Raw genomic sequence first — 104,933 nt, 5'->3', positions numbered from 1 at the left:
AAGTGCCAGGTAAGTCAAGGCCTAAGCAAGAGAACGGTTCACAGGGAAGTTCAACTGGATGGAGTCATCCGACAGGTGCTAGGGGAGGTTTCTTCCAGCACTGACACAATTCGTAAGTTGCAACATAACAGTGCACAAAGCAGTAGAGACCTGGCCAGAAGAACCGGCATTGTACATGATTGTATGTATGCAAAACTTCAAGGTGTCCCACCGTTGGTGCATCGTGAAGTTGTTCAAGAGCAACAGATTGCAGATGATGAGCACGGCGAAGGAGCAAGTCAGGGCCATCAGCATTCATATTGCGGTGGTAGAGGATGCCGTTGCGCAGCAAGAACATGCGGCATGTGCCGTCAGTGCTGTCGGAGTGATTGCACTCCGGCAATGATGGACTGTAAGGACTCGTAGCGTTGTTGTTCGGTGCGCATGTCAGTCATGTCAGTGAAAGCCATCACGCAGGTCACCGGATCATGCACAGAAGGATCAAGTGGATCCACGGGGTGACGAGAGGCAGTTAGTGTGTTTGTGGAGGCATCCAGTCTTGTAATTGACAATAAATGAAAATTCCTGGAGCCACAAAGCCCAGCCACCAAGCCGTCTTGTCGGGTCCCAAAGGGAAGACAGCCGGCAGAGTGCGTGGTGGTCTGTAACGACCAAAAATGTACGGCCGTACAAATATGACCGGAACTTGACGACAGCCCAAACTAAAGCGAAGCACTCCCACTCGGTGATGGGGTAATTTCTCTCGGCAGGTGACAGCAGGCGGCTGGCGTAAGCTATCACACACTCCGTACCATTCTGTTGTTGATCGAGAACAGCGCCGATGCCATGTCCGCTTGCGCCAGTGTGGACTTCGGTCGGTGCAGATGAATCAAAGTGGGCAAGTATGGGAAGGGTGGTCAGAAACCTGATGAGAGCGGCAAACGCATGAGCCTGCTCCGGGCCCCATGAGAATGACGTGTTCTTCTTTTTGATCTGTCAAAGGCCGAGCAATGTTGGCAAGGTTTTTGATGAAACGATGAAAGTAAGAACACAGGCCGAAGAAGCAGCGCACGTCAGAAGCAGAATGTGGCACAGGGAAACTGCGTATGGCACGAACTTTTTCCGAATCTGGTTGGACACCGGATGCGTCAATGAGGTGCCCCAACACGGTAATCTGACGGCGCCCAAATTGACACTTTGTGGAATTGGAGGCCAGCTTTTCAGAAGACCGCAATAATGGCAGAGTCGGGTAAGGCAGCTGCCCAACATGGGAGAAAAAACAGCTTCGGCAAGGTAACAAAGACAGGTAGTCCATTTGTAGCATCGCAGAAGAGAGTCCATCACAAGTTCAAATGTCGCAGGAGCATCGCATAGGCAAAAGGGCATGACTTTGAATTGATATAAGCCATCCAGTGTGATGAAGGCTGCCTTCTCCAACCATTTCATCAACCGAAATCTGCCAGTAGCTGGATCGAAGATCGATGGACGATAAGTATTTAGCTCTGTGCAAGCAGTCCAAGGCGTCATCGATGCATGGTAGTGGGTAGACGTCTTTTCGCGTGATCTCATTTAAGTGGCAATAATCGACGAAAATATGCCACGCACCATCTTTCTTTTTTCACACGGATGACAGGCGTAGGGCTGGCTGATGGCTCGATGACCCCTTTGCGGAGCGTTTTGCCCACCTCTGATTGGATGACTCGACGTTCAGCATGCGATGTACGATAGGGACGCTGACAAATAGGATTTGTGTCTCCAGTGTTTATATGGTAGTGAACAACAGATGTTCAGCCTAAAGGCCTGTTGCCAAAATCAAAGTTTCCACTGTACGATTCAAGCAGGAGACGTATGTGCCTGGCCTGTACAGAGGTAAGGTTAAGTGCAGTCATTTTCACAAAGTCGTCCATTAAGGAACCAGAGCTGGGCACTGCGATTGGCACTAATAAACCACTCTCAGAATTCAGACTCTCAATATCAAATTCAGAACCACTAGAAACGCTGTCCAAGAACATGCTAGCCGGAATCACTTGAGGGCACAGGCTGAAATTCAGAAGAAGTAAAACAATGTCATTATTAGTAACCGTGACCTGTTGGCGTTGCCGTTGCAGCAGTAGTGGGAAGTCTGGCGAATGGTTGCAAGACGCATCAGTTTTTGGCGTGCTGGAATTGTCGGCACTCTTTAAAGATAACATCAACTGTATAGGAGCTTTTGCACATGAGCAGATTAAAGGCGTCGTCAGCAATCCTTAAGCACATGCCCGACCTTCTCAGCTTCTGTCATGTCGTGATCGGGTTTGCTTTACGACAAAGTGCCAGCATGTCTTGGATGTACAAGAGATAGGACTCCATGGGGGATTGGGCACAGGAGGCCTGTTCCTGTTTTGCGTCAATTTTACAGCCAGCTGGTTTGCCAAACAAATCTGTCAACTTCTCTTTGCATTGGTCCCAGCTGGTTAGCTCCTCTTCGTGGTTTTCATACCACACATTTGCCGTGCCTCTTAGGTAGAACAACAGGTTAAATAGCACAAGCGTGGGGTCCCATCTGTTGATTCCACTCACACGTTCGTACATAGCCACCCACTTTTCAACATCGGTGCCATTGGTCCCACAGAAAGTTCCAGGATCCTTGGGTTGCGCAACCACAACCTTGGCTATGCCCGATGACAAGGAACAGCAAGATGCTACTTTACCCCCAGATGTCACCTGTTATGACATTTCAAGGCAGCGAGACTGAGACTGCACTGTATTCAGCAGCACTGACAACCATGATGTAGAGGATTGACTTTACCCCTATGTACAACACATCAGCAGAATAAGAACAAGGAAATGCCCCACACAGGTGCATGGCACTAAACTGGACACACTACCTGCTGTATGCAAGAGAGAATGAGGAAGAATGAGCTTCCCGTTACACCTGAGCACCTACCTACAACTGCTTTTATGGGCACAGCATTGAAGCTGCAATTGCGGTAATGCCTAACACCACATGAAATACAAAGCACACTACGTCAACACAGAGAAACCAAAACAACTGCACACACTTCTCACCGAAGTAGACGCAACACCTGCTTTGTTGCATCTGAGCTGAAACGGGTGAATCCTAAACTCTGTGTCACATAACATCTGAACAAATTAGCTGCTACGAGAGAACCAATGAGATTAATCTGGCGTGCTATGCATGCATCTTTAGCCTAATGGGTAAAGAATTGGGCTGCTGCACTAAAGACCCAGATTAACGACCCACCATCAGGCACATTACTAACTATTATTGAGCCTATCTGACTGGATGTACGAAGAAGCCAGGAGACAGCTCATTATAATGCTTTGCATAAGAGACAACGAAGCTGAACCCACGTTTTCTCCCTTGTGCTTGCAATGCTCTACCAAGTGAGCTTCAATGGCAGTTTTCCCAATGTCAATTTTCTTGGATAGCTGCGCATATGTACTAAGCATAGCCGTGGGAGTGCTAGGCAGCAGCACTCACAGTTATGATGGCAGACGTGTAGTATCCTTTAAAACACCCGCGTTACAAAGCACATGATCTTAGAAGCTGACAACTGGCTAATAAACACTCGTTTTCTACCATGAGGCCCCAAGGCAGCCGAAATCAAAACATTTGTATCTTATGAGCGAGAAAAATCAGGGGAATCATGCAGCTCAATTTTTTGTTTATAACAAGCATGTGATGGCAACAGACAATGAAGCAACAGTGATATATATAGAAAAATGGGTTAGAGCTGACGACAATCACTGGCAGCTCACACTATAATGCTTTCTCTACAATTTATTGTCTCAAGACATCTGGCAGGAAATCCTCTGGATTCTTCTTCTACTATGTCTTTTGCAAATGAAATTTTAAATGTGTGTAATACTTCATGGCAACTTAGAACACTTAAATGGTTAAGCATCTCCATACCTTAAATTTGTGGACCAGCTTTGTCACCTTTCTAGAACAATAACTCTCTGGTGTCATACATCACTCAAACCAACTAATTCTCACTCAAACCACTACTTATTAAATGTACCTTTAGATGAGCAGTACCTGCATTAGACACAGCTGCATACCCTTTTAGCAAATGGATATACATACCACGCTCAGACTGAGCAAACCAAACAAACCAACAGCAACCAGTACTTGTTTCCATTTGTCTTCAACGAGGCAGAGACAGGCCAGGTCTTGATAAACACAACAAATATAAGGTGCAGGCAGAGGAAATAAGCAGAAGCTGTAAAGACAGCAGCAAAGTGAAACAAATTAGACAAATTTGCACACAGTCAGCGATCTGGGCCGAGGACAATGCACAACGTTACTGCCACAATGAGAAGCAAATGCTCCTCATGCAACAAGAAAAAACACGTTTTAGCTGTAAACAGCACGACTGCGCGGAGTTGGTTGTTATTCTAAAAACAGCACATACAACAATTAAAGCAGACAAATTACTCGTGTCATTTGTCTTCTTGCTGTTTTTACAATATCGGTCACGGTTGCAAAGCTACGCACATGATCTATGAACGAAAGCAACGGACGTGCATATAAAGCTTGGTGAGCCGATTCATACTAATATATGTTTAATTTTGAAAGTTGCCGTAGTGATAGTAGCAGCAGCAGTAAAGTGGTTTCGTTTACCAGCTCGCTCACAACGTACGCATTGTATGATTTAACTCCACGGATCGCAAAGGAGCTACTCAGAAGCTTCAAGTGAAGGAAATACGCTTTCGTTATCTCACTGAAACGAATGAAAGCCTCTGACGCTCATACCGCGGTCAGCAGTGAGAAAGGTAATTAAATGCAGCCATGCGCTGCATGTGTAAATAGGAAGGGCATAGCGTAGTCATCCCATAGAGATGAAGAAAAATAGACTTAAGAGCGCGATAAACATCATAGGACGACATCCACGCTAGTTGAGTGCATGCATTTCTGGCGCGTGGAAGATGTCGCTGTTTTTTTTTTAATTTTTTTACATCGGTGCAACGCGTAGGAACTGCAGTGTTGGAGGCACGAACGAATAAATTATACTGCGATCACTGCGGGACCTGCGACAACCGTTTCGTGTTCCTTCGAATTTCGAGATCACATCGACCACAGCTCGAATGCGCAACCGGTTTTTTACATGTCAGCAAGAGAACGGGTAATCGCACAACACTTACCGTTGCTCCAAGTACGTCGCGGTAGCACCAGCAGCTGGGCAACAAATGTCATCAAGCCCTGGCCCACCGCAGAGTCCGCAACATGAAGCTTCTAAGCATTCGCCAAAAACTAAAAGCGGACCACAGCCATCATAGAGTTGTCATAGTGAGAAACTCTATGACAGCCATACGTACGCGCGCGAACGAGACGCAAGCCATGCGTCTGAGTTCGAGAGTAGTTATTTCAGAAAAGCAAAAACAAACAACAATGTGACGTCACATCCGGTAAAGTCAACTTGTCCTCCTTTCTCACCTTCTCTCAGCTAACGCATGCGCAGCGACCACGGAGCACTCGGGGGCGATGTTCAGGTCCGTAACCACCGTCGGTAGGCGTGGTTCCGCCGGGCCGTCGAGGCACCAGATTGGCCGGAATGTCTGAAAAAGGCGACTGCAGCGCCGCCGCAAATTCAATGTTTTTTTGCTTCACTCTCGCCGCTTGTCGGGGCCTCCGCTGGCCCCACTCCCCCATTCTAGTACACTCTAGTTCAGCATAAATTCCGTGAGGCGGCGCTCGTTATCATTTCAACAAAGTTTCAAGGCATAGAGTTTCTGAGAAACTCTATGTTTCAGGGGCTTTATTTCAACATCCGGCGGCAGCAGCGGCGGCCGATTGCTTCCGCCGGTGCGTTCGTAGCGTTCGTAGCGCCCATGGTGCAGTGGTTACAATCGTCTGCTTGTAAAAACTAGAGCGCAATGTTTTGCCGAACTGCATTATAATTTATGCAATAAATAAATAACAAAAGATCAAAAATATGTTTTTAATGCGATTGGAGGAGCCCAAAGGTTTTGTGGCTCACCATGTGGATCACTAAGCCGTTGGATTTGCTTGGGCTGTGGCCCGTTCTCTATGGTCCTTGCAGCTTAAGATGGCGAGCGAAAGTGTTCGGATGCCTCTCACTCGCGGTGAACTTACTGGCCTGGTATTTCGACTGTCCCTCTTTGGTGCTTTAACGTACTTTGGTATAAAATGGATGGTTAACGCTATTGACCCGACACGTAAACAGAAGATTGAGTCCAAGAAAAGAGTAAGAACAGAATCTTGCGTGATACCGTGTAATTTTAAGAAGGAAGGGCGCTGTTATAATTGTCCAAAGTGACGCGAAACATTTGTGTGTGTTATAACTGCTGTATCCTCGCCTCTAAAACGTGATATTTAACGAAAAAGCTGTAAATTTGTGTTGTGTTAACGTGTGGGAATAAGCTTATGTTGCTAAACAGCGTTGCAATCGATGTGGCTTACCCCAAGTCAGAACTTCCTGAATACGTATTTCGTGGTTCAATATATTTTAGCTCCTTTTGCTCCGCCTTGTGCGCTACTGTTCGCGGATTCCACTTGTGTTTGTTCATTGGGGAAGGAGTGTCAGCTCTTTTTATTGCACCTTGTGATGAGTCTCTCCGTTCTGAACTACCGTCTGCGTCAACCATCTGGTCCGAACAGCGTCTTGTTTACCACAAAACAGAGTGCCATACTACGCAGAATTTTCTGGCTCATATCGCGTTTTTCTCGTTTAAAATGTGTCAACTTTCAGAAGTCGTTCCTTTGATCATTGTAGCTTGTGTGGATATACATTTGTCTCTATTGTGTTTCTTGCTTTTTCAGGCAGATAGGATACTGAAAAAGATAGGCATACAGAATGTGAACGTAAGTGTTACCTTGAAGAGTACCTTAAGGCTTGAATATACACATATAAAACTCAAGCAGTGACTTCTACTTATTCAGAATAAAATAAGTGCAAAAAAGTGTTGTATGTGTGTGCATGACCCCTTTTGTGTTTCCTTTTTAAAAACCATGTCGCACTTGTGCAGAGCAACATAGTGGGGTAAATAATGACATATTCGAATAACTGTTACATCTTTGTTTACATTTTTTTATCACCAAAAAGTTGTGAAGTGTATTTTACTCTGTTGTGTGTGACCTACTTTTTGTGCCTAAAACTATTTTTAAAATCTCTGTTGAACATTATTAATCAAATGAAGTCCAGCATAATGAACTCGGATGTAGGGAATATGTGTTGTAAATTAGAGTTATTGCTTATATCAAACTGAAGATTCGATGTGTGCAAACACCAACTGCCACGATCAAAACACACACACGCACAAAAAAAAAACACTGAAAACGCCTGCTTTTGTTTCATCTGGTACCTGGTTTCCTTGAAATTCAGAAAGCATCATCAGTGTGAGAAAATGAATGAGCATAGAAAGAAACTTTGCCTTTGGCTGCTTTTGTAATTTGTATCAACAACATAGTTCCAAGTTGTGCAGTGCTGTACACACAAGCAGAGGCATTAATCTTGCAAAAAATAAAAAAATGTGCCTGAGCAGCATCACCTTAAAACCCTCACCAGGCCCCTTTGCAAATTTTGGTTATACACTGGAGCTTGTAGAGGGCTGACTAGAGAGTGTCTTACTGCAATAATTTTTCAAATATGTTCATTATTAGATAGAAGTAACTGAAATGTCATGTTGCTATGCTGACAGGAGGCTAGCTACACTGCCAATGCAGACACACTACATCTTCTATTTTTGTTGTAGCGCAAGCTGAACGACAGGGACAGCAGAAAGGTACATTTCACGACCGCACAGTGCTATAATACACTACATCTGTGTCAATTAGCATCTTTAAGCAACTTTTCCGTGCCTTCTATAGCAGAGCTGAAAAACTGCAGAATTTTTTACGATTTGAGCCCTGCCTCCTTTTTTTCCTTCCTCATTTTGCTGCACACTACACTCCCAGTTCCCGTACTGCGCAATAAATTATTAACTGAGATCACTTGCTGTAATCGGTGACACTGCAGGCAGCGAGTTTTATGTAGAGGCATTTGTGCCTATGACGTTGATTCTGGCTGGAAGTGGTACTCCCTCGAGAGGAAGGATGTGTGGGCAGCTGTTTGATACTTTGCAGGCACAATTGGGATCTATACGTGTGATCTATGGGCTGCAGTTGTCTGTTTTCAATGAAAAAAGCCTGCTTAAGGACCTTTTAACTAAAACATGCACTGCCGCAGTCAGACAACTCTCTTCTATTTCAAGGCCTGTTGCTTGTGGATGTCTGTGTCCAATAACTTAATGAAAGAGAAAATTCCAGAAGAATAAATGTTTATGTGCAATAACTTAATGAAAGGGAAAATGCCAGAAGATTAAAAATGGGCCATTTGTCAAAATGTAATGTGGCAAGTTGGTTTATCATGGTTCACAATGGCACCAGAGAATAAAAAGGACAAATAAGGAGACAATAAACTGATCGCAAGGTGCACTAACAACTAAGTTTATTTCTTCATTTGCACAGTCAATGCTGGCTGCGCCATTTGCCGGGCTGTTTGTACAATGTAGTAGTTTTGAAGACTTCACCTTGTTGAATGCCATACTGTGTGTGTGAAAGTATTTTTCCAATTATTATAACTGAAGGCAATTCCTCTTTATGTAACTCTTAGTCGTAGCCACATGTGGTGCTGCTATTTTTGAATTACTAATGCAGTTTCTGAGTGCTAGTGTGTGCATCCCAATTATCACATTGTAGCTCTTAACAAAGGCATGTTGATGTGTAACTGAAGTTTGTTTTTTGACGGACTAGAACTTGGAACAAATTGTGGAAATACAATATACAGTAAACTCTCAATTGTGCAAACATCGGTTTAACAAATATTTCAGAATAACTAACTTTTATAAAATCCCTGGCAGTTTTCCTATGTATTCTTTGCAAAAATTTTTCAGTTAAACGAATTTCTGAATAGCAAAAGTTGAACGAACTTGATCAGTAGACCTTGGCTCATTTTTGAAATCAGTTTAACATTTGTGCTCTGCAGCGATTCTTGCTGCAGAGCGCACAGCCAATTTTAGCCCACCCCCCAAATCGCTCCTCCAGTGGCGTAACAGTAACACCGGCTACAATTAGAAACTGCTGGCATAAATCCTGTCTCTCGCCCCTGTGCGGTGAAAGTGAGCAAGAGGAACAGTACAATCTGGTGATCGACCGCGGGATGTGGACAAAGGTCTGTCGCCAGTAGGATGTTGACAGCAACACTTCGTTTGAAGACTATGTGCAGTGTAACAGTGAGCTCATTGCCTTTGCTGAACTATCAGATCTGGAAATTGTTTCCAGTTTTCGTCAAAAAGAAGAAGAGTGCGAGGAGGAGGATGCAACGTCAGAGGCAGATTCAAATCCTGTAATTCTAGCTGAGGCTGTAGGATGCCTTGGAATGTTGCGAGACTTCGTGTCCCAGCAACAAGCTGTGCCAGAGGAAGTGCACAAAAGCATAGACTCTCTGGACAGCTTTCACTTACAAATTAGAGCGCCAGTGCTAATGAAGATTAATTTCTTTTTTTTTCAAAATGAGATGGGCAGCAACGTAACTGTTATGTATTTCGTATATGTTGGATTTACATTACTCTATAAATTGCATTTCGCACTTTTGACTTAGATGTCTCCTGTGCCCTATGCTGTTCCATGTTCTAATGAATATTCAGTTTAGCGAACTTTCAGTTGAGTGAACTATTTCCTTAGCTCCTTTGAAGTTCACTCAAGTGAGAGTGCACTGCAAAATGCCTAACACAGAACCAGAGGACTCGTGACTTTGACTTTGTGTTTTTACAGTGAAATTCAACCAACTTGCTCAAGCCACCACATTTATCATTGTGAATGTTAATGCATGCTTGTGCTGGCATGGGATTCGTAAAGTGTGTACGTCTGCAGTTGTGTGTTTCTTTTTTCAATTTAAGTACTTTTTCCTACCAAAACCTTGTTAAAACTGGAGAGGTGCAAGAAACAACTAATTTAAGCTAGCTCTATTGCAGATTTAATCATTACATGTCTCCAGGATATATTATTTATAAATACAGCAGTTTTTAAGTATGGAGCTGTGGTTCTTAAACACCCTCTCATGTTTTGTGCATATACCTTCGTGCAGTGGGATGGTGAGTTACTATTCAAGTTCTCTTTAGACTGTTGAGCAATGCTATGCAACATCTTCTGATGTTCTTGACATCAGCAGTAGTTGTGACTTGTGAAAAGGAAAGGAAAGTTTGTAAGTAAAGAAAAGTGCGTTGCACTAATCAGTTATAGTGATGAATGCTTGATGGCACATGTCCTGAAATTCATAATGTATCATCTGTGTGAATTTTCAGTTGACAGAATATGAGCTGTCAATTGCAGCCCAGCTAATTGACCCTCGGGACATCAGTATATCATGGGATAGCATTGCTGGCTTGGAGGAGATCACACAGGAGCTCAGAGAAACAGTCATCCTCCCAATTCAGAAGAGGCACCTCTTCACTGGCTCACAGCTGATCCAGCCACCAAAGGGTGCTTATTGGCTTTCACATTTTTGTCGCATTTTTGTTGGTTATTTATATGTAGGTTTTGTGTTTAGCTGCATGTATGTATTTGAAGAAACCTAGCATATAATTTAAGGTGTAGCTGTTTTCAAAAATTGGTGTATGTATGAACATTGCCTAGCAGGATGCAAGTTAAAAAAAAAGAAGACAGCTGGAGCAGCCCAAAGAATTTCATGTCGTAGCAGAGGAGTCATATTTTGACGTACCTGCTTAGTCATTAGACGACGTGGTTAGCTAGTCAGCCTAATTTCCCTCCTTTAAACACAACAGAGAACCTACAATTCACACAAAGGTTTGCTTGTCTTTGCCTTAATATATTATCTGCCATCATTTGCTTACTTTGGGCGTCCCAGAGAATTGTGCTGATATTGAGCTTAATTTGACATTATGAGTAGCAATATTCATGGCTCAAAATGTGATGGAGAAAAAATAGCACAATACATTACATACCTAAATTGGCTATAGCCAGCTTAGACACAGGAAAGAGCAAGAAAGTGTAGCATGATGATGTGTCATTAGGTGAAGCACTGATGTGTTCTACTGAAGATGTCCAATTTGTAACATAGGAGGACAAGCTTCAAAAGTGCCGTGTCAGGGTTGGAAATGTGTTATCTCGTCCATTTACACAGGAAATGGGTGTACCACAAGGTGTTGTGCTGAGCTGCACCCTATTCATTGTAAAAATGAATTCCCTATGTAGGGTCATACCACGCACAATGTTTTCTATGATTGTGGAAGATGTATAGATAGGAGTACAAATAGGATTTAAATCATGTAATATTTCTGTCTGTGAGCGACATGTACAGTTTGACCTAAACAAATGATCTAAGTGGGTTGACGAGAATGGATTTAGACTAAGCCCTAAATGAAGCATGTTTATTCTGTACTCAGAAAGGAAAGGTATACTGCCTGACCCCGTTATCTATCTTAATGGACAATGGCTATCTGTCAGCCACGAACATAAATTTTTAGGAATTACCTTAGACTCCAAACTAACTTTTGTTCCTTACCTTAGGTATCTGAGAGCGAGGTGTCTGAAGACAGTGAATCTACTCAAGCACTTATCCCGCACATCTTAGGGAAGTGACAGGAGATGGCTTTTGAGCCTCTACAAAAGCCTTATATGGTCCCACCTCAACTATGAAGCTATATTGTATAACTGCTGCGCCTAGTGCTTTGAAGATGCTAGATCCGGTTTACCACTTGGGTATACACCTAGCTACAGTTGCTTTCAGGACAAGACCCGTAGAAAGCCTGTATGTGGAATCTAATGAATGGTCATTACATCTCCAAAGGACATATCTGAGTTTTTCCTATGCTCTCAAGGGTAAATCAGATATGGAGCATACATGTCATTCATCTGTTCGTGACGTGCCTACTACCAGGATATTTTGTAACCGTCCAGCTATTAGGGCTACATGGAACTTTCGTTTGATGGCCCTGGCAGAAGAAACAGGTGTCCCACTTCTAAGGAATGTCTTAATGGCTCCCACTCACCTGCCCCCACCGTGGGAATGGCAGACCATTGAATGCGACATTTTTTGTAGAAATGCCAGAGCGTGTGCCGGAAGTACATATACACTCCCATTTTTGTGAACTCCAGGAGAAGTACTCTACTGGTGTTTCTTACACAGCTCTTGAACCTTCATTTTCAACATCCGGGGCACTAAATCCACACACAAGTATCTTTACAGCGGAAGCCTACGCTATATTCTCGGCTATCCAAAACATAAGGCTCACAAATCTCACTAGGGCTATTGTGTTTACAGATTCATTAAGTGTAGTCGGAGCCCTAATTAGTCCACGAAAACATGAGAACTCAGTTTTTAGTGAGCTGTACAGTTTGTTGTGCTCCGCATATCTGTGCAATCAAGTGACTATCCTATGCTGGGTACCTGGCCACAAATGTGTCAAAGGCAAGGAAGCTGCTGAAGAAAACACTGCGCCAGTAACTTTTAGCAACACAGATGCAAACATCCCTATCTTTCCACAGACCTCAAGTCTTTCCTACACCGTAAGCTAAGGAAGCATTGGCAAGGACAGTGGAATACCGAAGTATTGAATAAGCTGCACATGATAAAACCAAAACTAGGGAACTGGATAAGTGGAAAAACGGCATGATATAAGGAAGTACTTCTTTGTCGATTAAGGGCACACTTACAGTGCTCACTCTTACTTCTTGACTGGCAGCGATCCTCCTACTTGTAGTAAGTGCGGCAATAATCTCACATTCCCATGTTCTTATTCAATGCCCTGCAATAAAAGCACAGAGGAAAAACTATTTCCCTTCTGTATATTGTGAAAACATACCTCTACACCCAGCATTTTTTCTTAGCAAATGAACTGCTTTTTAATCTGTAAATCGTCTTAGAGTTTTTAGCTGAAATAGACACCCTGGTACTCATTTGGCCAAGTAATTTTAGCATGTGATTAACAGCCCTTGTGTGCAAGAGCTCTTTTGAAGCTCTTGCATCACTGTTATGTTGTATCATGTTTTTAATGAAACCCGATTACTATAGCCCACATCACTAACTAGTCAGTGTCATTATTTTAGTACCTATATGTTTTATGCCATTTACAGCTAGTTTTTTGCAGGCCCTTTTAGAGCTATGTCACATTTACCCTGAGGAATTCATTGTCCATGCCATCTGCAATACATTGTTAACATTACCATGTGTCATGGCGCTCTTTGGCCGTAACTCGCCCTTGCACCATAAAACACTACATATAATCATCATCAAAAGCGCCAAGAAGGAAGATGCGATTCTTAATCATTTTTGGTTGATACTCCATGCTTCAAAAAAAAAAAAAAAAGAGCCTGGTCAGAGGAGATTTGTTTCATAATTGAAGGGGCTGTGACATGGGCATCCAACTATTCTCAGTTTATCAGATCCAATACACTTACACAAAAAAATTAAGTTCTCATCACACAATTTACCCAGAACTTTCTGTTTAACATTGCTGGCTCTAAGGCGGCGTGCGCCATTTGAAATGGCTTGTGTGATGTCATGAAGTATGAGACCAATGCTGCGTCTGCTCTTGAACATTCCGAAACCATGTGCGCACGATGCTGGGCTCCTTGTTTCACACCCACTGGCACCCAACACGCAGCAAGGGCATTGTTGTTTCATTGAGCTCATAAGTCTCACTTGCACGATAAAGCAGCAGAAACCAGAGAACACGTGCAGAAACTGTCTTGGACTGACCGCCGAGACACATGTGAAAATGAGACCACACGTATGCTATGCCCATTGACCACGCAGAATGCACTTCAATTCGTACTTGTGTTGTCCAATTTCTCTATGGTTTGGCTGCTGTGTAAAAAAAATTCAACTGCAAATTTTCTACTGCACTGAATGTGCTCAAGTTTTACCAGGTTGCTGTGGGGCGAATACGGCTTGACATGTAAGACACAACTTGAGCTTGAAAATTTTGTGTCGTGGCCCCTTTAACTCTTTCTTTGCTGCCATAAATGTGCTCATTTTTGGTGCTTTTATGTTTCATTATATTTAGAAAGGTATTATTTGTAACATATACTGTAATGCATAAAATTATAGCCTAATTGTTATTCTGAATGAAATTAAAGTAGAAGTACTGTATTTACTTTATTCTAACATGCCCTCGATTGCGGCTGTTTTATCGCTGACCTTCGAGGCCGACGCTGGTCTATGCATCTGTTTTCTGTGACCAAAAAAAGGAAGAAAAACGCCCTCGATTGTAACGCTCACCCACTTGCCGTGACCTAAAAAAAGAAAGGTTCTTCACAGTACCGTGCACCTTATTATTTCATACAGAAATACAATTTTCTCTCATTTGGAAAAACAAAAATTTACTCCCAGTGCACTGAAGTTGCCATAAATAAAAGAGGTCACAGTTTTGCCCTAAAGGCGAGGCATCGATTGCGATAGCAGATTAGTAGACAGCTATACAAAAAGTAAGGATAGTAGCTTTATTGGCCGTATAAACTTTTAAACATTCGCTTACTAACTAAATTAACAATCATGGTGGCACGCGTGCACAACCAAACATGAACACTTCTCACTCAATGACCACGTAAACTTTTTATCAGAGTGCTGGCGTGAAGTGTGGTAGCAGGAGCAAGCGAATTGTCCTTTGTGTAGCCTCTCACTTCAACATGAACTAAGTGACAAGAACACAGCACGGTGCGCCTAGATGCGTAAACTGTCTCCATCGCAGGTCACTTTCAAGATAGCAGGCGTGCCTACGTAGCAGCTGCCGGAGTAGAACGCCTATCCTGTTTGCACCAGCCCCGCACACAAGTTTCCGGAACTCCGTATGCCCGTGATGCAGCCCGATTTCCGCCTGTCTCCGCACACGTGATCACTTTCCTTTTAATTGCGGTATTGTGATGAACACTTGGCGTGTCCTCGCAGTCGGCACTTCCGTGCTGATAGAGGAAACACAGAAAATGGGAAGATGGACAGTGGAGTAACCTAAGCACACATCCTACAGCACATGGAGGAAGCTACGGCAGCTAGGCTTGAAACGCCTACGAGGCGGCCCTTTTGAAATGGCGATATGGTAGCACAGATTTAGGGTCGTTCTCAATTCTAATGCACACACAATTTTTGGACCCACTTTTTCCTGGAAAAAGTGCGCGTTAGATTCAAGTAAATATGATAATTGCTTGGGAGTTTTCAAGAATTCTTATGTGAAATTTCAAAGCACCACCTCATGAAGTATGAATGAAAAGAATAATTCACAATGTTTATTAAACAGCGTGTCTACCAACCGGGAAAACCGGTAATTCACAGGGATTTTGAATAGTCTGGAAATACTCAGGGAAAACTCAGGGAATTTGTGCTTCTATCAGGGAAAATTAGCTGTAATTTTATTTAAAGGTAACGAAAGTTGCAGTAATGCTGGCTCATGTAATAGAGAGCAATCATAACGAATCGTCTTGTGACGTCGTGTCATCGGCTGCCAACTTTGCGGACGCCCGATGGCTCCGTGGCACCATGACGTACCCTATAGAGTCAATGTCTAAGAATGTCTGAAATTTCGGACGCAAGAGCCCTTTGCCGTCCGATTTTCCGGACTTTTTACCGTGACCACAAGACCGAAACGACATTAATCAGAGCCACCACTGCCGCCGTTTTGATTACCTCGCCGCCGTGGTAAACGCTAGGCCTAGCTGCCTCAACGTTCGTTGTTAAGCTTCTTGCCGTCCGGCGCCGTGTTTTTCATTGAAAGATTTTGCCGCTGTAAGCAATGGCACCGACTCCGTCTTTGTGGTCCTCGAATGGCTTCGAAGCTCGGAAAGTACGGCGCACTGCACAATGCCGATTCCCAAAAGCCAGCTTTGCCTCAACACAGAAGTGTTACGCAGTGAAGCATAACAAGTGTGGGAAGGGGCAATTGTCACGGGACACAGTATCTATTCCTTAATTATACACGCGTCCATCCGCCATCTCCTATCGCAGTACGGGCACCGATATGCCTAATAAGCATGCTGGTAGGCCTTTTCGGATGTGCCTGTGCCGGTTTGAGCCTTTAATGGCAGTAAAAGACATGCATTCATTTTTTCGAGCTGCCCGAATTTTCGGACGTTTTCGCGGCCCTTAGGGAGTCCGAAAAATTGGACATTGACTGTACAGCTGACGAAGAGGATGCTTCAAATTGTCCGTGGGGCGAACGCGCAGCGGAAGGATGACGAGAACAGAAAGGACCTATGCATTGAAGAATGAATGGGAAAGAAAGCCTGCCGCCACTTTTTTCACGGAGCTTCAGCTCAAAAAACAGTGTTGACTGACGCCGGAATGCAGGTGCCCCTCATACAAACCGAAATAAACTCTTTAAAGCAGTGAAACGCAACACTCAGGCATTGTGCGTGGACTGAGAGTATGTCAGGAGAGTTGAGGTTGACACACCAGCTGTTGAGAATCTCATTTGTGACAAACGTCAGGCCTCACACCAATGAGTTTGCTATAAATTGATAAAAGTAGCTCATATCACCTTCAGTCACGGCGGCCACATTTGTAGACGCGACCTATTTTTGCCATTTCTGTGCAGTGGTAGCAAGGAATAAAGCGTGAACATTAAGCTTACGGCAACTTGAACATTCTGATAACCTAAATTATTTCCATTTTGCTTCTGAGTGATATGTATCGTTGCAGAGTATTGCTTTGGTAAAGGCACTACCATGTTTTATGTGACACTTGATGTGGGGCATGTCGGTAACAACTTTGAAATATATATATTTTTTCTTTCTTGAAATGCTTGAGGCTAACGAATAACTTGTGCATGTAATTCGAGCGGGGGATTTAATCCTTTTTATGAAGAAACATAGCATGACTGATTTTACAATATTCAAAGATTAAGTTACTCTGCAAATATGACTCATCATGAAATGCTCAGAGTCATTCTAACCCCTTTATTTGCTTTCAGTGGAGTTTCAAGCACCACCTATGTTTCACACATATGTATCGACAGTCGATCATAAATCGTGACTGAAGTGGATATTCAAAAACATTTGTTTATGTACGCATCCTGTTTTTATTCGTATTTGAGAATGTTTCACTTGATTTGCAATGAGTTCTACCATCTTTTTTTTTTTCAAAGTTATTCCCTGTGCATTTTACTAACCCTACTAACCCCTCGCTGCAGATTCTTTTTTTTATGAAATAAATGATACTCCTTGCTATGCAAACTGGATTAAGTCATTTTTTAGCATGCTTACTAGAGAGTGACAGCATGGGGCGACATGTGTCAGCCTGTCTTGACGTAAAACAAAGTTCTGTGTCACTCAGGGAATTTTGCAAAGGCACTCAGGGAAAACCTGGAAAACTCAGGGAATTCGGAAATGTCAACTTGGTAGACACCCTGTTAAAGTACTCAGAGTAAAAGAAAAATCTGATATATACTAAATTTATGCAGATTTGGTGGCATGAATATTAGCTATAGGGATGCTTATGCTATGCAGAAAAGCTGTAGCTTTATAAATGTGAAAAACGGGTATGTGCCTGTTGCGCAGGGAGCGTTTATTTGGACTCCTTACTGCAAGTGCTTGGTTCTTTTCTGCATTTATTTTGAAGCAATGGCTGTCAGGTTGGAGAATAGCTACTAACCTCCTAACACACAATTATTTTGTTCGATCAGCTTCATTCTGTGAACAAGTTGGCCTAGTCGTGTACCTTGAACTGATCATGGAGTCATTGCAGACACTTTTCTACACTGTTTGCGACGTACAAGCACCATCAGCCAAGAAGAAAGTGGCAGTGTTCCCATATATTAACCAGTTCTCACATGCAGTAAAACTCTGTTAACTTGAAGCTGTAAAAACCATTAAAAAATTGAAACAAAGTGGAGTACCGATATAAGCAAAATCACAAAAATAGAAGCTTGCTGGCCATACAACACGGAGCCTTTCCAAAATGCCGGCAATAATATTCTTGGTCACTGTTGTGTGCATCAGTACCAGATGGGTCGGTGCCTACGGGCAACATTGTTACTGGCACTGTGCCAAGACAGTGTGCTTGGCTCAGAGTCTGGAAGATGGATCCTAGTGCAATATTTGGAGCCAGTCACCCGAGCATAACTGGCTTTTGACATCATAAAAGCCACCACAGCTACTTTTTGCATCGTAATGAATTCCGTCCAAGCAGTTTCACTTGCCTGGATGGATTTCCTCTTGTGCATGACAAATGACAATTTCACTCTTGTGCATGACAAATGCACAAGAGTGCATTTGTCATGCCTTTAACAGAAGCCCATGAGTGACACGACAGTTACACTTCACCATCGTGCTAGCATGAAGCAAGTCTCCTTATCAAGCCACAATCATGCAGAAACTCTGTTGGGTCGCATGCTGCCTTGTTTTAAGCATAGCATGTGGGCTGCTTGTGCCAGCTTAAAGGTGCCAATCATCTTGCTCATGGTCACGATTGATACACTGTGACCACACTGATGCATCACTGACAGCATCCTAAATGAAGGTGAAAAAAAAAAAAGATTCTCGTATCTTGAAAGCGGCACCAGTCTTAGGATTTCTGCTAAGCAGGCATGATTTCACTACTCCTTGGCTTCAGTTTCATGATTACCGTATTTGCTCATATAATGAACGCACCCCACATTTTTCCACTCAGGAAGTGAGTTTTTTCTTTTCCTTGCATAATGATGGCACCCCAAACTTGCCATGAAGTAGGAGACACGCACTATGATTCGGTGTCTGACGTGCCAGAATGGCAGTCGGATCTGAAGCATTTTGTCATGCCATGACATAGGATGGGACACCAAGCGTGTAACAAAAACAGGAGACATGGCACAATACGGTGTCCGATATGTGGAACGGCAGCTGGATCTGAGGCATTTTGTCATGCCATAGCGAAGAATGGCATGCCCGGCGTGCAGCAAAAACTGGAAACACGCGGTACAATGCAAAGCAACAGCTGAATCCGAGGCGTTTTGCCATGCCCTAGCGCCGAATTGAACGCCTACGCACGCCAAGCGTCTAATCTAGTGCTTTTGATGCGACGCTATGGCGTATCAAAATGCCTTGGATCCGGCACATCTGACTTGTACCATGTGTTTTCTACTTATTAAGATGGCTGTGGTAAAAGAATTGCTCAAAAGTTTACCCCCCAAGTTTGCGCAAATTTTTCGAGAATAAGGTGCCTTTATCATGCGAGTAAATACAGTGTACAACATAAGCCCTATAGTTAGTAATTAAACATTTAATTAGTATATATTGGGTAATTTGCGGAATTATCATTGCACTTTTTCTTGTAGCTAATGTCCACCAGCAAAACTGGTAGCGGCTTAGATATGACAATTTCTTTTTAAAAATATTTTTTTCGCATAAAAAGAAACCCCTGGTATGTCAAACAAACGAGGAGCAGTGCCCACTTAAATGTGGGCATGTAGCCCAGCTATGGTAGGGCTGCCACCTTAGAGCATTTTGAAACTTAGCCAAAAGATGTTTATAGCTGTTTTTAATCGTGCTGAAATCCTGTAAGGCCCACACCACACTCACGCTTGCCGACTTGCGCAAGCTCATGCCTGTGTGCCTCGTGAGGAATGACGGTTTGCATATAGTACAAGAGACACATGCGCCCTTGGCTCACTCATGGACGCTTTGACAGACATTGTTCCATACTTTGTTATTGACAGTGCTTCAAAATGGGAATTGACAAACGCAAATGTTTTATTTTTAGTGATTAGATCAGTGCAAAAAGTAAAAAAAAAAGCACATTCATGCATTAAATCTGCATCACAGAGTGTTGATTGTACCCAGGATTCGTACACCTTCTTGAAATCCTTGAAAACTGTGGCTAGGGTGAATCTTGAACATTGAAAGAAACTCCACATCGGGGCTATGCCGTGGACACTGTCTATCGGGAAACGATCCTAGATAATTTATTTCGGAGTGTTGCCAAGCGATGCAATATTCTGTCCACAGCCACCAACAGCCGACATTTAACTTACCGTTGCCATCCTGGAGCTAGAAGAAGCTTGATCAAGCCCTGCCACCGTTTTGTTGTTTTGCTAGTCTGTTCACAGCGCAGCCATTATGGATCCATTTTTGAGCCCTAGGCTGTAGAAGTGCTTGGTGTAGAGTGAGTTTCAGCCATTTAGCTTTAACATGACGAGTATCTTTGACTGAAGCCGGGCACTACCAGCTATTGTATGAGAAGGTGATTAACATCATTAGAATGTGAAAGTAAACTTCGAAAAGCCATCTGAAGAGCTTGAAGTTTGTGTCCAACACAGCAACTGCTTAGCTGCAAGAAATTGGAGCTAAGAACAAGATTGAACTACTTTCCAGTGTATGTGTACAAATAAGATTTGTTTACCCTTCTGGAATATTGGCCTTTGGCATCCTTGAAATGCTTGAATAGTCCTTGAATTTTGAGTCTAATGTTCTGTATGAACCCTGGTTGTACCACGCTATAGCTGCGTATCCAGGCACGTGGGAATGCAATGAAACCGGAGCACTGGTACCTGTCTGAAATGGATATCCGTGCTTGCGCCGCACTTGGATGCTTACAATCTCACTCGCATCATCTGCGCATGAATAAGTGCACCATTTTTTTTTTCTTGACAGCAAACAAACACTCGGCAAAGTGTGAAAAAAAAAAAACGGAATTTATGATGTTTGGTTCCCCTATGGGTATCTTGTTCACATAAAAGCGGGACAACTTGGGCCATGCCTTATTATACGTAGTAGATGGTGCAGCGATGTGGTGTATATTTCTGGTAGATTTCCACGTGTCCAATTTAGTGAGAGGCATCGACTGAATTAATAATAAGTCCAAAAAAAAGGCGGGATGATAGTGATATTTCCGTGTCGATAACAGTCGCAGAATTCCAATCAATGCTGTGACCCGTGTTAAGGTGATGTTTAGCTATTGCGTTGGTGGCGGTGTGTCCCTTAGCTATGTCATTTTGGTGCTGCTTGATACGTCGTCTGAAGTTGCCTGTTTCTCCTATGTACGAAGCATGGCAGTCTTGACGAGGTATCGTGTATATCTCTCCAAGGTGACATTCACGTTCCAATAGGTCTTTCACGCGTACCAGTTGGCTGCTTAATTTGTATAATTAAGCAACCAACTGCTTGTCCTTGACCTTGTCTGTCATAATTCTTGAAAATTCTTGCCAGTGTTTCGCTTATGCCGGGAGCATAGCGAATAGGTGCAGTTTTCATTACATGAATCGGTTCGGTTCTGGGAGGCTCTGTGGAGCGGCGTTCCTGCTGACGTAGAGTTGGCGAGGGTAGCCTTTACCAGTGAGATAATTTTTTTCTTTTTTGAATTCCCGCCGTTGTGCGAACTCGTCTGAGCAAAGACGGGACACACGCTTGAACAAAGAAGCCGCCACAGAGTGTTTGTACAACGCTCTGTGGCATTGTACAAATGTGTTGGAAGAGTGTTGTACAAGGACGTCGACGAAGGCAATTTGTTCGTTGCTTTCTTCTTCAACCGTGAATTTGATAGACCAATAAAATTCGGATGGTCCAGAAATGATTGCACTTCTGACTTGTAGATTACGCAGAAACAGTCTACGTTAATGAAGGAAAGTTTTTGGAGGCCGTGTGAAAGTAGCCAAAGCTTTGCTCTCTATGGCTTCCAAGGCCAGATATGTACATGTCTCTGAACCAGAGGCACCCATGGCTGTGCCAAAACATGTTTGTAGTAGTTCCCATTAAACACGAAGTGTTGCTAAGGCAGAAGTGCAGAAGGCCACAGGGATCTTCAACCTCGAATGGAGTTCCTGAAGGTAGGGATGAATCATTGCTAAGCACTTGTTTGCAGCTTTCCACGGCGAAATCTATCGGTACTGATGTGAATATTGATTTCACGTCAGAGGAAACCAACCAATCTTCATCATCCAAGTGAATTTTCTTCTGCATGTCAACAAGATGTGCCGAGTCTTTAACATTACAGGATGAGCTTTTGACAAGTGGTCGCAGCACCTGATGCAGATAGTTTGATAACTTGTGAAGCGGAGACCATGCAACGTTAACAATTGGGTGTAAAGGTATGTCGGGTTTGTGTATCTTCGGCACACCGGATATTGCTGGGGAAGAACTGTTGGGGCACAAGAGGTGAAAATAGTCTCCTCTTTTCGGGTGGGACGAACTTGAAAACGTTAGTAAGCAGCTTTTGTAGCTCGGACTGTACCTTGTTGTTCAGATCCCTGTTCAACTTGGCATAGGTGGCCGTATCTTGAAGCAGAGTTGACATTTTCATTCTATAGTCTTCCTTGTCCAGTACAACCGTTGCTGTAGTGTTTAGCACTATTCGGCACTTTTGCTAGTGTGCAGTGATGCGGAAGAAAGACAGAGAGTCATTTAGGTGCATTTATAAAAATCAAAGCAACGTTTAAAATATGTATATATACAGAGAGTTGATAACTGTTTAACGGCAGCCAGTGTGTCCACACACACAGCACACGGGAATAAACGGGCTGGGACAGTCCCATGTTACGAGGCTCACGGTTCGGTCGTCACGGCAATGTGGGTTCACTTGTGCTTGAGCTGGCTGTGACGACGACACGCTCAGGCCCCATTCAGCACGGCTCTAGGGCTCGGCATGCTCAGGAGCCGCAGCTGCAGCAGCCAGGGGATGCCTTGTTCCACACGGCCTCGATGTCCAGCTCGGACGCCACTCGCGACCGACGTTCTACAGTCGCACGCCCAGCATGGCCTCGGTGCCCAGCTCATACTCCTCTCGCAATCTACGTCTGGTGTTCACACGTGAGGACCGCGTCTAGCACAGCATCATCTGTGCCAGACTGGAACGCTGCTCGGCACAGCTCAGGGACCGGCGGCCCTCGCGTCAGCCAGCGTCTCAAGCACTGGCAGCAGGAGCCCTCGGACGTCCACGCTTGGCTCCGCGATCCTCCGCACCTTGCCACGGACGTCTCGCCTGGCAGGTACTCTCGCCTCGTTCACCCCAGGAGCTCGGAACTTCTGCCCGCCTGGTTCGAACACTGCGAGAGCACCTCGTGCCACCCCGTGCTCGTGCACCCGTTTCTTCCTTCTTTCTTCACGGAGCTTGGGCGGCCGCTCCGATCTTCTAGCGGCACCTTGCGGCACTTACATATGACAGTTGCATTACCTTTATCGGCGGGCAGGATAACAATCTTATCGTTTCGTTGAAGTCTTTTTACCGCATGTTTCTCGTGCTGTGCGATGTTCGTCGTTTTCACTCATGAAAGCTTCGAGAGCGTGCTGATAGCTCGTGCTCTTGCTTTGTTCCGAAGGTGAGGTTCAACTTGCAGCACAGCTTGCTCCACAGCGCAGGTCAGCTTTCTTGTGTTTGGGCCAAAGCCCAAGTTGAAGTTCAGGCCCCGGTTTAGGATGGACAGCTCCATAGGCTCCAAGTTGTGCGAGGAAAGGTTCACGATGCCTGGTGTGCCAATAACGAAAGGGAAATCGCTTCTCATTTTAAAAGCAGAGAAAACTGCATCTTGGCTAGCGCACCTTTCTTTAAAAGTCCTGGCTGCCTGGCTGTTTGCATGAAGTATAACGTATATGTAATCGATAGACAGACTGCATACCAGTTTTCACTCGGCGAAAAAGAGGTCATTTTCTATGCTCTTAATGCTTGCTCTCGTTTCTAAGATGTGGGCCTGAAGGAGTTGCTTTTCTGCTTTAGCCACAACATGTTTTCCAAACGTAGTCTTAACTAGAAGTGGCAGTTCGAACGACTTGGGGATGAGACCGTGGTTCTTGCAACGAAGGCTGAAATGCAGGTGGCAAAGAAATGAGTAGAGTCTTGATTTAAGGCTTACATATTGTCGGATTTTGGTGATGGCGGGCGGCCCATATTTCTTGCGTAGAGTAACATAGTTCAGGGTTTGACAAAACAGCGTCAGGCGAGGGGTGTACATTTTCTTCTTGACAGCAAACAAACATTTGCCAAAGTATGAAGAAAATGAAGATCAAGAAGAAAATGTACACCCTCGCCAGACGGTGTTCCGTCGAACAGTGGACAATTAGTGCACCAGCGTGAGCTTGTGTGGGCCTGCAGTGATATGTGTGGTTTGGCCTTAATGAAGGGATGTGGAGAACTAAACACAGTAGCTGTCCTCTACTTAAATTTTGCAACTAGATTTCTTACGTCTTGTTGCTATGATTACCTTGTTTTTATGGTAACCTTTTGCATAGCTTAAAACTTGTTAGGGAAACAGCTGTTGGTAATTAATAGTATTTTATTGAGCAGTAATATTTTAATCTTGTCTGTTTACAATCTTTTTGTGGCATTTCTATAGTGTCTTAGCACATGGGCACATGCTGCCGTGTCCCACGTGTTTTTTAGAGCACAGCTTTTAGGTGCCCAGTCCTGCGGTGAGCGGCGGCAGCGTATCCGATTGAGCGCAGCGAAAGATGAAGTGAAGAGGCGGGAAGAGGAGGCCATGAGTGGAACCATGAGGTGGAAAGTGGAGGAGGGTGGTGAAAGCCTGAGAAGAAAAGCGTAGTGCGGCGACGATGGCTAAGATGGTGGCAGAGTAGAGCGCGTCGTCTGGAAGGTCTGTCAGTGGTAGCTGCTGTGAATTACGCCCAAGCGCTGGCTCTCATGATCTCCAGATTAGCAAGGCAGTCGCGCCACACTTTGCACCATTCGCAATGTGCTTCACAAGACAGATTTTCTGCGCTAGTCAGTATATCGCGAAATGAAAATATGTATACAGCTGCACTCAAATTCCTCATTAGGGAGTATCGTAATCGTCGGTTAATTTTTTAAAAATTGTAAAAATTGTATTTTAAAGGAATCTGGGGCTCACTGCCAACTCTGAGGCCATGTTACTTTATTCCCAAAGGCAAAGTATGGTGTACACTCATAAGAAGGCACTTGTTAGCACCATAAACTTCCTTGAGGGCACAAGCCTGCCAGAAAGCATGTTTGCACGTGTCTGGTGCGTACTTCTGTTTTTATAATTCACTCCTTGAAGAATAGTCCCTGTTGAAAATTTTTTTATACACAAAGTTGTAAAGTGTTGTCCAGGGAGCGCTCTACGGCACTAAGTTTTAAAAAGGTTGTAATTGCTCATATAAAAGCAAATAAAATGTTGGGAGTCTGTGGTAGGAAGAGGTGAGCTACACTCTCTGCAGCATAGGCTCTTTGCCTCAACCAGTGCCTGCAAGCGACATTCTTCCCCCACTTTCTTTCATACAAAAGCTGAGGGCCCAGGTAACATATACCTATCGATTCCAGCCTACGGAATTTTTATTTTGATATCTTTTTTTCTGTCTACTTGCTGCACAGCACATCTACAGAGGCAGTTTTGCACACTGCATTTCACGGGGCTCCCCGAGTGGTTTAGGCTGCTGCAGGTGCTGCTCTTGCGCTTGTAGATGTGAATAAAGGGAAAATCAGACATCCACCCGTTCGTAGCAATTGCTACAAAGGCGACAATTGCGACTCATGTCTGACATGTACTTTTGGGTAAATTGGCTCCACGGAGAAGGGCACACAGACTTTCATATGAATTTTGAGCTGCTTTCCTGGCATGCATAGGCGTAATACTTTACAGCCATGTTTGTCGCCCCACCATCTTTTTCTCTTTTTGCAATGCCCAAACTTCATGTCCCTCACCCCTTCCCCACCCATGGGTGTGGTGGGACAATCAGACGTCTGTGCAAGGGTGAGACAGTTAAAGTGCCTGCAATCATTTCTTCCTGTTGAATACCTTCCAAAGCTCCAAATTTTCTAAAGCATATAAATTCATGCTCATTCTAAGAATTTACGCGTTAAGTTTTACGAAAGAAAGAAAATGGTAGGCGACCGTAATCTTTGACTTAGGTTTTTCTTAGTTTCACTCGCACCTCAGTGTTGGTATTCTTTAGGTTAAGTAAGAAAATGTCTCTCCTGGCACGATATGCAAGGGAGGGAAGACGAGCAGGAAGCGCAGCACTCACCACCTGGCGGGGCATAGCCCCCTAGCGAATGACACCAAGCGCACCTTGCGCGCCTTCTCCGGTGTCGACTTTAGAGCAGGTAATGAGCGCGCGCATGCAGCTGTTGCGAGCGAGCGAGCAGGAGAGCGCCAGGAGAAGAGAAGCGAGAGAGGAGGGAGTGACATCACATCCATTTTGCTAGGCAGATGTTCAGTCTATGCCAGGCAACTGTTTTCCATTAATTAGCCGATTAAATATCATGCCACCTTATGTGTGTGTGATGCAGGTTCTTTTGTTTAAGCCGAGAACCCAATTGAGGACAAAGCCGTTTGTTTCAAAAACACGCACACAAACTTTTAATAAAACTAGAAAGAGGATAAAACATAAAATAAACACTAAAGGAGACATCACGGCAAGAAACACACTTAGGGCTAGGATGGCGTTAACAGTATGCGAGTCCGGGCTGACCACACCTGCAAGGGCACACAATAGTCTCGATGTGGAGAAGCGGCGACAAGATGACAAGAGAAGTGGCGCCGGTCTCACCAAAGGTCAGGGTGTTGGACCGTTGATCGGGTGACCAGAGCGCAACAGCTCTGGCTTGGAGAGGGAAGGCAGGCGGCTTGGCGGCAGGAGCAGATGGCAGCGGCTTTCTAGCCAGGCAGCTGGACGTAAAACTCGGACCCGTAGCTCGCCTGCTCTCGTCCTGCCCACGGGCACAGAAGCTCGATCGCCGGCCTCGGGCAGCAGGCGGCACGAGCAGATGGCAGCGGCATTCTGGCCAGGCAGCTGGGCGTAGAACTCGGGCCTGTAGCCAGACTGCTCTCGTCCTGCCCACGGGCGTAGAAGCACGCCGGCCTTGGGCAGCAGTTTACGATCGGGTAGAGTGGTGACGTACAGGAACGGGTTGGCAGGAGGCCCCGGTCAGGTGAAGTCCTGGTGGCTCAGGTCCGGAACCCGACGGCCTGTCTTCAACTCCCAGTCCAGTGGCCGACCTCCTCTTGGCTTCGCTTCCTGGAACTCTCCCTGTGTCTCCCCCTCTTCTGCCAGCGTGCCTCGCTTTTTCTCCCGCTCTGGCCGATTTGTCGTTTGCTCATTGGCTGCTTGAAGCTCCGTGGTCTCTTCTGATTGGATTGGCTTTTTCTTTTTCTGTTTCTTTTCTTGCGCCGCGTGTTCACGTGCAGGACACTCTTTGGCGTTGTCGTTTTCCATCCAGCACGGAATTCGCCTCGGTGCGCGCACTACTTGTCGTCTGCTTCTTGTCCTCTCCAACCACCACACCGTGTTGCGTACTACACACATCACAGTGTGACTTTATTACTTCTGCTTTCTACTTCCGGGTTTCCAAGAATTTCGCCAAAGTCGTGCTCACATGGCGGATCTCTAAAGTCTACGATTCTGTGTTTTGGTTTGCGGCAATTGGTGATTTCTAATGCGAATTATTCCAAACACTTCAGAAGCTCTACTTGTAACTTATGCTCTGATATCATATCTGTAATGAAACCCATGAATTTCGTACTGTACTACATAAATAATTTTTTTTTCTGATTTATTTTGAATTTCGTCCTCGGTCATCTCAGGAGGTGAACTAAAAGCGCTGCACAAGAAACAAGTGCCACTAAAAATCCTGCCTGCAAAAAAAAAAAAAAATCGCTTTGCTGTTTCCAATTACACCCTTGGAAGCCTTTTGATTGTGAAAGGACTTCAAAGGGGTACGTTCTTGGAGCAAGCTTATTCAGACAAGTTCCTAAAGCAGGCAAAATTAGCAACAGCTAAGTCACTGAACATGCCACTGTGATATAAAAGCAGCACACCATCGAGTGTACTCTGCAAAAAGCGAGACCGCTGTTCCACTAAAACAAACTTAAATGAACTGAACAAACAAACTTTGGTGTCATGGCGTTGTACCCCTTAGAAAACTAAATAAGCTGTTCATTCAGCGCATGAGCCCTGGGTTTTGATCCAATGCCGATCTGCTGTGCACCAAGCGGCAGGCTTAGATCAGTGGAGCGCTCGACTGGCTATCACTCGCACTATCCTTGTCCCAGATGACGTGCTCATGGGAGCACCGAGATGCTTGCTAATTCTGATGTTGCCTGACGTCGTCTTTCTTTTTTTTGATTGTCGACTTTCCTTTTGAGCCGAAAACCGTTAAACATTTGGGTTTGACTCCGAAACTGTATAATTAATATTCTGGTTATATTTGCATTCCAGTGAATTCTTTTTTTTCTGTTTGATTTCATTTCGTGCCGACACATTGGCGTAGATACATTGGCTGCCACAGGGTGCTGCCACAAGATGTTCAACTTTAGGGCGGGGCCAGCGGGGGATTGCTCCTTTGCATCCCCTTGCCATCTCCTCTGTGTAGCTTCCAGTGCACTAATAGAAAAGAGAGAGAAAGCTGCTCATCGGCCTGGTAACCGCATCCAACTTAGATTGTGCTTGAATGATATGAAAAATTTTTGTAACAGGAGATTTGTGAGGCAACTCAATGATTGTCACTCTATGAGTGCTTAGAAAAGTGTTTCAGTGTCCCTTTAAAAAAAAAAAGTGTAATGTTTACAACTCTGTATCTCAACAATGAAATGCGATATTATAATTCTGTATGTTGCACCTAACAGGCGTCTAAAGTGAAGGAAATTGATATACATCACTGGGAAATATATTACTAGTTTGGGAGAAAGACTTCTGTAAAACCTTTGTAACGTAACAATTTAACGTAAGCTGTAGATTCATGCATTAATTTTGTCCACTTTAGATGGTCTATCGCGTGCAGTTTATGGAACTGCAATGTTTTTTTACGCCGATGCTACAAATTTCTTAATTTCATGCTTCAATATTTTTTAAACCTTGGAATTTCTGAGAACTTTTGTGTAACATTCCAGGCCATAAATCAAAATTCTACTTGCTAGAGGCTTGAATTTAACTTTATTTCTCATATCCAAGAAATTTCATTCAACTTAGTTTAGTGGTTGTCGCAAAAATGCATTTCTGTGTCTTACATATATTCGAATATGGAAGTCTGAGTTGGTCCTGAGCTAAAGCGATCTCTTAATGGCTGTTTTGTTGCTGAGTGGTAGCTGGATTTGTTTGATGCAAACTGAAAGTTGGAAAGTAAAAAGTTTGAAACTGTCAGTTTTAGCCACTACATATTGTGCATTTTGTATATGCCATGTTCAGGAAAAAGAGTCTAAAAAAACATTCCCTTTTTTTTTTTTTGCAGGAGTGCTTCTTCACGGCCCACCTGGCTGTGGCAAAACCATGATTGCAAAAGCAACAGCACGGGAAGCTGGTGGGTGCTTGAATTTCAATTTTGTTCTGAGTGAATAAAATGGCATCACGGGGGGGAACCTTTAAAATCCGCACCAAATCGCAACACTAAATGGTACAACACTGGTAGATTGCTTTTTTGTAACTATGTATAGCTGTGTTTTGTCATTATGCATTTTTGTCACTCGTGCAGGAAAATGCTGGCAAACAGCCGAGTTTATGGTATATTTAAAGTGAAATGTATTAATTTTTTGTAATTAACAGTCAACTATCTTCTGTTAAACATTGCTGCGCTGACATCAGGGGTAGCTAGTGCAGGATTTTCAAGGCAGTCTCCTCACCCGCAACCTTTTGCTTTCTTATAAACTTTTTTTTTGGCATGCAAAGCATCTGCTCTTTGCCAAAGGGGCCTATTTGGTATTTAAAGAGTGTCATCTTTCACTTGGAGCTTTGTTTTGTCCCTGAAACTATTTTTGCTGCATCTAAGAGTGCTGCCTAGGCATGCAGAGTATCACTCCTAGAATGCTTTCTCAAGAATTTCATGTGGTATGCAGTATTAAAAGACCCACAAGTAATTAAACATTACCCTCCCCTTTAACCCTGGTATTCCCCCTCTGCTTGTATTCCGTTCTGTTATGGCTATCTTCTGCCTCTATGGACGGAACATCATGCGGTGGTATGAGTGCTTACATGTGGTTGATTTGAACTGAGTGCGTTCTTGTCTCTTTGTGATGCATTCTTTTTTTTTTATTCGGCTTTAAGAATAATTGTACAATTTGCTTATGGGGATGGGCTTATGCGAGGTTCACCGTCCAAGCGATGGTCAGGTAAGGGCATGGCTCTCCTTGAGTTTGCCACACACAAACTACATCATAGCTTGGTTCGTCAACTCTTCGAAACGGTACGGAGTCGGCTTGAGCATCAGATAGCCAGCAAGCATGGGTCGCAGCTTACAGATTAAAGGGACACTAAAGGCAGATACTAAGTCAATGTGAACTGTTAAAATGCCATTTGAGAAGCCTCACAGTGCTGGTTTCGTGCCAAGAAAAGACTTACTTTACAAGAAAATTGCATCTGAAGGGTCCGCATATCTTTCGCGCAATTCAAATCGCCTGCCCCTGAGCGGGAAGTGGTGATGTTGCATACGCTATTTCTGCCCTTTACTGCTGTTGGTAAGAATAACGGCGCCCGACAGACAGTGCTACAGTTTTCTGCGTAAAACACAAATGTGTGGCCATAAAGAAACGGAGCCAAGACAGAGCATTGGATTCACAACTGCAGCGCTGCTCTTGGTCAATTGGCATGAACCGTTCGGGAATCCCATGACATCGCATGGACGGGGCATTCTCTGCTAGTGCGAGTTTAGTGAGAAATCCCTGCTCACAGAATCACAGCATTATGCAGTGATGTAACTACTGAAACGTGCAAGCATAAGCAGCACAGAGTGGAAAAACAAAACTTTTCGTCCACTGGCATCGTTGTCAAGGGTACCATTAAATGCCCCGATATGCCCCGATATTACTTGCATGGCGTCGTCGTGCGACGCCCATGTCTTTTCCTCTTGGGGGGGGGGGTCATGAACCTGTGCACATTGTTTAAATATGTATCTGCCTTGTATCAATATATAGGCCACGGTGGCCGCATTTCTATGGAAGTGAAATGGAAAAACACTTGTGTGCTTAGATTTAGGTGCACATTGAGTAACCCCAAGTGGTCAAAATTAATCCGCAGTCTCCCACTATGGTGTGCCTCATAATTGGATCGTAGTTCTGGCACATAAAACCCCGTTATTTAAATTGAAGTATTCATTCATTCATTCATTCATTCATTTATTCGAGCACCTCTAAAGCAAATTGGCTTGTGTAACGAATCATTTCGTAGTCGCCAAGCACTCAGTTGCAAATGCATTCATCTCTATATGCATATGTAGTGCAACTGACGGTGGTCTGCTTTCAAGCACCGGCAGTCGCACTTTGCTCCTTGGAAGAGGCAGGATGTGTGTCGAGTGAGCTCCTGAAGAACACTTTGGAATTGGGTGAACACAGTTTAAATCAGGGATCCGGAAACTCGATGGAGTGCAATGTAATGCAATGCACTTCCCTTGCATTTACCACTAAATCGCCACAGAATTTTTGTGTGTGTGTGTGTGTGTGTTTCATGGTCTCCACAAATGTAAAATCCACACCAGAACTCTGAACACTGTTTCAACTACAGGGTAAGATCGCTTTTTTCATCTACACTGAACTTGTAAAACAGCCAGGTTGTTTACCTGACAAAAATCATTACTGTCAAGAACAACAGAAAGGACAGAACCTGCTATATGGTCAGATATATGTGCAGTGCAGCCTGAAAGCACTCGGACAACTTTCTTTCAGCACTTCTATTTTTCAGACACTTTTTGCCCATAGTAACCAATTTCGAACAGGTTTAACAAGCAGTGTTCTACAAGGTATATGAAAAAAATATTTAATCTCATTATTTTTGCTAGTTATTATGATTACCAGGTGTAATCTTCGTGCAGTAAAATTGTAGGTGCACTGCTCCGAGTGGTTAGTTAACCTTACTAACTTGACAATTTTCCCCAGAATTGTGCATTGTGATTAATCTCTTCTGGTTATTCTTATTCTAGTGCCACAGCACTAAAAATGCATGTTTATATTCCTAGTCTTGAAAATTGCTTTCAAGTAAGAAGACTTTGCCTTTCTCAGAGTTTCTTGCGCTGATCTTGGAGTAACGCTATCACTTCCGCCTGCGATCTTTCAATTTGCATAAGTTATGAGAAAGCCATTCATCCAAATTGTGTATGCTTCGGTGCACCTTTTGTCACTTTTTTAAACATAAATTAACTTCCAAAGCTATGCTGATTGATTCAAGGTCATCATCAAGCAAGTTGTCAAAATATCACAGCTACGCGCTCACGCTTCATGTTAAGTCCTGTCATGGGGCTTTTGAAGTAATAAACAAAAAGCAATGTGTATGTTAGAACGTAAAAGTAATAAGGCATTGCACTCGCTTGTGTGGCATATTTGGTCTCTTTTAAACTCTACACTTTTAGCTCTCGTAGGCTTAATCTGGTATTGACTGGCAACAGGTTTTTGTAATGATGGTAATGTTCACAGACTTGCTACGTTGGGTCATTCATGCTACAGATGTTAATTCGAGTATGACAAACATGCACGTACATGCACTTGCATGCCCACATGTACACACAAAAAGCAGTGAGAGAACTTTCTTCTAGTGCAGTAGAGAACAGTGGGCACGCACAAGGGCTATAGTATGTCTTTCCAACAATGCTGAACCTTCATGCTCGTCCAGTGTTATGGAGTTTCATGTAATAGCTTGTTTGTGATTTAAATGTCACCTGTTCTCACGTAGACAAAGTGCTACACAGCCTGCGGTGCTGTGCCAGGGCCCGTGACAAAACTAGGCATTTTGACCATCAGTATGGCTGTCGGTTTGTCATTTTGTTTAGTTTATGGTTACAGAAGTAATTTCACACAGTGCCACACACTGGCCTGTAAAGAACTGTTGAAGTAGTCTTCATGAGGGGGGTTTGTGATTGTGCCATGGATCATGATTGACCTACAAAGAATTGTGCAGCATGGGCAGGGCTCAAACAACCTTATAAAGACAACACATTGTCAGGTATGTAGCGTTCCTACTTAAAGGACACAGTAAACGTAAAGCCTTGCTGTGGAACTGGCGTCCATCTTGTCTACATTTTATTCTCACTTCCTTCTTCTCTTCTCCTGAACCCAGACTCCTGCGCTTCTTCATCTTCTATTCCAAGGCTCATACCGCTTCACCCTTCCAGGTTTCTTTTGCTAACCCCTCCTGGGGTAATACTTGAAAACGTTTCCAATCGAAGCACATTCAACTGAGCCACGTTCGCCAATGTACCACACAGTCTTCAATATTCCTTTCTGAGTGGCCGTCTTTGTCACAGAGTAAGGACCATAAAATTTGGCATTGGATTCTCTTACTCCTTTCCTAACTAGAATGAGGTCGGTGACTTGAATGTCTGGGATGTCTGAGCAATGTCTCTTGTCAAAATTTTTTTTCATTCGTTTACGGTACCTCTCCTCCTGCGATTTCTGTTTCCTTTCCTCGACGATCTGGAGATTTTCTAACAGCCCAAGTTCACGGTCCGCCTGAAGAATAGGGGTTTCTCCTGAAGAAGCGAATTGCGGGCTGCATCCCAAGCCGCTGGTGTAGGAGCGATTGTGATGTCTTACAGCTGCTTCTAAAGAGCATTTCCAACCACCAGGGAAACTATCGTACATCCTGATGTATTGTTTAACATCTCGTATAGCACGCTCTGCAAGCCCATTCGCTGCGGGATGGTATGGCGCACAGAACTGGATTGATATATTATGGTCTCGAGCCCATCTTGCTAGCTTTTCGCTCTTGAACGCTGGACCGTTGTCACATACAATTGTCTTGGTTGTCCTAAACATATCCCGTTCGAGAAGGGCGATGACACTATTCGCATCTTCTTTTCCTGCCCGTGCCGCGACCATCCTGGTGCATTCATCTATGGCCAGAAGAAAAGCTTGCGTTTTTCGGACTCCTTCTCGTTTCTTATTTAGCTCGGCGAAATCCAGGTGTATAACTTCAAAAGGCACGTTTGAGTGGCAAGGTATTATCATGGCGTCCGTAGGCTGCTTATATTTCACTTTGTTGATTTGACAAATGTGGCATGAACGAACGTATCGATTGACGTCGTCTTTCATGTGAGGCCACGTAAATCTCTTGACTAGCTTGTTGTAGGTGCGCCAAAATCCGTCGTGTCCTCCAGATTCTGGGCTATCGTGGTACAAATAAAGCACCCTGGAAACCAGCGTTGGCGGGACTTGATAGCGACCTTCCCTAAAAATCAATTGTTCAGTGCCTTCCCACAATTTAATTTCATTGATTTCTGCCGATTGTTCGTTGTTGGCCTGTATCATCAGTCTAGACAATGCATCTGCATCAGTCAAAAGGGGTCCAGGTCTGTGGGAGATGGTGAAATCGAACTGCTGCAAATAGTTCACCCATCTGGCGATACGTCCCTTAGGTTGGGTCATATTCAAGAGATGAGTGAGGGCTTGGTGATCGGTGAACAAAGTAAACTTCGCACCTTCTAGGTACGTACGGAAGTACTGAATTGCTTTGAGGACTGCAAGAGCTTCCTTTTCAGTAGTGGTGTAGTTGACTTCAGGTGGCTTGAGGGTGTAGCTGTAGTAACCTACTACGTGTCGCTTTTCTCGGCCGGATGCTTCTGGACATTTCTGGTACAAGACTGCACCTGTCCCATAGTGTGAGGCGTCGGTATTCAGTTCAAAGGGTAAAGTGAAATCTGGTATGCGTAGAATAGGGTCAGCAGATATTCTGTGCACCAGATCACGGTAGACTCTCTCACATTCCTCATTCCACTCAAATGGAACTTCTTTCTGTGTTAGGCGCGTGAGGCATCTTGTTTTGATGGCAAAGTCTTTTATGAAGGGCCTGAAATGTCCTGCTAATCCCAAAAATACACGCAATGAGTGTACGTCATATGGTTTTACCAGTTGGGATATCCTCTCGACGGACTCTTGTTTCGTGCTTTTGGTAGTCCCATCAAAGACTCTTCCAAGAAACACCACTTTTCTTTGAAAGAACGCACTTTTCTTAAAATTAACCTTGAGGTGTGCCAAGCTCAAGGCATTTAATACCTGGGACAGGTGTGCCTGATGCTCCGTCTCTGTTTTGGAGAAGACGATAATATCGTCTATGTACACGTTACAAAAGACACCTAGGAAAGGCTTCAGGACTTCGTTCATAATCTTCTGGAACCATGCTGGTGAGTTTTTCCAGCCGAAAGGAAGCCGGTTATACTCGAACAGGTCGAAGGGCGTGATAAAAGCAGTGTACATTTTTGTTTCTTCGGTTAGCGGGATCTGCCAGAAACCTTTGCACAAGTCAATACGTGAAAAACATCGGCAACCACCTGTCTCATCTATAATCGTGTCTATCTTCGGCATGGGAAATGGTATAAGTTCTGTCTGTCGGTTGAGAACCCTGTAATCTGTGCACAGTCTGAAAGTTCCATCTTCTTTCGGCGCAATAGTTATGGGAGAGGCGAAGGGTGACACCGAAGGCCGGATTATATTGGCGTCTAGCATCTCCTGCAATTCCTTCTTCAACCATATCTTGTGCTCTCTTGACATGTTGTAAGGTAATTTTCGGATGACGGTCTTGTCGGTGAGTTCGAAAGGCACCTTGTGTGACGTCATCGCCGGTGGATAGCTTCCTATGCATACTAGTTCAGGATAGGTCGTTGCAATATCCTCCGCGCAATTGACAACTCGCAGGTTATCCTTTCTATCCGGCTGTGTCTCTTGCCTTGATAGTCCTTCCACTAAAACCGCATCGTCCCAGTATACGTTGATATTTAGTTTCTTTATATCTGGTCTGGATAGCAGAAAGTCATACGTCACCCCCTCAATCACCAGTACTTCACTCGCTATTTCATGACCTTGGAACTCGATGTTTACTGAGGCCCACTGATTATGCATTGTCACTTTTCCATCGTAGCCTTGCACCCGTAGTACTCTTCCACTATGCAGGTGACTTGCATCTACCAGCTTGGCATTTATTATAGACACAGAAGCACCGCTGTCAACCAAAGCCATCATGTGTCTGTTTCCCACTTTCACAGGGATGTGAAGTAGGCTAGAGCAAGTTAAATAAACAGTCTCAGTTGTGGTCATCGGGTCGGACTGATCACCCTTGTTTATCAGTTTTTTTTTTTGTCGTCGGAGCCTTTTCAGCGTCCGAAAGTAGGGGAACAGGGTCGCTGTCGATGTTATGCACCCGACCTCTGGGAGCACGCCAACCCAAGCTCTCTGTGCCGCCTGCAAGGCGGCGCGGTTCTCGCTGATTACGGCTTGACCAATCCGTGCCGGACCGTGTGAAGTGACCGCTTGAGCTAGCGTTTATATTTTCTTCTGAAGTAAATGATATGTCGTGAAGGCACTCCAGGAGCCCGTCCATAGTTTTAGGTGACCGTAGTTGCACTTGCTTCAGGACTTGCGCGTGCAGTCCGTGCATTATTAGGGCTACTACGGCAGACGGAGGAAGCATAGGCTCGGCCAGCTTTAAAAGGCGGCATTTGTCAAAGAAATACTCTACGAGGGAGCCATGCTTGAATTTGAAATTAAGCGCGGCGTCCCACCTTTGCACTGGGTTGCTTCGGAATGTCGTCAAGAATTTTTCTTTCCACTGATTCCAAGAGTTGCCAGCCTCTTCAATAATGTGCAAATCATACCACTTCCGTGCAACACCGCTTAAGTAACTACGCATGTTAGTAATCTTGTCCTCATTAGAGTGCCAGTTGTTCTTTCCAGCGGCATATTCATAGAATTCAAGCCAACCTTCTGGACTTGATGACATGCCGTCGAATGCATCAGGTTCTACAAATTTAGTCACTGGCTTCTCAGCGTTTAAAGAGCTTATAAGCGATGTCACCAGCTGGTTTTGTTGCGAAATCTGTTCTTGTTGTAGCCGAAGTGCTTTCAAAACGAGGCTCACCTCTTCCGTCGACGACTGTGATCCAGAGTCCTTCCGACGCATCGGTTGAAGAACTAATTCGTCGAAGATCACCAGAGGCAAGTTCACGTTCACAGCACCCTTCCGACGTAGTTCATCAGGGTCCATGGAAGCCTTCTCTAAAACCAGGTTCATGAGTTCTGCCGAGTTGAGTTCGCGAGGTAGTTCCACCGCTGGTTCATCTTCAGCTTGGTATCTCGAAAAGATGATCTTGTCCGCGGAGGTCTCCTCAAGGAAAAATCTCACCCACATGTTGGAGTTCGCTGTCGGCTGCGCCAAAATAATGTAGCGTTCCTACTTAAAGGACACAGTAAACGTAAAGCCTTGCTGTGGAACTGGCGTCCATCTTGTCTACATTTTCTCACTTCCTTCTTCTCTTCTCCTGAACCCAGACTCCTGCGCTTCTTCATCTTCTATTCCAAGGCTCATACCGCTTCAAGGTATATGCAGGAAAAACCACTATTTTGAGGGCAGGATGGTCTGACAGCCTTAAAATTAATGTGTCCTAATGTTCCTTGCTACGTTGATAAAATTTGTGTATACTTCCATGTGAATTTGCACCTAACTCCATGCTGAGGCTGATGTAGTTGCTGGCACTTTTTGGCCATTGAAGCCATTGGCATTCTACTGAACTGCAATTGGTCTTCCCATTGGCTAGCAGAGTTAGCATCACACTATGCATCATGAAGGTTCACCTAGTAATGGCATTTTGTTGTGGATATGGTACATTGGATTCTCTATAAACGGAACCTCAAGGGCAGTGGCGTAGCTAGGTCACGTGGCACCTGGGGCCCTTAGGTCTTCTGTCACACCTCCCCCCCCCCCCCCCCCCCCGCTGTGTGTAGCCAGCTGAAAGAGGGGTGTCTTCAGACGTATCTGACACCCCCCCCCTCCCTCCCTCACTGGCCCCTTGCACCCGGGGCCCACGGCCCCCCGGCCCCCCCTGTTGCTACGCCACTGCTCAAGGGACCAGGGAAATTGGTTCTATTTAACAGAAGTTCCATTTACTGAGACAAAGCTGAATACAATTGCATGAATATAAAACCAACCAACCATGAGGATGGCATTCCATTTAAGAGGCAGTTCCGTTTAAGGGGGGACCTGGGTCTTGAGCAACACCAATGTTAATATTGCTGCTAGAGGAATGAAATTTGTAGGCAATATGTAATTTAATGTGCTCTATGCAAATACGCAATTGGTTTTTCTCTACATAATTAGAAAAAATATTTTATACTATTTTTCCTGTTCCCACATTGCGGGATGACTTGCAGAAAATGTTTTGCAGTAAGAAAGGTAAAAGTGTTGTGAACATATCCCTGAATGTTCAAGGAGTGCAGCCAGATATGTTTCATGTTTCTGCCTCTATTATATCCAAAGTTACAAAAGTTCAAAATTGTAAATTGAAATGTGAACTTTTTTTTGTTTTGGCTTCCTCAAAATTTCATTATGTTTCAAGGTGCAGAAATATAGTATTATAGACTAGCTGCACTCCTTGGGTGCCTAGCTATTAGACAAAGCAAAGATTATTCAAATCGGATGATTAGGAGAGAAGCTATGCCTCCCGCTAAATTGCTGATTACCATGAAAATGTGTATTGAGAAAAGTGGAAAAAACTAATCACCATGTGAAAAAAGCATTTTATTCCACTGCATGCATGAAATTGGCATAGCGAATGGCTCAGAAGGCTCCAGGGGAATAATCAGGATGGGGCTTTCCTCGCTGACTCCGTTTCGCAGCTGCTTGAAAAGCTGCCGAGGACGCTCGCTTTCTCTCTGCACTAGCAATGCGACGACAGTCCTTTTCACTGGCCCTCCTACTACCTTTAGAGGTTTGTTTTAATTGCAGCTCTCTCAATATGCTTGAGCTGGCCTCATGGGTGCCAAGGTTGAAGCGCATCACTGCCTCTGCAACTGCTGCCTCAACTGCAAATAATGAACAATTTTTGTCTTTGGGAGCAAGGCTCGAAATCACAGAGTGCAGTGCCTCATTGGCATTCTGCGTCTGCCCTCGCTGGCACCGTTGTAGCAGTTTTTTATCAGCCAGGCGCTCAAAGACTGGACGCAGTGCATTGGTAACCACTTCTGGCAGGTTGTACCTGCTTTTTGGTGGTGGCTCATTTTTTGCCATGGCAGAGTTATACTTGCACCACGAGTTCGGACCATGCGGGCAGAAGTTGTGATTGGGCTGCTCATCCGTCGATGTAATGTGATAGAATGTGGCCCATACAGCGTTGTGCATTTTTTCAACATCTCCAGCAAAAGACTTGATCGCCCATCCATAATAACTGGAGATCTTTGTGATCAGGTCTCCGGTCAGCCGTCCTTTGCCACTAATGCGCTGTCCAGGTTCATCAGACTTGTGCTTTTGCACAAGGTTACGAAGTGCTGTGCCCATGCGCTTCTGCACATGATTTGTGCAGTCTTCCTTTTTAACTGCAATAAAGCCGTAAACTTTGGCTTCTTCAATAGCATTAAAGGACCTGCTGTCCCCATCACAGAGCATGGTGGTATACCTGAGGCCATGTACTGTGAGTGAACGTTGAAACAGTATCTTCGCTGCCTCAACTTCCATTTGGCCTGCCTTGCAGCTTGTGTTTTTTTGGCAAGAATGTTTTGCCTTCCATTCAGCATAACCTGGGCTGTCTGGTTTTGGTCCACACTCGCAGCCGAGGCAGAAATTTGAGAGGACCACATAATCAAGCACATACCCCGAGAACAGCTCAACTACAGTGGCCACCCCAATGCGAGATGTGTGGCCTCTGGTGTGCCATGTGCCGTCAAAACAAACGGCAATGTTGCCCGGGTTTCCAAAATTTAGCTCTTTGTAGAGCTCTTTTGCGGGGGTTGCTGCTGGGTTCAGCTTGCTTTTCAAATAATGCTGGTATGTCTTGTTATGCATACCTCTGTGGGACACTCCTATTGCGGAAAAAATATCATTCAGAGCACTTTGCCCGTTTCCCGTGCTCTGCACAGCGCGCGCCGCAAGATTTATTTCGAATGGATTGCAGTTCGCCGATCCTGCAATTCGTCGCGAGCTCCACTGCCAACGAAGTTCCCCACAATTGCTGCACAACACTTTCAGTTTCACGGCTATGCCGTACTCACGCGTGTCCCTTTCAATAGTCAGTGCTCCACTGCACACTCGGCAAACAGCAACTTCCAACAAGATGTTCACAGCGTCCATCGTCGTGGGAGAACTCTCAGCACTGCACTCACTCGCGAGGCACTTCGTTTTTCGTTCTGTCGCCGAAACCGACGTGAGTTCAGAAATTCTCTGCTGCGCTCGCTGCTCCCGGACGGCACAATCTGCACTCGTCAAAAAAGTCGAATCAAGCCTTGTGCGCTGGGGCCGCACGGCTCCGTCGTCCTGCGGGGCCGCTATCGCAACTGCCGGGACAACGTCCATGGCGTCCGCGTCATTTGCCAGCACGCCTTCCGTCGTTGTCAAACTCTCTGCTGAGGCCGTTATCGCCACTGTCGCGGCAACATCAAAGGCGTCCGCGCCGGCTGCCGGCGCGCCTTCCGTCGATGTCAAACTCTCTGCCGAGGCCGTTATCACAACTGTCGGGGCAACATCCAAGGCGTCCGCGTCGGCTGCCGGCACGCATTTTGTCGATGTCGAGCTCTCTTCTGCTGTTTCGACGCTCGCTATCGTCTCCATCGACGGCAGCGGTACAGCTCTCATCTTCGCGGCACATTTTCGTCGTTTTTTGCCGAACTTGTATACGGTGCGGAACTTCCGATAGTCGTTAGGCATAGCGCTCGCCGGTGTTCGTTGACAGTCTATGACAAGATGGCGACACCTTGCTTGTGCCAGGCGCCCAAGGCGCCATCGAAACTGCTAACAGCTAATGACAAGCCGCCATTTTGTCACATGTCGGCTGCGGACCAATCAGACAGCAAGATTTCGTATTTCTTTCTTGTTCGACAGCCCTGCGCAGCGTAGATTTGAATGCTCGCGCTTGGCGGGAAAGAAAGCCCGAAGGACGCACTTTCGAAGGAGACCAATATGGCCGGGCTCCGCTGAATGGTTGCGAAGTTACGAACGGCGCCAAATTGGCTACTTTGGGGCGTTTTTCGCGCATCAAACTCGCGCGGTCGCATAATAAAGCTTACTTTTTAGGAAAACTATGCGTTTTTAAGCGCTAATTTTTTGTGAGCAGGTGCAGAACGATGTGCTGAACGCGATCATAGCAAAATTGAAAAATCGACTTTTTCGTAATTTTTTCGTCTTCAAGACCCGTGTCCCCCCTTAAGCGATTTCCATTTATCGAGATTCCACTGTATATGTCATTTGAGAATCATTCATTGCATTGATATGCTGCTTTTATGTTTGACAGGAGCCCGCTTCATCAATTTGGAAGTAGCAGCACTTACCGACAAATGGTATGGAGAATCTCAAAAGCTTGCCAGCGCTGTCTTTACATTGGTGAGTACCTGTTTGTATATGAAATCACTAGCACTGTCATATTGTGTCGGTCATTGCTTCGGCACAGCTTGGTTACCCAAAGCATCATTTTTTGGGCTAGTTGGTCCAACGTTCTGCAGTTCAAAGCACTGAAATTACATGTGCATGAACGACACAAACTCTGGTTGTGTTTGGGACCTCCTTTACATACTCGTTCCTTCCATAGTTGCCATACGGTATGCTAAGGACTATCGCTGTCATTACAGGGTGTCTACCAACCGGAAAAACCGGGAATTCTCAGGGATCTTGAGTAATCTGGAAATACTCAGGGAAAACTCTGGTAATTTGTGCTTCTATCAGGGAAAATTAGCTGTAATTTTATTGAAAGGGAACAAAAGCGGCGGTAATACTGGCTCGAGTAACAGAGAGGAATCGTAATGAATGGTTTTTGATGCCGTGTTGTTGGCTAAAGGAGCTGCCAGTGTACAGTCAGCAGTTGTCTTTCCGGACGCCCTATAATTTAGACGGTTTCCCATCCCATCTGAAACCATCCCATCTGGTCAATGTATAAGAACGTCTGGAATTTGGGAGATGAGAATGCTTCGCTGTCCGACTTTCCAGACTTTTTGCTGTGACCGTTGTTAGGAATGGCCTGCCGAGGTGGCACCGTGCAGGTTATTTCAGCCCGCTGCACGTGTTTCGATCCACCCGCGGTGGGGGCGCCCTTTAGAGAACCAGCGAGGACAGCGCTAACCAACCATGAACTGACTTCAGAGAACTGCGGACAACCGGCAGCCACGCAGCAAGGGTCAGCTCAGGGGAGTTCTCGAGGGGAGGTAATTGGCAGAACCTCCCCATGTGCTTTTCGAGACACCAGACAATGGACCGCTGCAGAGGCCACTGTGCGAGGTCCGCTCTGGAATTTAGAGGCGCCGGCTGGGGTCGGGCGTGACCACCTGGCTAAGGGGACGCAGGACAATGGACACCACGACGACTGTGCTGCAAAGGTCGTCTGCCCGCGGAGGGGGCACTGAAACCTGTGTGTGCGTGTGTGTGTTTGTAAAACGTCCTGCAGAGAGGTAAAACGTCCCGCAGAGAGGCGGCTTGTTTATGCTGACGTCGAACGTTTTGCCTCACCTAAGGATCTAGGGAACACGAAGTGGATATAACCAGCTGTTGTTGGCAGCTAGTGTGTAATCGTCGTCGTGCTCTGTGCTCGTCAATGTACTCGTGAGCTGTGTGCTCGTTTGCTGTATGCTTTGTCTTGCGGGCTCCATTTGGGAGTCACGCTAGACTGTGTAAATGTATCCCATGTTCATATGTAAATAATGTAAATAAATCCTGCTCGCCTAGTCCTGTCGCCCCAAGCTCCTCCGGTCGTCCTACAAGCCCGACTCCAAATCTTACACCGTATGTCTGAAATGGCATTAATCAAAGCCAACACCTCCTCCATTTTGATTACCTCGCTGCCTCGAACGGGCGCACTCGCAAGTGGATCCGCTGGCAGCTGCAGCCACCACTGCAGCAACGCTAGACCTGGCTGTTTTGATGTTCGCTATTAAGCATCTTGCCATTCTGTGCCGTGTTTTTCATTGAAAGAATTCGCTGCTGTCAGCCTTTGTGGTCCTCGCGATTGGCTTCGAAGCTCGGAAAGCAGGGCCCATTGCATAATGCCAGTTGCCGAAAGTCAGCTTCGCCTCAACAAAGCAGTGTTATGCTGTGAAGAATATACAAAAGTATTTACGGTGAAGCATAATAAGCATGGGAAGGGGCAATGGTCACGGGACACAGGATGTATTCCTTAATTATATACGCCTGCACCTGCCGTCTCCTGTCACAGTACGAGCACCGATATGCCTAACAAGCGTACTGGCAGTCCTAAAGAGACTTTTCGGATGTGCTGTGGCGATTTAAGTCCTTAAGGGCATTAAAAATACATGTATTCTCGATTTTCGGGTGTGTTCGTGGCCCCTAGGGAGCCCGAAAAATCGGACGTTGACTGCACAACTGTCCAAGAGGATGCTTAAAATGGTCCGTGTGGCGAACTTGCAGCGGAAGGAGGACAAGAACACAACCTACACATTGAGGAATGAATGGAAAAGGAAGCATGCTGCTGCTTCTTTGAAGGAGCTTGAGCACAAAGAAGTGTTGGCTGACGCCAAGGTGCAACTGTCCCTTATCCAAACCAAAATAAACTCTTTACAGCAGTCAAACGCAACACTGAGTCGTGCACGGGCTGAGAGTTTATCAAGACAGTTGAGGTTGACTTACTGGCTGATGCGAGAGAATCTCACTGGTGACGGAGTTCGTGCCTCATACCAATGAGCATGCTAACATGCTATTGCTTGCATGCTAACATGCTTACTAGAGAGTGACAGTGAAAGTTTTGTGTCACTCAGGGAATTTTGCATGGACACTCAGGGAAAACCTGGAAAACTCTGGGAATTTGGAAATGTCAGCTTGGTAGACACCCTGCATTGGTATCCTTTGCAGCAGCAGTAGTATAGCAGAGCTTCAATCTCATGCTCATACTTAAACTAAGTATCTGCCGAATGTTTACCTTTGAATGAAGAACAAGAACTGCATGGCAAGAACAAAAGATAAAGAAATGGCAGGAGGGGGTGGTGGTTGCAGTCTTTACTGATAATGTTGGTGATAATCTAAGTCTGGTATCGATGCTCATTCACCAGATGTACTGTACCAAGAGAGAGGCATCTGCGTACCAATTAGCAAGGCTGTTTTTCTTGAGCAAATCTGCCTGTTACTATTAGCGGCGAGAATTTGGAGTGGCGCCCTCTCGTCAGTGACGTCACGGCCAGGACGCTGCTCGCTGCAGCTCGCTCGGCTGCCGCACGCACTCGTTCCCTTCGTGTACGCTTGGGGTATGGGTGGCTTGAGCCGTACTTATTGAATGATATGTCGGTTTCTTTCTGCTGCCATGCCTGAACCACAGTTACTTCTCCTAAAGCGCGTGAGTCGATAAAATTTGCGGCTTGGATATCGCAAGCTATGTAGCGTTGAAGGAGTCTACTGGCATTGCAGTGGATATATGCGCCGTGTCTGTCCATGAATTTTGAGTAAAAGGAATGTCTGCAAATTCAACACGCGAAGTTGCGTATAATGCTTCACTAAACACTTAACATTCCCTTAGTATTTAGCTATGAGAGACATTGCATTTTACATGGAAGAAAAATCTTGGCAATCGGCATCAACATGTTATCCGTGTTAGAAAGACACTGCCCAGCGAAGCTGTCATCATGATTCTTATTACTCTGATGAGTTGTTCTAGTCAAATATGGCCATTTATTAATGTGTAAAAGAAAGAGTTAGGTGCACATTTCTTATGAAAAAGTTTGCTGCTACTTTCACCCCTCTCTGAAACAGGCCTCCAAGAAACGAATTGATCATGGCTGCTAACACGACGGTGTGTCCTGTAGAGTATTTACATAGTTAATCCACGAATAGCATAGTAGCAATTGCCTGAGAGAAAAGTTTTGTTGTTAAGATCGAGAGTCAATCAATTGCAAGTGATGAAATGTTTCATGGGGCCCTCAGTAGCCTTTATCGACAATATGGCTTTCTGCAGCCGTCAGCTGCAGAAAGCAGCGTTTCAGGGAAGGCTTGCGCCGTCGCAGCAGCAGCTCACATTCCCATAAGTGCAGGCAAATTTGCATTTTTTTTTTCTTCAAAACCAGGCAATTAACTGCGCCAAATGCTATACTAAATGAAGTTGACATCAAAATGCGATCGTTCTGCAAAATTTTAGCAAGAACAGTGCAGCGGTGAGCGTAAAACCTATTTTTGAAATGCCCAGTTAAATGTTCAGGACCCTGTATCCAGCCTGCTAGATTTTTCCTGCATCTGTCGCCATTTCTTGGGATTTCTGCAGCCATGTTAGTACATGGCATCCAGGAATTTCATGAATGACAGTGCAGTTGCCGACAGATTTTTCGGACTCCGAAAATTTGAACTTTATGGATATTCCGGACTTCATAAATGCACCGTTTAGGGTTCTCATAGAGCTAATGCATCTTCTTTGCTAATTTTTCGGGCGAATTTAAGTTCCAAAGTTCGATTTTCTGAACTAAATCGCTCGTTCTGAGCCAAGCTACCCGATCTTCTGGGCTGCCATGTTGGATTTTCTCTTAGCTTGGCTACCAGTGACCCGCTCTATAGCCTTCAAAATGGTGACACGCACGCGTTCAACAGAGATCACATGACATTCTCCAGTCTCGGAGGCCATGCCCGCTCTTCCTTGGCTGACAAAACATTCTAGGGGATGGCACTTTTTCTTGTTTACTTCTTTTTTCAGTCAGCACAGTCATCAAGATCACTTAATGCGGGGTCCATTTTTATTCATTTGTTTATTTTAAAGTTTCGGTTGCTATTTGCATGTGGTGTGTCCACAGAGCACATGTGTGTCCGAGATGGTGTCGCATCTTTGCATGGGTTTGTGGGGCTTCACATTTGTGTGATCGGTGCCACCTCGTGTGCTTTCTTCGTGGCTCGTTTCTTCGATCCGCAGTGTGATCTGCCACGGATCGCCATTGAGGTGACACTTTTATCAGACTGTATATGGAAACGTCACTCTTGCGCAAATCCAAGGAAATCTGATCCCCTCCAAGCATAGTATGAGGCAGGGCATTATTAGAGATTTTTTTAAGCTGCTCTAAGCCTAATAAATTTTGTATTTTGGGCTGAACAAATTTTTCAGACTGTATGATTTTTCTGAAAATTTTTCCGTCCCCGTGGGGTCCGGAAAATCAGTTGACGACTGTATATCAGCTCAAAATGCTATGACGTGCTTGTTGGGACCAAGCCTCTGTGACAATAGCTGCCATGAAACACAACTGGAAATGTATCTTTGGGGGTCCTACTCCATGTCTTGGAGTTGGTGTCATTTTCAGTGTATTGTATGGTGAATTAGCCTAAACACTAATTAAACCTTTGGCAGAGGAGTACGTTGCACACATCAGTATTCCAAATAAATGTGTGTATAGAAATTCCACAGCTACTGTAATTCTTTGAAATGAAACCAGAAAGAATTCTGGTGAAGAAGGTTGTCAGGCAAGGAGGCATAATCTCGCCAATCTTGTTAACCTTACTAGATGCTTGTAACTATGTTCAAGATGCTAGATTGGGAAGGATTCGGGGTAGCAGACAGCAGGGAATACTCTGGAATAGGGGCGTCGACCCTGCGCAGATGGGGAAGAAGACCGTGAAGATGGTCGACCACATCTGCCACCGCTAATTTCTACACCATTAGAGCAAATAAAGTTTTTCCTCCTCCTCTGGTTTGCAGATGACGCCCTCTTTAAAAATGTCGAAATGACTTGCCTCAGATGAATGAGAACTTGAACTGGCAAAGGCTAAGGGTATTAAAGGTTTGAGGAATAATATGCAAATGGTTGAAGTAATGCTCAGTAGCATAGCAAGGGAACAAAAGTTTATTGTTGGTAGTAGCCTCTTGTAGCTATGCAGGGGTACATTCATCTAGGTCTAGTAGTCATGGAGCCATGGAGCATGCAAAGGAAATCTCTAGACAAATAACATTTGACTGGAGTGCATATGGTGGCCATTCTCAAGTAATAAACAGTGGCTTAGAATGTTATCCTTAAAGGAAAAGTATACACTCAGTGCTTTTTGAGAAGAAACTGAGGACCATGCAACAAGGAATGGAAAGGGAAGTGGTAGGTTTTATGGCTTAGAGAGCAAACGAATGTACACATAGAATTGATGTTGAGGGTGGCAAAGTACTTTGCGGTGTAATGGAGATACGAAAGTTGTAGGCATGGGATGGAGTTTCCCAACTTAAAGGGATACGGACACACAATCTGAACATTTTACGATAATACAGAAAATGGGTGCTCAGTGTGCGAGTACACCGAAAACAAGTAGTCACTTTGCTCATTTTTCAGCGGATGGCTTTATTTTTGGCGTTTTTGTGAGCGCACCCAACGCCGCCCGGCCCAAGCGAGTTGGAAGGCGTGACGTCACGACACCCGCAACGGATAGCCAGCCGGCCGGCCGCGGTCATTCGAGGCGCACCGCCGCCGCTATCGCGAGCATGGATTCAGGTTCTGGTGCCTCTATAAGCGATGAGCACACGTCTGTAGATGAGGATTGTTCCAACTTAGCAAGAAATATAACCGCTTACGGTTACGAGCCTTCCACGTCAAGCGGCGAAGAGCAGGCGGCCTTGAACGTGCCGGTCAGGCAGTCCGGGCCAGCAACATGGTAATTTTTTTTTCTAGTAAACTTGAAGTGCAGCGGCAGCAGTTCGTAAAGTTATGTTACGCAGGATGCAAAATGCCTAGTTTCGTGACCCGCGTTGAGGCAGAAAGGCAACTATTACGGCTGAATCGTAGGTAGCGTAGCTCATCGCTTTGTGCTTACCTACGCTGTCGGCTTTCGACCGCTGCACACTTTGTTTTTACGCGACGAGGCACGGCATTTGTAGAATTTTCCAGCCTTTTCATAGCCCTGTGTTTACGACTACTATCACATTCACGCCATTAGAAGCTATTTACTGGTTGAACTTGCTGAGATGGGCGGCTGCGCTAGGGACCCGTCGACCAGATCACTTAGCTACATCGATTCTGTGGCCATAGAGAAAGGAAAGTCTTTGGCTGTGACAATTACTAGGGAAATGCTGCGCGAACAACTAAGTCATGAAACCCGACGCATGATCACGCAGAGACCTATGAAAATCCGTAATTTTTTGCTTGAGGTTGAAAAGCAACGTGTGCAAAGGCAATGTAGGTAAATGCGCTGCGCCTTTTAGGTTACTACACATGCATGCTGTTGTCTGGCGTTCATTCACTGGCTGTGTTTTGTATATTTGATCAATTAAAAGAGCGCTCGTATGCTGTCGTTCAATATTAGACGCAGCGAAAGTGTATACAACATGACTATTTTGTTTTGCGACAAAAACATGCATCCGCAGGGTAAACAATTTCTGTCACAACCCAAGAATATCTGCTTTTGCACAGCCAATGAAAGGGTAATTACCCTTCTTTCAACAAATGCTCCTGCGGTCACCGCTGCGGCTACATGCATACAGAAAGAGAGAGGGTCTCTTGCCACAACAACAAAACGTGGCGAAGACCGCTGAGAGTTACGGATGTATCACTGAGCACCCGCTCTTTGAATTGTATTGCCTCAACAGGAGCCTCTTGAGCGGCATGCCAAGGCTTTTGAGCACAGCCGGGCTGGTCGCATAATCATCGTCGATGAAGTGGTCCGCGCAAATGACGCCATTTTTTAGATGTCTCCATGCTGGGTGTGGTGGCTGACAGGCACGTATGCAAAGTTTACGCATCTTCTCGTCTCTGGGAAACGTGCGCGACAGCGTGTCACGACCGATAATGCTGTTATAATAGCCGTGGGTGCATTAATGTTTGGGCATTTCCTCCGGCCGCGACGCATGCGTCAATACCGATCGACGACCGTGCGAGCACGCGTGTAAGACGCACCACCTGCATGGAGCGCTGACGGGGATAATGTTTCAGACGGACCACGTGCGAACATAGCCGACGGCGATAAACAAACCCTGCAAGGGACCGACACTCCGGGAAGACTGCGCCGACTGTAGCTGACCTTGGCCGCACGCGCGGGGGTGTGATGACGTCAAATTTCAGCTTCTCCCGGCGGCCGCTTGGAGGCAAGGCGCAACAGAAAATCGCAAAATAAAGGTGTTTCTCGTTCTTTTTTTCTAAGCAGCTTCTTGCATTCGTCATTTTCAACAGTTCAACTTTTGTTCTGACGCAAAAAACCACTCACCAACTTTTGTGTCCGTATCCCTTTAAGACAGTGTTAATTGGAGATTACAGGTAGAAGCCTTTTTGATGCTGTCGTTATAAATATTTGCTAGTGGTAGTGATGACAAACAGGCCTTGGGTTAGAGGTGACTCACATTCATGGCCGGCTCTGCATACCTTCTATGCTATAGTGATGGCCACTGTGTTTACAAGTGAGTTCGTCTACTGTATGTGCATAGATGAGACCACCTATAGTTTCTGCCCATGATTCCAGCATCGATTGCTCCCCTCACGGTTATATTTGAACATTAAGAGTGGCCTCGATCTAACCTCCTGTCCGATCAAAGCAACCGTGTGCCCATTCAGGTGTTGGAGCACGTGAAATTGATAGTTGTGTTTCCACGCAAGCTCCATCCTGCAAGCTTGGTACACATTATTTGTGTGTCTTTCAGTGCCACAATAGCCTCAAGAACAGGAAACACTTAGGCCAGACCGTAAAACTGCATATTTCAGGGAACTTCGCAAATATGAGAACCGCCAAGCTGTACGCAGAGTGAAATTGCAAATTTTTCTATTCGCATGCTTTCTTTTGATCTGTGTCACGTGGTAAATCGAGTGGCTCTTACGTATACAGCAATAAAGTTTAGTAAGCTTCATATGTACCTGCACCCGCATTCACTTAAAGCTGGCCCCTTTCAGGAAGAAGTGCACTGTAGGACCAGCTCATGAGAAAGATTGGCTTGGTTGCTTGGCTAAGTGCACGATGCAGACCATCAGAAATGCTGTAAGTGCAGTGTGATAGCATCTTTTGGCAGCAATGAAAAGGCTAAATCTTACGGGTGCCTGTAAGCCAGCTGTGTGAGAGAATGACTGCTGTAGTAGTTTCCACAGTTTCCACTTGCACACTGTTTATAATTAAACACTTGTTTAATCTTGTCATAACTCATCACAGTGGTCATGAGCCATCACGGTTTTGACCATCATTGTGGTGCTGGTCAAAATGGTTCTGTTTGTCTTGGGAAGCAGAAAGCTGACTACAAGCAAGCTGTTGTCCGTGGGCAGCCCGACAAATGGCGTTGTGTGCATATTCACTAGTCGAAACAGCAGCGGAAGGGTGGAATAGGTACATCCGATGGTAAAGTTGGCTGACAGCCAAACAAAAGGGAGAGTCTGCAGCAGTATCATGTTGGGAAGACTTGTTAGCGAATGTCCTGTACCGTACAGTTGAACCTCAGTACAGTTGAACCTCAGTACAGTTGAACCCGGATATATCAAACCCGCATATTTCGAATTATTGGCTATATCGAACACACAGATTACCCCCTTGAAAATACTATGTAAAAGTATAGGACAATTGCGTAGTATATCGAATTCCATTTTCGTCAGACATTCAATATATAGAACGCCGTGCCGCGCCCCTGGAAGGTGCGCTTTTCCCAAAGACATTCGTGTCCGGCCCTCAGGGGAAAACATTTCCGCAGAGTCAGTCAGCAGGCTCCTGTGCGCATGCGCGGCCGTCGCCTAGCGACGGAGACGCAGAGCCTTTCCCCCGTTCTTGTGCCCCACTGGCGCGAGCTCTCTCGCTCTTCCTCTACCGCCAGCGTGTCCATTGGGCAAGGGCATTGGAGCTCAGTGAAGAGAGTGCGCGGCATGGAGACGCGGCCACGTTTTCAAGCCACGGTTCCTGGGAAAAGGGAGAGAGAGAGAGTGAGGCGTCGGCACGGTCGCTCGTGGGCCGGGGGGACAAGAGAGCCAGAGAGGGCTCAAAAAATGAACACAGCGCCTTCGACGGCATATTCCGCCGATCTTTTTCTCCGCTCTCTTCTTTCTTTTCCCTTTGTCGTTCCTTCGCAGCCCCGTTGACTGCCGCTCGAACAGGCTTCGCTCGGACTGCTCCATCTGCGCATCGCCTATTTTGTTGTGCGTACCTCTGTTTCAACGTGCCGTGTGTAGCGTGTGTGATTGCGGTCATCTGGTGAGCTATGGCATCCACAGACATAAAAAAGAGGAAGAATCTGGACTTTGCAAGAAAGCTTGAAGTAATCCGGCGTGTCACGAATGGGGAGAAAAGAAGTCCTCCGTGGCAGACGCATTCGGCATTCCGCGGAGTACTTTAAGTACGTTGTTAAAAAACAAGCAGGGCATCAAGCTTAAAGCAGGTGAGGAAAGTCGCTTGGGAGCGGGTCGTGTGCGCCCTGCTGCTTTTGACAAAGTGGAGAACGTACTCTATACGTGGTTTCTTGAAATCCGAGCGAAAAATATTCCTGCGGATGGCCCGATGTTAATCGAAAAGGCCAAATGGTTTGCTTCGGCTCTTGGCAAAGAGAACTTTTGCAGTGGCACTGAATGGCTGCAACGGTTTAAAAACCGCCACGGCATTGCAGGAAAGGCCATTTCAGGCAAAAGTGGGGCTGTCAGCAGCCAGGAGATGCAGAAGTGGCTTTCTGAGGAGTGGCTGAAGATCACTGAGAAGTTTTCGCCTACAGAAATCTTCAATACAGACAAAACTGGTCTCTTTTGGCAAAGGTTGCCGAATAAGACACTCACTCTTCGTGGAACCTCATGCCACGGCAATAAAATGAGCAAAGTGCGTGTGTCGGTGCTACTTGCAGCCAACATGGACGGCTTGTGCAAGCTACGGCCATTCGTGATCGGGAAGAGCAAGTCACTGCGCTGCTTCAAGAACTGTAAACAGCTTCCCGTCCGCTACGGCTGTAATGGGAAGGCCTGGATCACACGTCAACTTTTTGTTGAATGGCTGCAGGCTTGGGACGCTGAGTTCAGCAAGTCGGGCCTGTATGGCTATTTGCATGTGGTGCGTCAACTGTTCGGCCCAGACAACTGTTCGGCCCATCAAACGACTTGCAAGCTGCAGCAGATCGAATTGAAGTTTCTCCCGCCGAACACCACAGCGAGACTGCAGCCCCTCGACCAGGGTATCATAAAGGCATTCAAGGTAGGCTTTCGGAAGCGACTTATTCAACAGCTCCTCATAAACCTCCGCATTGAAACCGATCTCAAGATTGACCTGCTCGGCGCGATCCAGATGATTATCGGCACTTGGGGCGACGGGAAGCATGCCACAGTAGCCAACTGTTTTGGCAATGCAGGCCTTGAAGTGGCTGGAGATGAATGTCCGGAAGCTTTAGATGACGATGAGTGCTTGGAGGACGCATTCCGCGACTTGTCCAATTTTCCCGGCACTGTCCCGTCCGAAGTTACTGTTGATGACTTCATTAACGCTGACGGGGAAGTTCAAGCGGTAGCCAACCTCGCTGATGAGGACATTGTGGCCGGAATAGCTGGCGTTCAAGATGGCGATTCCAGCGACGACGAGGGCAACTGTGTTTTCGAAGAAACGCGTCCATGCACAGCCACTGAACTGGCGTCAGCGTTCAGCCTGATTTGGCGCTGTTGCGGTGAAATGGAAGGCACTGAGCTCTCGCACCTGGACAGTCTCGAGAAGATTGAGACTAGTTTTTTATATTTCCCAGTGGAAAAAGCAGCCCAAAATTAGTGATTTTTTTTCCGTGAAATAAAGCGCTTTCATATTGTGTGCACATGCTATGTGATTCGCGGCTGTTCCAATCAGTAAGCCACAGTTTTTTATGATCGCGAGTGCTTTTTTGGCCTATATCTGTATATCGAATTTTCGCTATATCGAACTATTTTCCGATCCCAGTCAAATTCGTTATATCCAGGTTCGACTGTATAACGAAGTTGCACTTCCAGTGAAAAACTTCATTAAGTCGTGAATTTCGTTAATTCGAGGTTTTGAAGTTTCAGCATTAAAAATAACTTCCCAAATTCCCAGAATATTCCAGGTGGATATCTTGTTAGTAAGCACTTATAAACAAATTGCAAGAAGACCGGGCCATAATAGCATGGCTAAGAGGGCCAGTGCGGTGCAGATCGCGCTAAGAGCAATGCATTGACGTAGCTCAGGGCATCCGAGATTTGCGTGTGTTGTGTCACGCGGCGCTGTAAATCTCGGACGCCGTAGCTGACCACGCTTAGTGCCCGCAGCCAGCACCCATAAATTAAAAACAATTACATTGTAAAAAGATACGGATATTAAAAAGTCAGTTTCACTAGAAAGGTGGGGTATTGATGGCAATCGCAAAGAGACTGCACGAAGTAAGGTTTGTAGATTTATTGGTGTCACGTGCTTAGGCAAACATTTAATCTCACTTGATGACCATGAACTCGCAGTCACAACACGAGCGAGCACTTCGTACTGCGTCTCCGAAACTTGAGATTATACGACCGCCAACACACTAGATGCGTGGAAACAATCAAATGTGCATGAAGACACTATCCATTTCGGTTTGCCATGAAGAGATTACTTACAAGATCGATTCGGCGCGTGAGGAGGAGAAGGCAGGTAGGCATGCATTTCCGCCCCCTCCCCCCCAGCATGTGCTTGATCATGTTACCGCAAGTTCACTCCCTCCTCATCCCTTTTGAACAGAAGGAATCATCAGCTGTCGTGTTTGTCCAAGTTATTTACCAATGCGACAAATGGCACAGCAGTGTTTCCTGCCTACTGCGTCCTGGCCCGTACGCTTTAGTAGCAGTTTTGCCACTCGCTTTCAATGCAGAAGGACGCTTGAAATAACTTTTGCCTCAGCCGACATAGTTTTTTGCTAGATTTACTAGCCATACAGGCTTCAAGTACAGTCAACCGATTCTTTAGCGTCGACTGGCAAACTGGCCAGCGCCTTCTAACGGCGCGAAGCGACGAGGTCAGCAAGAGTAGCGCATGAGCACCAAGTTCACCCGAAGCACAAGTTTCGTCTGCTAGGCTCTTCCTACCAGCACAACACGGCCCCTGGCATGATTAATTCAACGCAAGCTTCTAGGCTTATTGGAAATAGCAGGAGCGTGTGCCCCAGGCTTGCGTCGGTTTTTTTTTTTTTTTCCCGTTTTTTAGGGTGCTGCTCTAGTGTGCATGCACCAAGAAATAATGAACAAGCCGTGCAAATCTGCAATGCAACTGTATCACAGGGGCAAGAAAGAGTAGCGCAAGAGGTAATTATCAACTTTTTGATCTAAATTCAAATGTGGTGCAAGCTTCCACTGCGTTAATCACGACAGGGGCGGTGTCATGCCTGTGGGAAGAGCTTAGCAAATGAAACTTGTGCTTCGAGTGAACTTTGTGCGCATGCGCTACTCTTGCTGATCTCGTTGCTTCGGCACCGTTCTAAGGTGCTGACCAGCCGGCCAGCCGCCAGTCCATGCTCATGTGGTACTGTTAAAGAATCGGTTGACTGTACATGATTGCAATGGTCGAAAACTTCGTTAAATCGAAACTGTGTCACAAAGTTACTTCGTTAAATTGTGAAAAATAAATATACACAGTTTTCAATGCAACTAAGATTGGGCAATGAAAATAGTTTGTTGCATAGTGAATTTTGTTAAATCGATGTTCGTTATACTGATGTTTGACTGTATATTGTAATGCAAGGTGCCAGTCACACTGGTCAGTCAACACATACTTTAAAACATGTCAGTCAGGGTTCAGTTCAAGTGCTCAGTGAGTCCGTTGGTCTGTGAATGGTAAAGTGCAGTGAGCCTGTGCTGGGTAAAGCAGCAGCACTGAGTATTGTTGATGACATTTTAAAGGATATTACAGCCTCAGACAGTCGCTAAGTGTCATGGGACACCATGTATTAAAATTGTCATGAAAGAGAAAGTCCACAATGTCTGAAGCAACTGGTCGGAAGCATTCTTTTGATCATATAGAGCATTGTGTAATCAGTAGTGACAGCAGTTCACTTGTTTCCAGAAGATAATGTTGCAAAAGGATTGAGAATGTTCTAACCAACATGGAAGAAGGGCTCAGTTGGGATGTCGATGTGCTGAAGATGCCCGGTAGGGAGCATAGACAGCTTCTTTCAGTATTGACAGAACTTGTGGGTGCCAAAGTAACGCCACAACGAACAAGCTAGGCAACACCAGACGCACATAGTCATATGTACAAGAAATATCAAGGTGTCCAGTGGTTGGGGCCATAGAGTTTCCTACAATAATTACTAGAGGGAACTCTGGTGCTGCAGTCGTTGTACCACCATGCGAATGATAGGAAGTACATGGATTTGTCTGATCTCCATGCTTGTGGATTCAAACGTTTATGTGGCTTTGTATATTACGCTATATAAATCTTATTGGCGTAAATTTCAATGCAATCTATGCTCTTCGAAGTGCAGAAGACGCAGCGAACATGCACAATTGCTATTAATTGCAACGATTGGGCTTGTCCAGGTGGCCAAATCGAAACGCACCAAGCATCTCAAGGCACTGGCCTGCCCGCGATAAATTCATAAGGGCGTTGCATTCGCTTCTCGATACATGCGTCCATGGCTTAATGGTTTCAATATCAGGCTTGTGTGCTGGAGTTCCTGTGTTCGAATCCTGCTGTCGGACAATTTTAATGATGTTTACTTATTTATTACGCAGTATAATGTTGAAAATGACGAGTTTACAAAGTCGCAAAGCCGTTTGAAGCGAAAAAGGCGAAGTTAAGGCAAATCCACGTACTTCCCGTAATTCCCATGCTGGTACAACAGCTCTCATTGCACCTCCTGTAGACACTGTGTCAGAGTTCCCTCTAGTAATTATTGTGTGAAACTCTATGGTTGGGGCATCATGAAGCGTACATAGAACTGTGGAATGCAGGTGTGTAGGGACAACAAGGGGGAGGGCAGGGCCATCATGGCACAGATTATGCCTATAGGTCTGCTTGATTTGCCTGCACCACCTGAACCAGTTCTCAAGGAGCTGCACTCTGTGATTCGTTTCAGCGGTGTAGCAATGGCATTATCTGAATCACACCCTTAGTTTTAGAAGGTACAATGAAGGTGCCGGGCAGGTTCACAATTTTTGTGCATCCTTCCTACTGATGGTGCTTACTTGGTAAGCATGCAGGTGCAAAGCAGCAGCGCAGCATACTATGCAGCACACGAGCTTAAGCACTGGTGAAACCCCACTTACACACATCTGCAGGGTTATGCAATGTGGAGTGTATTGTTTCCACGTGAGGAACCAACCATACCTATGATTTGGGACCTCTGAAATTTGGTGGACGGCTTGGATTAGCTGGACAAAACATAAGGCCTGCACCGCGTCGGCACCTCGGTGTTTGTTTTAAAGTGCTTTGTTGAGCGTGCACCACTGAAGTTGAGCCGCACAATTTCTGAATTCTCATGCCCCACTATGAACTAGTTCACAGTAGTGCAGGCAAAGTGAACTGACCCTATATAAGGTGGCGCTCTTCAATATGAAAATACGAAATACAAATAGAAGCGTCCCCAGGTGAGGACTCCAGGCACTGTATCAGCTGATGCAAGGTGGCATCATAACACTGCTTGTCACCGATGTGCAGTTGCTGAGTCATAGAAAAAGATGCATTCAGTTGTTTCACTACTACGTCCCACTTGATGACGTAGTTGGCGGCAATGCGTCTTCATCTGGAAGCGCTGTGACATTTGGTAATATAGTCAATTTCCATTAATTCAGCCCTGATGGGACTGACAAAATTGATTGAATTATCCAGCAGGTTCAATTAAACAAGATGCGTAAAAAGTGCCAAAACACACCGCCAATTCATTTGGCAGTATTTGCCAGTCTAACACGCCCCCGGATCAAACGCACCTACTTTCTCTGTGTCCAAAGTAGAAAACTAATGCAAAAATTGCATTAAAGCTCCTGAACAAAATAGAAATCTAATGCGCATCCGATATTTTAGTAAGAAATATATGTGTTGCACAATGGCAGCCAGTTTCCTAAAGTCAGTTGCGATGCATAGTTTATTTTAAATGTCAGCTTCGCCGCAGTACATTAGTGTTATGCGGTAAAGCGTATAAACGCTATGAAGCCGGTTTTGCATTCGTATTCGATTGCACCACGCAGGCAATTTCCACCCAGTTTCCTAGAAACAAAAAAGATGTGCGTTAAAATTGGATAAATATTATAATAATACATTGTGAGCTATGGTAATTACTTGAAACTCTTCCTAGGGCTGGTAGAAAATAGGTTTTTGACAGGTGATGTGCGTTCAACGCATTCACTGTCCTCTAAGCTTGGCCAAGACAGACACTGTCACTAAAGGGGTCACTCTTGGCGTCACCATATGGGTCAGGTGTGTGCATGCTGACTCTCCAAGTTCGAATTATCTGGCAAATGCCAATTTTAGGAACGAAAAAATGAAAGTTTGGGCCCATAGAAATGCATGGGCATCAGCTGGGACCTTCTCTCAGGATTGAATTAACTGGAGTCAAATTAACAGAAGTCTGCTATACCATGTTATATCTCTGGCACATAGGGAGCAAAGGCTCCTCATCGTCTTCAGTCTGGTGGCCATTAATTTCATCTTCGAGGGTCACATAGCAATATTTAATATATATATTTACACTGTGAATTTGTTCAGTGGCTTGTGCTAAACACCTGCTTAAGTTTTTTGCTGTGTTTCTCTCTGCTTTTGCTTTTTTTTCCCCCTCATCAGCAACAGTTTTAAGTAGACAGTGACTCTTCATGTTTAGTTTTTGCAGTGCTTACCGGCCTCTTGGGAACATGTCTGTTCTGCGTTTTCCTTCCAGGCAGTGAAGATCCAACCTTGCATCATCTTTATTGATGAGATTGACTCGTTCCTGCGGTCCCGTGATAGTCAAGACCATGAGGCAACAGCTATGATGAAGGCACAGTTCATGTGTCTCTGGGACGGCCTCATCACGGACCCTGACTGCCAGGTGGTGGTAATGGGAGCCACTAACCGTCCACATGATGTTGACAAGGCCATCCTGCGTCGCATGCCAGCTATGTTTCATGTTGGTTTGCCTGTGAGTTGCCAAGAAAACAGAGCTTTCCTTGACATTCTTTGAATACATAAAGTGAACAGTTTGGCTCAGGACACCATCCCACCCTTAGGTTTCTTTCGGTTAATTCTATCAGTAGACCAATCTTGCCATGCTTGGAGCACATGTGCATCTGCCCTGCGGGAGCCATGATAGCTATAGTTCTCGAGGACATTCCACTGCACTTGCACTGAAGATGACCTTGATCAGAATGCTGTGGCTCACTGCATTATGAATTTTGAGAATTGATTGTTGTGGGAGGAGAAGCATTTCATGTAGGTGCGTCTCTTCAACCCTACTACTTTCTGTGTAGTCTTCTCATCTAAATCTCCCTTGATCTATGTACTTCCAACAACAGTTGCCATTACCTTGCTAAGGACTTAACTGCATCCTTGGCAGCAGCGGCAGTGTACTGAAACCCATTGTGAAGTTGATAGATTGCAATTAGTGAATTTGTTAACTGGTTGCCTTGTTATCTTGGGCAATATTACATTCTACACTCTTTTTTGCCTCTTTTAATATACAGTATTTTTGATTTTGGCACTTGTTGATACATTTTCTTTCTGTAACTTTTAAGTACTAGAGATAAAGCAAAAAATGTTCTCTTAGGTGCCAGTTGGTTCTGTCTGTTGAAAATTTAGTTATAAGTAGGGTTCTGTCTCTTCAGAGTATATATTGAGGCAAAATCAGGCAGTTTATTTTTCTCTCTCTTTTTCTTTTTTTCCTTTTCTTTTTTTTAAGTGTTTATATTTTATGAAAAAAATAGGAGTTAACCTGTGCTTTCTCTTTTCCACGCAGTGAAATTCGGTGTTTTCCGGCTGTTTAACTCTTTGTACTGACATGATATCTTGTGCTATTAATTTATTTTGTTGTTAAATGAAGGTCCTAGACCACTAAACCCTAGAAAAAAATTGTGACAAGCCTCAGAGCACTGTAAATAATTTAATATGATAGCTTTTCTACAGGTAGTTTTAGTTTAGTTTCCCTGGGGGATACTGTGTGGTTACCGTGAGGGAATATAGTAACTTTTGACATAGATTCCGCGTAAATGCTTGTAAGCCTGTATAATGCCGTCAAACAGTAGTTGCATGTTTGGTGTTAAGCTGACATATGTATAGTCCTATCACAAACTGTTAACATTGAGCATTTTTTTTTTTCCAGAACCAGCAGCAAAGGGCTGGAATTATCAAGCTAGTGTTAGAGACAGAAGGGGTAAGTCGTTTATTTTAATCCCTCGCTCATCTCGTCCACAGCTTTGTGAATGAAAATAAAGGGTCCACAACCGACTTTACTTTGTATATTGCACGTCTCCAAATCAGTCTGGAATAGGTTGGGCTCGTCCTTTGCATTGTTTACCACATCTGTGATTAATGCTGCTTTTCTTTGACATGTGTTATCAGAAAATTCTAGACTGGGCCAGCTCACCCATGGTCAGGGGTTAAAGCTTACTGAAAAGCACATTTTATGCTTTAAGATTGACTGTTATGTTACCGGTTAGATAGTGTGAAGTAGTGTGAGTGGTTATCTAGTTGCTGTGTAGTTGCTTATTGATTAGCAGGGTAGGTAAGCTGTGCATGTTGTAGTATATTCAGAACTGTGATAATTAGGGGGGAACAAATGTTTCTCTCTCTCTCTTTTCTTTTTTTTTTCAAAAATGTTTTTATTCTTTTTTTTTTTCTTTTGAAAATGTTTTGTACGCACGAGTGCTTCTAGATTACTGCTGCGTAATTTTTGAAACTTCCACGCCAAGTGCATTGTCTAGTGTCATTAAATGGAAATATGGGTGGGAAGAAATGGAGTGGACAGGACAGACGCTCAGACAGGCCAGAACTGAGTGTCTGTCCTGTTCACTCCGTTTCTTCCCGCCCGTATTTCCGCTCACCGACACTACATAATGCACCAACTGGCCCAACAGTCTACGCTGCTGAAGTGCATTGTCATTCTATTGCCTCACACACCAACTAGATGAAGTCCATAGCATGCTGCCAAGCAGCAGAAACTGGAGAATGCACTCGCACAACATGGCATCCAAAGTGGTGTGCATGGTCCCAATATTGGACACAAAGCTACACATGACAACTCTTGTTTTTGCTACATACTGGCAAACATGTCACAGTTTGACTGGCAGATGTTGGGATCGTAGGCTGTGCAAATTGTGACTGTGTTAAATGCCACGTGGCAACACACGATGGAGCCTGGAAGGTGTGGTAGGCAACAGAAAAGAGTCATGTTTTCATGATCCCTAGGCAGAGCTTCAAACTGGCAGTTGCTACTCAGTGTTTCTTTATGATCAAGTCCTACTTTTTACATCTAGTGTTGCAACAGTGACAAGACTTGGTAGGCTGCAGCTCTCGCTATTAACCTGGTTGCCTTATGACCAGATCAGGGTGTTGCACATTAAACAGGAGAATTTAATTAAATTTTAACTGTTAACTTGATTGGTGTGAAAGTGATGTAGCATGAACTAATTTCCTTCACTATGAACTCTGTAAATCCCTTAAGTGTTTTATTTTATATTGACCAAAAGTGACCTTATTTTCTTTTTCTTTTTTATCGCTTATTTTCAAAATTCTTCAAAAACCCTTTTAAAGCTTTTTCAACCAATTTGCTTCATGTTTTAAGTGGGAAAACCTCATGTTACTTTTTCGCCGTGCAATATATATGCATTTGTCATTGCCACAAATGGTACTGTTAGAAATGAGGAAAAATGCTTTAGTTTACTCTGTTTCAAAGTCAACTATTCTCAGGAGCAAGTTTCTTCACCGAAGAAAGCTTTTCGTGCATTCTTGTATTGATAAGCCAGGCCACGCATTGTGTGGAACTTCATGAAACATGGAAGGACTCGTATCAGGTCCTAGAAGCGATGAAGACTATCATCATCCTCTTCACTCAAGTAACAAAACTCTAGTGCATCGCTTTCGCTCCCACTTTCACTGTCAGAGTCAAACAGTGGGTTTATTTTTCACGCGTGACTCACGTGTGAGTTGTCAGTGGCAGACATCATTGTTACGAATCTTCCAAAGTTTGCAAAAAGTGCACCATTTGAAAAACATGGTCTTTGAGCACTGACAAAGTGCTGCTATCTATTACAGAAGGACTAATAAACGTGCCCCTCCAGGAGTTTACAAAGATTAAATAAATGTAGCCTTTGAGACACTGAAAAAGTGCTGACATCTATGTCGTAAAATAAAAAAGAATGAAATAACCACGGATTTCAAATGCTGCTGCTGCAGCTGCCAATGTAGTAAAAGAAAAACTAAGTATAGACTTACTGAGTTTGCCCAAATCGCCTTGAAAACGGGATTATTGCTGTTCATGAGCTGAGCTTGTCCAAGGTTAAATTAGCCAGATAGTCCAAAACCACTTAAGGGGTTAAGGTTAATTTCATGGTAAGTTGGGTAGATTTAGTTTGTCATAGCCTCACTGCATGTCTATTAATCTAAACTGTTACTGTTTAAATGAACAGATTTCATCGAAGTCCTCTTGCATTAGACTTAATGAGGTTGTGTGGAATATGATAACATTGCATGCTTTCATTTGTATGGTTTTAAGACAGTCAAAGTTGAAGGTGTACTTTCCAGCAGCCTGCTTATGTTTGAGATATGTTTTAATGAGGAAGTAACACCAGACTGTTGTAAAAAGATTCTGTATTTCACTTTTCTTGGCTTTCGAAAAATCAAGGTGCATAAAAAAGATTGCATTGCAAGTAATGTCAGTGGCTCACTCTCTCTACTATCAAGATGGCATGGTGAAATCGCAAACCGATTGGTCTACTTACATGCATTTCCGCTTGATATTTTTACTTGGTCTGTTTATATATATATATATATATATATATATATATATATATATATATATATATATATATATATATTATGTAGAAATATTTAAACTGCACGGAAATTAAAATATTATTCTCTGGAAAGCATTCCCAGCACTGCATAAGAAATCCTTAAATCGATTTCCAATGGCTTTGATTGTTTATCCACCCGATTTTCATGGTGAGAGAGAGTAATCGTGATTTGTTCGTACTTTGAAAAGAAAATTTATTGCATATGAGCCACAGAGGAACGCGGGCACCTTTGAGGCCTCCTTATCACTATCAACTGCCCTAAGCATCTCATCTTTGGTACCATCCATGCCACAGCTACCGTATCCTTTGTATTGGATTACAGCAATTTCTATTGCAAATGATGACATGTAGTCAATATTGCAGTTTTGGTTTTGTACTCCATTCAATCCACATGTAACATTTTATAAAAAGTTTTTGCATAGAAAGTGTGCATTAGAATTAGTAGATACGGTAATGTGCTTATACAGTTGGCTTCCATTCATTTGACTCTAACGGGACTGACAAAATTGGTCGAACCATCCATCAGGCCGAAATAAACATGAGGTGAGAAAAATGTGGACACATGCTGCTGATTCATTTGGCAGTATTTGCCCTGAATGGAATGTGCACCCACTTGTTATGGGTTCAAAGTAGAAAACTAACGAAGAAATGATATAGAGCTCCTTAACAAGGTAAAAAAAATTGAACGCACATCCTATTTAGGAGCAAGATTGAAAAAAAACCTAGCATGCTTCTGATTCTCCCAATAAGAATTAGCGGCAAGAAGTTGGAGTGGCGCCCTCTCGCAAGTGTTGTCACGGTCAGGACGTCGCTTGCTCCAGCTCACTTGGCTGCCGCATGCACTCGTTCCCATCGTGCATGCTTGGGGTATTGGTGACTCGAGCCCTACTTATTGAAGGATATGTTGGCTTCTTTCTGCTGTCATACCTGAACTGCAGTTTCTTCAAAACAGCTTGAGTCGAGCTTATTTGTGGCTTGGATATCATAAGCTATGCAGCGTTGAAGGGGTCTACTGGTTTTAAAAGGCATACATGTGCCGTGTCTGTGCATAAATTTTCTGTAAAAAGAATGCCTGCAACTTCAACACGTGATGTTGTGTATGATGTTCTGCTAAACACTTAAGATTCCCTTAAATTTTAGCTATGAGAGAAATTGCATTGTACATAGAAGAAAACCTTGGTATATGATGTCAGCATTATAAATTCGTGTTAGGACACTGCCCAGCGAAGCTTTCATCATGATTCTTATCACTCTAGTGAGTTGTTTTACTCAAATATGGCCACCTTATTAATGCGTTAGGTGCACATTTTGTACGAAAAAGTTTGCTGCTATACTTTCACCGTTCTCTGAAACAGGCACCCAGAAAACGTATTGCTCATGGCTATTAACACGACGTGTCATGTATAGTATGCGTACGCTACACTAATACCATTACAGCAATCACCTGAAAGAAAAGTTTCATGATTGAGATCAAGAGCCAATCATTTGGCACCATCTATATCGTATCATAGTGGCCTTCATAGTGACCCTCATTAGTGTTTATCGACACTATGGCAAGGTGTGCATTGTTTGTTAAACCCATATGTTCACTACAACTTCAAATTGAAATCACGATGCAGTTTTTTACAGCACCAATTGCAATGCCTAAAGTATACTTCGAGCCACTGCAGCGCAGCTTAGGTTGCTTTGAAAATGAAAATTTAAGCACTTTCTGCCTCACCATGTCTCTATCCTGCGTTGTTTGCTTATACAAACTGAGAACTAGTTGCTTCGTCAGTACCTAAAAGAGAACCTCGCATATCCGCCTCATAAGGAAGACACCACAAGTCTCACATGAATTCACTTTTTTTACCTCCACCAGGGAATAATATTATCTTCAATATGTCCCAACTACTGATCAACAAGACTTCGGCTTCTTCCTGGCTGCAGCCATACAGTCCAAAAGGCATATTTCACTCAAAAATTTGAACCGAGCAGCCTGTGTCAGTTTACCTAGCAGATTTGTCATGTCTATTTCTCAATCAACAGGCACCAATAATTGCTCAAGTGAGTTGAATGTGTAGCATGGAAAAGGAAATAAATATTGGTACATTCCTTTTCATATGCTGCAAACAGCTGTAAGCCACAATTAGCATTACTTCAAATTACCACCACTTACTTAAGTGGTGAAGGATGACTTAATTTTAAGAAGCACTTGAAGAAGCAAGTGGTGCTGGTATAATGAGGTTGTCTACCAACCGGGAATTCTCAGGGAATTTCAACAGTCTGCAAATACTTGGGGAAAACCCGGGAAATTTGTGCTTCTATCAGGGAAAATTAGCTTCAATTTTTATTGAAAGAGAACGAAATTGTCCTAATGCGGCTCGAGTAAAAGAGAGGAATAGTAACGAATTCTTTTTGACGCCGTAACATTGGCTGGAGGAGTTTCCAGTGTACAGTCAATGACCGATTTTCCGAACCTTCGATTTTTGGGACATGCACAATAGTTCTGGTGTGTTCACGGCACCACCACGTACCCCATAGAGTCCATGTATAACAATGTCTGAAATTTCGAATGCAAGAACCCTTCGCCGTCCCATTTTCTGGACTTTTTGCCACGACAGCAGAGCCGAAACGGCATTAATCAAAGCCAACACCGCCGTTTAGATTATCTCGCTGCCTTGAACCAGCACTCTCGAACGCAGATCCGTTGGCAGCCTTAGCCACTGGCAGCCTTAGCCACTGGCAGCCTTAGCCACCGCGGCAACGCAAGGCCTAGCTCCTTCAACCTTCGCTACTTTCTTGCCGTTTGGTGCCATGTTTTTCATTGAAAGAATGCGCCGCTGTCAGTAATGGCGCCAGCTCCGCCTCTGTAATTCTCGTGATTGGCTTCGAAGCTTAGAAAGTATAGTGCATTCCATAATACCGGGTCCCGAAAGGCAGCTTCGCCTGAGCACAGGAGTGTTAAGCGGTGAAGCATATGTGAAGTATTGCAGTGAAGCTTAGCAAGCGTGGGAAGGGACAAATGTCACAGGACACAATACGCATTCCTTAATTATACACAGTTGCACCCGCCTCCTCCTGTCACCGTACGAGCACCGATATGCCTAATAAGTGTACTGGCAAGCCTTCAGACGGACGTGCCTATGGCGATTTGAGCCCTTAAAGGGCCCCTCACCAGGCCCCATAGCAAGTTTTGGTTATACGCTGAAAGTTGTTACATGTCTTATAGGGAATGTTCTGCCACAAAAATTTTTCAAATTGCTCAATAATAGCTGTGATAGAAATGTTTTAGTGCTGCGAACCAATGATTTCAGGAGGCGAGCTCCACTGCATAGCGAGACACTCTCTCCACTCGCCCCGTCTAGCCTCCACAAGCGAAATTTCTTCCTTGCTTTCTCCGATACCAAACCTCGAGGATCGTGTGACGCATACGTCACAGGCCCCAACTTCTTTTTTTTTCTGTTCTTTTTTTGCAGCATTGCGCATTTTTACTGAGGGCATTGCGCACGAGCTGTTGTGATTGTCTGGTTTCGCGCAGCACACAATTTTGCATGCTGTGAACAAGGACACATGACTAGCGGTATAATTCAGTGCTACATGAATACTGAGGCAGAACAAGCAGATCGCAGAGCATGCTCACGCGATGGAACATGGTAGAAAATGGCATAGTTTCGGTACCAGCACACGTGACTGCATGACCATGGGAACAAGCAGACGAAGCAAAAGTACATCTCTTGCTTCGGTGGGAAGTAAAACAAAGAACACGTAGGCGTTCCATTTGTATGTTTTATTATTTCTCTAAACTTCAATTAATCAGTTTAAGCAACAGATCACATAAATAACAAATGTTACCTTGAATAATTCTCGAAGTCACGTGTCACCCTGAGCAACGTCACATTGCGGACCCGAGCACACAGGAGCAGGGACACCAGCATGTCACCGTCCAGCTTGCAGCGTGTTTGCCGTGAGTGAAAGGGAAAACGGCATTTGGATTAAAATTTCAGACCTTTTCGTGGTGCATCGCGATGTAATTCTTTGCAAACACGATTGTTAGCGCGCATTGTGTGCTCTGCACTTGTCAGCTCAACATGGCCAGACCTAGTGAGGGGCTCTTTAAGGGCAGTAAAAGACATGCATTTATTTTTTTGAACTGCCCAATTTCTCGGACGTTTTCGTAGCCCCTAGGGAGTCTGAAAAATTGGATATTGACTGCACAACCGACTCTTCAAATGGTCCGTGGGGCGAACACGCGGCAGAACGAGGATGAGAACAGAAAGGTTCAAAAATTGCATTGAGGAATGATCGAGAAAGGAACTGTGCTGCTTCTTCTTTGAAGGAGCTTGAACTGAAAAAGCAAATTGTTGGCCGACCCCAAGATGCAGGAGTCCCTAATACAAACCAAAATAAACTCTTTAAAGCAGTGAAACGCAGCACTGAGGCATTGTGCATGGGCTGGGAGTATGTCATGACAATTGAAGTTGACTTTCCAGCCGCTGAGAGCATCTCACTTGTGACAAAGTTCAGGCCTAATACCGATGCGCTTGCTATCAGTTGATATAAATAGCTCATTTTTGAAAATATTTGCTTTTGTATGGATCTCTTTTGTTCGTATTTGAAAATGTTTGACTTGATTTGCAATGGACTTTACCATTCTTTTTTCATAGATATTTTATTCACTGTGCATTTTACTAACACCTCCCTTCAGTTTTCTATTTTAAATTAAATGAACACTACTCCTTACTATGCAAAGTGGATTAAGTCGTTTTTTTTTTATTTTTAACATGCTTACTAGAGAGTGAGAGCATTAGGCGACATGGTGTCAGCCGGTCTTCACATAAAAGAAAGTTCTGTGTCACTCGGAGAACTTTGTAAAGGCACAGTTTGAAAATGTCAGCGTGATAGCAACCCTGATAATCTAAACTGCAGTGTTAAGTCCCCGTGTTACTGCCGAGTGTTTCTGTGAAGTGCAAAGGTTCGATATTATACCATGAACTACTCATCGTAAGCAAACATGCTTTAGTGGGTTAAAATCAAGGTAAATATTGTAGAAGTCATAGATAGCCAGTGTTTGTGAGATGCTTGTTGCATCACTGCAGGTATGGTATCCTAACTGGATTCTTATATGCTATGTTTTCGTGTTTATGCTTTTATTATTCATTTGAGCTACCACTGCAAAATGTAGATCTACGTATGAAAAACCCACAATGGGCTGGTCTGAGCTCCTTTGGCTGGCACTGTAGCATTACCCTTTAGAAATATATTGTCTAGAAAATAAGCTCCTTGAATAAATTTTTGCGAACGAAGACGTCATAAAAATATGAGATGACCATCATAAGTATACAAGCGCAGGGAGCGAGAGTAAGCAAATGGGAACACTGCAGAAGGCACCCAGACACCGCCCGAACTGCAGCAGACAGACTTGAGTCTGTGCCCTGACGTCATGCGAGCAGCCGTACTCGCAGCACCCCTGTAGGTCATTCTCGGGGCTAATAGGAACATGGCGAAATCAGCAAACTTGACCTACACAGAATAGAAATTTATTTACTTAATGTCCATTGTCATCACTCTCAGCCTAGCACTTTATCACTCTCTCTGAAGAACACATATAATCTTTCGTAAGGTCCATGGCGCATTTGATATTTTGCATTTATCAAGTGACTCCACAACAATCTCAAATGGGATGGTGGCCTATGCCTAGAATAGCCACTTTGCTAGATAGTCCTATAATTCATGCAATTCTCAAAACACCAAGAACATGTGATATGACTTGTTGCAACTAACTTAAAATGTAAAATAGCTTACCATTCGAATGTGCTTTCACAATCAGACTGAAAGTGGCATCTCGTCATCATGCTATGGGAGTTCTGTCGCCATCCATCGTTTCCTTCTTGTGGTGGCAATGATGGTGGCTAGGCTGGCTCTGACTGTAGGCTGTTGAAAACGGCGTGAACGCAGTTTTGGTTTCGTGTCAAATTGTGTGCTGTAAGCAGTTATTGGACAAATTTTCACAGGGAAGAAATGATGTCTTAGAATCAAGCAAATATTGTAATAATTCATTGTGAACTACCAATTTTGCTTCACAACGTTCCAGGGGCGCGCCAAAAATAGGCATATTCAACGAGAGATAACGTGTTCTGTGCATTCACTGTACCCTAAGTCCCAAAAAGACAGACGCTTTCGCTATTGGAGTAACCACAGGGGTCACCATTGGAGTCAGGCACATGTGTGCTGACCAGCCAAATTATAATTATCCTGCAAAGGCCAATTTCAGGATTGAAATAACAAACGTTCGGGCCTATAGAAATGCATGGCCGCAGGCCTGGACTTTTGGTTGCGATCAAATTAACCGAAAAATTTAATTAACCAGAATTGAAATAGTGGAAGTCTATTGTAGTTGAAATTTTATGCATAAATTTGCTGAATTAATGGTCAGCTGTTAGGGGGACAGATGTTAGTTTCTGTAAATGTTTTTCTTTTTTCTTCAAACTAGATTTACCAAGCTACTCTGTGTAAATGTAAATGTCTTGTCACACAGGCAGAAAATTTCCTCATACTCCTGTGACCATTACCCAGGTTTGGTCCCCTCAGCAAGAACAATTTCAGATTGTTGCTTTGCCTTTCCAGGTGAGCAAGGATGTGAACATTATGAAGATTGCACGCCTCACTGAGGGCTTCTCGGGTAGCGACTTGAGGGAGTTGTGTCGCAATGCCGCTCTTTACCGGGTTCGAGATCTCCTGCGAATTGAAAAGCATCAGGGAGGGTAAGTTACCTGAATTGCTTCTCAGTTTGGTACTGCATAGAGCTACCCCTCGTTTGCCTCTGATCAACTAGCTGAACAGTGTAATCGAAAAGTAAAATGTCACTGCGGTTGAAGCTCAATATAATGAACTTCAATATAACAAAGTATGTTTATACAGGTTTTTCATAGAACTTGATTTCACTGCTGCTGCAAAGGAACACCGAGACAGTAAATGGAAACTTCTGCAGACGCAGATGGTTAAATGGTTGAATTACAAGCGGCTGCTTGTAAACACACCTCTCAAATCGCACGCCGCCCTGCTACCTAGCGCGACCGCCAAAGTGAAGCAACGCCATCTTCTGTATAAAGTCCAATTGCTACAAGACCCTATCGTGCCCCCGCATGCCTTGCGCTTTGGGTGCAAGTGAATGCGTGCTAGGGTGAGTCGAGAAGAATGGTAGCTTGATGAGCACTGTTTTGTGTCTTCCCGAACAAGCTAGGGAAAAGAGGCAGAGGGTGCTAGGAGTGCGAGCTTGCAGTAACGCAATCAAGTGCATGCAAGATGAGGGGGAGAGGGTGGGAACAGGTTGGCACATGTCTCCTTTTTCCAGCGTGGCTGTGGCTAGAAAAAGTTCTCATACTTTTCAGACAGACCTTGTACAGTAAAACCCTGATTATATCTCTTTCAAGGGACCATGCGGAAATATATAATCCAGGCGTCATATAAAATCTGGCCAACAAGGCATTTCTATAATACACAATGTTGCACGACTGAGTTTGCGGGGGACTTCAATTAAACTGTAGTTCTATTTTCGCAAGACTTGGCACTGGAGGCATTGGTATTCTGTGGCCAACAGTGCTCTTAGTACTGCAAAGATAGCGGGCTTGGTGTAGTGCCCAAAATGCTGTTGGCATTGTATGCCAATGTGTCTGTTGCCGGGAGCAGGGACTGCGAAAACGTTGAGAGGTGGAAAGTGCAAGGAGAGAGCAATGAAGAAACAAAGGAAGGCAGCAGTTCAGTGATGCGATGAGGAGGAAGGGAAATGAACAATGGGAGGGCAGAAAACAAGAGGGAAGGAAAAATAGTGCACGAACCATTGATGATGATTGCCAATCAACCGAACAAGTGAGTGAGTCTCCACCCTCTTCCTTGAACCTGGTGATCTCTGCAACTGAGTTGCGCGAGATTACCCTTTCCCTCTGCTTCTTCCCGCAACCGCCCACCCTCCTCCTTCTTCCAGCCATTCCCCACAACTCAGTTGAGCAAGAGCTCCACACCCGCTCCCACAACTCGCTTGCCCAAGAGTATGCACCCTTTTCCTCACCTTCCCACAAGGAATGAGTGAGCTAACGGGCGACAAGGCCCCCCCTTACAGTTGCGCGAGAGCTCACGTGTGACAGGTCCCCTCTCCATGTGCCCTTCTTTGCAATTCGGTTGCCCGAGAGAACACACCCTTTCCCTTGGTGCATTTTCTTTTTCTTGCCTTCCCTCACCCGACCAACCATCAACACGGCTGAAAGAGCCAAAGAAAGCTGTTTGCCTTAAAAGACTAGCAGTGAGCCTGGAAACGAGTCGGAGCTTTCCAAATGGGAAGGGGCATTTTTACTCACTTTAGCACGGGTGGTGGGGACGGTGCCGCAAGGGAGCTGCTGGAAGTTGGCGGCGCTTCTCGCGTGTCCACCATTGGGTTTGCAGTTTCGTGTGGGTTGGCATATGAGATGAGACGTGTGTAACATCTTGTCTTGTAATCCAGTCTCTTAATGCATTGTCTCTATGGGGAGTTCGCCGAGGCTGCATTAATCCGTTGTCACCATACACCGGCGAGATGAAAAAAAAAAGAGGCATGGTGTATGTCTCACCAGAGGTGGCGACGTCAACCATGCCTTGAGAGAGTGGAGAACAGAAATACTCTGAGTGAAGAGACAAGTGAGGATGGAGAATAAAGTCAGTTGGAGGGGCCTGCAGGACTGCATTTGTGTCCAGGTCAGCACACGGCAATCGCAGCATGTGGATCAGGCATGAGGAGGTCTCTAGCTGGGGAGTGGCAACATGTAGCAATTGCTATGAACGGGCAGATGTCTGACTTTCCCTTTATTAAATGTTTCTGAACAGTTTGCGCTTGTGCGGTGTGATAGGGTCAGTATCATGATGTTGCTGCCATGTTGTGGATAGAGGTGGCGAACTGTTTCCGCCTCATGAAAAAGGCATTCAGACAAAATGCTAGGATGGCTTCCAACGCAAATAGTTGTCTTGGTGACCGTGCATGATAGCGCGACAATATTTTGGGGGAGGTGGGGATCATTAATTACGGGATCAAAAGCCTTGTCATGGACTGTGCCTAGTGCTAGCAACTGTAAAATAGCACCGTGGATACACTTGTATCATCATCATGTTTACAGCCTCCAATGCAAAGCTACAATTTTTGTTTGCAACAGCATATTGATTCCATGAGACTGAGATTGCCTTAACTTTGTTTGTGTTAAAATGACATGGCTTGTAAACTCCAAGAAAACATGCATTTCATCTGTTGTTGTCACAGAGTCACTCGTAGTCACTTTTGGTTGGTGTTTTCTTGTTTGAACTGACTGCTGATGCATTTGAAAGCACACTAGCACAATTTAAATATGCCCAGTATAGTTTCTGTACTGACATGACATATGATGCAGCAGTACTGTACGCATGTTCTCCACTTGACATGAAAGGACGTGTGCATATTATGAATTTTGCATGAGGTGATGTTCTTTTTTCATTTGCTTGTCACAAAAACTTCAGGTACACGCATGCAATGCACGTAGATTTTGTTAAATCAGAACTGCAGTACAACACTGCTTTGCTAAATTGTGGAAGGAAATACATTGCTTTCAGTTTAACTAAGGTAGGGAAATTATAAAGCTTGTCATGTCAACGTTCAACTGTACAGGATTATTAATTTCCTTTGTATGTGTAGCAGAAGTGAAGCCATCTAACCGATGAGGCACCAAATTGCAGTTTACTGTGATTGCAGTACATTAAAGGCCAATAACTTAATTAGTTATCGTTTCTTGTTTCACGATGCTAGGTACTGTAATGTAATTTGCACTTACTGAACTACTTAGATGATGCCACATAGTCCTGCAACTCATTTTAGTACCAGTACTGTGTTTATTAGCATTGAACTGTAAGTGCCATGCTACCAGGCCTCTAAAATTGTTGTGCTACTTATACAGTGATTCTTAAGACAGGCTTGCTTTTTTCTAATCCTTGTAATATTTTTGTAATCTCCAACTCAGGGTACACAAAGAAGTGTCTGATGATGAAGAAACATTCCATGATGCACGTCAGTCTGGTGCAAAAGAAGGTTCAGATGATGATGAAACGTTTCATGATGCATTACGGCCTATCTGCATGGAAGACTTCACCAACGCCCTGGCCAAAATGAAGAACTCAAAAGTGCTTGCCCACCAGCGACACAGTGTCCCATTAGAATTGGACTAGGCCTTATGCAGTCATCTAAATCCTGAGGACTGTGTTGTTACATTTGTGTTTATGACATTAATGGCCCGCCAGGAGCGGACTGAACAATGTGAGCTGCTCTTGTATTATTAAGCAATATAAGAAATTGAATAGTAATCACTGTCACAGCAGTTGTCAGACCACCTCTGTGCTGAACAGCTGCACACTTACATCCATTGAAACCCATTGCTCATAAGAAAATGAATCATTGTTTGCAAGAATGAAGGCAGTAAATGCTGAGATATTAACTGGCAGGTGAGTGCCTCATGCTTACTAATTGTAATTTACATTCAGGAAGTTATACTGAATGACATTTGGGTTCATCAAGTACTGAGGTTTTATGACATTTACTTGCACTCAAATGTTCTTGCCAGCAAGGTGCTGTCTGACAGGACTGTGAACTGATGTTCAAAGTAAAATTTGTTTTGTGCTATTTAAAGTATAAACCCCATGCAAGCAATTTCTTTAGCGACAGCGACAAGCGACGCGATGGAGATGGCTGTCGCGTTCGCTCGTTGCCCAGACGTCAAACTCCAAGCGAGCGACCGCTTCGCGCGGCAGCTCTCCAGTGTTGCCAGTATTAGGGGATCGAGTTAGCGCCAAACCTGGCGTAGCACTTGCTATAATTATTTAAGTTGATTTGTTTGGCTGTACAAAGCAACATAAAGTATTTCTGAAGGTCTTGCAATAGGTTTATTTTGTTTACATATCGAAATTTGGTAGTTTGCTCGTTCCGTTTGTATACTGAGAAGCGCGCACGTGTGCACACCGGTAGTACGTCACTAATGTACATCCCGTTCCGATTGCTTACTATTGGCTAGTCGCTCATAGCACTTCCGGGCGACGAGCGACGAATTCTAGATTTGCAGGACCGAGCGATCGCGCGACAAGACCGAGCGATCTGTTCAAACGACGGCCCGATCCGTCGCTCGAAGCCGTTGCTTGACGCTGTCGTGCACAAAATCGCGCTCATGGGGTTTAGCCTTAAAATGTTTCAAATATATGGTAGTTTATTTCCTACAGTAAGCAGATTCTGTTATGCTTGTCAGTCTTGGGTAGAACGTATTTGCTGCAGCTAGCAGCAGTTATACATACACATGCTCAGCTGTATAAATATGTATAAATATAAATACCTATGTGCGTGTGATAGCATTCAGTTTCATTGTGGCAGGAGCTGTGTATGTTTTGTCTTTCAGCAAATATAAACTTGTTAACTCAAATCTTTTTTGTCTGCTTTAAAATGTAGTACAACAGCTTATAAGGATTGAACTGCCCATGAAAGTTTAAATAAATTAGTGCATGGACAGTTTAGTAAGCTTTTTTTTTGTTAGTGTGTCATAAGGATTGTAACTTGCCAGTTTGCGTTTCCTTTGTTTTATTAATTGGTTACAACTTCTGCAGGCCGTTCTCAGCCCACACATAGTAATACTAGTGTGTTAATGAAACGATCATACAACACATAGGGAAATTTTAGTGCATATAAATGGAAAGTTGTTTTAGTAATGGCAAAAGTTGAATTTTGATTTGACAGTCTTGGAAGCAGGTGTGCTGGGAGCAGGAAACATGTCTTGCCTCAACCACCACACATTTTCTGCCAGTTGTATTAGCGGATTTGGCCTTCCTTGGATGGCTTGTGCTCTCTTAAAATGTAAATTATCACATCTGTGCAGTGCTTTTGCAGCACTTTACTAATACACCAACTAAGTGGCCTGGTACACAACATAGGGGAATACAAACCTGTCAACTCTTCCAATTTTCCAATAAAGTTTACAACCGTTTCATCAAGTTTTGCGAAAAATAAATTTTCGCTTGTTGTTCTCTGACCATACCTTTGGAAGTTTTCCGATCATGAAACAATATCAAAGGGGTACCTTCTTGGAGCAAGTTTATTCAGACAAGTTCTTGAAACAGGCAAAATCAGCAACAACAAAGTCACTGTGATCTAAAAAACAGTGTGTTGCTTTTCAATTTGTACTATTCCACGTTTTCTGCTGCTTGTGTGCTGGCCTAAGAAAAATCATCATTAATACTGTGTATTTCTATTCAACAAAATGTGTGTGCTCCGAGCAAACTTAAAGAATGTTTTTGCTATTCACCCTCCCTCCTTTTGGTGTTGTGTCCGTGAGATTTTTCCTAATTTTAAAGTTTGTTGGTTGGCAGGTGGGGGAATATTTTTAAAGGTATAATATGCTTACACACAGGTGCAGAACTGATATGTACCGCACACCCTTTGAATTCCACGAGATCATGCAATAGTCCACTTTATTTTGGAACCATGAATAATTTCTCTACGCATGTTATATTATACACGCATTTCTCACTTTCACAGCTGGAGTGATGGGTTGTTACAACAGACAAAAAATTACCACCAATGAACAAACCAATATGCATAGCATAGGTAATTGCAGACCAGTATTGAATGGCTGCTAAATTGTACAACTCGATTGCACGATGAAATTGGACAATATGAAGTGTGGATGCCAGCTTGTTGAAAAGTGATGGATGCAACTGAAGCATTTAATTATGTGCCTGTAGTAATCTATTGTAATGTGTTGCACGCAAGTTAAACAGCCCATCACCAGGCCACATAGCAAATTTTGGTTATATGCCGGAAGTTGTTACGTGCCCCCTAGGAAGCATTCTGCCACAATAATTTTTCAAATTGATTCATTAATAGCCAAGATAGAAATATTTCCAGGGTGTCTACCAACCGGGAAAACCGGGAATTCTCAGGGATTTTGAGTAGTCTGGAGAAAGTCAGGGAAAACTCAGGAAATTTGGGCCTCTATCGGAAAATTAGCGTCAATTTTATTGAAAGGGTTGAAAGTCGCGGTAATGCTGGCTCGAGCAACAGACAGGAATCGTAATGAATCGTCTTTGACGCCCTGTCATCGGCTGGAGGAGTTGCCAGTGTACGGTCAACGACCGACTTTCCAGATTCCCGATAATTTGGACGGCTTCGCGGCACCGCCACGTACCCCACAGAGTCAACGTATCGGAACGTGTAAAATTTTGGATGCAAGAACTCTTCGCCGTCCAATTTTCCGAACGTTTTGCCGTGACCGCAGGTCCGAAGCGACTATAATCAAAGGCACCACCGCTGCCGCTTTGATTACTTCTCCACCTCGAACCGGCACTCTCGCACTCAGATCCGCTGGCAGCCGTTGCCACCACTGCGGCAACGCTAGGCCTAGCTGCTTCGACGTTGACTATGAAGCTTCTTGGCGTTGGGTGCCGAGTTTTTTATTGAAAGAATTCGCTGCTGTCAGCAATGGCACGGACTCCGTCTTTGTGGTCCTCGCGATTGGCTTAGAAACTTAGAAACACAATGCGTTGCATAATGCCGGTTCCCGAAAGTCAGCTTCGCCTCTGTACAGAAATGTTACTTGGTGAAGGATATGCAAAAGTATTGCAGTGAAGCATAACAAGCGTGGGAAGGGACTATTGCCACGAAACACAGTATGTATTCCTTAATTATACACACGTGCAGCCGGTATTTTCTGTCACAGTACGAGCACCGATATGCCTAATATGTGTACCGACAGGCCTTCAGAGTGTTTTCGAACGTGCCTGTGGTGGTTTGAGCCCCTAAGGGCAGTAAATGACACGCATTTATTCCTTTCCAACTGGCCGATTTGTCGGACGTTTTGGCGGTCCCTAGGGAGTTCGAAAAATCGGTCGTGGACTGTGCAACTGACCAAGATGCTTCAAATGGTCCTTAGGGCGAACGAGTGGCGGAAGGAGGACAAGAACAGAAATTATCTACGCATTGAGGAATAAACGGGAAAGGAAGCTTGCTGCCTCCATTTTGAAGGAGCTTGAGCACAAAAAACAAAGTTTTGGCTGATGCCGAGATGCAGGTGTCCCTCATCCAAACCAAAATAAACTCTTTAAAGCAGTGAAACACAACACTCGGGCGTCGTGCGCAGGCTGAAAGTATGTCAGGACAGTTGAGGTTGACTTACGAGCTGTTGAGAGAGAATCTCAATTGTGACAGAGTTCAGGCCTCATACCACTGAGCTTGCTATCAGTTGATAGAAATAGCTCATATTCGAAAATATTTGCTTCTATGTGCATCTCCTTTTTATTCGTATTTGAGAATAACTCCATTTGCAATTTTTTTCGAAGACACTTTATTTGCTGTGCATTTTACTAACCCCTGCCTTCTATTCTCTTTTTGAATAACATAAGCACTACTCCTTAGTATTCAAATTGGATTAAGCCACTTTTTAAATCTTTTTCGTGTGCTTACTAGAGAGTGACAGCATCAGGCGATATGGTTTCAGCACGTCTTGACATAAAACAGTTCTGCATCACTCAGGGAAATTTGCAAAGGCACTCGGGGAAAACCTAGAAAACTCAGGGAATTTGGAAATGTCAACTTGGTAGACACCCTGATTTCAGTGTCACGAACCGATGATTTCAGGAGGCGAGCGCTACTGCCAAGAGAGACACTCTCCACTTGCCCCATCTAGTCTCTGCAAGTTCCTTTCCTGTCTTCTCCCATACCAGAGCTCGAGGATTGCCTTACGTGTGCATCACAGGCCCCGCCTTCATTTTTTTTCCGTCACTTTTTTGCAGTGCATTGCACTTCTGCTGATGGTGTTGTGCGTGAGAACACCTGACTAGTGGTATAAGTCAGTGCCGCATGAATACTGAGGCAAACACAAGCGGATTACAGAGCATGATTGCCTACTGGAACGTGGTAAAAAATGACATAGTCTTGTTGTCTGCACGCACAACTGCATGACGTGGGAACAAGCAGACTGAATGGAAGTCTCTCTTGTTGCGGTGCGAAGTAAAACAAACACACAGACATTCTGTTTGCATGTTTTATTATTTCTCTAAACTTTTATTCGTCTATTTAAGCAACAGATTACACAAATAAGAGATGTTGGCTTGAATAATTAACGAAAAAAAAACAATTATTGGGTTTAACGTGCCAAAACCACTTTCTGATTATGAGGCACGTCGTAGTGGAGGACTCTGGAAATTTCATCCACCTGGGGTTCTTTAACGTGCACCTAAATCTAAGTACACGGGTGTTTTTGCATTTCACCCCCATCTAAATGCGGCCACCATGGCCGGGATTCGATCCCGTGATCTTGTGCTCGGCAGCCCAACACCATAGCTATTGAGCAACCACAGCAGGTGATTCCCGAAATTCTGTGCCACTATGAGCGATGTCACAACACTGCCATGTACATAGGCGCCCTTGTGTGATATGCGTCGACACTCCGGCTGGGAGCGCAGCACCAGCGAGGAGAAGGGCAAACGGTGTTCGGTTTGAAATTTCAGCTCTTTTCGCAGTGCGTAGCGATGTAATACTTGGCAGACATGATCGTTTACGTGTATTGTATGTGCGGTGCTTGTCATCTCAAAATGGCCAGACCTGTTGAGGGGCCCTTTAAGTGTAAATACACTAGTGGAGATCTTGACACTACAGGGTGTCTACAAACCGGGAAAACCGGGAATTCTCAGGGAATTTGAACAGTCAGGAAAAACTCGGGGAAAACTCAGGAAATTTGTGCTTCCATCAGGGAAAATTAGCTGTAACTTTATTGAAAGGGAACGAAAGTCGTGTTAATGCTGGCTCCAGTAACAGAGGAATCGCAACGAATCGTCATTGACGCCGTGTTATCGGCACGATGTATTGCCAGAGTAGTTAACGACCGATTTTCTAGACGCCCGATTTTCCGGACATGCCCGATAATTTGCACGGTTTTGCGGTACCACCACGTACTCCATATAGTCAATGTATACTGCCCTGACTGCAGGTCTGAAATGGCATTAATCAAAGCCGCCACCGCCGCTATTTTGATTATCTCGCCGCCTCGAACCGGCACTCGCAGGCAGATCCGCTGGCAGCCGTAACCACCACCGCGGCAACGTTAGGCCTAGCTGCTTCTATGTTCGCTATTAAGCTTCTTGCCGTGCGGTGCCGTGTTTTTCATTGAAAGAATTCGCCGCTATCACCAATGGCACCGACTCCGCCTTTGTAATCCTCGCGATTGGCTTTGAAACTCGCAGAGCACAGCGCGTTGCGTAATGCCAGTCTCCGAAAGTTAGCTTCGCCTCAGTACAATAGTGTTAGGCGGTGAAACATAAGCGTGGGAAGGGGGCAATTGTCACGGGACATAGTATGTATTCCTTAATTACACATGCGTGCACCCCGTCTCCTGTCACAGTACAAGCCCTGATATGCCTAATAAGCGTACTGGCAGGCCATCAGAGCTTTTTCAGACTTGCCTGTGGTAATTTTAGCCCTTAAAGGCAGTTAAAGACATGCATTAATTTTTTTCAGACTGCCCGTTTTTTTTCGTTTTTTTTTTGCGGCCCCTCGGAAATCCGAAAAATCAAATGTTGACTGTACAACTGACCAAGAGGATGCTTCAGATGATCCATGTGGTGAAAGCGTGGTAGAAGGAGGATGAGAACAGAAAGGACCGACGCACTGAGGAATTAACGGGAAAGGAATTGCCGGCGCCTTTTTGAAGGAGCTTGAGCTAAAATAACTAAGTGTTGGCTGATGCTGAGACACAGGTGACCCTCATCCAAACCAAAATAAATTGTTTAAGCAGTGAAACCCAACACTGAGATGTTGTGTACGGGCTGAGAGTATGTCAGGACAGTTGAGGTTGACTTTCCAGCTGCTGAGAGAGAACCTTAATAATTAGTTGTGACAAAGTTCAGGACCTCATACAGATGAGCTTGCTATCAGTTGATGGAAATAGCTGATATTAAAAAAATATTTACTTATGTATGCATCTCCTTTTCATTCGTATTTGAAAATGTTCGACTCAATTTGGAATGGGCTTTACCATTTCTTTCTCTGTGCATTTTACACCTTCCTTCTGTTTTTTTTTTTAAATAAAATAGATATTACTCCTTACTATTCAAACTGGATTAAGTCTTTTTTTTGTTTCAGTATGCTTACTAGAGAGTGACAGCATCGGGCAACGTGGTGCATGTCGGCTTGTCTTGACATAAAACAAAGTTCTGGCTCATTCAGGGAATTTCGCAAAGGTGCTCAGGGAAAACCTGGAAAACTCAGGGAATTTGGAAATGTCAACTTGGTAGACACCCTGCACTAACAGCAGCAGTGGCAAGGGACATGCATTTTAAGAAATTTCTCTGCTGATTACAGGTACGATGCTTTGTCCGAGCTAGGCAGCCCTGAGCTTTTGATTGCCATCGTCTACGTCAATGTGCGTTTGTTGCTGGGAAGCGGAATTTTCGTCCTGCATCGCTACCATCAGCAGACACGTCCCCAGCTGGACCAAGCTATAAAGGATACACTGCAACCTGCAACTGTCACACTGGCAACAGCAGCGGCAAGGGACATGCATTTTTAAGAAGTTTCTCTGCCGATTACAGGTTACTAATTTGTTTTATTATATTCTCCTGCATAGCATATAGTATGTAGCATAGCATATAGCATACCCACAAAGCTGAAAGCGCGATTGAGTGAGAGGAAATTTGCAAACTAGTGCCCGCCCTCTCCCGTACGTAGCCGTGGCCGTACCACTCATAGGAGGTTTTGGCTGCATCATGTCTGTCCTGCAAACGAGAAGACACGCTAGTGCACTGTCTTGTTTTCGTATGGCTCAGTTTTTAGCGCTGTTCGTTCTTCCAAGTCATGTACCAGCTAGGTCATCGACATACATTATATAAATGCATCAATTCGTAGACGAAATTTTAATTTCTTTCTTAATATTGTTGCGTCCAGGCGCCTAAAAGGGACGCGGGTATCAAGAAGAGAAGGGAAGAGGAGAACAAAGACTGTGCAGCGGCCATTCCTGCTGTTCGTAGCCTGCTGTTCCTGCTCTCGCACGCCTAAATAAATCCCTTTTCCCAGTGCTTGTAACAAATTGGTGGAGGTGTGGGGTACACTTCGTAACCACGGAGCCTACGCTGCTACAACTTTGCCGAAGCCGTCGACTTGCCAGACTTCCGCCACCCTCACCTGACATGCCTGAATACGCCTGCCAGATTCCGGACGGATCTGACGCGGCTTCAAGGCCAGCACCTGGTGTTCCGTGGCAATACTATTGGGTGCCACTCACTTTCGGAGGAAAAGTCAGAGAAGATGTAGACGAGTGGCTCACGAACTACCGAAGGGTGAGTTGGTGTAACGGTTGGAACTCGACCGCACAGTGGTACAATTTTGTGTTTTCCCTTGCCGACACAGCGCTTGTCTGGTATGAAAATCACGAAGACACGCTCACTTCATGGGAGCTTTTCGTTGAGGAGCTCGGAGCGTGTTTTGGAGACTCAAGTGCAAAAAAGAAACGCGCTGAACAGGCGCTTTCTCAAAGAGCTCAGATTCCCGGCAAGACCTGTACGACTTATATTGAAGAAGTGCTGAAACTGTATAAAATAGTCAACTCTCAAATCTCGTAAGATGACAGAGTTGGACATTTGTTGAAAGGAGTAGCCAAAGACGCCTACAATTTTTCATCCGCAAGGAAAGCTTGGATTCCGTGTTTGACGTCATTCACCACTGCAGGACCTTTGAGAGGCTGAAGATATGCAACGGATAATACTGAAGTTTGGTCACCTGGCTAATGTCACAACGGTGGCAAGTGCAGACCCGAGCTTGTGTGTTGACCTTCCATCAACGATACAGCAGATTTTTCGCGAAGAGTTGCTCCTTCGGGAAGAGATGTACCGTTGCACACCCGCATCACTGGTGCGTACTCACCACACGAGATGAACACGGCCGTTTCGACCTCAAGGCAACCGACGGTTCACTCAGCGACCGTTGAGTATAGGTATACCCCAAAAACGAGAGGGACCATGAGCTATCAAGATCATGACTGCGACCAACGCCCTCGCCGCACACACGCCTCCCGGCGGCCGATGCCTAGCCATGATGAATGTGACCCACCTGCTGGCTATGCAGCCGACAGCAATATGCGTGACTACATGGAGGAACATCGAAATTTGCGGCATCTGCCGGTGTGTTTCCAATGCGGTGTCGCGGGCTCATAGCGAGGTTTTGCAATCGTCGCCCAACAACGTGGAAAGGTCGATCCGGGTCTTCAACAAGGACCTCACCTCCTATGAGGACAACTCAACAGCCGTATACACCACCTCTTGGTCAGCTGGCGTCCCTCCCGGCAACGATTACTGACAGAGAAGCTTTCGGAGCCGCTCGCCGGCATCTGACAAAAGTTTGACGCCACCGCCATCATCTCGTGCACTGCGTTTACGTCAATCTCCATCGCCAGTGCGCCGTTCCGCCTCGCCTCCACAACCGGAAAACTAGCTAGCGCGACCGATGGGGGTGAGGTCGCTCGACACGTGCTATCGAGAGAAATGCCCCTTGCAGTTGCTATGACTTAAGAACAAAGTGCATATACTTGTTGAGGTTCGCACTAGGATAGGTTTTCGCCTTACCCTCGCCCGGTCCAGGGCGTTGCCCGCCCCTGGGTCTACTCTTCGTCTTTTCACGAAGACTTCCGCGACAAGTGGACACCATTCGACTCCCGGTCCGACGCCAGGCTGGCCCTCCAGGCCCCTCCAAATCTCCGAAGCGGCGCGGCGCCGCGCTAACCCTAACTCGCCGCGCCTGCACCTCTGGAATGCAGTGTCTCACGAAGACCCGGCAGCCGACAGCCACCAATGCTTCGCTGGCCTCCTCTTCTACCGCTGCCGGTGCCACTGTGCCTACTCTGTGAACGCTGAATGCTACTAGCGACGTGAACAATTCTAAGCCGGCAGCCCTGCCTCAACCGGCTGCGTTCCTGCACTACGCGCACGCCACCGTGCATATTCCGGCCACGTTTACCGCTGTGAGCAACGCTGAGAGCTCTGACTCGACCGCCGCGTCGCAGGCGGCGTTCCGCCTCAAAGTCTCCTACGACCAAGCTCCACGCTGTCAGCGACGCCAAGAGTCTCGGACCACTAAACGTGTCGCAGCCTGCAGCGTTCACCGTCGCCGCCGCGTCTATTCCGGCCACATTGGCGCCTGTTGTAAAGAGCTGCAATCAGACATCAGAATCGCAGCTGACCGCGCTTGTTGCAGCCGCTTCCACCGGATCCACCACTTCTGCCGTGCTGGACAGTGCAAACTCTATGCCCGCCGATGTCATTCCCAATGTTTCGAGCTGTGTTCCTGTCGCCCCTACCCCCTTGACCACCGTGCAGTAGCGTAGCTAGGTCGTCTGGCACCCGGGGCCCATAGGCCTTCTGTCAACCCCCCCCCCCCGCTCCACTGGCCCCTTGCACCTGGGGCCCACGCCCCCCCCCCCCCCCCCTGTTGCTACGCCACTGCCACCGTGTATCCGGCTGACGACTCGTCGGCGGTGATGGCTTTCACGTCGTCCCCAGACAACGACTTCCTCCGTTTCTTTCGCTAATAATGCATCTCCTTCAACTCAGGCTCCGTCACCTCCAGGTTCCTACGCCGCTACATTGAAAGGGCCCTCGGTGCAAGCATCCCTCTCTTCCACTACTATACCCTCCCCATCCCTGATTGACGAGAACCGCTCCTTCGATCTCCGGCTCACAATGTTGGAGCGTCACCAGCGCGAACAGCGCATCTGCCAAGATTTACAACAGCAAATCCACGCATTGACACAAACCCTAAAGACAACCACCTCCTCTCTTACATATCAGCTTACCAAGCTGAATGAGCACCTTGCCACGTTAATCACCCCGTCCCCTAATGCCCAGTTCGCCCCATTTGCTGACCTGGTAGAAACCACCACTACCGCACACCACACTCGCTTGCTTCAGCTAGAAACTCGATTGCCCAGATCCTCACCACCCTCCAAACCCAATCCAAGCAATTGGAATCATTCGTTTCTATGCTGGGCTCCCTCCAAGAGTCACTCCCCCCCCGGCCAAAAAGAAGCAACGTGTCCCCGGAAACTCTTCTACCTCTAACCTATCGAAAACATGGCGCGTGGAGAGGACCTCGAGATGGTGCAGTGGAACTGTCGAAACCTTCGCCACAATAAGACCCCCCTCCACCGGTATCTCCTCACCCGCCCTTCCGTGCCCCATTTTCTCCAGGAGACGCGGACGGCCCGCACCGTCCCAGGTTACCGCGCCTACCATGCCACGACGGGCACGCCGCTTGCGTCCATTTATGTACGCAGCGACATCCCCGTCGAGCCACTTGATATCCCCTCCAGCCTCCATAAATATTTAGTTGGTGTGGTGTATTACCAACCTTCTTCGCGCATCTCACTCGCCCTTATGTCTTTCTATAATCACTCTGTCACATCATTTTTATTCACTACCTTGGGCAAGTTCCTTCATTCTGTTCCCGCCACCACCCATCTCCTCCTTGGGGGCCATTTTAACGCCCCTCACACGCTCTGGGGCTACCCCAAGACCCTCAAGCCCGGCTGCCTTCTCCACCGTCTTGCCCAGCAACGCCACCTGGCCCTTCTTAATACCCCTGGCTCCCCTACTCGAGCGGGCACTATCTCGCAGCGCTCCACAACAGCCGACCTCTCTTTCTCTCGGGGCTTCCTTTCCTTCACTGGCAGGTCAGCTGAAACCATTCTATGGCTGAAACCCTCCTCAGCGACCATTTCCTCATTCATATTAGCGCCTCTCTTTCCCACATCTCTCGATCGCACTCAACTACTCACACTGACTGACACGCATTTCGCATTAATCTCCTTTCCGCCTCCTTTGAATCTTAAAGACGACTGGACGTCGCGCATCTCCGTAGCGCTTTCGACCAGTAGCCGTCGCGTTCGCTCACGTCACCCTATCCCAGACCCGGATCCTCACTTTCTCCGTCTATGGCGTCGGCTGAAACGTCTCCAACGCTCCTTGCGCTCCCAACCCCAAAATACCCAACTTTCCTCCCGGATTGCTGCTCTGCGGGCCGAGATAGTCGCCCACGGCGCGTCCCTCGAGCATTCTCGTTGGAGTGCACTTTGTGACGGCCTCGACTCTGCATTACACTCGCGATCCACGTGGTCCCTTTTGAAATCTTTCTTAGGTACGAAGCCTGCCCTTGCTCCCACTCTAGCAAAAGCCCTCACTCAGGGGACTCCCTCCGATGTCTTTGACAAGCTCGCTTCTTTGTATCTCCCACCCCCTCTCGCACCTTCCTATCCAGCCTGCTCGGGCGATCCTAACCCAGACCTCGACCGCCCTTTCACTCTCCGGGAGCTCGAAGCTGCCCTGGCTGCTAATGCTTCTCACTCGGCTCCCGATGAGGACGCCATCACACACACTACACTCCGCAACCTCCCCGACCACTCTAAGGAATTCTTCCTTCAGACTTTCAACAATGCCTGGGACAGCGGCTGCTTGCCGAGCACTTGGACATCCTCCCTTATTTCTATGATTCCGAAGCCGGGCAAACCTCCCTCCCTTTCTAACCTTCGCCCTATCTCCTTGACGTCGTGTGTTGGCAAAACCGTTGAGCGAATGGCTTTGATTCGCCTCTCTAATTTTATTGAGGCGAGAAAGTTCTTCCCCCATTCTCTTATCGGCTTTCGACGGCGCGTCTTTGCACAGGACATGTTCCTGATCCTCCAGCACACCTTTCTCTTACCCAACCCCAGCCAGATCCACGCTCTTGTGACTGTTGATGTCCGCAAGGCCTTCGACGGTGTGTGCCGCAACCACATCCTGTCTCAACTCTCCTCCCTGGACTGCGGAAACCGCATTTACTCTTATCTCCGCTCCTTTCTCTCTAACCGAGTGGCTCGCTTCCGAGTGGACACACATCTGTCCGACCCCCACCCGCTCACCCGTGGCACTCCTCAAGGTGCCGTTCTCTCTCCTACCCCTTTTTAATCTTGCTATGACCCCTCTCGCCTCCCAACTAGCCCAGATTCCTGACCTCCACCACATCTTTTATGCCGACGACATCACCCTCTGGTGTTCGTCTGGTTCTCTCGGTCACGTACAGGACACCCTGCAACGTGGCCTCGATCTCATCAACTCCTTTCTCTCCACTGCTGGCATGTCTCCTGCTCTGGAGAAATCCAAGCTTCTCCTTCGTAATTACTCCTCATACCAGCGCTCCCACAACGCCCTAATCTCCCTCCATCTTTCCGGCTCTCCCATTCCTATTGTCCCCCTATGCAGAGTTCTTGGCTTCCCGTTGCATGCAGCCAAGAATGTGCAAGCCCTACACCACGCTGTTAGGACTTGTCACTCGGTAACTCACCCCCTGCGGCGCGTGGTCACTTGGCGCTCGGGCCTCCACGAGGCTCATGCGTGCCGAGTTGCCCATGCGCTCGCCCTCAACAAGTCCCTCATCCAAGGACTGTTCCAAGTCCTTGGAACAGTCCCTCGTCGTCATTCCGACGCCACCAGTCCCGTTCGCCATCAGCTCGTCGCCCACCGTCCTCGATGCAGCTCCCCGAGGTGACGCAGCATTGACGACTCGACCGCAAAACCCTCTGATCACTTTTCCGACCAAACAGAACTTGATGGACGTTTTAGTCGATGGCGTCAGTGTGCCAGCACTCATTGACACTGGCGCGCACGTACCCGTGATGAGTGCCCTATTGCGCCGACGCCTGAACAAAGTTCTCAAACCCGCTGCATCACGCACCCTCCGCGTCGCCGACGGAGGAATGCCTACCGTGCTTGGTATGTGCACTGCTCGCATTGGCAATGCGGAGCGCCTAATGACTGTTTTGTTTTCCGTTTTGGAACAATGTCCTTACCACGTTATACTCGCTTAGACTTTTCGTCGTCCCATTGAGCCCTCTTTGATTGCGCGTCTAGTGCCATTCAGCTTGGCCTTCCCAACGGCTGCTATAGTCCACCAGTCACACAACCACGGTTTATGCTCTCCCGAAGACATCCGCCTGTCGCCTCTAGCATACGTACAGCACTCTACTGTCGTTCCCATCTGTTCCTGACGGCCTCTATGTACTATGTCCCACCGCTGACATACTGCTTGAAAGAAATTTGGCCGTTCCCAATACCGTGCTCACTGTTGCAGGCAATCAGACTTCGCCCCCTCTCCGTAATTTTAGCTGCTCTACTCAAATCCTTCCCAGAGGCATGTCTTCGAGCGACATCTCGCCTGTGAACGATTGCGCGATATCGGCTCTTGATGCCGAAATTCTGTCGTCGTCTACAGGAATCCCCGATTCACCGACTCTCACAGACGAACTTGGCAAGATGATTGCACCTGATCTTCCAGCACAATTAAGCTGCTGACCTCCGCCGTGTCTTGGAAAATTACCGCGACATTTTTTACCTCGACGGGCGCCTTTTAGCTCGGACATCGGTGGTCACCCATCGTATTTAAACCGGAGACGCCAATCCGATATACCGCCCGGCCGTACCGTGTTTCACATTCTGAACACAAAGGGATACAACAAGAACTCGATAAGATATGTTCACTAAAGGTGTTATCGAACCATCATGCAGTCCGTGGGCGTCCCCTGTTGTCCTTGTCAAGAATCTCGGTAGATGACATGGACCGTGAGAAAACGGCCTTCGTAACATTTGACGGCGTTTACCAATTCAACGTTCTGCCTTTGTAATGCCCCGGCAACCTTCAAAAGAATGATGGACTCCTTACTTCGCATCTGTAAATGGTCCACATGTCTGTGTTATCCAGGTGATGTCATAGTCTTTTCACACACTTTCACGAGTCATCTAACGCGTCTATCGGCTATTCGTGCTGTTTTCTGACGCGCCGGCCTGCAATTGAACTCACACAAATGCCGTTTTGGACAACGTCAAATTACCGTTCTTGGTCATCTCGTCAGTACCGCTGGCGTTAAACCCGACCCTGACAATATTCGCGCTGTCTGCAGAACTTTCCTGTTCCGCCTTCCGCCGCAGACGTAAGAAGCTTTGTTGGGCTATGCTCGTATTTCCATTGTTTTATCAAGAATTTCGCCGAAACCCCTCGCCCATGCACCGACTTGCTTAAGAAGGGCATTGCTTTCACATGGGGCCTTGCTCAAATCAAAGCCTTCTCCGCCCTCGTACGCTTGCTCACGGCTCCCCCATTGCTGGCTCATCTTGATCCATCTGTCGCCACTGAACTTCGCACGGATGCCAGTGGCCATCTAATTGGGGCAGTACTTGTTCAATAGCGCGTAATTGCATACGCCAGCCGCCTCCTGTCACCCGTCGAGAAGAATTTTTCAATTACCGAACGGGAGTGCCTGGCGTTAGTATGGGAAGTCGCCAAATTCCGCCCCCACTGGTACGGCCGCCCATTTTTCGTGGTTACCAATCACCACGTCTTGTGCTGGCTCTCCTTGCTTAACAAACCCAATGGACGATTGGGTAGATGGGCGCTACGGCTCCAAGAATATTCCTTTAATGTTTTACACAAGTCGGGCCCTTTGCACAAGGACGCCGACTACCCCTCCCGTCATTCTGAATATGATGCACATGACACCAACTCTTGCGTCCTGGCCATTTCTGATCTGCACGACATCCGCACTGAAGAGCGGCGTGATGATGCTTAAATGTTCTCATCGATCGTCTCAATTCTGGACACTCGGAGCCCACGCTGCGCATGTTCGTGCTCTGCGACGACGTTCTAGATTTCTACCGTCGCAGCTCACGCCCTGAAGGACCAGAATTTTTACTCGTTGTAAAACGCCATTTCCGGACATCAGTTCTTCAGCAGTTGCATGACGCCCCTAATGCAGGCCACTTCGGCGCGTTTCGCGTACTTACGACCGCTTACGGCGCCGCTTCTACTGGCCATGCCTGTACCGCTCTGTGCACCACTACGTTTCAGGCTGTGCGCTCTGTCAGCGCCGCAAGGAACCTGCTGTGCTGCCCGCTGTAGGGGTTGGAGGACGGGACTTCGGGATGAAAACCCAAACTTGGGAGGGATTTATTCTACACTATATACAAGAGAGGTGAGCGACAAGTAACAGACGTACAGTCATTACGGGCCGGCAGCAACTCGGACGCTGCGGCCCGCGGCAAGAAGTTCGAGAGAGGTGAATCAGGGAATCAGGGCATGTCCCAGAATGCTCAGGTCTCTCTGGAAGGCTTCTTATAAACCCTTCGAGCACTGTAAGTCACGTCATGTTTGACCAATGGGAGAGTCCGCTCCGATGACGCCACTTTCAGCCAATGGTAGGCGCCCGTGTCGCGGTGTCACACCTGGCGGCTCTCTGCGGTCTTGCCTCGCAGACTGGCAATGCACTTCTAACGAGGAGAAGGGGAGGGCTGCTCATGCTCCATTGTCCGAGGCCCACCTGCTAATCCCGGCGGCGCACGAACTTGTTGGCACGTGAACTTGTTGCCTTAAACTTGTTTGCTCGGCCGCTCCTCTGGAATGTGCTTTCCTGCTTCGGCATTCCTCAATTAGCTGTGCTGCGACTCGAAGTGGTTTGGGGAACTCGAAGTAATCGCAGGAAACAGCTCCATATCTAACAGCTCGTCCTCGCCCCGGTAGTTCTGAATGGCCGGTGAACTCAATTCGCTGGCCATGAGGAACGCTGATAGAAGCTGCAGGGTACTGGGGTCGAGCCACGTTTGACGAACTTCGGGATCCTTGGCCCTGGAGAACAGACGTCAAACAAACAAAACAACACAGCGCTGCCCCACGTGTAAGCGCAGGCTCTTCACCCCTGACTCGCCAGGCTATTACTGAGTCAAAATGAACCCTGATCTTTTATTTCCCCAATTTTGACAAAACAGTTGTAACCACCCTTCCAAACAGCCATCCATTTCTCCTCAATTGCCGACAAGACCAAAGTACTATTGTTGTTGCAAAACAAAAGGGTCGTTGACGATGCAAACAACAAATGAAAACAGCCGAACATAACTTAAGTGGCCTAACTACACGAACAGCATGTTTCCAATCTATCGCAGTGGCGTACTTATCGCACGTAATGGTGCCACTGAACAATCTGGTCAACCTCACAAGTACGTAATCACAAGCGCACTAGCGTTGTGGTCACTAAACAAAACGCGTACTTGCGTTGTAGGCAAACTTTTCATTTACGCTTACTCACGTTTCTTCCCTGAAAGTTCTACAGGACACGTGACGTAAACGAACAATTAAACTTGCGGGACTTACACACTCCGCAGAACCCTTAAAATAATGCGTCTTCTACTAACTCTTTCCACGCATGCTCACTAAAGAAGTCAGAATACGGCTGCCCTCCACACACACTAGCAACCCAGTCATAAATCTGCTTCCTTCCGTCCACACAGGACACGCGCTGATGGAACTAAGAACGCTTCTCAATGCAAATGATGCACTTACTGAAAATCTACGCGCTTAACCTTAGAAAATTCAAAAACGCTTAAAAAGAACGAAGGTTAAATAACACACACGCGCGTTACGATAGGCCTCTCAACAATAACCTTGACCCTCAGGTTACTCACACACACACAAAAAAAGCCTATCTACTTATTAATGAGCATCTCGCGAGACTACATGTTTACATAAACCTCATCTTTCAAATCACGGAGCTTCTCAAACGAAAACACAAACAAAGCTCATACCTTTACATATTGAAAGAAATCCTAGTCTCAATTCGCGAAAAACTTTCCGATGCTCAAAATAAAAACAAAATAACACGTTTTACTTCTACGGAAGCTCTCTTGGCCTCCCTTTCCAAACGCTTATGTCTGACTCACTTTTGAGTCGTACCCGCGGTGGGCGTGGTCTGAAAGCTACTCTGGCTGCCGAGAGACAACAAAAGGGCTGATTCACTATCAGCTCCCCCGAGACGTTACAGTCTCCTGCCAATTTGCGTCCTCCCGTCCCGCTTTCAACAGGACCTCGACTGACCGCGTCGCTACTCCCCACCTGGTCTCGTCCTACCACCTTGCGTTTCTTCGAACTGCACGCTGAGCTATGAAAAGAACTACGGAACGACGAGGAGTTTAACAGCCTCGTGCCCTCTGTCCGCGTCCGTGCAGAACATTCTTCGCGGTCCCCCTTTGACCGGTGGCTCGAACGTTCTGGATGCGTCAACATCGTCCTAGACGACCGCACCTTCTTCCTCGCGCCCTGCCCTTTTGGGTTTCTCGCCATTTTTGGCGGCGCTACATTAATTACCGACTTTCGGTCTTTACCGCGCTTCATTTTACGGCGCTTTCTCTTTGCACTCGCCTTCATGTCGCCTTCTCGTGCCTCGTGCTGGCCGGTACACATTTCGTCGGCCCGGATCGGTCTCTTACCCGCACAGTCTGAGTGATTCTCACTTAAATCAACACTCTCTCTGCCTCGACTGGCGGACAGCTCAACCGACTCTGGCACAATGCAGCAGGCTTTACTCGAGTAAGACAACTCGCACTCTTGCGAACTGCCCTCTACTACATTGCCCAGCTCACGCTGTGCATCGGCACACAGCCCGTCGGTATCGATCGCTGTCTCACGCGCACAGTCCGAATGATTAACTGAATCATCCCTATCTAGGCCATCTAGACTGGCGGAGAGCCGCACCGATCCCTGAACAATGCAGTTGTTCTCTCGTGGACTACGGAGCTCGCCATCCCGAGAACTACTCTCAACTGCATCGTCCAGCTCGCACTTCACTTCTGCACGCAGATCTGGCTCTACATGGGTGCTCGCGTCTGTCGCGTCAACAGTACCCTTTTCTTCGCTAGCAACCTCGCTAACATTACCAGCGACGCACACGCTCGGTAACTGTGCCAATTTGTTCGCAGCTGGCCTAGCTGTCTCTACAGTCATCTGTTGGCAAAGCACCTCGTCGCTCTCCTTGCGGCCTTTAACGGCCTCTGTTGCCACTATATAAGGCATCGTTAGCGGCTAGCCTTTCCCCTTCACTTATGAATCTGCAGCTAATCTCACAGGCACTACACTTTTCGTCGGCTTCTGGCGAAAATCTGCTAGATGCTTCCTCATTCTTTCGCTCTGTACTACCTACAGAATTCTCAGACAGCCGTTGTCTCTGTGCCAATAACTGATCACAATACTGTATCTCTTTGATCAGTGCTGCCTTCTCTCTCTCATACTTTTGCTCACGCTCAAGCCTACGTTCCTGATACTGACGTTCGCGTTCCTTCTCACGTTCGTGACGCTGACACCTAAGAGTAAGTTCTTGAAGCTCATGCTTCCGTTCATTCTCGCGTTCTTCACGCTGACGCTCACTCCTAAGCTCACGACGCTCTCGCAAACGTACACGACGCACACGCTCCCGTGGCTCCTGTATCACCTCCCAAGCAAGCTTAATGCTTTCATCATCATTGCCACTATCGTTAATCGCCTTTATGATAGCTGGCGTCTCCATCCGTTCGTCCGCCTCAACTCCCAAATCGTCGCACACCAACAACAAGTCTAACCTCGTCAACCTTCTAAGATCCATGGCAGCTGCCCCGACAGGTGGTTAAAACTGTTTTCCTTAATTAATTTGTGCAAACACACAATGCAACAAACTCCCGATTCCCAGAGCTATCAAAATGAACACACAAAATTTGAGTCTGGCGAATCAAAAGGAAAAAAACCACGCGCTCACTTACGGTTGCAGCACTCTGCCATCCGGTTCATCTGTCCGCTGTTCCCGGCTCCTCCGGACTCCCTGGGTCGAAGGCTCGCTCCTTCTTCGCTACTCCCAGTTTCTTCGGACCTCTTTCTACGAAGGCTCACTCTTCTTCGCTCTTCCCGGTTCCTTACGATCTCTCTCGACGAAGGTTGATTCGTAGCGCTGCCACCAGCTGATGCATTCGGAGGCGATCCTACCGCTGCCAACCAGATGTAGGGGTTGAGGGACGGACTTCGGGATGAAAAACCAGAACTTGGGAGGGTTTTATTCTACACTATATACAAGAGAGGTGAGCGACAAGTAACAGACGTACAGTCATTACGGGCCAGCAGCAACTCGGACGCTGCGGCCCGCGGCAAGAAGTTCGAGAGAGGTGAATCAGGGAATCAGGGCATGTCCCAGAATGCTCAGGTCTCTCTGGAAGGCTTCTTATAAACCCTTCGAGCACTGTAAGTCACGTCATGTTTGACCAATGGGAGAGTCCGCTCCGATGACGCCACTTTCAGCCAATGGTAGGCGCCCGTGTCGCGGTGTCACACCTGGCGGCTCTCTGCGGTCTTGCCTCGCAGACTGGCAATGCACTTCTAACGAGGAGAAGGGGAGGGCTGCTCATGCTCCATTGTCCGAGGCCCACCTGCTAATCCCGGCGGCGCACGAACTTGTTGGCACGTGAACTTGTTGCCTTAAACTTGTTTGCTCGGCCGCTCCTCTGGAATGTGCTTTCCTGCTTCGGCATTCCTCAATTAGCTGTGCTGCGACTCGAAGTGGTTTGGGGAACTCGAAGTAATCGCAGGAAACAGCTCCATATCTAACACCGCTGGACGCCTCCCCCCATCGATGTGCCCTCAGAACCAGGGACGTTGCCAGGGGGGCTTATGGGGCTTCAGCCCCCCCCCTCCCCTAGAAATTTTTTCGTGCTGTCATGCACCGCCGACCAAAACAACCCCCGGCACAGGAAATCATTTAAGATTTCTTTTAGAATGTCTTTTTCATGCTCGAAAAGACTTTTCGGCGCGAACATTGCGAACTCGGGCTGGATTTCGTAGCAACTCCCATGTACCTGGAGTCACATAACGCAAGGAGCCCCATCCGAGCACAAAGTTTCAAACGCGTTTGATGGCGAGCGGGCTCGTCGCGGTATCTCGCGGAGGCCGCGGAATCTACGAAGCGCATGAATTTCAATTCCGAAACTTTATGGGTATAATGTTCTCAAACTTTTTATGCGAAAGGTGCATTGACATATCCAAAGCCTTGCTTTAGATATTCCATTCCGGAACTTTGTGGGTTTAATGTTGTTATAAACATTTGACGCCAAGATGCATTGACTTTTCCGAAGTCGTACATCGGACCATACAACGAGACAAGCGAAACCAACACACTATCAGACAAGTTGACGAAGCACGCAGCAAGGTCCGTTAAGACGAAGCGTTGTGATGGTTCATTTGTGTCGTCATGTCACAGAAAAGAATAGCAACGTTTTTTTTTTTCACCTGCGCCAAAGCATCAATTTCAAGTCACTAAAGCCAGCAAAGGTAACCACATCTTACTTATTTTTTCTACTTTCACTTTTATTGGCTGGGACACATTGAGCCTCTTCAATTTTCTTGTTCTCGCTACCCGCGGGCTGCTAGAGCCAGCCAGAGCGCATGCGTTTTTCTCGTGTTTCCCCGACCATGCACCGCGCGGCGCACTTCTGTGAACGTTCGTTTTTCTCTGGCCGAGTGGATTTGGACCTGGCAGAGTTTTGGACGCTTTCTGGCTAGCAGACGAGAAAAAGAGACAATGGTCGCTCGCCGCCATCACTGTGGGGACTCGACGGATTGCAACGCGTTCGCTTGAGCGCAACCTCTCCGGAAAGTCTTGTCTCGCCGGTGTAGGATACCGAGCTGTGTGCGTATGGTTCTCTATGGACCAAACGTCTCACGCTTTCTTCGATATTCCTTCGGTAGACACATTAGGTGCCCAAGGTAGGCATTCTATTGTGGCCAACATGCTTTCCTTGCGTGTCTTTTTTTATTTCGGTGCCCCCACCCCGCAAAAGAAAAAAAAAGACACTATTTGCGGCGCAGCGAATTGTCGCATTGTGAAAGTTCGATTTTGTTACTTTTGCGGAAAGTAATGGGCCACAGGGCGCTTCAGTTACCGAATACTACTATTGTATTATTGCGATAGCAATTATATGGACACTACAGGTGCATTACTTCCGTCGCCGTCATGTTCCGTATAAAGTCCAAGGTCATCGTGACCGCGTGCCGCATGCTGTTTGTGCGAGCGAAAGCGTAGGAGGGGGGCGGTCATGAGTGAGCCGACGATGGAGGCTGTCTTGTTTGCGCAAGGGAGAAAAGCGGGGAGGAAGCGCGCCGCCTTCCGCCGCGCGCGATGCATCAGGGGTAGTGGAGGGAGGAGTGGGCCTTAGGATTTTGTGATCCGTGAATCTACGATTATGCAACATGTTTATTGCTTTGTTTGACGCATTATATACAGTGACATTTTATTAGATTTATTGGAAACGTATACCTATATTTAAATATCTTAAGGTTTTGCGTATTCGTACAGTGAACTTTATTTCCAGTAACACGTTCCTTTTGTTGGGGGGGGGGGGGGGCTTTTTTAAGCTGTATCTTCGCATTTGTATATTCCGTTGTGTCTTCGCATTTCTAATGTACGAGGGCGAGTCAAATGAAAATGAGATACCCCGCGCAATAATGGTTCGGTCCATTATCTGCGAGTCATGCGCGTAGCACACAGGCATCTCTGATTTACAAGCGTGACACGCAAGTATGAGGATAAATGTTCTTTAATGCTCTCATACATTTGGTTGAACAGGGTTGCGTGACATAATAGACGCTTCAAAAGCTGAACAGCGTGGTGTCGTGAGGCTTTTGACAGCTGAAAGTTTTTCCCAAAAAGAAATTATTCGCCGTATGGCTGCCGTGTTCGGTGAATATTGCATTTTATTGGCCACTGTGAAGCGTTGGAGCAAACGGTCCAAAGAAGGACGTGAAAGTTGCAAAGACGATCCAAGACCGTGCCAAAGCCACCGTGCAATCACCCCCAACACAATTGCAAAAGTTGATGAGCTGATTAGACAAGAACGGATGATAAGCATGGATGAACTGGCAGAGCGTGTGAACATCAGTCACGGTTCGAGTCACACCATAATTTATAAACACCTCGGTTATCGGCTCTTGTGTGCGCAATGGATGCCGAAGATTTTGAACCACCGCCAGAAGACGGAGAGATTCGGCACTGTTTTGACTCATCTGATCCGCTATCACAATGAGGGTGACGACTTCTTGTCTGCACTTGTGACCAGGGACGAATCATGGTGCCACTTCTACGAGCCTGAAACACAACGGCAAAGCTTAAAAGTGGAAACATTCGGACTCACCACCCCCAAAGAAAGCAAAGGCCGTCATTCCCGCCGGAAAAGTGTTGTTGACTTTTTTTTTTCGATCGTCAGGAGCCATTACTGATCGAATTTGCTAACCCTGGAGAGAATATCAATCGTTTCCGATACTGTGAAACGCCGGATCGGCTGCGTGTCGCAATCAAGAACAAACGACGTGTAAATTGATGAATGTGGTCATCTAGCTCTACGACCAAGCCCGTTCCCACGTCGCTGATGTGGTTAACACAAAACTGGGAAAGTTCAAGTGGGAAACGCTGCGATATTCACCATACGGCCCAAACCGGCCGCCTTGCGACTTCCTCATTTTGGGGCAATTGAAAAACAGCTCAAGGGAACCAGATTAATGTCGGACTATGACGTGAAAAAGCCAGTTAAAGACTTTTTGAAGCAGCAAGCCAGAGTTTCATGAGACAGGAACCACGCGACTCGTTAGTCAGTGGGACAAATGTCTAAATGCTCATGGAGACTACTTTGAAATAAAGTACCCCGTTTATCATATATTCGCACTGGCTCACTTTCATTTGACTCGCCCTCGTATATTTTGCAGACTGCTTTTTATATGTGCTCCCTGTTGCGACTATAATTTTGGTGCAATTACTCACAATACACGACCGGTGACAGCTGCTCCTGCGCAATAATACATTGGAACAAAGGACAGCGTCATTGAGATTTTTCCCTGGCCGTTGTATATGTACAGAAATGCCAACAAGTTTCTTGAAGGACAGTTTCATTAAAATATTTGTACTAAACTTGTTCATTGCACGTTTACATTTTTCATATCAGCAGCATGCACTGCTTTGCTGGTTTCGAACTGATACAGTTCTAAAGTTGATGTGATATTTTCTTCGCTTATTAAATAGACAAAAAACGTGGAAGCATTGGTATCAGTTATTTCGGACACAAGTTTTGGGACATACTAGTATATTCTTTTATGAAAAAATACGTATTTTACTTGTCTTATTTGACAGTGCGTAGCGTTCAAAAATTCGTTTGCAGCATCTTCGGCAATGGCAATGCAGTTATTATTCATGTGTTTGATCCCTCGACAAATCCTATAAGGAGGAGGCCGAGCTGCTTCGTGAGCTACATTAAATATACATAGAAGCTACATTAAATATATAACGTCTGTTCCCCTCCTAGTGCTGGCATTTATAAATACTAGGAAAAGATACAGATAGTAATAGGTCAGCGCCGTGCTAAGCGGGCACGCACTCAGAGCGTGAGCAAAGGCATGAAAACGCAGCTATTTTAGCCGGAACGTAGCAGACAACAAAGGCGAGCCTCCTGTCTGACGTCGCCGGAGCGCCATTTGCAGCGCCGCCATCGGTGGCGCACGAGGCCGATAACACCAATAATTAGTAGTAATTATGAGTAATCAACGTGAATTAAAGTGCATTAAGGCGAACTGCACTGAAGTAAATTGAATTAAGCCAGAACGAGTTAGAGTAATGTTACTTAAAAAAGTTAATTAAGGTGAAGTTGGATTTCAGTGCTTTCAAGTTATGTAAGGATACATAAGTAACTCAATTTTTGGTGCAGGTATACATTGCGGTAGAGTGCTTTTGAAGTGCCTTTTTCATTAATGTGGCTTCTGTGAGAAACTCGGCAAAGTTCCTGCTTGAGTCCGCATATCAATGCCTTCTTTTCTTCCGACAAGAGTCGACACTTATCTTGGATAAACATTACTGTGCCTTCGTTCGGCCACTGTACTCTCGCCCGAATTGCAGACTCCGTTCTTTGTTGTCCAGGCATTGGTGGTGATCAGCTGCCGTCGAAATTCCTCCAGTGATAATAAGAAGAATTTAGGGGTTACTGGCTGGTTAAAGGAAGGGCTGACACGCTCATCATTCTGGCACTCTCTGGAAGAGGCCCGTACTCAAATGGGAGTCTTTACACTAGACAGCTTGTTCGTACATGAACAGAAGTCAGTTCAATAGAACTTTATGCCGAGTTTGAAGACAGGATTCGGCCTGGAAGTGGTAGCATGTAACCTGCACCTCCACCAGAAAATGTTACGTAGCAGTAGACGAAAGCTACCAAAAAACGGATGCTATATCTTTTAATTGAAGACCAGAAGAGAGCATGCAGCCCGTGCATTTCGAATTTCGTAGACAAGAGACAGTAGCCACTTTTGTGCCCATAGACGCCGACCCGAGCCCCCTCCGAAGTTTTCCAGGAGGGGGGGGGGGTCGAGCGCCCCCCTCCCGGCGATGCCGAAGCCTACTCCCCCTCCCCCCACCTAACGTAGACAGCTTTAGTTTAGCGTACGCTATACCATTGCGTACGCTATAAAATAGGGGGTCGTCTCTGCGCATGCACAGAACGCTAAACGACCCACAGCGTATAGCGTACGCACGCTATTTGTCAGATTTAGCGTTCGCGTGTTTGCGTGGTTTGCGGAGTTTGCGTGAAACATGGCGGCGGTCCCGGCTGCCCGCTTCGAATTGAATTTGGCGTTGCTTTCGTAAAATGCACTTCGTTCGTAGCAAATGACTGTGTAAACGGCTTTCGATTAGTCTCGGGCCGCTTCGACGACAAAGTATTATGGATAACCTTGTGTTGTTTTCGAGGTCGCTTCTCGTTTCGAGCGAGTCGAAGCCTCTACCTTTTCGCCTAAGATTTTATTGGTGGAAATAGCTTACTGCATCATTGTTGGCGCGGACGCGCAGGCTTCTTTCTAATCCATAATTTCGCTTTACTTCAAATCCTGATAATAGGAGGACAAGCGCATTAGAAGCACCAGCGGCGGCTGCCAGATTCGTATTTTCTCCCTTAAACATCGTTTTAAATTTGCACTGTAAACACTATGCACATACGCGATATACTATATAAACATAGACACAGGACAAAGTTTATTATATATTTGAAAGAGAAGGAGGTAGCCAATTAAAAGTTGTTTTTAAAGGTATGCTTAGAGAATGCCGAGAGAATGAATATGTTGCTGTATGTTCACCTTGTTTCAAATTGTCGTGCGTGCTTTTTTGACCCTGAAAAAACCTGCAGACGCCAGTGACCCTTTCAGCAGAATATTTTATCAAGGCGTATGAAATGCACGTGAATGATATGTGTTTCAGTATTGCTTCTCTTTCCAGTAAGCAAGGCTAACGATTCATGAAAAGAAATAGAGAAATTCTTCCAATACGTAACAACATTTATTAGGGATGGAAACATCGTCAATTGCATGCAGAGGTCATAAATATATAGAGGGCGTCCCAATTAACTATGATTCACCAAAATTTAAAAAAGTGTAATTCCATTACTCGAAGAAAACTTGTAGTGCATATTGTTTCCAGTACAGTGTAGTAGCCGCCAGTAATTTTTTCGTTACTGAGATTTATTTAAGTAATTGTAAATAATTATCTAACACGAGAGGTACTATCCTAATGATAAAAGCGTTAATGAGGCATGTGCAGGCACTGCCAAGGGACATCTAACAGGTATTTTCAGCGACGTACTAATTGCGTACTAATTTTTCCCGACTGATAAATAAACCCCGGGCTGAAATATTAAAAATACCATGTGACTGCGCTCCCACCCGCGTTAGAGTTACCAAAGGTAGCCTTTGGCAGCATATGCAGCAACTCTAACCCGCATCATAAAGCAGCGCCTTCGAACAAGCTCCCTCTGAGTCCTCCAGAACGAAATAAAGGAAATAAAGAAAAATATCTGCCGCGCCCTGGACGAAGTAACACGTTGCGTTTGGTGTTAGCATGTGTTAGTTGGAAACAAACTATGATAGCGTTTGTCTTAGCGCAGATAAAGTGCATGGATGGACTTTTTTTTTTTTTGCCACGAGACCTATCACCACAAAAGCGAATTGATAACGCGAGCGCAAAGATTTAAAGGTGCGTTTTGTCTCGTCCCAGTCGCCATGTTTTTCTTAATGAGCCGAAAGAAAACATGATCCAAGGTAAATGTACCTGGTAGCGAAGCTTCCATAGGAGCCCATACGTTCAAAACATGGCGGTCCATCGGCGGATGGATGGATGGATGTTATGAGCGTCCCCTTTGGAACGGGGCGGTGGGTTGCGCCACCAAGCTCTTGCTACTATACTGCTTAATATTCTACCTAGGTTAAACAATGAAAAAATACAAAAAAACACTATGAACTACCACGCCCAAATTTTCTGATCCCCTATTGCGAACTGTGCTTTTGTACGTCTCCGTCTTTTGTCGTTTCCCTACTGGATGGATGGATGGATGTTATGAGCGTCCCCTTTGGAACGGGGCGGTGGCTTGCGCCACCAAGCTCTTGCTACTATGCTGCCTAATATCCTACCTAGGTTAACCCATGAGAAAAAAAAAACACACTATGAACTACCACGTCCAAATTTTCTGATACCCTATTGCGAACTGTGCTTTTGTACGTCTCCGTCCTTTGTCGTTTCCCTACTTTTCTTCCACCAATCCTCCAATCGCCTCTTACTGATGTCTATTGCGGACCTGTTTGCTTTACCACTGCTCCCGCTGAACCCAAGGGCTTCAAGGAGGCCAGTGGTGCCCAAATCGACCGCTGGATAGATGTCTTCACATTCTAATAAAATATGCTCCGTCGTTTCCCTAGCTTTACCGCAGCAAGCACATGCTTCTTCTTCCTTCTTATATCTCGCTTTATACGTGCGTGTTCTAAGGCATCCCGATCTCGCTTCGAAAAGTAATGAGCTTCCCTTTGAGTTATCATAAATGGTTTCTTTCCTAATTTCGTTTTTTCCCCTTAAGTAGTTACTCATGGCAGGTTTCTTTTCCATTGCCGCCACCCATGAGGCTTAGGCTTAGCGCTCGTGAGGCTTAGCGCGATCTGTATGTGGTGGGAACACTTCCGGCGGAAGAAAAAATAATGTGACGCCATGTCCGTTAAAAGCAGAAGTGACGTCATTTTGTTTTCGAAGGCGCGAAATTTGTTTTGTTCTTCCTTTGGAGCTATATATTCAAATGCCCTGCCATTCGACTTGATGGGCGTTTCGAGCTTTCAGCGTGGAAAGCGATGCAGAAAAAGGCCAGCCGTACGGCTGTCGAAATCGCATCCCTGTACAGAACATACTTTCTTTGAAAGCCGACGAAAGCTTTAGGTGTAGAGTGCTGATCGTATTGTTGGATGCCAAGCCCGTCGGCCAGCGCGGTCGCACGAAAACAACTACACAATTATCTGGCGGTCGTAACTCACTACATTTGACTGAACAGATTAAGAAGCAATGAAGCTACCCGCGTCACCAGATTCAGACAAACTCTGACAAGCAAGAAAGCACAAACTGTGAGGGGGGCGTATTTCAACAGGTGATACGAGTGCGCCTTTCAGCCCATTTCAAGACGTGCATTGCATTGCGAGTGATAGTGGCGTCAACGCCCCCTGTAGCGATGGGCGCTTAAAAGAAATGCATTTATTAACAATAATAAAATTAAACTTGTATTTTCTTAACTCGTCAAGAATGTATAAAATTGTCTAGGAATTTTATTTTCGTTTAGTGAATCTAACTGTGTCTTTTTTTAATTAAAAAACGCGTTTTTCTTTCCCAATGTTTGTTCCCTCCAAACATAGTCGCGCTTCAATCGCTGCTCCCATAACCCCCCATATTGATGTCGGTGACAATCTGTATACTGAACCGCTTTTCGCCCGAAGCTTCGTGACCTAATTGAATCGACCTTGCATGATCCTTGACCTGGGAGCTGTAAATGGTAACAAGAGGAAGGCAGCAAAAAATTAGTCATGGAAATGTGGCGGTACGTAAAACAAACGTATAGAGTGTCAGAAATTATGAAAACCTGAGACAAACCGGCAGCTTCCAGACACAGCGGCGGATGACTTATCTTTGAGTCCTAGATTACGCACGGATGTTCTAGCATTTATGGCCTCAGACCCTCGTACTAGCGTGCGGGACGTGGCCGCCCAGGTGCCAATTTCCAAGTCATAAGTTTGGAGGATTCTAAATCACTCGGCTTTTCACCCGTGCCACCTTAACCAGCATCAGTACTTGGTAGACAGGGACCTGCAGAATCGTCTAGATTTCTTGAACTGGGTGCTCACAAAAGCCGATGAATCACCGGACTTCTTGAGCAACATCATATGCGCAGATGAAGCCAATCTTTGCAGAAACGCCCAGGTAGATTTGCATGATGTCCACTATTAGGGTGACTCTAATCCACACTGGGTAAAACGCACTCGGCACCAGTACCAGTGGTCATTCAATGTGTGGTGCGGAATTTACGCCGGTGCATCGGTCCCACCTTCTTCGACCACACACTGACTGGGCAGCGTTACGCCGACGAAATCCTTGAAGGAGTGGTGGATGAGTTTCTCAGCGAAGTCCCGCTGTCACGTCTTCCACTTCTGTGGTATCAGCAAGATGGGGAGCCAGCACACAGCAGCAGCCGAGCATGAAACTGGCTGGATGCGACTTTCCATGCGCGATAGATTGGACGGCACGGGTCTGTAAATCGGCCGGCTAGGTCACCTGACCTCTCTCCACTCGATTTCTTGTACGTGTACGTGTGCAATTGTGTACGTGTATGTACGTGTGCAATTGTTAATTGTTATTTTTTATCTTTCACTGTTTCTGTGTTTCAAGGTTGTCTTCTCGTCCCGTCTTAAATCATTACGCAGTTCTTGTTGTTTCTTTTTCACCCATTCACGCTTACTCTGAAGCGACCAGTATCAGTCCTCAGCAAATTCTGTCATGGAGTGTTTTATTTCCTGGTGTTAACAGCGCAAAAAACGTAGACGGAGACACGAGACGAGAAGACGACACCACGAGCGCTCGTGGTGTCGCCTTCTAGTCTCGTGTCCCCGTCTACGTCTTTTTAACATCAGGAGGGAAAACCAACAATCCCAAGCTGCTGTTCTAGCGTTTTATTTGTGGAATTACTTATGTCAGCGCAGCATTTACGCACACAAATAAATGGCCTATACACTGAAATTGCCGGGTGTCGTTTCTCAAAGGTAGAGCGATAACACGTATGTGTCAGGTATGCCCGCACAGCGCGTGCTTTAAATGGTGAGGTGGTACCGAACTTCAGATATTAATAAGGGGAACGGCAGGTGTTTATATACATATATATTGTAAGCGTTTATTACGGCCCTCTTCTTCATACGTATATTATCATCCTACGTTGACCGATCCTTATCTTCAGTTCCATGTGTGATCATCATCGTGTGGTGTGTGCCTTTGCTGGTTCGACGCAGAGTACTAGGGCCAAATAAACGTCGCTATATATATATGTGTGTATATATATATATATATATATATATATATATATATATATATATATATATATATATATATATATATATATATATATATATGCGAAGGTTGTGGGTTCGGTTCCCACCTGCGGCAAGTTGTTTTTGCATCCACTTCAATTTCCAATAATTTATCCTTTCATTACTTCATTTATTAACCACAAGTAATTTCCCCTATGTTGTCCTTGGTGTCAGTGTTTGTTGGCTTCTTATCATATGACTAACACACACACATATATATATATATATATATATATATATATATATATATATATATATATATATATTGTCACGTGGTAGTGACGGTGAAGAAAGAAGCAATAACACAGTAGCAATACTGTGAACGAGAAAACTAACTTTTATTGGGCGAACCTGTGCCCACAAAAACAGGCTACACTTATAGCACAACGATAGCGGCGAACACGGTCGGCGATCGTCGGAAAAACTGATCAGCGGGTCAAGCGCGTCGGCTTTTATAGATCAGTCGTCGAATGTTCCAGATTACCTGATGGGACCCGCGTGTCTTCCACAAAGTTCTACACCATTCATGTCACGCGATGAAATCTGATAACACAAGGTTCGGCGACAACAGACACGCGGATAGAAGCATCGATAACTTTCCAGAAACTTCGGATACATGCAAGCGCGTCCCGCGCTGCGCGATAAGATTTGTTAGGCGGTGAAACCTGGTCGCCCGATAAATATAAATACACGTGTCAATACCCCCCTCTTAAAAAGCATCGTCCCGATGCTACAAAGAGAGCGAAACACAAAGGGACACTTATTAAACATAAGTAACAAAACAACGAAAAGAAATAAAGTCCAAAGGTCAGTTACGCGAAGTCCCAAAGTTCGTCAACGCTGGTGGTACGGCTTGAGCCGCACAACGTGGACAATTTCAGGTCGTGAGCGGCGCCGCTGTGACAGCGAAATGCCGTCTGGCACGACCTCGTAGTCCAGTGCACCAATACGTCGGATGATCTTGTACGGTCCAAAATAGCGACGCAAAAGCTTCTCGCTCAGTCCTCGTCGGCGTATAGGGGTCCATACCCAAACACGGTCGCCGGGCTGGTACTCGACGAAGCGTCGTCGGAGATTGTAGTGTCGGCTGTCGGTCCTCTGCTGGTTCTTGATTCGCAGGCGGGCGAGCTGTCGGGCTTCTTCGGCGCGCTGGAGATAGGTAGCGACGTCAAGATTCTCTTCGTCCGTTACGTGCGGCAGCATGGCGTCGAGCGTCGTCGTCGGGTTCCTGCCGTAAACCAACTTGAACGGCGTGATCTGTGTTGTTTCTTGCACCGCCGTGTTATAAGCGAATGTTACGTACGGCAGGACGGCATCCCAGGTCTTGTGTTCGACGTCGACGTACATCGCTAGCATGTCGGCGAGGGTCTTATTCAGCCGCTCCGTAAGACCATTCGTCTGCGGGTGGTAAGCCGTTGTCCTCCTGTGCCTTGTCTGACTGTATTTCAGAATGGCTTCGGTGAGCTCCGCTGTAAAGGCCGTTCCTCGGTCGGTGATGAGGACTTCTGGGGCGCCATGTCGCAGCAGGATGTTTTCGATAAAGAATTTCGCCACTTCGGCTGCGCTACCTTTAGGCAGTGCTTTTGTTTCAGCGAAGCGGGTGAGGTAGTCCGTCGCCACGACGATCCACTTATTTCCGGTTATTGACGTCGGAAAGGGTCCCAGCAAGTCCATCCCGATCTGCTGGAATGGTCGGCAAGGAGGCTCGATTTGCTGTAGTAATCCGGCTGGCCTTGTCGGCGGTGTCTTGCGTCGCTGACAGTCTCGGCATGTTCTGACATAACGGGCGACGTCGGCGGTCAGGCGCGGCCAATAATACTTTTCTTGTATCCTTGATAGTGTCCGGGAAAATCCGAGGTGTCCAGCGGTCGGATCGTCATGTAGGGCATGCAATACTTCTGGACGAAGTCCTGACGGGACAACAAGAAGGTAATTGGCGCGGACTGGCGAGAAGTTCTTCTTCACGAGTAGACTGTCTTGAAGCGTGAAGGAAGATAATCCGCGCTTAAATGCCCTGGGGACAACGTCGGTGTGCCCTTCCAAATAATCGACGAGGCCTTTAAGTTCCGGGTCCGCTCGTTGTTGTTCGGCGAAGTCTTCCGCGCTTATTATTCCAAGGAAGGCGTCGTCATCCTCGTCATCTTGCGGCGGCGGGTCAATGGGGGCGCGGGATAGGCAATCGGCGTCTGAGTGTTTTCGTCCGGACTTGTATGTTACGGTGATGTCGTATTCTTGTAGTCTGAGGCTCCACCGTGCCAGCCGTCCTGAGGGATCCTTTAAATTCGCTAGCCAACACAAGGCGTGATGGTCGCTGACGACTTTGAATGGCCTGCCATATAGGTAAGGGCGAAATTTCGCTGTAGCCCAAACAATGGCGAGGCATTCCTTTTCGGTTGTAGAATAATTGCCTTCCGCTTTTGACAACGACCGGCTAGCGTAAGCTATCACGTGTTCATGTCCATCTTTTCTCTGGACCAGGACGGCGCCGAGGCCTAGGCTACTGGCGTCAGTTTGGAGTTGGTATCGGCGTGTTCGTCGAAGTGCGCAAGTACGGGCGGCGACTGCATGCGTCGTTTGAGTTCTTGAAATGCCTCGGCCTGCGGCGTTTCCCACTTGAACTCGACGTCGCATTTAGTTAGCTGCGTCAGCGGCTCAGCGATGCGTGAAAAGTCCTTGACAAAGCGCCTATAGTAGGCACACATGCCAAGGAATCTGCGCACTGCCTTCTTGTCGATTGGCTGCGGGAACTTTGCGATGGCAGCTGTCTTCTGCGGGTCGGGGCGTACTCCAGATTTGCTGATGACATGGCCTAGGAATAGAAGTTCATCGTAAGCGAAGTGACACTTTTCCGGCTTCAGGGTGAGCCCTGATGACTTGATGGCCTCTAATACTGTCGCAAGCCGCTTAAGGTGATCGTCGAAATTTCCGGCGAAGACGACGACGTCATCCAAGTAAACAAGACAGGTCTGCCACTTCAATCCTGCTAAAACCGTGTCCATCACGCGCTGGAACGTTGCAGGCGCCGAGCACAGTCCAAACGGCA

General features: G+C 45.8%; 1 protein-coding gene across 3 annotated transcripts; it reads left to right on the top strand.

The window, feature by feature from the left end:
- The first annotated feature begins 5,990 nt into the window (after window positions 1-5,990).
- Window positions 5,991-73,004, top strand: LOC135906182 (outer mitochondrial transmembrane helix translocase-like). Of its 3 annotated transcripts, XM_065437445.2 has the most exons (9): window positions 5,991-6,191; window positions 6,767-6,808; window positions 10,288-10,465; window positions 29,082-29,150; window positions 41,037-41,125; window positions 57,462-57,701; window positions 58,878-58,928; window positions 68,176-68,312; window positions 71,562-73,004. In XM_065437445.2, the coding sequence occupies exons 1-9, from the start codon at window positions 6,033-6,035 to the stop codon at window positions 71,764-71,766; spliced, it is 1,170 nt and encodes a 389-aa protein (XP_065293517.1). In that variant the 5' UTR covers window positions 5,991-6,032; the 3' UTR covers window positions 71,767-73,004. The 3 variants fall into 3 exon arrangements, with proteins under 3 accessions (XP_065293517.1, XP_065293519.1, XP_065293520.1); XM_065437447.2 differs by lacking the exons at window positions 5,991-6,191; window positions 6,767-6,808; window positions 10,288-10,465; window positions 29,082-29,150 and adding an exon at window positions 39,559-39,953; XM_065437448.1 differs by lacking the exons at window positions 5,991-6,191; window positions 6,767-6,808; window positions 10,288-10,465; window positions 29,082-29,150 and adding an exon at window positions 40,086-40,368.
- The last annotated feature ends 31,929 nt before the right edge of the window (window positions 73,005-104,933 follow it).

This window comes from Dermacentor albipictus, chromosome 1, assembly GCF_038994185.2.
Source record: "Dermacentor albipictus isolate Rhodes 1998 colony chromosome 1, USDA_Dalb.pri_finalv2, whole genome shotgun sequence".
In the NCBI taxonomy this organism is placed as follows: domain Eukaryota; kingdom Metazoa; phylum Arthropoda; class Arachnida; order Ixodida; family Ixodidae; genus Dermacentor; species Dermacentor albipictus.
This window is presented reverse-complemented; position numbering and strand designations above follow the sequence as displayed.

Excerpts from the sequence above, each read along its gene's own strand:
- LOC135906182 (XM_065437445.2), top strand. The coding sequence starts at position 6,033 with ATGGCGAGCGAAAGTGTTCGGATGCCTCTCACTCGCGGTGAACTTACT. Across the intron at positions 29,151-41,036 it reads AGCAACAGCACGGGAAGCTG|GAGCCCGCTTCATCAATTTG; the intron begins GTGGGTGCTTGA and ends TATGTTTGACAG. Across the intron at positions 58,929-68,175 it reads TAGTGTTAGAGACAGAAGGG|GTGAGCAAGGATGTGAACAT; the intron begins GTAAGTCGTTTA and ends TTGCCTTTCCAG.